Here is a 140,453-nt window from a genome sequence, read left to right on the forward strand (position 1 = left end):
AACTATTGAGATGAGAAAGTATAACTAAAAGAGAGTGTATATTCATAAGAAGAAGAGAGATGGAAGAAAAGGAAATATAGGGTGGGAGATTTTGGTAATCTGTTGGTGGAGATGACAAAAAACTGCATTACCAATAATAGGGGAGTACTCTACAAATGGTTTTAGGATATGGGGTTTTAGTAATCTGTTGGAGATGCTCTGTCTTGATCCCTTTTCAAGTCAGACTTGACAATCAGATTTATAATGTGACATGCACATCTCTGGTGTAAAAGACCACGCAATGCTCTATCATGATTGTCAAGTGGATCAGGGTCAGGACCAAGGTAACCAACAAATTTTGGAATGAGTTTGGCCATGGCAGAAGCATTAGAAGAAGCATTATCAAGTGTGACAGAAAAACCTTATCTTTCAAACCAAACTCAGTGACAACAGACTCAACATGATCAGCAATGTTAACACCAGAGTGAGAGACATCAATTAGTCGGAGACCAATCACCCTCTTTTCTAACTCCCAATCAGCAGAAACAAAATGGATAACAACACTAAGATAGTCTTCCTTACCGTTGCCAGACCAAATATCAGATGTAAGGCAAATAGAATTAACATATTTCAAGCACTCAATTAGAGAATATCGACGGTCAAGGAAATACTTTTCAAGATCTCTAGTTGTTGTTTGCCTTGAAACATTAACAAAACGAGGATTATGAGCACGCTGAATGTATTCCTCAAATGCTTTTTCATAACCAAAACCTAGAGGCAAATCAAGTCTAGCAATTAAGCGACACAACTCTCTACAAGCAACATCAGGCTTATAGTCCCAGCTCTTGAACCATCAGAATTGTATTGTAGACGAGGCTGAATCAGAGAAGCATGTTTAGCTTTAGCAACACATACCTGCTGGTGCCGGAGAAGATGCCCAGTACCAGCAGCAGACCGAGCATAAAGAACATGAGACCAATGAAGGCACTTAGCAGCAAATCCCACCTTCCTACCGGTGGGAGAATCCTCGAAGATCTCCTCAAAGTCATTCCAGGCACCAGACCAGACACGCTTCAACCGAACGCTAGTGCCAGTAGAGGCAGATGGCGTCGAAGAAGGCATCACAGGCGGTGAAGTCTCAGCACCTCCACCTCCAGTAGCACCGGCATAATCATCGCCATCAACATTGATCGGAGCCGCACAACTATCGAACAATGCCTCGCCGCCGGATGCCAGGTCGTCCTCGTCATCGCCAGGGAGCCCACAGTCCCTGAGGTCGTCGTTGATGGTGTACTCTTCCATGTCCTCCATCAACACAACCTCCACAGCTCCGTTCCACAACGACGCGCGGCCCTGAGCACGAGACCTACAGGCAAGAAACGAAGCATGAGGCAAGAAACTGGAAGGGGAAGGCCATAATGTATCTCCCTAGACCTAGATCTAGGGTTAGGGTTAGCCTCTTACCTGCGCTGCTGGAGCCCGGAGCCGGACAGAGACGAGAGGACGATGGCCAACGGCGAGATGCGGGCATACGGTGGAGGGTGGAGCGGTGGAGCCGCGAGGGAGGACGAGAGGAAGAGGACAGAGGAGGAGGGTGGGAGGCGAGGGAACGAGGAGGAGCTGTGGCGGCTTCAGGCGAGGCCTACATGATCTACAAGTACTCACCGAGTCACCGGAGATGAGGGGGAGGCGAGAAGCCAGCGGTCGGCGGCCGGAGGTGGGGGAAATCTCAGATCTGGAGAGGCGAAGGCGAGGAGGTCGAGGGGCGACCGGGGATGGGATTAGGGTTGGGGGGGGGGGGGTCAGGAATGGGGAGCACTGGGCAGCGGGGGGGGGGGGGGGGGGAGAGTGTGACTATATAAGCCCCCTCCCCTTTCCTGAGCAGGGCTGGCCGCCTGGGCCGTCGGGGATGCCGGGCCTTACCCGGGCTTGCCTGTATCTGGCATGCCGGGCCGTGCCGCCCGGTGTGCGGGGGGTGGCGGGTGGGGGGCAAGCACAGACCATGCTCTCGGGCCGGGCTAGCTCGGGCACGGTACAGGCCGTGCCGGCCCGGGCTTGGGCCGGGCCAAAAAACGGGGCTCATGGGCGGGCTGTCGGGCTCCGAATGCATGGGCATTTATAGTGAAGGCTCGAAGGTCTCGTGGCCCGGGGAGCCACTGTGCATCGGGTACCTATTGACATTTTTTAGTGCAATCACTAGGAATGGTTAATCCTTAGCAACAGTGCCAGAAATGCCTGTTGGCAGTCCTTAGTGCAATCACTAGAAATGAGGGCGCCAAACCCATCCTAGCAACTGCACCCAAGGGGTGCCACTCTCGTGGTATAATCTATACGATTACAGATGGATCCGCAAGCGCACGGATATACTGTTGTAGCATTTTACTCGGAGAGTAAGGGTATCGTCATTTATTTGTGTCCCAAAGGACGGCAGCGGCAAAGGTATTGTACTCAACATTAACTATGGCATTGTGCCTCAAGCAATAGGCAATACTCTAATAGGGGTAAGTACAGATAAAGAATAAGCAAGGGTAATGCGACACAACACACATCCACACTCCAAGAGGAAGGAATAAAGTAGAGAAACTATAAAACAAAGAACTACTCTATCCTATGTCAAGTCAGCTGGAGCTTAGGCTAGGTTAGGTGTCCTAGTGCTTCTATCTAAAGCTGGGGTCATATTAGATCATGGTTAGGACTGCAGGTGCCAGGAAAATGGGATAGCGGGGAGAAGGTCCCGCACCGGAGTACATCCAGTCCCGTTACCTCTTTGCATGAACTCCTACATCGAACCCGAACGTCAGGGAGTACGCTAAACACAACACCGTTGTTATGCCGGACGGACAGGGCTGTCACCACCTACCGTCTACCCCAGTCATACCGTGGAGCATGGTCATATCCGAAGGATCCCGCATACCCGAGCACCACGCTCGTGTATGAAGTCACTACTCTAGTGCCCCCAGGTCTCCCACCCTTCAGATGGACGAGTAAAATACTAGAGTAAGCCTGAAGGCACAACGAACCTCTATCCGTACCTGGATCATCTGGCCTAACCAAGACCGTAGCATAACTTATGAACGATCTAAGCATGGATTGATAAACTATCAAGATAGTAAAGCAAGCATGGCAAAACTCTATATTATGAATAGAAGTCTGACAAGTTGGATACAAAGCCATACCAGGAGCCGAGGATTGCTCAACGACCCCGAGGACGACTTGCTCGCTAAAGAGAACTAGCCTAGCTCCACTACCTAGCTAAGAGAGCAAGAGAGAGGAGAGCCTTCTTGGAGTGAATGGAATGAAGTGTGTGTGTGTGAGAGAGAGAGGGGTGACAGGGGGCCCTATTTATACTAGTGGAGGTCGGTTTCCGCCAAATGCACATATGGAAGGTAATCAGGAGACTTGGGGCTGACTCCTCGAAATGCACTTGGACGGGAGGCCGGCCAGGTTCGGCCGACCCAGGGGGTCGGCCGGCCCCACCTGGCCACCTCTCGTCCTTATCCTTCTCTGATAGGCTGACATATGGGCCCTGATATCTTTCCTTGTATGCATTATGCGTGGCACGTCCGTTTGCTCTGCCAGATGGGCCCTCTTTGTAAGTGGGTGACGCCGGACGCGATATTCTGCGTAGTCATATGGCATCTGCTGCGTGTTTTTGTCTTATTCCTCTCCTGCTCATCTGAAATGTACAAAACTCAAAAACAACTGTGGAGCAATGTTAGTGATACAAATATGTGAGTAAGGCATGCAGTTTTCCTTTATTATTGAGTATAGTTGATGGGTGAAAATAGCACTTAAGCACCGTCAACAACTCCCCCAAGCTAGCCCTTTGCTCATCCCGAGCAAAGTTTTAGATTTAGGTTGTTGATCAGGAGTTGCTACAATGTCACATTCCTGACTTATGCCTAAGGCACAACCGAGTGTTCTTACCTTTATTCTGAATAAGTTGGCCTTGTTCGCACCTTTTACCTTACTCCTGTGGGGCTTATAGAATCATCCTCATCTTTGGCGGTTGAGGGTCAGAATGGCTTGTAAAGTACCACTTACCACTCCTTTGTTCAACCGTCAATCCGGAGGTTTTATAAAGTTTTTGAAAAGAAATTTGTAAGTTCCTCGGGTGATCTCTCGGATCGCTCAATGTGTTTCATTCCTCACCAAGGCCTTTTTATGCGTCTTTCTTTTTCCATCCTACTTCTAATGGCTTCTTTTTGGTGGATCTGTAGGTATGGAGGATATAATGGCAAACTTGCTTCTCATGTTTCGCTAAGTCAAAGACCGGATCCAAAGGAGAAACAAGTCATAAGCCTTGATCAAGATGTGCAAGTGTGTGGATATTTTTGGTGGATGATGGATGAGAACTCCTTTATATGAATTCTCTTTCCCTTGTAATGTTTTTGGTATGGGCTATATTTTCTTTCTCTCTCTCTCTCTCTGTCTCTCTCTCTTTTTGACACACCTTGTGGGTGTGTGGCATATCTTCTTTGGGTATGCATCTTTTCTCTTCTTTTTTTCTTTTTGACATGTCTTGTGGGCATGTGGCATACCTTCTTTGGGTATGCATCTTTCATTTCTTTTTTATAGCCATACATTATGATGATAACTTTGGAGAGAGATAAACATGGCACATCTTGGAGTTTTATTTGTGGATGGATGGGGAATGTACTTGATATCTTCTAGGTGTAGAAGTATAGCATGTGAGTGGACGTGTACGTGATCTTGATCATGGGCGTATGAAGTGATTCTCACAAAGGGTCACAATAATTTGACAAAGCTCAATGAGAAGACAAGTTGCATATGTAGAAAAGGCTTTTCAAACTTGTAACTCATATGGCTCTGGATAGGAATTACATATCACCGAGAAACTTTATTTTATTTTTGTTTTTTTGAAAAAAAATACCCCGGATATCAAGCATCACGTAAGAGAAGATCATAGCAACTCTTTTCAGCCATATCATAACCCACAACAATCTAGATTCGAATTCTGCTTTTTCGCTACCCACAAGTTTCAAGCTGAAAATTTGAACATCTAGTCACCAAACTCAGAACTTAGGGAGAGCACAAGGTTGTAATTAGGCATATGAAAGAAACTAACAAAGCAACTATTCATCATCTCAACAAGAAAAAACTACACATGCTTACTACACATACTGGAAAGAAAGTAAATATTTTTGGGTTTTTAAAGGTTTTGCCAATTTTTATTTGATTTTAGTTATGCAAATTTTTATGGATTTTCAGAATTTTGCAAATTTTTGTTTGGTTTCATGCAAAGTTTTGAAAGCAGTAAAGATAGAGTTTGATACAAGGTACCTCTCATGGGGGTCCTCTCCCAAGCTAGCTTCAGGCTCACTGCTGCTGGTTGGGATTAAACCCAGCCCAACGGTAGTAGGCCCTCCACTCCTCCTGGGATTGCTGCTGTTGCTGCTCCAGATTGCGGATCCTCTCGCCTGTGTATCGCTGCCAATTTTGAGTTGACTCGATGTGCTGGCCCAGCGACTCGTCGATGTTGGTGGTTCGCATGTTCAGCTTGCCCAACTGCCGAGTCAGAGTGGCAAAACCTCTGGACAAAGTTGTACGTCGCGGGGGTCCGTTGGAGCTGGAACTGGTGGACCAGTGCCCTGAGGCCTGCCATGCCCACTCGGTGGAGCTGGCACTCTGCCATGACGAACCTCCAGCCTCATATTGCTGTGGTTGAGGCTGAGGTTGCTGCTGCATGAATTCCTTCCTTCTGGCCCTGCTTCTTGTAACCCTGCCAGGAAGACTAGAAACACTATGCCGGCGGCTCTCCTCTTGTGGAACAAGAGGGATGGTTAGCGAACGACAGTTATACAAATGATACCCCGCATTTGGCAACGGGATTTCATTTGCATAACCAAGCGAAAAGAAAATCAAGGAGTCATCCGGGCCTTTCTTGAGCGTGTGGCCTTGAACCAAGTACGCCTCATCGATCATAACACGGGGCTCCTCAATGAAGAGAACGGGGTTCCCATCTAAGATTCCCATGTTTGATGCGATGCGGGTAACCAAAAAAGTACATTCAATAGGACCCGTCATCCGAAAATTTGTGAGCCATTGCTTAACCATTGCTTGTGCGGGGGAGATTCGGATTTTGTTGACCATGGCGTATAATATCATCAACTCATCGTTCCGCACTGGTCGTGGATCATCTCTTGGAAAGAGAGTGATAGCCACCCACTTGTGCATCAAACGAAGAGTCAGATTTTGAATGTCATTGCACCGAGGTGCAAACTTGCCATGAACAACTTGACCCGAAATCAAACCCCAAAAATCATGTTGATCAAAACCGCGGCAAGCTTTTGCAAGGGAAATCGGCAAGTGCGCGCTAAAACCAAGGAGGTGACTGAAATTTCTCTAATTAAAATAGCGTTCAACTCCAAAAAGTCTGAAAGAAACACCATCGTCCACCTCCCGAAGAGTGTAAAGAAACTGGATGGTGAGGAGACAAGAACCATGCTCCTCAACGGGCACAAAACATCCCATCCAACCGCATGCCAAACACGAGCGAAGTCAACATCCATACCTGTTTTTTCGAGAAGGTCCGGATCGAAGGCTCTGGTATGACCAAAGCTTCGATTCTTGATCATGGCGTAGGCTTGACGCTCGAGGTCGTCTTGCAAGTCGAGGTACGGTGCATCAGCTTCATCTATTTCCATGTCCTCGGCTTGCGGTTCTTCAGCTTGCTCCTCTATTTGTTCCTCTTGTTCGTCTTGCTCATAGTCCATCGTGGTCGGCGTTGGTGTAGGTTCGGGGGAATGACGGGAGCTCGACCCACCCCGTGAACGAGATGAGCTTGACCCTGTCATCTTCTTGATAGCTCCAGAAAGTTTCCGACCTACACCCTTCATGCTTGCAACACGAGTGAACAAGAACAAACGAGAACAACTCGGTTCGGGTTATGTTAGCGAAATCAAAATGAAATTCTTACCCAAGAGTTGTTCCGCCAAATATGTGATCAATCTTGCAGCAAAGAAATGAGAGAGAGATTTCTTGAAACCAAACTTGAGCCAAAATCCAATGGAAACTCGAGCAAGAATGTGTGAGAGGGAGTGTGAGTGAGTGTATGAGTATGAGAGAGCTCAACACCCCTCTCGGCCCCTATTTAAAGAGAAGATGGCGCGTGCACCAGAGGAGAGGCAAGCCACAACGGCTATGGAGCCATTGGAGAAGGTGGGGCCCAGGAGCCGTTGGCCCTGGGTTGACCGATCTGTGTGGTCGGCCGGCCCCAGGGTGGGCCCCCTGGTGCCCCCCTTTGGCCTGGTGCTTCCTCAACAGTTAAGTTCTTTGAAAATATGGTGCACGGCCAAAAGTTTGCTCGAAAAGATGTCCACATTATTTTTCGCAAAGGATTTTAAAACTCAGAAAATATTTTTGGTCTTTTTGTAAAAAGGGAAAAGTGCTAGAAATAATTCCAGCATGCAGAAAACAATTTTGAAAATTTCAAACATGCAGTGGAGAAAAACAAATAAGGTGCAAAGAAAATGTTGAAAAGCGGAGAAAGCAAACATGAGATAAATATCAATTTACCTTTGGCAAGGGCACGTCGTTTAAAGTCCGACGTGCACGACTTTTCTCCATCGTTCTTACCATTCATTGGCTCGTCCTGGAGAACTGGACGAGGCCGAACTCTCGACCTTCCGCCACACCTTTTCGTTCTTCTTTCTTTTAGGTGCGGAGGGTCGTTGTTTTGGCTGGGGTTCTGGTGCACCCCAGAGTGCTTGCCCTTCATTGTCTTATTAGATCATGAAGCGCTGCTCTTCCTTCTTCTTGAACCTGAAAAACATATCCTTTTTTCCGACACGGAAACAGATTTCTCCCTTTCCGACATCGATCCTTGCCTTGGCAGACCTTAGAAAAGGTCGCCCAAGTACGAGGTTGACTCCGAGGTCGCCCTCCATATCCATTACCACAAAGTCGGCAAGGATGAAGGAGTCCCGTACGCATACAAAAATGTGTTCGGCTATCCCTTCGGGATATCGAATGGTTGAATCTGCAAGCTGTACGAGCATAGTTGTTGGGGAAAGAGCAGGATATTCATGTGCTTCATATATTACCTTGGGCATTATATTCAGGCTTGCCCCCAGATCGCATAGGCATCGCTCGAAGTGTTTGATGTAGATCGAGCAGCTGATCATGGGGACCCCTGTATCCTCTTGCACCGCTGCCACCATGCCATCCCAAACGTCGTTCCTTGGGAGATAGTACCTACCTGCATGGTTATTGCGTGGTGGCCTCTAAGACGAGTTATCCTGTCCGGTAGACACCATGCTGGCATTTTCAACGGGAGACTCGGGTTTCCCCGGGATCTTCCCGCTCTCAACAGCAGGTAACGAAGCAGCAATTTGTGCAAGCTGGGTTTCGATCATTTTGTTGAAACTTAACTGGTTTTTAAGAGTTGAAGACAAAGTTTCAATCTTGACATTTAAACTTTCCAGGGATTTGTCATTGGCCAAAATCTTTTTATTTATATTTTCATTGATTTTAACTTGGCCAAGAACAAGTTCTCTTAAGGGAGGTTGGTTTGAATTGAAATTTGAATTATATGAAGGATTGTAGTTATTACCTCCCTGAAAAGGTGGACGTGGCTGGTTCCACCCCTGACCTCCTTGTTATGGACGGTACACGTTGTTGTTGTTGTTGAGGTAGGCGCAGTCTTCACGGGTTTCGAGGCAGTCGTTCCCCGAGTGTCCATTATTACCACAGACTTCGCACGTGAAGTGCGAACCCATGGCGTAAACGGGAGCATGGATCGGTTGTTTTCTCCCTTCCTCCCTCTTCTTGATTAGGAGGTCCAGCTTCGCGGCAATCATATCCATCTCTTTGACGGTATGCATGTCCTAAGTGCGGGGTTGGAGTCGTTCATCGCTCCACCCCTGATTGGAGACCATCTTCTCGACCAATTCTTTTGCTTTGGCGATAGTCAGGTCGAGGAAGGCTCCTCCTGCAGCAGCATCAATGTTGGCTCGAGATGTTGTTGTGAGCCCGTTGTAGAAGCTTTGCAGGACGAGCCACTCGTCCATGCCATGATGAGGACATGCCAGGATGTATTCCTGCAGCCTCTCCCAAGCTTCTGGGATGGATTCCATCCCTGTATGCTGGAAACTTGAAATTCTCCCGCGCAGGGCATTTGTTTTGCCCAGCGGGAAGAATTTTGCGAGGAACGCCTTGGAGCATTTGGCCCAGGTGTCGTTGTCCTTTTCTTTTTAAAACCACTGTTTCGCCTTCCCCAGCAGGGAGAAGGGAAATAGACGAAGCTTGATAACATCGGCGGCGACACCCCGTATGACAACGGTGTCGAAGAGCTCCAGAAAATTCTGCAAATGTGCATTTGCGTCCTCATTTGGCTTGCCACAGAATGGGCTAGTGAAAGGCCCTAGTTTGGTTTTGGTAATTGAGTGACAACTTAGGTGGACTAATAAGTGTTTATGATGAGATACACAGGAGATTAGTCCACACAAAGACACTAGTATGAGCGACATATGCCATGGAGGAGAAATGGCTAAGGGTTGATGCTATGCTCATATAGTATGATCGAGGAGCTCATTGCATATGAGACATGACATGGAGTCATGTGACCAAAGTGGAGAAGATCAAGACAAGGCTTGGCTTGATGGACCGGTTGCAATGGAGAAGGGCAAGTCAAGGCTTTGAAGCGAGGGACCGCAAGTCGGTGAAGCTTGGGCAAGATTTGGCGCCGATGGACCGAGGCAACGGTGAAGAGCGAGCAAGGTCAAGATCGATGGACCAAAGAGGTCATGTGATGATATGGAGTGGATCATATCTTTTAAGAAAGATCAAGCCAAGTGTTGACTCATGATGATGATCAAAAGGCTTGATGGAGTTTGGTGCTTGTGTGGCATCAACATTTGGGAAGATGAAATGGAATGCGCAAGGCAAAGGTATGACTTGTAGGGCATTTCATTTCACCGGTCAAAGGTTGTGTAAAGAAGTGTATGACCGGATTTAGGATAGATGGCCGTACTATCAAGAGGGGCAAACTTGTTTGCATATCGGTCATCTAGTGCCACTTGAGCGATCTAACATTGCGATGTTGCTAGGATCGAGTGGCGTGGTGAGATCAAGTTAAAATCCTTTGTAAACATTTGTGAAATGCTAACACACATGCACATAGTGTTGTTCACGTAGAGGTGTTGGCACATTTGCAAAGGAAAAAGAGTTGGAGTTGATGTTGATCAACTTTGGGAAGCAACTAAGGTTGAGAGCTGACTGAGTAACGGCGGACAGTCCGCACCCGTGTGGCGGACAGTCCGCGATCGTTCCAGAGAGCTTGTAAAGTCTCTGGGGGGCTCGCGGACGGTCCGGCCCAGGTTGGCGGACGGTCCGCCACTTTATTCCAGAAGTTGTCCAGAGAGGTTGTTTCTCTGGCTTGGGCTAAAAGGTTGGACGGCGGACGGTCCAGCCTATGGACGCGGACGGTCCGCAGGTCACTTAACTTTTTGACCAGAGACATTTTTGCTTCTGGTGGGTTGCACGTTGTGGAGGGCGGACGGTCCGCTCAAGGGATGCGGACGGTCCGCCCCTCAAACTTGAAGTTTGTCCAGAGACGCTGTTTCTCTGAGTGCTCGGAGTGTCTGAACTGCGGACGGTCCGCCAATAGGACGCGGACAGTCCGCGAAGGCTCTAACGGTCGACTCTGACACATAATCATTGCAGTTCTAGCCGTTGGGTTTGAATGGCGGACAGTCCGGTTTTTGTAAGGCGGACAGTCCGCGAGTGCTCTGTTTCGACGGGGTTGTGAGGTAACGGCTAGTTTGGGGCCTCCCTCTATAAATAGAGGGTGTGGCCGGCCATTTGAGATGTCTTAGCACCTTGGGGACTTGGTGTCCATGTGTGAGAGTGCTTGAGAGCCCTCTACTCACTCTAACTTGATAGAAATCATCCGATCGAGTGAGAGAGCGATTCTAGTGCGATTGCTTTGAGAGATTGCATCGAGTGGCACTAGGTGATCGTGTTGCAAGCCGGTGTGCTTGTTACTCTTGGAGGTTGCCACCTCCTAGACGGCTTGGTGGCAAGAGCCTCCGTTGAAGCCCGCAAGAAGTTTGTGCGGTGCTCCGGAGAAGAGTTTGTGAGGGGTATTGTGCTCACCCCGCGGGAGCCGCGAAGAGCAACTCTAGTTGAGCGAGACGTGAAGAGCAACAAGTGGTCCGGCCGGATCATGTGCTAGAGCTCGGTGTGAGCACTCCTTGTGGGAGAGTGTGACTTGAGAGTCACCACTAGCAAGAGGATCGGCGGCAACCTTGGAGCTTGTCTCAACGGGGATTAGCTTGGTGGCAACCAAGTGAACCTCGGGATAAAAATCACCGTGTCAACTTTGTCTACTCTTCTCGGTGGTTTGCATTCTCCAAATCACAAGCATTGTATTTACATTCTTCTATATCTTGTGCTTGTGTAGTTGCTCTCTAGTGATTAGTTAGCTTGTGTAGCTTGCTAATCAACTTCTTGCTTGTGTAGCTAGAAGTAGAGATGCTAGTGTAACTAGTTAGCTTGTGTAGCTTAATTAGTTGCTCTTGCTTAGATTGTGTAGCTAAGCAAGTTGAGCACTTGGATTTGGATTGTGTATCCTTGTCCTTGAGCATCTAGTGAGCTTAGGTTTGGCTTTGAGCTTTTGCTCATTAGAATTGTTTAGGAGCTCCCCCGGTTTATGAAGTACTAGTGCTTAGGCTTGTGTGACTTGGCATTAGAATTGTTAGGAGAGCTCTTACTAGCTTGGCACTCCATTTGCTTTGTGTAGGATCCCTTTTTGGAGGTGCCTTAGAGTCATAGTTAGAGGGGTGAAGTCTTGGCTAAGCGAATAGTTTCAATTCCGCATAAGTTTCGGTTAGCCGGCGTAATTAATTTTAGAAAGGACTATTCACCCCCCCTCTAGTCCGCCATCTCGACCCTACAGCTAGCCTGCACCATGTTGATGAGGCTTGATTTGAGCTCGAAGTTCACGTCCCCGACATTGATGTTGGCGCCAGTGGCCACATTGTCGGTGGAGGGGACGGAGAACTCACGGAGAGTCTTTTCAGCCATAGCCTCAAGAACGAGTGGTGCTTCGGAAATGGGTTTCTGTACCGGGAGGATAGCGAGAGGAGGAACGACGCGAGGTCGTGCCCTTCTCACGAGCCACTCTGGATTGTCTGTGTAGTTTTCCAGCAGGGAGAAACCGGTCATACACTACCACTATCTTCTTTCAAATCAAAAATAAAAGAAGGCATAAAGTGACATTAGCCTGAAAGAGTAAAGACTATATCCTGAGTACAAGGTCTAAGTTAATATCAGCACAATATCTTTGTTCACTTGCCGTCCCTGGCAACGGCACCAGAAATGCTTATTGACATTTCTTAGTGCAATCACTATGAATGGTTAATCCTTAGCAACAGCGCCAGAAATGCCTGTTGGCAGTCCTTAGTGCAATCACTAGAAATAAGGGCGCCGAACCCATCCTAGCAACTGCACCCAAGGGGTGCCACTCTCGTGGTATAATCTATACGATTACAGATGGATCCGCAAGCGCACAGATATACCGTTGTAGCATTTCACCCGGAGAGTAAGGGTATCGTCATTTATTTGTGTCCCAAAGGACGGCAGCGGCAAAGGTATTGTACTCAATATTAACCATGACATTGTGCCTCAAGCAATAGGCAATACTCTAACATGGGTAAGTACAGATAAAGAATAAGCAAGGGTAATGCGACACAACACACATCCACACTCCAAGAGGAAGGAATAAAGGAGAGAAACTATAAAACAAAGAACTACTCTATCCTATGTCAAGTCAGCTGGAGCTTAGGCTAGGTTAGGTGTCCTAGTGCTTCTATCCAAAGCTGGGGTCATGTTAGATCATGGTTAGGACTGTAGGTGCCAGGAAAATGGGATAGCGGGGAGAAGGTCCCGCACCGGAGTACATCCAGTCCCGTTACCTATTTGCATGAACTCCTACACCGAACCCGAACGTCAGGGAGTACGCTAAACGCAACACCGCTGTTACGCCGAACGGACAGGGCTATCACCACCTGCCATCTACCTCAGTCACACCGTGGAGCACGGTCATATCCAAAGGATCCCGCATACCCGAGCACCACGCTCGTGTATGAAGTCACTACTCTAGTGCCCCCAGGTCTCCCACCCTTCGGATGGACGAGGAAAACACTAGAGCAAGCCCGAAGGCACAACGAACCTCTATCCGTACCCGGATCATCTGGCCTAACCAAGACCGTAGCATAACTTATGAACAATCTAAGTATGGATTGATAAACTATCAAGATAGTAAAGCAACCATGGCAAAACTCTATATTATGAATAAAAGTCTGACAAGTCGGATACAAAGCCATACCAGGAGCCGAGGAATGCTCAACGACCCCGAGGACGACTTGCTCGCTAAAGAGAACTAGCCTAGCTCCACTACCTAGCTAAGAGAGCAAGAGAGAGGAGAGCCTTCTTGGAGAGAATGGAATGAAGTGTGTGTGAGAGAGAGAGGGGTGAGAGGGGGCTCTATTTATACTAGTGGAGGTCGGTTCCCGCCAAATGCATATATGGAAGGTAATCAGGAGACTTGGGGCCGACTCCTCCTCGAAATGCACCTGGATAGGAGGCCGGCCAGGTTCGGTCGACCCAGGGGGTCGGCTGGCCCCACCTGGCCGCCTCTCGTCCTTATCCTTCTCTGGCAGGCTGACATGTGGGCCCTGATATCTTTCCTTGTATGCATTATGCGTGGCGCGTCCGTTTGCTCTACCAGATGGACCCTCCTTGTAAGTGGGTGACGCCGGACGCGATATTCTGCGTAGTTGTATGGCGTCTGCTTCGTATTTTCATCTTATTCCGCTCCTGCTCATCTGAAATGTACAAAACTCGAAAACAACTGTGGAGCAAGGTTAGTGATACAAATATGTGAGTAAGGCATGCAATTTTTCTTTATTATTGAGTATAGTTGATGGGTGAAAATGACACTAAAGCACCGTCAACAGTACCTCGTCAAGCTTTTGCGATCTCCTTCTCGCCTTTTTTTTTTGAAATAATTCCCTCTTGCTGTTGGGATGCCCGGCCGGCAGGCACCGCACACTACTACCCCTGTAGACCGTAGGCCCACAAGCTGACAAGCACACGCAGTTCCCTCTTTCTTTCTCCTGCTTAACTAGTCCTCTATGGGTGTGATTGTGTGAATGTGTGATTGATTGCTCGTGCTAGTCTAGCTAGGCTTACGATCCAAGCCAGACCAGTCTAAGTCTGGCACTCTGGCTTCAGCAATACAATAAGTTATTATTTAGTTCACTGCTCTATATAAGCTTGTACTCCTACCTAACTCATGTTTCGTTGGTTGGCTATATGTGATTCAGTAACTTTGCACATGGTGAGGGTGGAGTTACCCCCATCGAACACCCTGCCCATCACCTCCCCCTCAAAGTCGTCCCCAAGCCGCTCGCCTACCGTGGTGGTGAACACATGGTCCTCCAGACCTCAATCGACAAAGCCAAGACTTCATTCTCAAACCTATGTATGGCACACCCGAATTGAAGTCATGCACGATGGAATCGAGTTCCATGGCAGTCGCTTCCGTGCGGGCGAGCTCCGCCGATATGCAGGGAGCGCGCAAGCTAGCATCGTCGGCCGCGTCAAGCTGCCATTGGGCGAGCTCTGCTGATGTGTGGGGGAGCAGGTCGGCCATGCGGGCAAGCCCCGTTGGCGGCGCCGAGACAACCGCGCGGGCGAGCTCGGCCGGCTGTAGAGGAGTGTCGTCGGTCACGTCGGCAAGCTCTGTGGGTGAGGGCACCGGCTTGGTGCCCAAGCAACGCCGGCCGCGCAGGGCCGCAGCACATGGGCGAGCGCCACTAATCGAGGATGAGCTCCACCGGCTGCAAGGAGCGCCGGCTGATGCTACGCGAGCAAGCTCCTCCGCCGAGGGAGCGCTCCCTCCATGGCGAGTGACTACCGATGGTGAAAAGATTCAGGTCGCTAAGCTGTGCCCACCAAACTTTAGCCAGCCAACGCGCAATGCAGGCTTCATTGCTGGAAACCGCAGCTCAGCTGCGTTTGCCTGGCTAAGGCTGCTCGCACTGGTGATACTATAAAATCATCCTCTATAAAGAATGTTTCAGTCTGGTCACCTAGATTTTTTACTTTATATCCAGTTCTTCCGTAGCCATCTATACTCTATATCTTTCTCTATCCCAACTACCCTTCAGTGAGGGTCCAGATGTCAGTCTCCTATTTTCTTTACCCCCGCCTCCTCCTCCCCTCTCTCTCTCTCCCCACCCTCTTCTTCCCCACGTGGCCACGCCCCCTCCTTCCTCCCTCCTCCTCCGCCCTCCCTCTCTGTCTCTCCCCACCAGAGATCCCTCCCTCCGACGGCGGCGGCCGGATCTGCGCCCTCCTAAGCGGAGCAACGGCCATGCCCGCGGCGGCCGGCCCTCCGCCCCCTCCCATGGCGGCGGCGGCATGCAGAGGTCTCTCCCATAGTCCCATGGCGGCCGGCCCCCTCCCATGTCGGCAGCGGCAAGCAGGGGGCTCTCCCATAGCCCCATGGCGACCCCCCCTCCCATGGTGGCGGCGAGCAGGGACCTCCCCCATGGCGGCCACCCCCTCCCATGACGGCGGCGGCGAGCAGGGGGCTCTCCCATGGCGGCCGGCCCTCTGCCCCTCCCATGGTCCTCGAGTTCGGCTGCTTCGAGCTCGGCGGATCTGCGAGCACGGCGCTGCTCCTTCTCTCGCGGCGGAGCCGGGGCGGCCGCTGTAACACCCCAGAAGACAACAAAACAATCCTCTGGAGAATTACCACACTACAACACAAGAACATATAACAGAGTACGCGGAAGCAATATAAATCGTTTAGTTAGATTAACAAAGATTTCACTGGAGTGAAATATACATTTCACAAACTGAACCATGCGAGAGAAATTAAAACAACATCGGAGTCTCCACATCCAAACATTTCATTGTAAAACATTTATTCAACATATATTGAAAAGTGTGTGCACATGTGCTGCTACTCCCATCCCAAGTATGCAACATCCAAGCTCAAGCATCTGTGAGGGAAAAAATCAACATGTGAGGTTTATGGAAAAACCCCAGCAAGCAAATTGCTTTAACCAAGCTATTTAGATCACAATTGGATTAAACATCGGATTAATAATCAGATAAAATAAAGCATCATATTGAGACAATGAATAACTTCAGGTAGATAAAAATATGAAAACTTCATTTCCATACTTCAATGCACATGCAAATGGTGCAATGCATATGCGAATGATGCAATGCATGCATGACTTCACTTCTACCCACACATCCCAAAGAGAGGGAGTGAGAGCTGCAACCACATTGCTCATCAACGTGCGTTGCTGTACCGGTACTTACCGCACCAATTCGACTACGGTTTCTTCAAATGCATATGAATGGGAAGAGTGCAAATGCACATATTGCAATGTATGCACTTCATGTAGTTCATAATTCAACAATAGTCCACAAGATATAACATCATATACTTCAAAGTGGAGCAATGTAGAGCAAATAGCTTCCGATTTCAGATTATATGGCTAGTGTGAGGTTCTCAAAATTTAGTGGAGGCAATTCAAACAACAAAGCCAAAGCGTGTGGACCACAGTGCCACGTTTACTTGCCTTCACCGAAGATTAAGAACGCAGGCTAAGCACGATCCAAAGGTGCACCACCTATTCACGAATATATCTCAGCACCAAAACAATCACTCTTCAAATTAAATACATCGAGAAAAGCATTTATACGTCCGAACCCAACGTTCTCACATCAACGTTCTCACACCCAGGGTTTACAATCCCGACCGGTCCAGTCAAACCGCCGCCCTCCGGTAGCAGTTTACCGGACCGATTTGACCGGAAACTGGTGGAAACCGGTTGAATTCAAATCCAAATTCAAAATCGCATGTGTAAACAGTTTCGACCGGTATACCGACCGGTTTACCAGCCGGTTTGACCGGTTTACCGGTGTTTTAACCAAAAAATCCGACTGTATAAAAGTGGTTCCCCGGTTTGACTGGTTTACCAGCCAGTTTGACCGGTTTACCGGTTGCCATATGTGGTGGGCCTTAATGGGCTGGCCCATTTTTTCTTTTTCTTTTTGGATTTAACTTCAAATCCCCGCAAACTATACTAAATGAACGAATTTTTGAGAAAATTTAACACCATTATATTCGTCGCACCTTGAAGTATTTATAGGAATTTTTTGGGAATTTTTCATTTTTTAAATTCAAATTTGAATTTTGAATTTGGGCTGGTTTGATACCGGCCCAAACCAAAACCGGGCCGGACCGGTAACCAGTCAAACCGGATCGATTCCCACCGGTTTGGTTAACCCTAGCGACACCTAGGGCAATCGACACCACGTACAGGATGGGATGAGCGATGTACAAGAGAAAGACAATACGGTCCAACAGAAAAGCAATAGGGATACGTACCCTGCGGGTGGGCCCAAAGTGTTGAAACAGGTATGGGAATAGCATATCTCCAATATTAGAAGTTGTAGTGGTATATCTTCGACTGTTAAAAGTTGCAATGGTACCCTTCCAACTAACCCAAGTCTTTTTTTTGGTGCACGACAAAGGGAGTGGCGGCGCATGGAGGGCAATGGATTTAGGGTTTGGAGGGGCTGGGTACTGTAGCTAAGGTTACTGTAGCGCGGCTTGCCTGGCAAGTTAAAAAATATATAACTTTTCGATCCAAACTTCAAATGTGCATTATAAATAGTCAAACGGAAAGTACTCGACGAGCTCTACGCAGCCACAGTGTTCGTTCGTCCATTCGAGCAACGGATCGTAAAGTTTAATTTAGGTATCAACTTTATGTATTCCCATGTAGAAAGCATATTTTGCCCTTTATTCATCTTGGGTGTTACAGCCACGGCGGAGCTCCTCGGCTGCGTGAGGTAGATCTGAGCATCCCTCTATTCCTCCTCTCTCACACCAGCCTCCCCACACGTGATCTCCCTGCACCACTGCTGGACCAAGCACCGCCGGCCGAATCCAGGCGCGGCCGGCCGGATCCAAGCGCCGCCGGTCACCACGCGTGCCGCCGCTCTGGCCACGCCGCGTGCCCTCGCCGCCGTCTCACCTCCTCTGCTCCTTCCCCTTTCCTCTCTCCAGGCGTGCAGGCGAGGTGGTTGGAGCGGGCGCGCTGCCCCCGCGCTGTAGCATACATCCTCCAAGCACGCTAGCAATAGCGGAACTTGCCTCATCCACTACGGTAGCTTACTGTTTAGAGGATCTCGGTGTATCCCAGTGCGATCAGCCTAAGGGTCCTAACCGGCCTACTAAACGAAAAGGCTTGCACTATGGAAGCCTGGTTAAACTCTAGTGCAGCCTACCAATCATACCCTATATTTCTCATTTGCTTGGAGATAAGTGCATGCTTTGCTAGTTTCCTCCCTGGTTTTTGTTTTCCCCTATTGTTCAAACATGATATTGTTCAAGAACCATTGTTATGTAGCAGAGCCGTAGAGGGGCACGCGTGGACGGATTTTGTTGAGTGGACTAGGCAGGGCAAGGCCACCGTGGCGTGCGTGTTTTATTTACGTGAACATATCAGGTGCAAACTAATTTCTTCGTGCAAACCGTGCAAACTTCAATCTAGGTTATCAGATCAATATCCAAGGGGTGCAAAGGGGGAGTGGACGGGGGAATTTGCAAAAGTATGATTAGAGATGGGCGGTTAATTGTAAAATTACACAATCCCTCATACCCCTTCGATTTTGATCTGATAGCCCAGATTGAAATTTGCATGGTTTGGATGAAAATGTTGGTTTGCACCTCGTATTTTCTGTTATTTACTTGGCCTCTCAAGTTTCAACTAGCTGAAGCCTACAGAGATCCTCGGAAAAGATACCAAAAGGACGATCTGAACCGTACGTGTAGACGATATACGCCGAAAGTATGCTTTATCAGTGGGCACACATATCTGCTGTTCTGTTGGTTTTAGTCCGCCGATCGCCTTACAGGAAATGCATACGAGTACTAGTACTGTAAGGGCGAATACGACGGTGAGACAACCCCCGTCGACTCGTGCCGTTCGAAGCAAAAACCCTGAAGATCATTCTCAAGCCTCGTGTGCCCAGGGGGCAGGAGGGTTCTTCTTCAGATGACCGGTCTGCTGTACAGAACAGACCGGTCAGACCGGTTGCTCCTATCGGTCAGACCGGTCCTGGTGGCTGGTCAGACCGCACTAGTGGTCAGCCCTGGACATTGAGGCCTAAACGTCCGGAAGTGGGTTTGTGGTAGACGAATCAGCCAAAGGTACAGGGTAAGCTCGCAAATCAGAAGCCCACATTTGGCCAATTGTTGAACAAGTACTCAAAGACCGCTCGAAATGATTGGCCGCTGAAAAAGAGATCAAGGTCACCTCCGCAACAAGGCGCACCCCCATCTCCTAGGGGAGAGTCAAGCAAGCGCAGGAGTGATGTGACTACCTTGTTCCCTCCACAACAGATGCAGCCGATGTACGCTACTATGCCATAGGCTCCACCGGCATCGAATTCTCAGTTTCCTTCAAGGGAGCATGGAGGATTTTAGATGCAATGTTACCCAATACTGTATCCGCCACACTTCTAAGGGGAGGGAAGCTCCAGAGGACCTGTATTTGACAGGATGAGACAGTCGGTTCATGATCGATTGGGACACCGCCAATGTCAGGGGCAAAACCCCGGACCGGTCAGACTGGTCTATCCTGACCGGTCATACCGATCTCAGCAGAGACCGGCTCAAGTTCATCCTCCGCACCAAGAATATCGCATCAAGGAGAAAAAGGACGAACCTAAACCAATGCATGTAGATTCTGAGAAGATTCCGGTTAGTGCTGCTGTGCAAACTGGGGATGATAAAGGCGAGATCCAAGATGCACAGAAAGGGCCGATGATCCTTGAGAAATCGGTCAACACTTCTCAGAAACTTGTGTTGGCCAATGACCATGAAGGCAGCTGCGGCAAATTCAATCTAGGTGCTACCCGCCGGGGTTGACGCATACTAAGAAGAGGAGGTTGTAGCGCCTTCACCGCCAAGAGCAAAGGGAGAAGGAGGTGGAGAAGGAGGATCCCTCAAGGCAAGGTGTGGTAGGTCAAGGCGGTTGACCAGTCAGCAGGACCGGTTGGATCGCTCCAGCCAACCGGTCCGACCGGTGTCCCGGACCAGTCTGACAGCTCAGAGCAACCGGTTAGATTGATCGAGTCTGAGCCCGAACAGAAGGCCGAAGAAAGCATACCTACTTCATCTCCTAGCACAAAAGAGGTTCCAGCAGCTCCTTCAGCACCAGAAGATGAGGAGTTGGTGGATTATGAAACTTCTCTTGTACATACTAATATGGAGATTAATGTTGTGCACTTCTCCGATGAATACTTGGCGATTTTGGGGGAGGAAATTGCTCATTTGGACTGTGGGCCATGCGAGGCTATATTTCAGAAGTTCATCAAGGAGTCAGATAATCATTTGAAGGCTCTCTACATGAGGGGGCACATAAACGGGAAGCCAGTTTCTCGTATGCTTGTGGACAGTGGGGCAATTGTGAACCTAATGCTCTATTCATTGTACAAGAAACTTTGCAGGACAGACAAAGAGGTGATCAAGACGAACATGACAGTCAGCGGTGTTGGTGGAGGTGATCCCATTGGTGCTAAAGGGGTTGCTTCAATAGAGTTGACTACTGGGAGCAAGACGGTCCCGACAGCGTTCTTCATTTCCGAGGTGCAAGTTAACTTCAGCCTTATACTTGGACATGACTGGATTCATGCCAATCAATGTGTGTAATCTTTCTTGCATCAGTTTCTTATTCAGTGGATCGGCGATGAAATTGAGGTAGTGCATGGTGTTGCCTCTTCTTTCATTGCAACCGACGATTCCGAGTTTGTTAGTGCACATGACAATATCAAGTGCTTTGGGGCCCAGACTTGACCGATTACGACTTGATTAGTTGCACCAAAGGGGGTTTTGTATCCGCTGTCCTAAAGCCAAGGGAGAATCGGCTACACTTGTTGTTATGATGCATCAGGTCATCAACCCAGAGCTGACCGGTCAGACCGGTCCAGCGCAGACTGGCTGCAGCAGCGCATTGGGCACTATCGGGCAAGGACGAACAATATGTGCGAGACCATTGAGGATTTCGGTGACTTTGATAAATTAGGCCAAGGTTTTACATCGGCTGATCTATTAGAAAAAGTAGATATTGGAGATGGTTCTATTTCTAGGCCGACTTTTGTAAATGCAAATTTATCGAATGATTGTAAAGCCAATTTAATGAAGTTATTAAAAGAACATGTCGGTTGTTTTGCATGGGAATATTCTGAGATGCCTGGTTTGAGTCGCGATTTGGTTGAGCATCAGCTGCCGATTAAAGCCGGTTTTAGACCTTATAAGCAACCTACTAGGTGTTTTAATCCTGTTATGTATGACGGAATAAAAGAAGAAATTAATCGTTTATTGATTGCTGGATTCATTCGGTCTTGTCGTTATGCGGAGTGGATCTCTAATATTGTGCCTGTTGAAAAGAATGATTCGGGCAAGATTAGAGTTTGCATTGATTTTAGAGAACTTAATAAAGCTACTCCTAAAGTTGAATATCCTTTGCCTATAGCCGATATGTTAATCAATGAAGCTTCTGGATATCGTGTTATAAGTTTTCTTGATGGTAATGCGGGTTACAATCAAATATTTATGGCCAAAAAAGATGCGTCTAAAACAACATTTAGATGTTCTAGTTTTGTTAGTTTGCTTGAGTGGGTTGTTATGACTTTTGGTTTAAAGAATGCTGGTGCTACTTATCAGAGGGCTATGAATTTGATCTTCCATGATTTACTTGGTGTTATACTGGGAGTTTATATTGATATATTGTGATTAAATTGACCGGCTTGAGTCATCATTTGGCTGATTTAAGACTTGCTCTTGAGAGGACGCGTCAGTATGGTTTGAAGATAAACCCGCTCAAATGTGCTTTTGGTGTATTGGCTGGAAAATTCTTGGGCTTCATTATTCATGAGAAAGGCATAGAAATTGATCCAAAGCGAATTGAAGCCATGAAGAAAGTGGAGGCTCCTACCTGCAAGGAGGATTTGTAGAAGTTTCTAGGCAAAGTGAATTTCTTTAGAAGGTTCATATCTAATTTGTCCGAAAAGATAGATGCTTTACTCCTATTCTTCGATTAAAAGTTGAAGCTGAATTTACTTGGGGGGCATAGTAGCAAGAGGCTTTTGAGAAGATCAAGAAATATTTATTTTCACCACCTGTTCTCAAGGCGCCTAAGAGACGTATTTCTTTTAGACTTTATGTCGCTGCAGAAGATAAAGTTATTGGTGCTGTTTTGACTCAAAAACCGAAGGAAATAAGTATATTATTACATATGTGGGCCGACGACTTATTGATGCGGAAACAAGTTATACATTTATTGAGAAGTTATGCTTATTTTTGTATTATGCTTGTATCAAGTTGAGGCATTATCTTTTATCTAATACTTGCGTAGTTACTTGTCAAGCCGATGTCAATAAGCATATGCTACAAAAGCCGATTTTGAGTGGTAGAATTGGAAAGTGGGCTTATTCACTTGTTGAATATGATTTAGCCTATGAATTTTTGAGAGCTGTTAAAGGTCAAATTGTAGCGGATTTCATTGTTGAACATCGGATTAATGATGAGCATGATTTGGAAGTCGGCTATGTTACTTGCACACCATGGAAGTTGTTCTTTGATGGATCGGATTGTGATGATGGTCAAAGAATTGGTGCCGTTCTAATTTCTCTGAGTGGCACTATTTTTGAATTTTCAAACTGATTGGAAGAAGAAAGCACGAATAATCAAGTTGAATATGAAGCACTTCTATTTGACATGAAATTCATGGAATCTATGGGTGTCAAACATGTGGAAGCTTATGGAGATTCGCTTCTGGTGGTGCAGCAAGTATATAAGGTATGCCAATGTTACAATGGATTTTTAAATGCATATCTTGATAGATGCCTTGATATTATCTCTAGCTTTGATGAATTTGTGATTCGACATATCCCAAGAGAAGATAATAGAAAGGCAAATATTCTGGCTCAGCAAGCATCTGGCTACAATGTTACTAGAAAATATTTTAACATGAGAAAACCGATGCGAGCAATAGCCGAGTTACTGGTTCTGGACGAACCGGTCAGACCGGACGTGTCGACCTGTCTGACCGGTCAGACAGGTGAAACCGGCAATTCGGCCATTAATTCTGATTCAAAGAAGAAGGTCGAGGTTGCTAATTGGAGGGTGCCTATTGTGACGTATTTAAAGGACCCTGGTCATGGTGCAGAAAGGAATATTCGACGTTTGGCATTCAAATATATTTTGATCGACGATGAACTTTATTGTCAGACCGCCGAAGATATACTTCTCAAGTGTTTGGATTCTGATCAAGCTCGTGTTGCTATGGGAGAAGTTCATGAAGGCATCTGTGGTACACATCAATCGGCTCCTAAATGAAGTGGTTGCTTAGGAGAGCCGGTTTTTATTGGCCAACTATGATGGCAGATTGTTTCAGATATTATATGGGGTGTGAAGAATGTCAACGATTTGGTGATATTCAGTTGGTTATTGCATCCTATTGTCAAGTCATGGCCATTCAAAGGTTGGGGTTGGGTTTCATTGGTCAGATTAATCCCCCTTCTACAAAGGGATATCGCTTCGTGTTGGTTGCTACGTATTATTTCACTAAGTTGATCGAAGCAGTTCCTTTGAAGAATATGACGCATCGGGAGGTAATTTAGTTTATTACAGAGGATATTATTCATAGATATGGTATTCCGCAAACTTTGACAATGGATCAAGGTTCATCATTTGTTTCAAAGGAGGTGCGTGATTTTGCCGAATCTTATAAAATTAAGATTCTCAATTCATCCCCATATTATGCTCAGGCCAATGGTCAGGTCAAGTCTAGTAACAAAATCTTGATAAAACTTATCAAGAAGAAGATCTTATTTGAAACATTGTGGTCTTATGCTCAGGCCAATGGGCATGAGGTCTTATTTGAAGCATTGTGGGGTCATCGTATATCAAGACATGGTGCTATTAAAGTTACTCCTTTTGAGCTTGTATATGGTCAAGAGGCTGTTTTATCCGCTGAGGTAAATTTGGACGCTTATAGATTGGTTAAACAAAATGATCTTGCCACTGTTGATTACTATAACTTGATGATGGATAATATCGATGAAGTGAGCGACAAGCGGTTGCAAGTTTTGAAGGAAATTGAGAAAGACAAGCTTCAGGTGGCTAGAGCTTACAACAAGAAGGTAAGAGAAAAGTATTTTCAGGTTGGTGAGCTGGTTTGGAAGATAATTTTGCCTCTTGGGATGAAAAGCAACAAGTTCGGCAAGTGGTCACCAAGTTGGGAAGGACCGTACAAGATCATCAAGGTTATCTTCGACAATTCTTATATGGTGGAGACGCTGCAAGGATAACGTCTTTCAAGAGCTCTTAATGGAAGATACTTGAAGAAATATTATCCCAGTGTGTGGCAAGACGCTTGAAGAAGGAGACGACCGGTATAAAGTATCACCCTTAGCATTAATTTTAGCCTTGTATTTTTCTGTATAAATTAACTATTTAGGCTAGCTTCTGGTACTTGCTTTTTGGCTTGCAAAGCTAACCAAAAAGGCAGGGAGACATACGTTGGCAACCGAAATTGGCAAAGTCCGAGGCCGACCAGTCTGACTGTTTGGGCCGACCGGTCAAACCGGTCTGTGCCTGTGTCATCCGAGTCCGGGTAGATTTGTATTGTAGAGTTTTTTTTAGCCCGATTTGGAAGGGTTACGTCCTCCCCGGCCCATAAATATAAAGGCCACGGCCGATTGAGGTCCTTCTACCCAATCGAATTAATCAATATATTTTTTTCTTCAAACCCTAGCTTTTCCAACCTCGTGCTGTTCTTTGCTCGTCTCTACGGCGTTCAAGGGTGTCTTGGGTGGCTTGCCGATTCCGAGACAACCCTAGATCTGCGAGCTCCGACGGGGTCCCTCCCGAGCTCTTGGTTTTAGGACTTTGTGAAGCTCTCCGCGTCCGACCGATCTGACTGGTTAGCACTACCGGTCTGACCTGTAGCGGTGTTCTTTGCTGGTGAAGTGATTGCTGCGATCCGCGTGTTCAAGCGCTTGTGTGTTGACCAATTCAGCATTAATAGGATGATTAAAAGATTTTGTTACATCTAGTTCTCAAGTGGATTATTACATTGATGATAAAATTATTGAGCATCAGGTTTCGCTAATGCCTACATCCTGCGCCGGCAACCAACACCTTCAAAGCCTTACATCTTCCTTGGCTAGGCGGAGTGTCTCCCGTAGCGTGTGGTTCTCCTGACGGAAAACTACTCCATTTCTTCATTTCTATAATTGCCAGCAGCACAGTAGAATCAGTGTCCCAAAGTGTAGCAGGGGCACTTCCTAGTGCAAAGTAAAGAAGAACAAGCTACTGCTAGGCGAAAAGAATAACAAGTAGTTACGATACTGATCTATTACTCTCAAGCTAGCGCAGTGGGGCAGATATACCCTTAGCTACTTCCGGTAGAAGGTTGTTCAATTAGTACATTTGGATAACATACTGCAATCAATGTCGTTCGTTTGATTGTGCTTTGCAGCAGCCTTAGCTTTCTTAGACGCGGCCTTCGTGGTCTCCCCTGTAGTTAAAGCATCTCCAAGAGACTCTCTAAATCGGACTAGCCAAATTCTATTTAGCTATGATTCCATCTCTATATCTCTTCTTCATCCAACAGACTAGCTAAATCTCCCTCTTCAACCCCAACTTTCCTATCTCCTTTCCTCTCTCCCCCACTCACTGACGTGTGGGCCCTACCCCTCCTCCTCTTGTGCTCCCCGTCCATGGCAGCGAGAAGTTCAGACTGCTTATGGAGGTCGAGGAAGGATGGCTTCCTGTCATAGCCACCGGCACCGCCTCCTAGGCTTCCCGCTAGCGGCGAAGTCATTGACCCAGCAACCGCCAGCCCTCACCCTGCGCTTCGGATTGGCAACGAGGAAGTCGGTCGAGGAGGAGGAGGCCTCGCCCGCACATGCCTTGGCGGCACGGGAGGCTGGAGCCGGCGAGCCTTCACCTACACTTCTTCAAAAAGACCTTCACCTATACACTGAGAGATGAACTATATATTGGAACTCAACTCTTTATTCATCATAACTTAGTACAATACAAGACTCTTGCATTGTTTATGTGGCTATTCTACCATGACACTACTATACTATATGGCAATCTTGCTATCTCCTACTTGTGAACTCTTATGACATGGTATGGTAATAGGAGAGGGGAGCACCTCTATTTATAGGACTCCATGGCTCATATAGTTTTGCCATATTTCTATCTTCTACACACTTCTTTACAAAATATCTAACTCTAGAGTTTTAATCATACTTATCTAACTATACAAATATCTAGTTTCTAGAGTATTCCACATTTCACCATAAAACATAACAACCATGGTTAAAGCATACTCTCTAATCTTCTAGAAGCTTCTCATAAGTATGAATTGCTATTTTTCGACACATCATGAACAAAAATAAAGAGCATTGGTCAGAGTATAATTAAGGCAAAATTATCTTAAGTAAATACCTTGGCAGCACGTTATTAGTCGCTAGCTGTTCCACCGCATCCCCCAACCCTCCTTTAGGCATCGGAACGCCCCTACAAATCGATTTTCAGGACCAGGTGTGTGTAGGGGGTGACTCGCCCCCTGAAAATGGATTTCTAGGGGCGAGTAAGGGGTTGACCTGGCCATAGAAATAAGTTCCTAGTCCGTCAAAAAATTCACCAATTTGAATTTAAATTTTTTTATTTTGTTTCCCACTATCTTTTAAAATTTGGATTCCCAGCAATTTTGATTTATCAAGCTTGTCCGTGATCGAGACATTGAATATGTTAGATAAAAAGACTTACACATACAAAATTAAATTTATCTAGCAGTACTGCAGCAATAGTATGTAGCAGCATCCGTTGGAACTTTGGGAGTGCACGGTGCGGCCTGGTAGAGCTAACACCCAACAACCTGTCACCAACCTCTCTGCTCTTTCGCTAGTCCAGAAAATGTGTGCAGTGTGTAGGTGCTGGGCAGGTTCCATACATGCACGCGTGATTCGACCGGTTTGTTTTTTAAGGAAAAAGTCTATAACCAATATTTGGATAATTTTCTAAACTATTGTTTGGTTCATTTTACACCCCAAACTATGTCTTTTGGGTCAAATTACTCCTTAATACAATTTGTCTTTTTCATTTCTCCATGCATTGGTGAAGTTTTAAACTGAAATTTTACAAGATGATAGTACACATCTTAGAAAAATACATCATAATTTTTTAAAATTGTTTTAATAGGTTAATATATTTAATAATAAATTAATTATATGAAAATAATGATAAAAATTATAACAAAACTTTCTAATATGCATTGTGATGTCCACTACTATCCTGCATGATTTGAAATTAAAATTTAACTTATGTATGAAGAGAAAAAAGACAAATTATATAGGGTAAAATGGACTAAATGACATAGTTTAGGGGGTAAATTGAACCAAGTTATAGTTTAAAGAATTATTCAGACAAAGACTTTGTCTATACTTGAAGAGAGTAAATTGAACTTTTTACTTTTTTTTTACTGAGTCACACAGGTCGCGTGGCATCTTGGGCTAATGGAGTCTGATGCATGGGCTAGTTCTTCCGGTGCTATCTTAGCCAGTTGACATTATAATACTCTTATATGGCGGTGTGTTAGATCTTTTTTGCCTAAATTTTTGAAAGAGAATCTTACTATTTCAGAGCATTAAATAAAGTCTATTCATAAATTTTTTTACACGGATGGGTTGTAAATCGCGAGACAAATTTAACGAGTGTAATTAATTCATAATTAGCGGATGGTTACTGTAGTATCACTGTTGCAAATCATGGATTAAGTAGGCTCATTAGATTCATCTCGCGATTTACAACCCATCCCCATTCGTGCAAAATTTTTTGCAAATAGATTTTATTTAGTACACCATGCATGTGTCTAAATATTCGATGTGACATTTTTGGGTGTCAAATTTTGGGATCTAAACAAGGCCATTTACATGATTTGCACTGCAAGCTACTATTACATGGAGTCGATCTTTTGGTGCACTGTCAGTAGTGCCATGCAGGTAAAGAGAATCGAAAGTTGCAGCACGCAGTGCCCCTAGTCCTAGTACAGCGATTCTGAACTGACCAAGAGACTACCTGGGCATAGTGGATCATGGACGTGGCCAATGGGGTTCTCTTCACCGTGTGACGGAGCAAGAGGAGGATCGGTGGAGCACAGCTCACGTTGTTGTGTGTTGCGGCCTCCTGCTTGCTGCTCATGCCCGTGGTTGGTGGCCTCTTCCACGAGCAAGGGAAGCCGTGAAGGCTCGAAGAGGTCTCGTGGGCCGGGGAGGCACTGTGCCTCGGTGATAATGAGACGTACCTCGTCACGCTTTTGCCGGCCGTCTCCCTCTCGCCGTTGTGACGCCCGGTCGGCAGCGGCAGGCTCCGCGCGCACTACTACTGCCCGTAGACCGTAGGCCCACAAGCTGACAACCACACGCAGGTCCCTCGTTTTAACTCCTGCTTAACTAATTACTAATCCACTCTACCTCCTTTGGCTTTTGGAGATAAGCTGCACGTTTTGCTCTCTTATTTTCGTTTCCCCAATTGTTCAATCCTGGTATTGTTCAACAACCGTTGGTAGCAGTAGCCGTAGAGGCGTGGCGTAGAGGGGCACGCCTGGTACGCGTTGGCGGATCGTTGAGTGGCCAGCCAAAGCCAAGGCAAGGCCACCGTGCGGTTTTAATTTTATTGCTGTGCGTCTGAGCTAGATGCAGCCTGCAGAGGTTCCCGGAAAAGACACCCGAAAAGGACGATCTGGGGCATGCATATCTGCTGTTCCGTCCGTGTCCGTCCGCCGATAGCTTACAGGGAAATGCGTACGAGTGCTAGTCCAGTAGACAGTACTAGTACCCTTTGCATTTACGCCGGCCGTGAGTCGATGGAGAGCTCAAAGCCTCAAAGTCATGGCCTTGGCCTTGCAGGAGAAAGATGGATGGATCCGCAGTGTGTGCACTGATGGTCCGCTGCTCTGTCCTACTCTCTCCGTTGCAAATTATATGTTATTTTGGTAAATCTAGATGCATAATTTTTGCTAGATATCTAAATAAACACTATGTCTATATATATATATGATAAAAATTATGTATTTAGATTTGTCAAAACAACCTACAATTTAGAACGGAGGGAATATATATCAGGACATCTAGATGGTATGTGTGCCTTTCCAAAGGCACACATCGTGGCAGTATTTTCTTTCCTTTGGGCATGAATGTCAGGAGGAAAAGAAACTGACGTGGCCCATTTTCACACGTCTGATCTGGCAGGAAATCGCCGGGTTCGAGTACTGGACGGCAGTAAGAAACATGCATTACGCTTGTTCCTCTTCGTACATGCATTTTACCTCCCAATTGCCCATGCTACAGGCCACACTGGATGCACGCACGTTCATCTGTATGCTACTGCCAGCTGAACCAAACCACCGTCCGTTTGTTCTGTAGCACGCAAGCAATAGCAAGACAAGAGATGGGATGCGTAGCAGCCTCCAAATCGCGAGATGCAGAAAATCTGAAAATGGCACGCACGTTTGCTCGTTCCGTCTCGACAGAAAGCTAGTGTCAAACTGGGGACAGCGACCGAATCGGGCAAAGCACACGGCAGAGGCAGGAAGCATCTTGCCATCTCCGATCGGACCACAAGCACCGGCAGGAAACGGAATGATTCCGTCTCAAACCGGAGGACAGAACCGCAAGCCGCAGCAGGAAATGACCAGACGCATCGTCGAGCCTGCTTCTGCGCCATCTCCTCTGATGAATCGAGACGCTGGTGAGTGGTGACTACACTGACAGGCCACTCTCATCATCTAGGCCGTGTTTGGTTACTGTAGATGCAAAGAGAATCTTCTATGCATGATGTACGAAACGAAGTCTGTTTGCAAAACTTTTTCACAGATAGATGCAACTTTGCGCATCGAATCTAATGAGCCTAATTAATCCATGATTAGATACAGTAATACTACAGTAACCAAGGCCAAATCTTTCTCTAATCGCACGGTCAAAGCACTCATAAGATACAGCTTTGCTACAGTACCCAGGATTTTGGAGATGGTTTTATAATTAGACTTTATTTAATACTACTAATTAGTGGTCAAAGGTGCAAAAAAAGATTCACCAAATTTTTTCACCATCACAACCAAACACGGCCCTAGCTACTCGGCTCAGCTCGTGGAAGTGTTGTACTCGTACTCGACAGTACGCAGGCCACAGAGCTCTAGATGGCATCATGAGGCGCAGGCCACGGAGCCTCGTACGCGACAAGGCCACGGTCATGCATGTGTGCCTGCTTCCCGGCGCGAGAGCGACAGCTACCTACGCGCTTGGTGCTGCATCCATGCTTGTTGGGCAGCCTTGCTCACCTCCAGTCCTCTTCGGGCGCTGCATCCATGCTTGCTGGGCAAAGCCTTGCTCACCTCCAGTTCTGTAGAGCTGAGCTCGATGTTCTGCCAGTTTCAGACTTTCAGTGCTATGATCGAGCATGTGCATGCTCCGGGCCTCCGGGGGTAGACGCGGATGATTTCGTTTCTGCGTGGCAATCGAGTCTCAGGCGCACGTCCTACGATGTGAAACGTCGAGCAGAAACACTGATGCCATCTAGAGGCATTGCACGATGAAGTTTGGGGCTCAGGGCCGGCGGCCCGGCCGGCTGGGCGACTGCAAGGGCAGTCGGATGGACGCCCTTGCTTTGCCTTCAAAACTGGTATACAGGCCAAACCCGAAAGGCAGGCTCATCATTGCTCAGAGTCAGAGGCAGCAACAAAACGATACCCAGACGCCACTCGTGCAAAAGTTGGATCCGTATCCTGTACCCACCGTTTCGCTGAATGTGTGGTGGCATATGCCTCTCGATCTCCGTTCTCTGCGAGTATGCATTGAACATTTGAACCGGCAGAAGAATAGACGCGAAACTAATATTTTCTTGCCACCGTTGCGAAAAACCATCAATATAATCTGGATCTCATTTTTTCTTCAAAAAAAAATCTGGATCCCGTTTAAGATGCAACATGCCAGTGACCAACTCGAAAAGGTTTTGGAGAATCTGAATCTGTGATTACGAAAATCATTGTTTAGACAGAACACTTTTTAGCCCAATAATGCCCGAACAGCAATTAAGGCCCAAACAGCAACTCAGGTTTTTTTTTTTGTTCGGATTTTGGACTGACGCCGTATTCAATACAACATCGACTATATGAGGCGCGTCCACCAAACTAAGACCCTGTTCCGCTGGCGGCTCCTTCAGTCAGCGAACAGTATTTTTCTCTCACACCACTCTAGCAGCAGGCTCCAGTCACCAATTAGCCAATAATATTTTTTCTCACAATACTCCAACAGCAGCCTCCAGCACCAGCACAGCGAACAGGACCTAAACAGATTTTGTGGGCTGTGGCAAAAGAAAAGAAAGAAAGGTAGGGCTTTCCCTCTCTGCCGCCGCCCTGATCGTGATGGGTATCATAGCATCGTTGTTGCGACGTTATGCCGCCGTTGAGCCGATCCCGTGGCGCGACAAGGGGATGGAGTACGAGGTGATGTTCTTTGAGGAGGAGAGAATCGGGCCCGGTGCTCTGGAGGCGCGTGGCGACCGGTTCATCTCGAGTGGCCGGCTGCGGCTACGGTGGAGCCTGGCCATCTCACGGGTTTTCGAGGAGGCGGCTTACTCCTACGTCCTCGCTGAAAAGTGTACGCCATACTTGTTTTTTCCTCCTCTTACAGAAAATCTCCGATTACAATTATACCAATCGCTCCTAATTTGATGATGCTGGGAGAAAAGCAGCACGGGCATTCGGCGAGTAGGCCCACTATGACCTCCAGGTTTGCTTCACACATTGGTCAATATTGATTTCGGGCAGACATGATCGATCTTGCCATGATCGACGAACCATTGTACTAAGTATTACTAACCCATCTGTTGATCGGTTGCGAGCTGCAACCTGTAGTTTGGCGACGAAGGTGAACTGAGTGCGGCATCTGCGCTTTTACGATGCGCGAAGTGCTACACCCAGATTGAAGAAAAAGGTACACAGTGAAGATACTCGCAGCAATTGTGGTGCTAGTCTGTGCCCTGACGACCTTGATCTTATGCAGAGGCGGGCGAGATTGCTGCCACTAAGCATGCGCTGGAGAATGCCATCGCATTATTCGTCAAGAAAAAACAATCTGCATTTGGCTGCCGCGAGTTGCGTGGATCTAGCAAAGTTCTATATGGAACATCAGCAGCTGCAAAATGCTTTGGATTCGTATGAGTAAGAAGGTTCTAGAAGAGTGGAGAGCAATGTGAGTAATAGTTAGCATGCTTCATGGTGAAGTGTAGAATTTTCTAGAAGAAAAATATTTGTATGTGTTAGAGTGCGCAGTGGAATCCAGCCCGGCCCGCTATACCCACGAGCCGGCGCCCTACCAGGTCTCAGGTCCACCGGAGCCCAACCAACTAAGCCTTTGTGCCTAACTTAACCTTATATATTGGGCTCCCCCACCATCAATTTCCGATGTGGGACTAATTCTAACAGTATGATAGGATAAAGATGGAGAAAACTCAAAGATGGAGAAAACTCTAGAAATGTAGAAGTGCGTAGAAAGTGGGCACATAGCAACACCATATGAACCATGGAGTCCTATAAATATGGGTGTCCCCCTCCCTCTTGTCATACCATGGTATAAGAGGTCTCAAATAATTACATGTAGTGTAGTGGTGTCATGGTAGGATAGCCACGTAAAGAGTGTCGGTATCATCTCATATTGTATCAAGTTGAGTTGTGAATAAGGGTTTGAGTTCTTTTATAAGTGTTAGCCTCCCAGTCTCAAAGTACTTAGTGTTTGTGATCTATCGTAGGCTGGCTCTGTCATACAGGATCATCCGGAAGCGAGAAAAATGGCTCTGCCGTTGAAAGGACCTTAGGTGTAGGTCCTCAGCTCAGTGGTTATTAGTGCCACCTCGATTCCAACATTCGTAACAAGGGAATGTTGCCCATTAAGGACTAAGAGAAGTACGACAAATATATCAAGTCATCAGGTCCTATTTGCTCGACCTGTTCAGTTCAACTAGTATACTACAACCCTGGATGTAGGGGTCACATGATTAGGTTGGTCTATCATCAGCACTCCAGTGTTTAACAGTTGTGGTGTCACAGAAATACCAAATGAGCATCAACTCATGAAGATCGTACTATGGTGGCAATCAGGCTCGACCTCCCTTGGTCGCTGGTGAACACCAGATGGGTCGCCATGGCTGAGGTTGTTGGAGGATGGTTTCCAAAAGAGGGGTTTACCGGGAAGGAGTGGGATGCTCAATTAGCCTCGACCTCCCTTGGTCGTCGGTGAACACCAGGCGGGTCGCCATGGCTGAGGTTGTTGGAGGATGGTTTCCGAAAGAGGGGTTTACCGGGAAGGAGTGAGATGCTAAAATTTGGGGATAGAAATACCGGTGTATTCTGTTGCTTATATATCGAATGTCCAGGTTCTGTCTCTTTCCACTCGTGATGTTTTCCTCTCTAATTTTGGGATGTTGGGATGGGTTCGACCATGGATCCGTGTGAAATAGATGGGGACAGTGCTGGAGGATGTCTAATGGACTTTTTTGCAAACTCATTCGCTTCAAAATTCCTATCCTCAAGCTTGAAATGTAACTCTTGGAATGTTGCTTCTTTTGTATCATGCAGTGTTCCAATGTTCCCAAACGACCTGGCTTAGTTTTTCTTTCTCTCAATTAAGAAAAATATAGCCAAGCGAATCGGAACATGAAGTTTAGAGAGTATGCTTAATTTCAGCATAATGCCTTGGGAGGCATGCAATTGCAATCATCATAAGTTGCCTTTGTGTGATCTGCCCTGAACTGATCTGCATTACTATTTCCCTCAAAGTCAATTACTTTTCGATCTGAATATGATAATTCACCTTTGAAGGCATCGGGATACTATTGTCAGCATATCTGGTAGCACAATCACTTGCAGAATATCGTGATCTAAGCTATAAAGCCATTAGCTGCCTCTCCAATTCCATTGATGCCTTCTCTATTCATGGAGTACTAGATCTTTGTTGGCTGTAAACATTAGCACCTTGTTACAGAAGAAATTGCCACTGAAATTCTGCTTACAACCTCCCCTCCCATGTTTTGTGACATTGCCACTGAAATTCTTTCAGAACACGCAATTGGTGATTCAGTTCTACCTTCACCATTTTCTTGGTTGAGTGCAGTTCTTGGTGTCTTCGTGTCACTGCACGTCCGACATTAGTTGTGGCATGACTGCCTACACTTCCCTTAATGTTAGGATCACCTGGACCTTGAGAACTCACAACGTACATTCATCCGGCACTAGAAACAGGGTTTCACAAACTGTTGCTGCTGTTTAGCAACAGCAGCCTTCCAAGATTTTGTTTCCCTTTTTTGCTTGCCTTATGGTGATTCAGTTCTTATTCACTCTGTTCGCTGAGTTAGAGCTGGAGCTGGTGGCTGGAGTGGCGTGAGAAAAAAATACTGTTGGCTGGCTGGTGGCTGGAAGCTGGTGCTGGAGCGATGTGAGAGAAAAACACTGTTGAGCTGGAGGCTGCTGGAGCTGCCGAACAGAGTGATTCTTGCATCGTTTTCTTCATTGCATGGTGCTGTTAATACGGAGTACCTTCTTGCTGTTGCATGACCCAGCCTTATGTGTCAAATTACAATATGCAGTACCCAGATTGTTAGGATCACTTGCACCACGAGGGCTCTTTGATCCTGCAATTAAAGAGAGTTTCTGATGCTGCTGTTGCCGTTGGTTAGCAACAGGAGTTTGCTGATCTGAAACATTTCAAGGTTGATGCCGGGTGAAAGGATTTTGCTAACCAGCAACGCTCTGATATTCTGCTGCTGCTGGATAGTCTGACATGAGATTGCAGACTAAACAGAGGGGGGGTTTTTGGTCTCATCTCGAACCCACCGCGTGGATATGCATCAACTGTTTTTTTTTAAGGGAATGAATCAATTGCTTGGCTCCCGGGACACAAGAAGGCTCAGTGCCGCCAAGGCGCTCGTTGCCTGCGATGCCGATTGCCACACAACTTGCGATTGCTAGCTGTACGGCGGAGCGTGACACGTCCGCCTCAAAGCTGAGGCGGCCTAGACGACACCAGGTTCCCAGCCGCCATCGACACTAGAGCGTTGCGCATCCTGCCCCTGCACCGCAGTCCGCCACTTTGGTGGCGCGATCGATCACGGCGACCGAGCATCGACCAAAAGCCGAGCTGGACCTTTCCAGCTAGCTCCAGCCGCGCGGGTCTTCGTCACCATGCCGCAGGAGGCGCTGGACGCGGTTGTGGAGCGTGGACCGTGAGGGGATGGGATGTTCATTCATCGTACAGCACCGGAGGATTCCAACCTACTGTTGCCCGATGATGAGGCTGCTCTCCGCGTCCTCAGCGGTGGGCGGTCGGTGCGCCTTCTTCTCTACCGGACCGCCGCCAGTGGATGCTTCAAGCCCACGCGGAGCTCGAGCTTGGCTCGTTCCTCCATCGTGTGGAGTTGGAGCGCACGGGAATCCCAGCTCACGCTTGGGAACTCGACACCACCAAGAAGCTCCTCCTCCTCTGTTCATACCGTTGGATCGAGTCGACGCGCTGGACCCTGCGACAGCGACACGCTAGGTCGCTAGGACCCGTGGACCTTCCGGTTGAAAGCGCGGTCGATTCATCCACCCAGGGTACATCTTCTCACCACGAAACCTCCATCTCCAATGGTCTCCGCCGTACCGGAGAAGCAGCCAAGAAGGTGCTAACCTACACCGTGCTCCGTGCAAATCCTTGTCGCTGGGTGTACCAGGGTTTTAAAATCCGACCGGACCGGCCTAACCGCCGCCCTCCGGTACCGGTTTACCGGACCGGTTAGGCCGGTAACCGGTGGAAACCGGTTAAATTCAAATCCAAATTTAAATAAATTCAAAAACTCCCATCCAACCGGTTCCGACCGGTTTACCGGCCGGTTTTACCGGTTTACCGGCCGGTTTTACTAGTTTACCGGTCGGTTTGACCGGTTTGAAATTCAAAAGCTACCATGCAACCGGTTTACCGGCCGGTTTGACCGGTTTACCGGCCGGTTTGACCGGTTTGATCGGTGGGCCTTCATGGGCCGGCCCATTTTTTTTCTTTTTCTTTTTTGATTTAACTTTAAATTCCCACAAACTATACTAAATGAATGAATTTTTGAGAAAATTTGACACCATTAGATTCATCACACCTTGAAGTATTTTTAGGAATTTTTTGGGAATTTTTCATTTTTTGAATTCAAATTTAAAATTTGAATTTTGGCCGGTTGGGTACCGGCCGAAACCGGAACCGGACCGGACCGGTTTGACGCCAGCGAGAATAGAAGCCCCAAGCGCTGGCGGTGGCGGTGGCGATGGCAGCTTATCACGCAGGCCGCCGCCCTGCCGGGGGGCCACTAGCCCCTTGTTTAGATGCACTTAACATTCCAAAATTTTACAATATTTTTCGTCACATCGAATATTTGAACGTATGCATGAAGTATTAAATATAGATAAATAAAATAATTAATTACACAGTTTGTCTATAATTTAAGATACAAATTTTTTAAACCTAATTAACTCATGATAGGACAATAATTACTAAATACAAACAAAAATATTACAGTACTTTACATCCAAAACTTTACGTATCGAAACAAGACAGATCTTTTATTAGTAGTTGACCGTTTTATAGCCATTTGCTCCGTCCGCGACGCAGCTCGCCGATCGCCACGACCACCTGCGGCGCCGCAACAAGTTCGGCAAGTCATCATGACCAACAAAGTTGTTGGCTTGTTGCACGGCGTAATGCTATGTGTTAGGGCCCTCGACACGAAGTGGCCCGACGTCGTATGTCTTCAAGGGACAAAGGTGTCGGCCATCCCTCGACGTGTCCTGCTGGCAACACTTGTCTCTTCCTTTGACTGTCACGTGACCAACAGTTGATCATGTGTTTCTTTCGATGTGTGGTAGACTGACAAAAGAACCATTGAGGTGGGGGTCAAAACATCTATCCATGAATCTCTTCAATGCAGCTAGTGTTAATTTTGTATTGAATTTTTCCGGATGAGCTAAATTACCTGCTTATTAGAGGGATTATCTAAATGGGGGTAATAACAAACCAAATCGGCTTCTCGGAGAAGTCAAAGATGGTAAACATTTGTTTTTTTCATATTTTAATCTAAAATCTAAAATAAACTAATATTCTTATAATAACCTTTTTTGAATTTATTTCCAAAACTAACTCTTTTAGCAATGTTAAATAATAACCAGCCACCACATTAGTGCGCATATGAGGTGGCCTGCGCATATGAGGTGGCCTGGGCTTGCATACAACATTTAGGTTGTATTTGGATCACACTCCTAAACCAAAGTGACCAAAAGTAGTGACTGAATTTTAGTCGCTCCCGTTTGCATCTAGTAGCTAAAAAGGGATAAAGATCCAAACAAAATGAATAAAATGAGGGGTGGACCCAAACTCCTCCTTTCAGCTTCTTTTGGTCACTTTGCTTTAGAATGTAGGACCTAAACATGACCCTAATGATATTATTATAAAGGGCGGAACTACCCTATCGGCAGGATGGGGTGGCCGCCCTAGCTACCGGCAGGCTCGTCTCAAGACCCCCTATATTTTTTCGGTCACCCCTGCTCCTCGCCACCCTCCGTCGGGCCTCTATGGCTGCCTGGGCGCGAGGTGAAGATGAAATGAGCAAGAAGAAGAAGATGGAGTTGTAGGTGGATCAGATTTGAATCCATGAGCCAGCACAACCCAACATGAAATAGCCGCCCTGAGACCAAATCCCAATACTACTAACACTTGTTCCGATCTTCAGACTCTAGAACCCAACGCCTCTCCTCTTCCTCTTCGCGCCGTAGCAGCCAGCAGTCCAAGCGGCAGCGGTGACGGCTGCTGTGTGCACACCCGGCAGTGGGGCGGTCGGCGTGCGGCGAGCCGACAAGGGCCTAGATGATTTGGAGTTCCTTGGTGCTTTGCTAGTGCCTAGTGGTACTTGTATTCTTGCACATTCATCATTATTTATGATCATTTTGTTATTACTATAATTTTTTGATAGTGTATTGGCGCAAGAACTATAAATTTATTCTTCAAATTTGAGGTAACATCCTAAAACTCTATTTGAAATTTGTAAGATTGCGATGTGTGAACGCGCTAATGTGGTGTGAATGGGTGTGTTTTTATATTTGGATTAGTTTCTCGCTAAAAGTCGTCCCACCTATAATTTTCTGGCTCTGCCACTGTATTGTAGTCGCGTCATGATGGTCGGCGAGCCTTGGGCAGCGGCATCAGGGTGATAACCGCTGTGTTCGCTTGGCTGTGGCTGATGGCTGGTGCTGTTTTGTAATGACAGAACAGTACTGCTGATTGGCTGATAGCCGGTTGCTGGTGCTGATTTAGTACGATAGAACAGTACTGCTGGCTGGTTGGCTGACAAGCCAAGCGAACACAGCGAACATGAGCTCCTAGGTTCTGGGAAACTAAATTCGTGAGTAAATATTATATTTTTATTTTCTTTTGTAATTTTTAGTGAACATAAATTTCTTATTCATAATACGTTACAAATTATGTTCATACCCGGTAACCCGATGTGTTTGGGTTTGGGATGGGCAAACCCGATGGGTTTAGACCCGTTGCCATCCCTAGGAGAGATAGATCGACTGTGAGTTGTGAGACTTACGATTGGTTGTAGATTCAACATTGGGAACCACTAATCCGGTAGCATCGCTGGTCAGTCGAGCCAGGACACATGTAGATCTCCCCACCTCTTTAGTGGGATGTCAACCCCGAGTCGGGAGACACCTTCCTTCTCGCTACAGGCTGCAGCAGGCCCTGAGGTTATATAAGGGGAGCTAGGTTTTCATTTTTCTCATCTCTATCGACTCTCGTACACATGATCCATTCGCACGCTCGCTTACAAGCATCCATTGTAAGCCACTAAGTGATCGGATGCGAGGAACACGATCTTGATCCCAAACTGGACATAGGGCCTTTGCCCAAAACAATATGAATCCTTATATCTCGAGGTTCGCGGTATGCCAATCAATTTAAGCTATAATTGATAAGGAAAAATTTAATTAGTAATTAATACACTACTACATAAACGATTTTCAGGGACGCCTCATTTTTAGGGACGGATGCAAATGTACCCCGCTCTTACAACAGGAGTTGGGTACTGTAGCATTTCGCCCACCCCTGGAAATACATCTTCAGGGACGGGTGACGGCACCACCCGCCCTTGAAAATAGGGCTCATTTTTAGGGGCGGGTGGTGCCGTCACCCGCCCCTAAAGATCGGATTTCCAAGGGCGGCTGATGCCACCAGTCGCCCCTGGAAATGAGCACTATTTTCAGGGGTGGATGGTGGCATCAGCCGCCTCTGGAAAACCATTTCTAGGGGCAGCAGGTAATGCCACCCACCCCTGAAAAGCGCCATAAATATTTAGGCGCGTCCCATCTTCCTCCTCCCGACAGAACAGTGCTCTCTGGGGGGAGGTGCTGTCCGAAAATTCCATACATCATAAATATATTCATCATCGATCAAAAAATCCTCAATAGTGCACTAGCTGGACAGGTGAAAATTGGTGGGAAAGACAAATTTAAATGAAGCAGAAATAGAATTTTGAAAACCTGAATCGAATCGCGCAATTGCTTTACAGGTGAAAATTGGCGGGAAATAAAAAACAGTATAATTAAATATAGAGGGAAACGGATTAGAATAAATTGGCGGAAAACAGAAATTTGAATGGATTAATAAAGCGGGAGACAAAAATCTAGAATTTCAAATTTTGGCTTGGCGGGAAACAAATTTAAGAGACGGCTCATGCTTTGAGCCGCCCCTGTAAAAAATTTCCAGGGGCGGGTGATGGCAGCAGCCGCCCCTGAAAACATCATTTTCAGGGGCGGCTCACGGGGTGGTCCGCCCCTGAAAAATTATTTCCAGGGACGGTTGCATGGCCCGCCCCTGGAAAACTTGATTTCTAGCAGCGGGAGACAGGGACGGGTGGCGCGCCCGCCCTGAAAACCGCCATTCTACCCGCCCCTAGAAATATTCTCTGCAGTAGTGATAGATGACATATCGGCTGGTGTTTTGAATGTTTCATAAAAAGTTATATCAGCCAAGCAGTCTGATACCGATTCACATGTGACAGCTGGAACTAAAAGCAAATCCAATCACAAAGAAACGCTTCTAGCTATTGATGTCTCTGTAGTGGGGGAATGGTCACTACAAAAGGCTATATATATCAGCCTTTTTGAAGGTGCTCATAGTCATAGATCTAGTAAGGTGTGTCTTGAGTGCATTCATAGGATAAGTGTGGGTGCGTGGGTGTATGTAAATATCTATATGGTGTGTTTTGGAAAACACACAAACATCTAGTACAAGCTCACTACCGGAAAACGCTAAATTGCTGTGTGCCAGAAACTTTACCGTGTGCATTTTATCGGGCACGGCAAACAAGGAACACACGGAAAACGGTGCCCTTCACCGTGTGCCAAGCCCTACCACACCGCAAACGTGCCGTTTCGCCGTGTGTCAACACACAGGCACACGGTGAAGATTAATCACGTGCCTGGCACGCGCTTCTGCCGTCAGGGGCCGTGCCACGGCCTCACGGCCGTCAATGTTTGCCGTGTGCCAGAGTTAGGCACATGGCGAACTCCAATTTTCGCCGTGTGCTCAGCGTCAGGCACACGACGAACTTTCTTCTGCCGTCAAGGCCCTAGACGGCGCCTGACGGACGTCAATATTTGCCATGTGTCCAGGGTGACACACGGCAAACGTGCCCCTTTGCCGTGTGCCTGGACCTCGGCACACGGCAAACTATGGTGTTTGCCGTGTGCCTCAAACCAGCACACGGTAAACACAAAGAAAAATTTTTATGTTTTTTCTTCAAATTTTTTTCTACACTCTCCATATATTGTTTGGTACTCTATGTTTGAATATGATATTTTTATAGAAATGTTAGTTGTATTTAACTAATTTATTTCATTTGAATGATTTTTACCATATAAATCAAATTTAATTGCAAAGTGCATGAAATAATAGAAAAAAATTGTAAAAAATGATATTCATAATATTAACTATAGTGGTAGAGCTTAAATAGTTGTTCAAACGAAATTTCAAAGATTGTGGTAATGAAACACTACGACGATCGTGGTAGCAAATCGTGCTATGGATTGTGAACTTTGGTCTGTATTTGTGAAATCGTGCTATGGATTGTGGACTTTCAGTTTGTGAACTTGTTACTATGGATTGTGAACGTGAATATGACTATATCGACTGCCTGTGAGCTATATTATGCTATATATATGATGTCTGTGACATTTGTTGTGATAAATAAATATTAAATGTGATATTTGTCTGTGTGGGGTCATTTATACGTCACAATCAAAAATAAATAAATTCTATATGGTCACTTTGTCGTGTGTCTGGATCCTGGCACACGGCAAAGTGACCATTTGGCCTTACATGTGCACTTCTTTGCCATGTGCCAGAGTAACACATGGCAAAGCGACCTAAACTTCGCCGTGTGCCAGGATCCCTGGCACACGGCGAAGTTCAAATCTTCGCCGTGTGCTATGGACCCTGGCACACGGCGAAGTTTAAATCTTTGCCGTGTGTCAGGATCCATGGCACACGGCAAACTTCGAATCCGGCGCCGTCTCCTCGCGCCGTTACCAACCCCCGTGGCCGTCCCCGCCGTCATGTGCTTTAGTTTGTCGTGTGCCGGCCAAAACACACGGCAAAAGTCTTTGTTGTGTGCCCGATAAAAGGCGTACGACGAAGCCGGCTTTGCTGTCGTGGTTGGTCGCCGTCAAGAATTCGCCGCAGGCCGCGCACAGCGAAAATGGATGCCGTGTGTTTTAGGATCTTCGCCGTGTGCCCTGGGCACATGGCAAATGGCCGGAATCCGGTAGTGACTCCATCCACATATCTTTGCACCGGCTGTTTTAGATTTGTGCACCATAAGAGAACACGTACAAGGACATGCACATTTTATTTGTTCGTCCCACTTAGGCCAATTTTAATGAGACTGTCATAGGAGTGTCATGAACATTAAATTTGCTAACATGTACCAATAGTATGAGGAGAGAGAAAAGAAGAGTGTCATGAAATGTGAGAGGAGTATCATCACCATGACACTCCACTGGCATAGTTCTCAAGTTTCCAATCTTGATAACTGTGTCGATGACACTCTCACTTAGTCTGGCCTTACGTACGTTGCGTAGGTCCTTCTCCTAATTAATTACATCCATATATAACTAATACAATTAAGCTATTTCATTTTTTTTCTTTGTTTCAGAACCAACACGGCATATTTAGCCAGTCACATAGGTACATGTATGAAGCCTACAGCAGCATATATATGACATGATTGATCCTAGTTAGGAGAGAAGACCTGCAGTAGCTTCGCCATTTCCGGGAACATGCGAGTCGGCCGGTAGTCTTTGTTGAGGCAGACGATGGTGGCCATTGCTTCTAAAACAAACTGCAAGTGATTGAAAAGACCACTGAATATACAGTAATGGGGATGGTCACTGCAAAGTTGCATTGCTTCAGTTATTCAGATGTACAAAATATAAAATGAATTGTAAAAATACTTTTTAGCATAGCTTGTTGTGACATACCCGACGAATTAAAATGCTTAATTAAGCTTAACCGCTATCATTTGGCGTATCAGGCGTGTTAGCTTAATTAAGTGTAACTTGACAGGATGTTTCTAACCCACAGGCCGATCGAAACACACCAAAAGTCTCGCACGAAGGCGAGCGCAGAAGGTACCAGCATGATAAAATCTTACAAAAATAGTAAATAATATTAAGACTTTTACAAAACAGCTTTAAATTTTAAAATTTACAAAAGAAAAAATAGCAGCGGAAGAGAATCTAACTTACAGAGCATTTTTACTAGAGGGTAAATAAAACAAACTAAATAAGTCGAGCACTACCGAGATGTGAAGACAAGGCACCACATTGAGCCCACCGATGTGAAACCTAGTTAGCTCCTATACCTAAAATAGGGTAAACAACAAACCCTGAGCAACTAATACTCAGCAAGACTTACCCGTCTAATGGGTATACTTAGTCCACATATCTAGACATGAAAGGCTTTCTGGCTGGTAGTTTGTTTTACAGAAAAGCACCAAAAAGTAGATTCTTGATTTCAAGATTTTAGCTCTAAATTAAAGCAATAGATTTGCTAAATATCTATGGTTTGCATGTATATGACAACCAATGTGAAAACACAATTGATTAAGAAATATCAACATTTATTATATCATTCCGTTTCACTTCCTTACTACGATGTGACTCGAAGATCAAGGTGCTCATGTCCGAGAGCGACTGACGGCGAATCGATCCAATTTAACCTTGTAAGGTGGACCTAACCAACACGGCACGTATTTGCCCCGTCGGACTATACATGCCAACCATTCCCATCCCCGCCTCGAACTACAGGAACCAGCCCAACGACATATGGTCAGCTGAGCTCAACATGAGACCACCAAAAGTAAACAATGCATCCTCATTTCTCCGCGACTACTCGACTACCCCAGAAGTTGGGTGCGGGTTCCTATACTTTCGAAGCAAGGCAGTACTCGGCTTACTGGTTTCGACTACCTCCTACTCCCGGTATGCGGTTAGTACAATTCAAACATGATCAGCAGGGCCAACAACGGTACGGTCCTTAACCGACACAGACGGGACTAAGACACCCAGAAACCCTGTCCTGCTGCCATATCTATATATCATCATCACTTCCCGTCTGGTCTCATGCTTCCATTTATATCAAGTTCAACAACTCGGAACTGGATTATAAAATATTATATATCTCACGAGTAACCGGAAATTACTTGACTTCTAATCATTCTATTTCTCGCGAGTGACCAGAGATCACTCGTCTTCTACCGGGAACCATTAAGCATAGCACTTCTATCGTCCTATACATACTAGTATAACTCAAGGGAATCTAGGGATCATGCAACTAGGGTTCCAAACAATTCCTAAACCTAATGCACAAGTAATAGAGACATATATAGGTGTCATAATTTAAAAAAATAGGATGTGCACCGGGGCTTGCCTGAGGGTAACACTAAGTCAGTGTTAATGCTATCAAGGCCTTGAACCCTTCCGACCTTGGGCCGAGTCTTCAGTTGCGCCAGCTGGTCCTCTCTTTAGGATACATCCACCAAACACCGTCATGGGGTTCGGCTCCAACATCGCATGCTTTACGCTCACGCATTGTACATCTAGCGCATCTACATGAGATGCATATGACATGATAATGCAAACATGATATACAACAACAACTTAACCAGTACCGAGTATAAACACTACTAGTTTGCACAATTTACACTTAACAATCCTAATGTAACCCGGAATATCCGGATTTTATATCTGGAATATCCGGATTTTCCGGAGTATCCGAGTTAATACCTGGAGTTTCCGGGTTTCCCACCATTTTCGCCCCCAAGAACTGAAATCTTGATTTTGGCAAAACCAACCCACAAAATTTGAAACCCTTTCAGACCCTAATAGAATGATTCATAAGGAGATGATTGACCCAAAAGAAATCGCTTTAAACACCCTAGATCGATCAATCCCTTTTTGCCCTAGCTCTTAGTACCTTGAGCAAGCTCTCATTGCAAGAAAACTCAAAAACGAAGCCACCTCATGGTGGAATACCTGGAGAAGATCCCCCACGCTGATTGGAGCTTCCTTGATCTTGGGAATGGATTTGGAAGGAATGGCTAAGGGGGAAAGGGAGAGCTCGTGAGAGAGAGAAAGAGGAAAAGTGAACGGTGTTTTAACGTGTGGGAACAGTCATAAGGCCAAAACACGTGATAAAGCACTCCAGGTCCGGACTATCCGGAAGAATATCCGGAGTATCCGGGTAAATCTGGAATTTCTGGATTCAAACCCGGAGTATCCGGGTTCCTTTGGCTCCAGAATTTGAAATCGAGTTTTGAGTCGATTTGTGACTCGACTTGTAACCGAGAGAATTGGATCACTTGTTAGCTAGTTAAACCCAAGTTTAACACTTGGGTGTTACAATCCTACCCCCTTAAAGAAATCTAATCCCGAGATTTAAAAGGAAAGCAAGGGTCGAGTATTGACCTCTAGGAATTGTATCAGACTCATGAAAGTTGGATATTTTTAAAAGAAACCAAAGAAATATTTGGAAGAAGAAAACACTCCAAGTCACCTGCATCAGATCAAACAGGGAACAGAACACCGGAACACATCAAGTCGTTCAAGTGGAATACACGAAGAGACTCTCAATGGGTATTGATTAGAAAAGATTACATCAAGGATGTCCTTGAAAGAATTGACTTCCATCTTTGGTTGGAAGCTGGAATCATGATTATACGAAGTGAGTTTCAAGAAGCTGCTGGAATCAATATAGGGCATCAAGGCAAGTTTCTGCTCAAGAACATTCTTGTTCAATATCGTTTATTAATTTAATTGCACAATGCAAGATGCATATATTAACATATAGGTTAGTGGCAGGTGATTTCCAGAAACTTGAACCTAATGCTACCCACGTACGTTGTTATTCCTATACGGCCTACCCCCTTAAAAACGGACGAAGTAGAGAAAAATATTTTATGGGTTGCACAAAAAGATAGCCGTAGCAGTTCATATCCACACATACTTAAGCACCAGCGCGCACCCGGTGGCACAATCGCATGGCGGCCGCACACGCGAGGCCCTAGGTCCCGTCGCGGCACAATAGTTCGAGGGACTATCACCACTATATAAGAAAATCATAGAGAGCAACCCAAGTAGCACAAATTCAGAGAGAGGTTTTCCGGATTTTTAAAACATTACGAGTTCTACGTGGTCATACGGGATACATAACGTTGGTTAATCTGCCGCTCAGGTTTCACCATGTCAACCCACAACTAAGCACTATGTAATTATGCCATGCAACAATGTTGCACCCCTACTCATGTAAGATGACTATAATGCAGGTGATCAAAATTTTAATTTATTCACATTGATTCGAGCAAGAATGCAAGCGGATGCATACTAAGGGTAGGAATCAAAATAATTAAGAATAACAAATATCAATGTTAGAAGAACGACAGGATGTCTTTAGTCGTCAAGGATGGCTGGGGTGGATTATCGTTGGGCATCGGAACGAATGGACCAGAGATGAGGATATACGAATTCAAATTAACATTGATTAATAATAGAAAACATCAATGTTTAGACAAGATGGAATGGTCATAGAACCACGGATATAATAAGGTTAGCTGATTATGGTGGAAAAAGGTAAAGAAAAATCGCCAAAGATTTCATCTAAAGCAATGATAACATCCTTATTTTAACCTTGGGCAACGTTTGGAAGAGTCTATCGTCGGGATTAAGAAACACCCACCATACTACTAGATTCGTAACTTTGCATTTCATTTATTTGCAAGAACGCAACGGACCCATTTTGGATATAGAAATCAAGGCGACGTGAATAAATGGATATCGATGCTAGAAAAACCTTGGAATGCTTTTACCCATCAAGAATAGCCGGAAACAAGTATTTTTCGGGTATGGAACGAAGGTCCTCGAGACGGAACTAAACTGCAGATTTTTATTTGAAATTATTGCTCAAGAGAACTTATTCAATTCCAGGAGAACCTCAAAAACCACTCCAAAATGATCTTTTGAGGGTGTCTCTCCAAGCTCCGGAGACTCCGAGTTTCAGTCCGGAATGTCCGGGCTCAATACTCGGATTATCCGGACATTGATCCGGAATCTCCGGGTTCCCGATATTCGACAGATTTCAAACTTAAACATATCAAATTGTTAACTTCAGTAACTATTGTGCACTCCGAATTTTTAGGAAACCGAGCTCAAAAGTATTAACGAAACCCCAAATCTTACTCCCCGAAAAACTCTGAAACTTTACTACCACCCCGGACTACAAGTTACTAGAACTTTCTAAGTGCTCGGTTTTTGTAAGAAAATGACCTTGGTGGTGAGAATTGTGCCACAAACTATCAGCGCAAGATCTAGGAACTTGCGAGACGTGCACCGGGTGGAAAAAAAAGTTTACACAAAAGGCTAAATAAAACAAAACACTAAAATCCGATGAGATATCATGATGTATGCATGACCTATATGTCCTCACAAAGGAAAATTTTTGCCACTCAAACTATGGCACTATACGGAGGTTCTTGCGGTGGCACAATACGTACTCTCACTATATACACTAGTAGTCTACTATGAACTTTTCCTACGTAAGCGGGGTTAGTGTACCTGCAAAAGAATCACAATACATATATACACAACTAATGAATGGTTAGAAGTTAGTTTATAATATATATATTGCCACCTGAAATAACCTACACTATATAGGGCTTATGATCTAATCTCTTCTAATCCCTTAAGCGCAAGGAGACGTATTTTTCTCAAAACTCATTTTTAGTTTTGAAAATACCAAAATAATAATGCTGGTACCCCCTGGTGCATTTCAGCTCTAATATCAGCTGTGACAGACCCGCCGAGTTAAAATGCTTAATTAAGCGTAACTGTAACACCCCAGGTGTTAATCGTCTGTAGTTAAGGTTAATCATGTGTTGGTATCGTCATTAACACTAACCGTGCATGCATAAAATATTTTTTTAATTACATTTTTGCTAGCTTGTTAATACATGAAATGATGATTATTTTTTTCAAATCCAATGAAACATGTTTTAAAAATAACTTTTAAATTCTTGCTTAAATGAACTTTTGCCTAAAAATAAAGTTGTAGAGTTTGGAGTGGTGAAAAACTTTCGTGTTATTGATTTTTCAAGTTTCAGTACAAAAATTTGAAGAAAACTTTTAGTTTTGCTTTGAATAGGACATTAATGCTTTGGTTTCAAAATTTCAAATTTTAAACTATGATTTGATTTTCAAATGAGGTTTTGCATAAAACAAAAGTTGGAGGAAATCACATTTTGAACAACTTTCATTCTTGGAATTTTTCGAGTTTCTATATGAAATTTTGAGTTTTGGACGGTCAAAATCGAGCTAAGTTTCGTTGAATCATTTTCTCTCTGTTCACGGCTCCCGGCGCTCATGCCGCGCGTCCACGCGTCGACCGTCCGGCGATCCTTGGCCTCCAAACGAACACGTTCTTATCCATTCGCGGCGCCCGGTTCTCATTTTCATTTTTCCCCTCTTCCTTCTCGGGTTGAGCCGAGCGGCGCCGCCGCAGCTCGGGCCTGCCCCGCCGCGCCGGCCACTCCCCGCCGCTCTGCTCTGATTCAGCGTGCCCCGAGCCCCCCTCACCATCCCCTCCACCTTCCCCAGCCCGCGGTCAAGTTTCTCCCCGGCCGAATCGGCTCAGTCACCACCGCCACCATTGGAGCCGTCCGGAGCTCCTGCTCCCCGTCAACCCCTCCCCTCCAGACCCCCTCCGCTCGAGCCGAGCCCCGGAACGGGTCCCTCTCGGCCCACTGAAGGTCCCCAACCTGTCCCTGCTCGCCCAGCCTCATCGGAACCTCGCCGTCGCAGCTCACCGCCGCCGCTGGCCGCCTGCTCCCGTCGCCGGCCCTCCTTCGGCCACCTCGGCATCAACCGAGACCACCCAGAGGTAGCTCTCGTGTCCCTCATGCTCCCCCACCCCTCCCCGGCCGCCGGGATGGCCTCCTCTCGCTGGTACCAAGCTCCCCGAGCCTCTCTGTTCCAAAAATCACGACCAGGGGCTCCACACAAGAATTGGAACAAGTCTAGGGGGTTTTCTGCGAAGTCTGTGGCTTATATGAATAGTGCTGCGAAGGGTTGTTTTGTAATAATTGGCTGAAATTTGAAAAATCATAGAAAATTGTAGAAAAATCAAAAAAATGCAAACTAAAATTTGTTGGATTCCTTGTTCTAAGATCTACAACTTTGCTTGCAGGTTGATCTTCAGTTTCTAAATAGTTTTTGTTCTAGTTTAAATGTTAGTTTAAGTGGTTGTAAGCTTTGAAAATGCATAGTAAATAGTAGAAAAATGGTAAAAAGGTAAAACCAGTTGGGGTAGCTTTTTTTTGACATGCATAACTTAGGAAAAATATTTAACATACTGGTTGTTTAATTTTTCTGTGATGTTTTGATTTAATCATGAATAATACTTGTTTACGCTTGTATTTTTAATATCTGCAGTTTTGGAAGTCGAAAAATTATGAAATTTATGCTGTAGTTTACTCTTGGCATGATTAGTTCACTGTAAAAATTTCAGAACCAGAATCTGTGTGCATGTTTGTAAATCTATTTTTGTTCTGTTTGTCTTGCTAGGGCTAAATTAAATGTTTTCTGTTGTCAATAAATATTGGAAAAATATTGTTGCATGCTTTATCAATAGCTCATCATGCTGGAAAATTTTGGTTGCTAGATCATGTCCTCAAGTTAAGTTTTTTCATTTGTTTAGTTTCTAGCTATCTCTTTCACTTTCCAAAAATATTGCTAAGCCATTCTTTTCTGCATGTTTCAATCCATCAAGTATGTCATTTTTGGGTGAATTATGTTAACTCTTGTTAGCTAGACAGGTTTGGCTAATCCTTATTTGGTGAGTGCTTGCAATGATTTGAGTTAAGTTAACTTGTATGTCATGTTGGGGGTTAAATTTAATTACCTCATGTTATCAATAAATGCTGGAAAATCATGGTTGCTTGTTAATTCCAACAATATAAGTTAGTCCTGTATAAGTTATGTTAGCCTCACGAGAGCTAGTTCATGGGTTGCTTGTTTTTATTTTACTTTTATTCCTTGTTGGTTAAATAAATTGTTCTTTCTTGCTTTATATCCTTGCTTAGCTTTTTATAAGCAAGCTAGCAATGCTTTTTAGTAGGAAACACTTCAGGCTAAAATACTTGAATAAACTCTCGTGTTGCAGCACCAACTCTATTGCCTTTTAAGTTTGTTTGTTGTGTTTACTCGATAAATGATTGCCCAGTCATGTCTTTTCTTTAATTGCATTGCATTTGCATCATTGCATATCATCTAGGTACGCTAAATGTGCGACACGTGGAACCGGAGGGCAATGTTAAAGCCGAGCCAGAAGATGGTGCACGGGTGGACCAATCCAGAAGATGGAAGGACCGACTGGAGTACATGCTTGGACTGGGATGATGTCAAGCCGGTGCAAGACTACAAGCTAACTAACTGACTTTGTGTCAAACCCAGGCAAGCCCCGGAGCATAACCCATAATTTGAGTATTCAATGTTTATTTAAGTATTTGTGCATTTACGTTTTTAGGAGTTGTATGGAACCCTAGTATGCATGTTTCTCCCTAGGTACCTATGAGTCTATACTAGCCTACAGGTGTCGTTAGCATTGCCATGCTTAACTAGGATCCGGTAGAAGTCGAGTGATTGCTGTCACTCGCGAGCTATAGGTTTCTGTTACTTATGGCAACGTGACTTGAGAATGAATCAATGAGGAAAGAGAAATGGAGACCGGGCGAAGATGATTTTGGTTTTGGATATGGAATGGATGAAAAGTAAGCCTCCGCCTGTGTCGATTGAGGACCGTACCGTTGTTGGCCCTGTTGACCGAGTTTGAACAGTACTAACCACATGCCGGAAGTAGGAGGTAGTCGAAACCGGTAAGCTAATTACCTGATTTGCAACGATACTTTGAATCGCGACCTGCTACTCTGGGAGTGGGATGATGGCGGGTGTTGGAGTGTATGTCGCCTCCGAGTTCTCTGGGAGATCGCTGTGAGGGGCCCTTCACCCGGGTTTTGGCAAGCGTTATTCAGACATCGGGGTAATGATGGGAACAGTTGACGCGTGTGGCCCGGCGTGGTTTGCATGTGTCGTGTGAGTTAGGTCCACCTTGCAAGGTTAAATCGGATCGATTCGCCGTCTCTCTCGGTTAAGAGAACCTTGGTCACTGCGTCACATCGTAGTAAAAGATTAAAATGAGATTGGAAAGTTGAGATTATGAGATATGACTGTGATACTCTAAAAAGATAATGTGATCAACCATGCGTGCTCTAGATATTCAGACAAACCTAGTTGGTATTTTGTATGATAAATTTGAGCTAAAATATTGAAAGTAAGGATCCACTATTAGTAGCTTTTCAGCAAAACAAACCCAGAGCCAAAAGCCTGCATGTCTAGGAGTCGGCTAAGTATATACCATAGTCGGGTAAGCCTTGTTGAGTATTAGTATACTCAGTGTTTGTTGTTACCCTGATTTCAGGTTTTTGTTGTTGGTGGAAGCTGACCAGGATTCACGTCGATGGGCTCGATGTGACATCCGCCCGACTTCGTAGATCTCGTGGTTTTCAAACTGAACTTCCTTTCTAAATTTTCCGCTGTACTTTTAACTCTGATAACTTTTATTTAAACTTAATTGTGATACTTTGCTTTGTAAACTTAATTTTGAGAACTTTAGTCTGCTTGTAATCATCTGTGCTCGCCTTCGGGTGAGACTTCCGGTGTTTTCGATCCTTAACCCAGCAGGCTGCCGGATTACACCATTTTAAGTGCGCGGTGGCTTGATTAATACTTAAAATGATAGTTAGCGCACTTAAGCCGGTTTAATTTGGGTGGTTCTGCCACAGTAACCGTCATCATTTGGCGCATCAGGCGCGTTAGCTTAATTAAGTGTAACTTGACTGGCTGTTTCCAACCCACAGGCCGATCGAAACACACCAAAAGTCTCGCACGAAGGAGAGCGCAGAAGGTACCAGCATGATAAGGTCTTACAAAAATAGTAAATAATATTAAGACTTTTACAAAACAGCTTTAAATTTTAAAATTTACAAACAAACAGATAGCAGCGGAAGAGAATCTAACTGACAGAGCATTTTTACTAGAGAGTAAATAAAACAAACTAAATAAGTCGAGCACTACCGAGATGTGAAGACAAGGCACCACATCGAGCCTACCGATGTGAAACCTAGTTAGCTCCTATACCTGAAATAGGGTAAACAACAAACCCTGAGCAACTAATACTCAGCAAGACTTAACCGTCTAATGGGTATACTTAGCCCACATATCTAGATATGCAAGGCTTTCTGGCAGCTAGTTTGTTTTGCAGAAAAGCACCTAAAAGTAGATCCTTGATTTCAAGATTTTAGCTCCAAATTAAAGCAATATATTTACTAAATATCTATGATTTGCATGTATATGACAACCAACGTGAAAACACAATTGATTAAGAAATATCAACATTTATCATATCATTCTGTTTCACTTCCTTACTACGATGTGACTCGAAGATCAAGATGCTCATGTCCGAGAGCGACTGACGGCGAATCGATCCGATTTAACCTTGCAAGGTGAACCTAACCAACACGTCACGTATTTGCCCCGTCGGACTATACATGCCAACCATTCCCCTCCCCGCCTCGAACTACAGGAACCAGCCCAACGACATATGGTCAGCCAAGCTCAACGTGAGACAACCAAAAGTAAACAATGCATCACCATTTCTCCACGACTACTCGACTACCCAGGAGTTGGCTGCGGGTTCCTGTACTTTCGAAGCAAGGCAGTACTCGGCTTACCGGTTTCGACTACCTCCTACTCCCGGTATGCGGTTAGTACAATTCAAACATGATCAGCAGGGCCAACAACGGTACGGTCCTTAACCGACACAGACGGGACTAAGACACCCAGGAATCCTGTCCTGCTGCCATACCTATATATCATCATCACTTCCCGTCTGGTCTCAAGCTTCCATTTATATCAAGTTCAACAACTCGGAACTGGATTATAAAATATTGTATATCTCATGAGTAACCAGGAATTACTCGACTTCTAATCATCCTATTTCTCGTGAGTGACCAGAGATCACTCGTCTTCTACCGGGAACCATTAAGCATAGCACTTCTATCGTCCTATACATACTAGTATAACTCAAGGGAACCTAGGGATCATGCAACTAGGCTTCCAAACAATTCCTAAACCTAATGCACAAGTAATAGAGACATATATAGGTGTCATAATTTAAAATAATAGGATGTGCACCGGGGCTTACCTGAGGGTAACACTAAGTCAGTGTTAATGCTATCAAGGCCTTGAGCCCTTCCGACCTTTGGCCGGGTCTTCAGTTGCGCCAGCTGGTCCTTCTCTCTTTAGGATACATCCACCAAACACCGTCTTGGGGTTCGGCTCCAACATCGCGTGCTTTACGCTCACGCATTGTACATCTAGCGCATCTACATGAGATGCATATGACATGAGAATGCAAACATGATATACAACAACTTAACCAGTACCGAGTATAAACACTACTAGTTTGCACAATTTACACTTAACAATCCTAATGTAACCCGGAATATCCGGATTTTATATCCGGATTTTCCGGAGTATCCGGGTTAATACCCGGAGTTTCCGGGTTTCCTACCATTTTTGCCCCCAAGAACTGAAATCTTGATTTTGGCAAAACCAACCCACAAAATTTGAAACCCTTTCAGACCCTAATAGAATGGTTCATAGGGAGATGATTGACCCAAAAGAAATCGCTTTAAACACCCTAGATCGATCAATCCCTTTTTGCCCTAGCTCTTAGTACCTTGAGCAAGCTCTCCTTGCAAGAAAACTCAAAAACGAAGCCACCTCATGGTGGAATACCTGGAGAAGATGATCCCCCACGCTGATTGGAGCTTCCTTGGTCTTGGGAATGGATTTGGAAGGAAAGATTTGAAGTTTAGGGCTAAGGGGGAAAGGGAGAGCTCGTGAGAGAGAGAAAGAGGAAAAGTGAACGGTGTTTTAACGTGTGGGAACAGTCATAGGGCCAAAACACGTGATAAAGCACTCTAGGTCCGGACTATCCGGAAGAATATCCGGAGTATCCGGGTAAATCCGGAATTTCTGGATTCAAACCCGGAGTATCCGGGTTCCTCTGGCTCCAGAATTTGAAATCGAGTTTTGAGTCGATTTGTGACTCGACTTATAACCGAGAGAATTGGATCACTAGTTAGCTAGTTAAACCCAAGTTTAACACTCGGGTGTTACACTTGTGAACACAACCAATGTCCTAGACCAGGATAACATGCTGCTTAACAAATCTCAACATCCCTAGAGCCCCTCAACAATTTCCTGATAACCAACTAATTGGGATGTCTCAATATTTTTTGATGGTTATTGGGGAGTTGTTTCTCAAGTTTTTCAATAATCTCATCCCAATCCATCTGCTGAGTACTGGGAAAGTTCCAATTGCTTCTCTATTGGGCGAGAGTTCGGGTAGCTTATTACTTTGTCCCAATAATTGTTGAAAAAAGGGAAAAAAGAGAATATGTACTTGAAGCATTATTTTTGTACGAGCGCTTATAATATATAGGTCATGTTCAGCTGGACCGAACTGGCTGGCTGGAGACCAGTCAGACCAGTCAGCTGGACCTAGCTAATAGAGGTGCCGAGTTAATCTACCAGTTCTATTCCATTCTACAAAAGAATCTCACATATATGGTATACTAAATGAAGTCTATTTGTAAAACTTTTTTTAGGGATGGGTGTAACATTTCGTGGCGAATCTAATGATGGTAGCTAATCGATGATTTGCTACAGTGATGCTACAGTAACCGTCCTCTAATTACACGGTCAAAGACTTCATTAGATTTTTCAGGGTCGCTAGCGCGGGGGTTCTGAAGTTGGTTTTGTAAACTGGCTTTATTTGACACCGTAATTAGCGGTCAAAATATCACTATTCACTAGCACAACACAAACCAAACGGGGCTTTTGTTGAGGCAGACGATGGTGGCCATTGCTTCTGAAACAAGCTGCAAGTGATTAAAAAGACCACTGAATATACAGTAGTGGGTATGGTCACTGCAAAGTTGTATTGCTTCAGTTATTCAGATGTACAAAATATAAAATGAATTGTAAAGAATAGTTTTTAGGAATGATTCTGAACACAACCAATGTGCTAGGCCAGGATAACGTGCTGCTTAACAAATCTCAACATCCCTAGAGTCCCTCAATAATTTCCCGATAACCTACTAATTGGGATGTCTCAATATTTTTTTTATGGTTATCGGGGAGTTATTTCTCAAGTTCTTCAATAATGTCATCCCAATCCATCTGTTGAGTATTGGAAAAGTTCCAACTGCTTTTTTATTTGGGGAGAGCTCGGGCATCTTATTAATTTGTTCCAATAATTGTTGAAAAAAAGGGAAAAAATAGAATATGTACTTGAAGCACTATTTTTGTACGAACGCTCTTAATATAGTAGATGGAATGGATTGAAAAATGAAAATTTGATAGAGATAGTCTACCAAGTATATATGGCTAAATATAATGGGCCGCCTGACACAGGTCCGGTCAAAGCACGACCCAATATTACCGTGTCAGGCATGACACAATGGGCCTATATATTGCCGTGCCAGCCCGTTTGGCACGCCACCCACCAAATCCCGATCAGAACTGTTCCGGAAACAGCGGTTATCGGTCAAACCGGTTCCGATTCCGGCCGGTTTCAAACCGACCCAAATTCAAAAATTAAATTTGAATTTACAAACATGAAAAATTCTCAAAAAATTCCTAAAAATATTTAAAGTTGCGACGAATCTAATGGTGTCAAATTTTTTTCAAATATTCGTACATTTAGTATATTTTGCGAGCATTTGAAGTTAAATAAAAAAAGTGTGCATACAAAAATATACAAATACAATGTATTAATGTAAAAATAGTATAAAAGAGGGTTGGAGGGTTCATTTAAGCTAAAACATGTTATACAAATACAATGTATTAATGTAAAAATAGTACAAAAGAGGGTTGGAGGGTTCATTTAAGCTAAAACATGTTATACAAATACAATGTATTAATGTAAAAATAGTACAAAAGAGGGTTGGAGGATTCATTTAAGCTAAAACATGTTATACAAACATTCATTTAGCATACTTTGCGGACATTTAAATTTAAACCAAAAAAGGAAAAATTTGAATTTGGCCGATTACCACTCAAACCGACCAGTTACCACTCAAACCGGACCGGTTTACCGATCTAACCGGTTGGCTAACCGTTTAAAACCGGTTGAACAGACGTTTTTAGTTTGGATTTTGAATTTGACCGGTTTTTTCTAATAACCGATCAAATCGGATCGGTTTACCGTAACCAGTGAGCGACGGTTTAATCGCACCGGTCGGTAAAAAAAACTGCCCACCACCTGCGCGCTCGATAGAGGCTGCTGCCGTGCCTGCCGACGCCAGCCGCCGACCACTGCCCGCGTCAATCGCTAGACGCTACGCTCGCCTATCGTCACCCACGCCTGCCGACACCTCTCACCGTCCGCCGCGCCCGCCGACGCCACGGAGGGGAATCGACAAGACGACGACGCGAGAACAAAAGAATGAGGGGGCGCTAGGTATAGTTAGGCTTTTCAGGATAGGTTTTATATGGTGATGATATTTGGTGAGCCGGTGAGATGGAAATAGTATGCGAACCGTTAACAACCAGCCTTAAATATCGGGCCGTGATGCCCGTCATATTGCACTGGCGGTCAAGCACGGCACACATGCCGTGCCGGCCCGTGCACGGTGCTATCGGGCCGTGATGTGCTTGAGCCGGATCAAAAATTCTGGCCTCGTTCCGGGCTGCCGGGCCTCGGGACCTGTTAGCCATCTACCAAGCATGTTTCCATTTGCTTTTGACATACATGATATCGAAAAACATTGTCAGTTTGCAATACGCATAGAAGTACTGAGGTGTCAGTTGGTGTATTAACTACCACCCAATGATCATCAAGTATACATGTGAGCCGTACCTCCCGGTCGGGCAGCGTCGCGATCAAGTGCTCCATGAGCATCCGGACGCCCTTGATCTGGACGACCCTCACCATGACAACGAACCTGGCGCCGGGCTGGAGGATCGACATCATTTTAAATTTGATGATGAAAAGTAAGCAAAATTATCTGGTCGGTCTCAGATGAAGCCGTTTACCTTTAGTGGCGCCACGCACTTGACGTTCAACTTGGAGACCGCCATGGCACGGCCTGCGCGGGCGATTGACCCCGTGCGGACGCCTAGGCTTGCGACCATCTCTGACGAGCTAGTTGGTTGACATGAATGGATCAAGACAGGGAGTGGCTCAAGCTCACAGCAGCTCACGCGACGCGACACAACGTACGTAATCGTCATTCCGTATGTAACTGTTGCTCGATGGTAGTAGGCTACTAGCTGACCTGTTTCCATGTAGGCAGCAAGCACTGCACTGGTGACAACCCCGTACTTGTCGAGCTCGCAGTCGTCACGGGCAACAGTCATCTCCACTTCGAAAAACTTGCTCTCTCTAGATTTCGCAACAAAGATCAACATCAGACACTGTAGCATCGAATTCCTAGACTTCTACTTAGCTGAAGGGAGAACTTGCATTGCACCTTGGTAGTATCGTGTCCTGGGTGAATTCAGAGCCATTAGAGTTCGCTGAGGCAGCGGCCGGCACTGCCCTTGTCACACGACGGCGGGGGCATGGCCAGCCAAAGGAGATCAGCGGCAAGGTGTCCGGAGCGAGGCATGTAAGCTCTAGCCGGTGGTTGTTTGGTGGTCAGGCGAAGCAGATTGAATGGTTGCTGCATGCTGAACGCCATTGTTCATTTGTGATGTGCGTTGTGTGCGTGGTGCTGACTCGGCTCGTCCTTGCTCTTATGTGGATCGCGCGTTCGAGGTACAGTTGCCACGCCAAGCATGCGCGTTACACGGCTGTACTAGGATTAGACAATGCTGCGTCCGTCCTCTTGGTAGTGCTTGGCAGCCAGCGATAGGTTGAACTTCGATTGTGTGCTACCTATAGTACGGGTATGGACGAATAGGATTCCACTCATCATTTTCTCGTTACCTTTTATATTTTTTTTAAAAAAATGTAGCAGGTCACGCCTTTTGCATGGAGCTATCGTTCAACTCCCATAGTTTCGATCATTTTCCAACAAATTAATAAAAAAATTGATTGGTGGGTAAGACTTCGTTTCGATAGCTTTTTTTTAGAAAAGAAGTATTTTCCAGTCGAGAAACCGTCTGAACCCCGGCTATGCTAGTGAGTAGGAGTTTTTAACTAGCTCAAATATCTGTTTTCACGAGGAGTGAAAATTAGAACTTGAAGTTGCTTCTAAAGTATTCCAACCCATACACTGCAAACTTTCATTGTGCAATTAAAAATAACGATGCTCCCAAAGAACTTAATGAAAAGATAAGAATGGATGGCTTCCAATGGACCTCATCAAGACTCAACTCTCAAGAGGTATCTTCTTATAATCATGTAACAAAGTTGAAGAACCTGAATACATGAACAATGGAAACTTATTTCATCACCTTTTTTTTTGCCGTGAACAAAAATTAGACGTTGAGCTCGGAGAGCGCCAAGGCACGGCCTACGCGCGCGATGGAGGCCGTGCAGACGAGTGTGGATTTTCCACCAGTGCCGGCTCGGGCCGGCAACTTCCCTACCGTTGACGGTGCCTTAATAAGCGTGCAGGTTGATGGGGAGGGTGAAGCTGGTCCCACCACTTTATTGTGGTCCCAATTGGTGCCTAGCGCCCTGGCTGAATGAACTGCCCCGTGAGGCAGCAATACTCTAGTACTCTAGTCACTATGCACCGTGGAGAGGGAGCGGCGAGAGCAACCCGCTGCTCCCGTCGCGACACGTGCCGGGCAGAGGATGTGCGACACGGGCCATGGGTTCCTCGCTCTGCCCTCTCGCCGAGGTCGCGCTCTGTGATCTGCGTGTGGGCCTCTTTGGTGCCGCACCGCCTCTGATCCGCGTGGGCCTTGCCACGGTGCGCTGCCTCTGTCTCCACGGGACACCGCCCGTTCCCTTCTTGCCTCTTTTCCGCTTTCGTTTTCCTCCTCTCGCGGCGGCCTAGGGTTTGGGAGGGTTTGGGGAAGGCGGGATCTCGCCGCCGTTGCAGGAAAGCGGCGGCACGGGAGTCCTCAGCCCGGCCATCGGCGACCGGCCCGGCCAACGGCGTCGTCCTCCAGGCGCGCGGCTTCGGCGCCATCGTCCGCGGAGGTCCCCGCCGGCGGATGCGCGACACGGCGGAGCGCATGCGCCGCGGCGGCGGCCTGCGGCCCTCCCTCCCCGCCAGCGTACGCGCGGCACGGCGGCGCGCACGTGCAGCAGCGTCGGGGCCGGCGACCGTGGCGGCCTCCTCCCTTCGTCGATGTGCCCCCTCCTCCCTCCTCGTGGCTTCGTGTTCTCTGCCTCACGCTAGCGTGGATGCGATCCCACGCTTGGATCTCACCGCTGTTGCAGGAGAGCAGCGGCGCGGGAGTCCTCAGCCCGGCCATCGTCTTCATACCAAGTCTATTGGTACTTAAAGTCAGTAACAACACCATCTAGTTAACACTTTTTACATCATATTATAAGAATACAGCTGAATACTGAGTATCAACAATTTGGTCATCTGTATAGGCACCATTGCATTGCTCATTGCAGCTTGTGTCGTCTTCTAACTGCTATCCAAGAGCAGCAAACTAAGTCTTGATTTTGATGTAATCAGCTGTCTCCAAGAATGCTCTGCTCATATCCTTGCGATATCAAACGATTCTACATCCTGATCACCCTCTGTAACCATGCGTGCAACATTTTCAGCTAGCAATTGAATGAATTAACTCTTTTCAGCAACTGCCTGCGATACATGAATGAGAAACCCAAACTTTGGAAACTCAAATATATGCAAAGCATAAAGCTTAATCCTCCAATCCTACCAACTAGTCATGACAACTTCACACGATAAGAACTACATTTAGCAAGACGAATGATAATCACGACCAATTAAGAGCAAATCATCAATATACTATGTTCGGTGACCATAAATCTCAAACTGTTGCATTAGATTTGACTAAAAAGGAAAAAATACCAAGAATGTAGTAATTGGTCGGACATTCATAGGTATAATGGAGAAAATACAAAAATACAGTAGTAATTTAAGCAGTGTTTATTCAGTTCAAAGCTTTTCAATCCTCACTGAATCGTTGTTATCTGATATCAATTGATAAAGGCTGATCCATTCATATTTCGACATAACCCCAGACATGGGGGTATAATGGAAGATCCTCATTGGATCAGAGATCCTACTATCTATTATATTTACTAGTGGAATTAGTGCCTACATTACAAGCAAATGAAAACGTAAATCCTGCAAATACTGTGAGCATTACAGTGTTGGAGGGACGCTAGAAATCTAATTCCTGCAGATACCAATTAGTATGCTTGACTATTTTCTTTTACAGCTGTATAATACATAATAAAGAAGTATTTAGATTTGCAGAATAAGTAGCTTTTGTTAAAATTTGGGCAATGCATTTCTTCTTCAATAGCTTCCATGTCAAATGGGAGAAGACTGCATGCTCCCTTCCACCAGGGATTCTGAGGATTTTAACTAAAATAAGAGAAGGTAAAATATAACTTAAAATAGTTAACCCCACGGAAAAATATTTATATTGCGTTCATTGTATGAGATTGATAATCGAACTACTTCCTATGAAATTAGCACAAAGTTCTGATGAAATACATCGGCTCTAAATGGGGCATTGTCTTAAAAAAAATCATCCCAATGTTGGCATTCCTTAAATACCCATTTTGCTATATGATTAGGAGATGTTTTGGTAAATTCTTCGGGATGATTCATGTACTAACCCGCCACTTGGCACCCGAACTTGACCGTTTTCGATTTTGTCCTGGATTTTGGAGCATGTTGCATTTTGACAGGAAATTGGACATTTTTGGAGATGATTTGACGCATGATTACAACTGGGCTAAGATGAGAAATAAGAGGAAGAGGCCACACGCGAAAGATGGGACCGAAAGGGGCCAGAAAGGGCCCAGGCCGGCCGGCCTGGAGTCCTTGGGCCGGCCGGCCTAGCCCATTTCGGAGCCCAATCGGTCTCAGTTTTCTTCAGCACGAAGTATGCGTCAACCCTAATCTATGTTTTACCGAAACCACCGACCATATCTGCCTATAAATACCCCGAAGCTGCCGTCAAAGAGGCGGATCGCAGAAGGATCGCAGAAGGGCAGCAGAAAAGATCGAGAGGATCCAGAGAAGAGCATCCAGAGATACATTCGAGTTAGACACAAGAGAAAGGCGACACCGGAGGCCTCATCGTCCCTCGGCGCCGCTGCAAGTTGGAGGACAGCAAGGGATCCATCCCTTGCCGGAGATTTCACCACCATGATCGACTATGCTTCGCTTAGCTTCATGGGGTAAAGTCCTCGTTTGTTCTTGGGGTTGTAAGGAGATCTTGAGTTGTAATTGTCTAATCCTTTATGAGATTGATCTATCACGATTCTTGTTGATGATGCTTTGATGCCTAATAGTTCGCGACTTGGCTTTGGGTTTGCTTTGCTCTTGCATGGTTTACTTAGATTACATCAACTATCGTGTTCTTGTTGATTCGTTACCGATTATCCTTGTGTAGTGACAGTATGTGGGAGGGAAATGTTTTGATCTTGGAACACACCTTTGGTAGATTAGATCCGTTCTTCGTTGCTTGGCGATTACATCTCTAGTGATCCTAGACCCTATGGACAAATGCTCTTCATATCTTGTGCACACACCTACCATTATTCACTAGTCTAGATTAGATTAGATTGGTTAGATTAGATCTATTTCACACTCATACACTCAATATAGATCTTTTACCAACATAATTAGTGCTTAGTTAAGCATAGTAATACACTTGTTCCGTGGATTGATAAACCTTGGGGGAATACTCTAAGGGAAAAGCTACACGATCCGTGCGCTTGTGGTACGTAAATTGGCGCTTTAAGAAGCATCAACAAGCTTTTCTAGCGCCGTTGCCGGGGAACAAGCGATTTTGCTACGTTTAACTTTGTATTAATTTTGTTGGTTACTAACACCTAACCTTTTCCATAGAAAATTTTTGTTTTCTTGTTTTTGTTTTGATTGTCTAGATGGACTATCTCATTCAACACGTGGAGGAAGGAGAAAAATCACTAAGGGATTATGCAAACCCGCGATCGGAGGACTTCGACATGCAAAAATCAGATTCGGTGTTGCGAGCCACCGAGTACGAGATCAAGCCTCAAATCATCAAGATGGCAGCGGCAAACCCCTTTAGAGGAGATGAGACGGACAACCCATATAGACATATCAAGTGGTTCACAATGCTATGCAACACGGTACAACAAGACGGAGTTCCGCTGGCTTGGTTTAGATGGAATCTTTTCCCATACTTACTTGCGGAAGAAGCGAGAAGATGGTTTGCACTTGCATCCTTCGAGGTAAAAGGAAATTGGGATAACTTGATGAAGAAATTTTGCGAGCGGTTCTTTCCGTTAAGCAAGGTTCAACATATTCGGAAGCAAGTGATCAACTTCGCGCAAAGAGAAGAAGAAGGGATAGATCAAGCATGGGATAGATTCAATGGATTGATTGAACAAGGACCGAAGCTCGGATTTTCCGGTGAAGTACTCTTGCATACCTTTTATTTTTCCCTAACCCCCGAGTGCATGCAATTTGTATAAATGTGTGCAGGAGGAGATCTAATGGAGAAAACACTCACGGAAGCCGCCCAACTCCTACAAAAAATCAGCAAGGGTGCGGCCATGCGAAGAGATTGGGAAAAACGATGTTTAGCAAGCTCCGAGGAAGAATCTCAAGTGCGGGTGCTTGCTGGAATTTTCAGAAAAGAGGCATCGGAAGTGAAGGAAGAACAACCGAAGCATAGGAAAGTCATAGAGACAAACCACGATGAAGAAGCTTCAATCCGGAGTGCAACGAAAGACGACCCGGAAAAGAAAGGAAGAACTATGGGCACCGCCAAATCGCTAAGGGAATTCGAGCAAATGGATTGGATACCAATTGACTTCGGAAGATTGTTCGACAAAGCAAGACCGCATCCAAATCAGCGAGGAATGGCGAAGGTGATAGCGGAAGACTTCCCGCCGGATAATCACACGGGATATACATTTGGCAAGGAATCAGCCGGTGATATTATTCGGAAACTTTTTGAAGAAAAAGAGGAAGAGATTGACTTGGACGAAGTGCTGGAGGTCAAAAAGATCATGGGAGTGAAATCGGAATCATCACCCTACGTGCACATAGCCCAAGTATATGCGATTGGAAGCGATCAAGGCGAAGGTAATCCATCACCCACACCTCGTGTTGATTGCATAATAGAAGGAATAAAATATTGCAATGTTTTATGTGACGTTGGCGCCCATGTTAGTGTGATGAGTTCCAAGGTTTATGTTGAGCTTTTTAACGAAACGCCAAACCTAGATGCCACAATTATTAAATTGATCATGAGAGATGGTAGATTAATCAAACCGCTAGGAGTGCTTAGAAATCTAAATGTTGCTATAGCGGGTAAAAAAATTCCTACCGACTTTTTTGTGATTAATGCTAGTGATGATGAGCATGAAGGCATAATCCTTGGAAAACCCTTTCTCAAATTAGTAAATGCTGTTCTAGATGTTGGAAAAGGGATTGTCACTTTTGATCTAGATGGAGAGAAGCGCTCATTCGAATTTCATTCAAAACCGTCTTTTGCTTCACCTCTACCTCTTGATAACAAAGAGGTAGAGAGCATTCGTTCCATTGATTCTTTCAGGGATCCTCTCCAACGCGCTTTGGAGAATGGAGACGCTCAAGATGATCAAGACGAAGAACTAGTGGAAACAATGGAAGAATTGAAGCCGCAACACGGGAATTTGGAGGAAGAAATGAATTTTTGGGAGATGGCAAGACTTTTCCGGTGATTATTAGCGACGAATTGAGCCCGGAAGAGATGGAGAAGTTGCTGAATTTATTGAAGAAGCACAAAAAGGTGATCGGCTACTCGATTAACGACTTGAAAGGTATTAGCCCCGCTTTTTGCACACATCGTATACAACTCGAGGAGCAATACAAGCCGGTCGTAGAGCATCAAAGAAGGTTGAGCCATGCTATGCGTGATGTGGTGAAGAAGGAGAGAGTTAGATCAAGAAGAGGATGTTGCGCTCGATATTGAGATGAAGCCACTCCCCAAGGGATTGAAATATGAATTTTTGGGAGATGGCAAGACTTTTCCGGTGATTATTAGCGACGAATTGAGCCCGGAAGAGATGGAGAAGTTGTTGAATTTATTGAAGAAGCACAAAAAGGTGATCGGCTACTCGATTAACGACTTGAAAGGTATTAGCCCCGCTTTTTGTACACATCGTATACAACTCGAGGAGCAATACAAGCCGGTCGTAGAGCATCAAAGAAGGTTGAGCCATGCTATGCGTGATGTGGTGAAGAAGGAGGTTATCAAATTGTTGAATGCCGGAATAATATACCCCGTGCCACATAGTGAATGGGTAAGCCCCGTGCATTGTGTTCCGAAGAAAGGAGGACTCACGGTTGTGAAAAATGAGAAGGAGCAAATGATACCACAAAGAACCATCACGGGATGGAGGATGTGCATCGATTATAGAAAATTGAATAAGACAACAAGGAAGGATCATTTTCCACTACCATTCATTGACGAGATGCTAGAAAGGTTGGCAAAGCATTCACACTTTTGTTACCTTGATGGATACTCGGGATTCTTCCAAATACCTATTCATCCAGATGATCAATATAAGACCACATTTACTTGCCCGTATGGAACTTTTGCATATCGGAGGATGCCTTTTGGATTGTGCAATACGCCAGCTTCTTTTCAAAGGTGCATGATGGCTATATTTTCAGATTTCATAGAAGAGATTATGGAGGTATTCATGGATGATTTTTCGGTGCATGGTACTAGCTTTGATAATTGCTTGGGAAATTTGGAGAAAGTTCTTAAAAGATGTGGAGAGGTTGATCTTGTGCTTAATTGGGAGAAGTGTCATTTCATGGTGAAAGAAAGAATTGTTCTCGGTCATGTTATCTCCGAGAGAGGGATAGAGGTAGACAGAGCAAAAATAGAAACCGTGGAGAAATTGCCACCACCTACGGACATCAAATCTTTGAGGAGCTTCCTCGGTCATGCCAGATTCTATAGGAGGTTCATAAAGGATTTTTCAAAAATCACCAAGCCATTGACACAACTTCTCCAAAAATATGTGGAGTACATTTTCGATAGTGATTGTCTTCATGCATTTCGAACACTAAAGCAATCCCTCATAAGTGCTCCTATCATGCAACCTCCGGATTGGAATCTACCTTTTGAAATCATGTGTGATGCAAGCGACTACGCCGTAGGAGCCGTTCTTGGACAAAGGAAAGAGGGGAAGGTAAATGCTATCTACTACGCAAGCAAGACTCTCAATGAAGCCCAATTTAATTATGCAACAACAGGGAAAGAATTGCTTGCCGTGGTATTCGCCTTTGAAAAATTCAGATCATACATAGTAAATTCAAAGGTGATAGTTTATACTGACCATGCGGCAATCAAGTATCTCTTGTCCAAGAAAGATGCTAAACCACGCTTGATTTGATGGATCCTATTGCTACAAGAATTCGATGTGGAGATAAGGGACAAGAAAGGAGCAGAAAATGTTTTGGCCGACCACCTATCAAGGATGAACGATGGAGATGATGGAAAAGATCCTATCGAGGATCAAATGAGAGATGATCACCTATATAGAATTCTCGACAAAGATAGTTGGATGAATGAAATAATAAGGGCAATAAAAGGGATGCCCTTGGATCACTTGGACAAGAATGCAAGGAAAAGAGTGATCGCGGAAAGAAGAAAATACTATTGGGACCCACCATACTTATATAGATATGGAGAAGATGGAGTCCTAAGAAGATGCATACCGAGGGAGGAACGTGAAGAAGTTCTAAGGAAGTGTCACTCGTCGGGATATGGAGGACATTATGGGCACTTTAGAACTCAAGCTAAGGTATGGGCTAGTGGATTCTATTGGCCCGAGATGCATGAAGACGCGAAAAGATTTGTTTCGACTTGTCCGGAATGTCAAAGGACGGGGAATAACTCGCAAAGGAATGCCATGCCATTGAACTACAACTTGCAAATAGATCTATTTGATGTCTGGGGAATTGATTTCATGGGACCATTTGTGAACTCACATGGATTTGAGCATATATTGGTGATGGTGGACTATATTTCAAAGTGGGTTGAAGTTATGCCATGTCGGAAGGCATCAATGGAGGAGTCCATAAATATGATTAAATCGGTAATCTTCCCTCGATATGGCGTCCCGAGAATATTGATAATCGACAGCGGAACACACTTCACGGGCAAAGACTTTGGTAAATGCTTGAATAAATTGGGAATTGAACATAGAGTGTCCACGGCTTATCACCCCCAAACAAACGGACAAGCGGAAACTTCGAACAAGCAATTGAAGGACATTTTAAAGAAGACCGTGGTAAAAGGAGGAAAAGATTGGTCGAAGAGACTAGATGATGCACTATGGGCATATCGTACGGCACACAAAACCCCGATTGGTATGACTCCTTATCAATTTGTTTATGGAAAAACATGCCACTTGCCGGTTAAGCTAGAACATAAGGCGTATTGGGCGATGAAGAAGATGAACTTTGATGCGGAAGCCGCTGGAATTAAAAGGAGAATCCAAATAAGAAAATTGGAGGAGTTAAGATTGAAAGCGTACAATAGTGCATCAATTTACAAAGAAAGGATGAAGAGATGGTACGACAAACGATTACAAAACAAGGAATTCAAAGAAGGAGACAAGGTCCTACTCTACAATTCAAGATTCAAACTCTTTGGCAAAGGAAAATTATAAAGCAAATGGGATGGACCATATGTCGTACACTCGGTTTCACCCACGGGAGCGGTGACAATCATGGATGTGAAAGGTGACCAATATGTGGGAACGGACAGCGACTAAAGGTATTCTTGGAGCCCGACGTCGTGCCCCTTCATTACATCGACATATACACCATGGATGAGGAACCGTAACGTCAAGCCTAACGACGTTAAGCAAGGTAAGTTTGTAAATATTCTCTTTTAGATTTTATTTTCATAGTTTTATTTCTATTCTGGATGAACTTTAAGTAAAACATAGGCTTCTAATTTATTGGTGTGCACCTCGGAAAAAGTTGGAGTCCAGGGGGCTGAAAAACCCCCTGGGCCGGCCGGCCCAATACCCCTAGGCCGGCCGGCCTGAGCCTTCTCGTGTGCGAATCGGTCTCGATTTTTGGTAGGTGCGAGATAAGGAAATTTCAAACCTGTGCCTTATAGATTTTGCATGCCAAAACCGAAGAGATTTTGGACTTCTCGTCCAAGTCTTTTCGGGATATAAATAGAGGCGCGGGTTAGATCTATTCTCTCATACTTTTCAATCTACACCACCACCTCGTGAGAGACTTCGACAATGGCCAGTCCAGCGAGCGCAAGAGCTATGATTGAAGCGATGGAGATCAATGAGAGGGGCATGACGCCGACACCCCCACGCCAAGGACACCTAGCCCCATCTCGGCAACTGGTGCGCAGCCCCTCCTTGTCGAAGCAAAGCGATGTGAAGCGAAGGCCCCTCCGAAGAAATTCAATACTCAAGCAAGGATGAGCGTCGGAGGAAAGGGCCTTCAATGGTGCAACGAGAAGCTAGCTCAAGCCCAAAGGGTGGTCGTCGTCATCAGCAGTGACGAAGACGAAGGCGAGAAGCGACAAGACAAAAAGCCACCCGCGCCTAGGCGTTCCTTGCGCCTCCTCGGAGTTAAAAGAAAGAACTACATCGAGCACACCCCGGAGCCGAAGGATTATGCGGGGGACAGCGATTGGGAGAGCATCATGAGCCCTGGTTCATGGGGCGCCACCGGTCGTGACTACGATGATGATTGGCCGGGGTGGGCCGACGAGGAGAGAAGGGAGGAAGACGACCCCTCCGAAGGTGACAGCGGTAAGAAGAAGAAGAAGGATGACGACGAGCCCGAGGATGACAGCCCTAACCGCAGCAAGCATCACTCCGGGTGTTGTTTCAAGTGCCGCAATGAAATCACGGATCTCCGCACCACCATCGATAGGTGTCACGATCGAATCGTGGCAATGGATCGAAGGATGGATGACATCGAGAGCTTGGTTGAGAGAGACTACAACTTCCTTGTCCGCAACATAAGGAAGTTATTCGGGATGGTCGGAGATCTACAAAAGCAAGGAGGAGGGCGTCCAAGATGCAATTGCCCGAGGTGCCGTTGAGAACACCGACGAGCGTCACACCTGTCTTTTATATCATTGCGACGAGGACGCCGCATAATCTAAGCATGGGGGGAAGGTGTGACGACTCGTAGATTGAATTTTGGTCTTTGTTTACTCGAAAGTTCGTCGTGTGTGTGCTTTATTTTTCGCATGTGTGAGAGTCATAGTCTAGCATTGTGTGCTTTATTTTTCGCATGTGTGAGAGTGAGTCTTAAATTAGTGTTGAGTCATGAAAACAAAATAAAAAGAGTCTTTGTTTTTGTTGGATCGTGCAATTTTATTTATGCATTCAATTTTACTTTATTTTCTTTAAAAGCAATTGTTCACGAGCGTTGTCATGAAAATTAATTCATATTTGTGGAGCTTAGTAAATTATTCGTCCATGTTAATACCCACACTTGAGCTTTGATCTAGCGCTTGGTTTTGATTACGCTTGCGAGTAAGGCATGATTTGGAGGATTTTAATTTCATAAAAATAATAAAACCCCTACAAACATAAGGTTGATCAAGTTCTTAGCAAGTTGAGAGTAAAAATCCTATCATCCACAAGCTATATTCGTTCCACCATAAGTATTGGATGTACTTTGAGTTGAGTTAGGATTTCTTTCTCTTGGGAGTTTTAATTTCGAGCAATGATCATGTCCGTATTTTTCATCTCTGAATTGCTAGCCCCGTCAATATTCGGTAATGAGAATTCCTCATTGGAACAACTCATGAGATCTACCGGATTCCAAAACCCGAACCCGAGATTTTCTTGTTTATTATCGTCTTCCTTGACCACAACCCAATTGTGAGGATACGTTCTGTTTCTGTGCATGATTTGTATAAAACATAACTTTGGGATGAAGAAAGGGAGGAGTACTGGAAAGACGGACCGAATCCGACCTGGGAAAGCCCCAGGCCGCCCGGCCTACACCTCTTGAGCTGGCCGGCCTAGGCCTCTCTGGTCTCGGTTCGGGCTCCAAAAATTCAGGGAGACACTTCGGAGATTTGCCTATCTATGTTTTATAGAAAGTTTCCTATGAAAAGGTTCGGAACAGAGAGAGAAAATTCGGGAGAGAAAAATAAAAAAAATGAAAAAGAAAAGAAAAAAAATGTATGAGAAGAGAAGAAAAAAATAAATGAAGGGATTCTATGGTTAGAGAAGTGCAAAGAGATATCACCTTGTTGTTCGAGAACAATATACTCAATTCCAACCATGTGCAATCCGACAACGAGGACGATGCTTGTGCCTTGAAGTCAATCTTTTTGTATGCCTTTGCACAAGTCCACCATTCTAAATCTTCTTACCCTTGAACCCTTTACATTATGGGGAAACTCTCATGATCATTGGTTCGGAAGGTAAGCAATCATTAGAAGGTTTTCTTAATTTGACAATATATGTATATACTTTGCTAAGCCTCACCTATAGCCCCATTTTATACTTGAGAGACTTTTGGGAGATGAGAGTTTGCAAATAATAATAGGATAGCCACTTTTATCGAGAGACATGAAAGGACTTGTGCAAGAATTTTTGGTCTAACCTTTGTTGCAGGATATTTTGTTTCTTAATAAAAAAAGAAGAGAGAAAAACCTCCAAGGATGGCAAGAAAAGCAAGTGTTGTCGATATTCGAGTTGCCGGCTAAAGGTAAGAGTCGTGGAGTAATATTGGATGAGTTTTTAAACGCCCATGATATGATTATCCTCATTGCTCCTCTGACCTTTGTTTGAAGAAATATTGTTAGACTTGTTTGCATAAGTAAATTTTGCAGTTCGAGAACTCTTGAGCAACCTTTGGAAGGATTTGATGATTGGGTCAATTGGATCCATGCCACTACAATTTCACGAAGTTGGATTTCATGTTGAAATCCATGCCATTGAGTGGCATGATTTTCAACGTGAAACCCAATTTCACGGAGTTGTGGTGGCATGAATCGAATTTTCCCTTGATGATTTGATTTGCTCGAGGACGAGCAAAAGCTAAGCATGGGGGGAATGTTGGCGCTCCTTAAGTACCCATTTTGCTATATGATTAAGAATTGTTTTGGTAAATTCTTCGGGATGATTCATGTACTAACCCGCCACTTGGCACCCGAACTTGACCGTTTTCGTTTTTGTCCTGGATTTTGGAGCATGTTGCATTTTGATAGGAAATTGGATATTTTCGGAGATGATTTGACGCATGATTACAACTGGGCTAAGATGAGGAATAAGAGGAAGAGGCCACACGCGAAAGATGGGACCGAAAGGGGCCACAAAGGACCCAGGCCGGCTGGCCTGGAGTCCTTGGGCCGGCCGGCCTAGCCCATTTCGGAGCCCAATCGGTCTCAGTTTTCTTCAGCACGAAGTATGCGTCAACCCTAATCTATGTTTTACCAAAACCACCGAGCAGAAAAGATCGAGAGGATCCAGAGAAGAGCATCCAGAGATACATTCGAGTTAGACACAAGAGAAAGGCGACACCGGAGGCCTCATCGTCCCTCGGCGCCGCTGCAAGTTGGAGGACAGCAAGTGATCCATCCCTTGCCGGAGATTTCACCACCATGATCGACTACGCTTCGCTTAGCTTCATGGGGTAAAGTCCTCATTTGTTCATGGGGTTGTAAGGAGATCTTGAGTTATAATTGCTGAATCCTTTATGAGATTGATCTATCACGATTCTTGTTGATGATGCTTTGATGCCTAATAGTTCGCGACTTGGCTTTGGGTTTGCTTTGCTCTTGCATGGTTTACTTAGATTACATCAACTATCGTGTTCTTGTTGATTCGTTACCGATTATCCTCGTGTAGTGACAGTATGCGGGAGGGAAAGATTTTGATCTTGGAACACACCTTTGGTAGATTAGATCCGTTCTTCGTTGCTTGGCAATTACATCTCTAGTGATCCTAGACCCTATGGACAAATGCTCTTCATATCTTGTGCACACACCTACCATTGCTCACTAGTCTAGATTAGATTAGATTGGTTAGATTAGATCTATTTCACACTCATACACTCAATATAGATTTTTTACCAACATAATTAGTGCTTAGTTAAGCATAGTAATACACTTGTTCCGTGGATTGATAAACCTTGGGGGAATACTCTAAGAGAAAAGCTACACGATCCGTGCGCTTGCGGTACGTAAATTGGCGCTTTAAGAAGCGTCAACACCCAGCCAACTAAATTTTAGGAGGAGGAAGGAGTAGGCATTTTTTACCACCAAACTATAAATGATTAATTGGATTCATGCCATTACAATTTTGCAAGTTCAGAGTTCTGCCATTACTATTCGTCTATTTCGAAACATGCCATTACTATTTCTCCTCTACCTGGCTCATACCATTTTCTATGCTTCCGGCGACGTTGGCCCACCTACAGACTGTATTCTACGTGATGAGCCGATTACATGGCTCTGGCACAACTGATAAGGCTGAGCCGACCTTACGCAGCCTCGTCATTTCGCTAGCATACGCCAAGCACACGGCCGGCCGCCGCCCTTCGCGTCCGCCACCGCCTCCACACCTTCTTCTCCAGCAGTCGTCCGCCATGAAGGAAGCTCTGACCTTCTCCACCATGCTCCATACGGAGTCGCTCAGCTTGCTCCTCTTCCGCAGGAAGACGCCGTTCATGGCGTCGAATATGGAGGCGGTGCCCTGAGCCTCTTTGAACACGGCCGTCCCGGCCACGGCGAGTCATCCTCGACGTATGTGTACACATGCAGCATCCCCGGGAGCGTCTCCGCCGCCGCCTGGTCATCATTTAGAGCGGCGTCGGCAACGTTGTCCACGAAATCAAGCATCCTGAGGACACTCGCCTCCGCGAATCGCACGAGTGGGCTGCCTCCTGCTCGCGCTCCGCCACTTTCCCGGTGGTCAGCAGCAGGAAGTACCTGACGCCGCCGCCGGAGGCCATCCACTTGGCGCGTAGCTCCAGCCGCGTGATGCAAAGCATCTGCACCATGGTCTTGAGAGCTTTGATCCAGCTCTCCATCAGATCGAGGAGGGGGGGAGGAAGGCGCAGCCATCCTCCAGGTGCTGCCGCGCGTGCCTCTGCTTGCTGCTGAGCGCGCCGCCGCTTGCCCGCCGGCCGAGGCTGCCTGCCTCGCGCAAGCCACGCGCACCTGCGCTGCGCGGCACACGCTCTCCCCTGCGCGCTGTTGAACCAGACCGAGCTGCACAGCCACAAAGCGAACAGAGAAGAACAGGGAACAAGCAAACAAAAAAAGCCCAAGTTCATGTCCAAACTACTCAGTCAAATCGCAACGGATCGAAGCGAAACTCGAGCCATAGGTCCGCATCTTCAAGGATTAACAGATCCAAAAAGAAGTTTGCGAAAAGATGCAGTATATCTCGCGAATCAAAAATCGCACCAAAAATACCCTGAAAATCGCAGAAAAAGAAAAACATCAAGAAGAAGAGGATGAACACGAAAAACGTCCAGCTCCGAGAACCAGCTCCCCACAAGGAGCTCCACGGGGCCGGTGGCCGAGGCCTCCGCAGTGCGACGACGACGAGCCGGCGGTGACGCCGAACGCTTGGACGAGGCCCTTCATGTAGCGGACGAGGCCCTTCATGTAGCCGCCGTGGACCATCTACATCACGATGCCGCGGAGCTCCTCGACTCCATCGAGACAGCCGGAGAAGCACAGGCCGCAGTCGGAGGAGAAGGACATGGACACGAGCGAGCAGCGGGCTGGATTGGACGCCAAGCTAGCGCTTGACGACCAGCAGTAGGTGCGGAGGAGGTGGTGCGGCGGCGGCCGGCCGGCCGACCGTGTGCTTAGCGTATATGGACGAGGCTGCTAAGCTCGGCTCAGCGTTATCAGTTGAGCCAGAGCTGTGTAATCCTTTCAATACGTAGAATACGGTCTGCAGGTGGACCCAATGTCATCGAAAGTGTAGAAAATTGCATGAGTCGGGTAGAAGGGAAATAGTAAAGGCATGTTTCAAAATAAACGAATAGTAATGGCAGAACTCTGAATTTGCAAAATTATAATGGCATGACTCCAATTAAGCCAAACTGTAAATAGATGAGCTATTGGTACTGCACAGCCTGAAAGGGCGCAGTTGTGCGCCTGTGCCTCCATCTCTGCTTCGCCCGAGAGAGAGCAGCGCGGTCCACGCCTCCACAACCTTTGCCATTGTTTACTCGCCAAGATGGCAGACGGCTACCCAGCTAGCTCGGCGCTCGGCGGGCGGATCCACAGAAATAACGGATCCATGGTGGTAGTGGCAGGGGGAAGGTCAAGCCGCAGCGATGGGTTGGGGAAGGAGATGATGGAATGAAGGGGGAATTGCTGGGTGCAGCGATGGGTTGGGGAAGGGGATGAGGAAAAGAATGGGGGAAGAGCTGATTCCAGATGAGCGGCAGGGGAGAGGGGATCCAAGAAGCCAGCCAGGGATCACGACTTCAGAGGAGAGGGATGGTCTGACAACTGGGGCCGGCGGTCAGGGTTTTTGTGCCTCCCGCGCGAGGCAAAAATTCGACGCCAGGCACGCACAACCTCTGTCACAAGCGCGGATCACGAAAAAATGATCTGACGGCAGCGCCGGTACCTGCCCGAGCCGGCACCGGTGGGAAACATTCACCGCGTGCAGACGCCGAGGCTTGCAATCATCTCCTGACGAGCTGGTTGGTTACCAGCATGGATGAAGGTGGGAAGTTAATGAATAATTGGATAAGGATAAAAAAAGTATAACCCATGCACCAACCTCGTAATTCAGGAGGGCTATCCGCCTATCGATCCTTATACGTGCTGTTGGTCGATGGAAGCATACCTGTTTCGATGTAAGCAGCATATACGGCATTGCTTACCGACCCCGTGGCCGTACTTGTCGAGCTCGCAGTCGCGGACCGTCATCTCCAGCTCGAAAAATTTGCCCGCCCTATAGTTGGCACCAAAGAGATCATCAAAAAGTAAGACACGTACATGCATGTACACTGTTGCTGAATTCCCAGTTGAGTGCCCTGCAGGGAGCGTATATAATGCGGCAATATAACCTTGGTAATTTCGTGTCCTGGATGCCGTTCTTCATGCGGACGACTTCGGAGGGACAAACATTCGTGGTGGCAGCGACCTGCAGCGCCCGTCTTGGGCGTGAAGACCGGCCGAGGCGACCAGCGGTGTAGGGGTGGTGGCCGGAGCGAGGCCAAGCCGCCCTCGCCGCTCCGGCGCTCACCGGCGGTTGTTTGGTGTTCGGAGGCGGCGGCGGATTGAAACGCTGCTGCGCGCAGAACTCCATTGCGCCGCGCGGTGCCAGTCTTCCCTTCCCCGGCGAGCTCCGGTCAGCACGAGGCCGAGGCGCGCGGATCGGTCGGTGTGTTTAATTTTATAAAAAAAAGTACAGGACAGAAGAGATGCTATTTGCATCTATGATCTATGGATTGTCCAGCTGTGGCAGCCAATCGTCAGTTACAAGACTCGAATATAATGTATGTAAGGATGAGGCTCTTCGTCTTTTCTGCTGGGCCGGATCATCTCGATCACACTCCAGCTAGCCTGTGAAGATCTATCGGAGTAGAATATCAGAGTAGAATACCAGAGGCCTTTCCAGCGACGGCTTCGATTAGGCGTTTTTCTTGTAGCAGCCGTCAATCGAGCTTCGGAAGGACCGACGATTTCTTTCATTTTCGCCGTAATCTTTTTTTTTCTTTACTCTGTATCTGTATGAAAAAAGGAAGGAAACGTTCTTTTTTTTAAAGGAAAAAAAGGAAACGTTCTTTTTTTAACGCTTATTAAAAGGAAACGTTCTGAGAAGGGCCAAGACTGGCAGCACGGATATTTGGCAGGACAGCCTTCCGACGCGGCGAATCGATCGTGTTTGCCAACTCTCTATCCGGCCGGGCGGATTTTTTTCATTTTTGTATTTAAAAAAAATTAAAATTTCAAAAATATATGGCGGTTTCGAAAAATTTCAAAACTATACCCCTGTCGCCCCTTGCCTGGGCGACAGGGGGCCTGTCGCCCTCTGGCTGGGCGACAGGACCTAAATGTAAAAAAAAATTTACATTTAGGTCCTGGCGCCCGGGACGCATTAAACAGCGAACTTGTAAAATAGATATAAAATCGTAGAAAAATCGGAAAAATACAAACTCAACTGTTCTGGATTCTATGAAACAAGATCTACAACTTTTGTTATATAAAGTTTTTCATTTGATCAATGTATCTTGCTCTATTTTAAATACTAGTTTAATGCACTTTTATTTAAATCTTATTTAAATCTCAAGATTCATCCTTTGGATGCATGTCATCTTTGGCCAGAGTGTTGCATATGTTAAGAATAGGCTTGTACAAAATTGGTAGGCCCAGAAAACATTTCTAGAATAAGTTTTTAAATTAAATCTTGCAATATGTCTAGTTTAAATGAGTTATTTATCCATACTGCTATACTGAGTTTTAGAAGCCATAACTTTTACAGTACCATTATTTTATTTACTAAGAGCTACAAAAAAAGTTTGGTAAATTTTAGATAAGCACAACTAGACCAAATGAATTATTTCAAATTTTTCTAGGTACAAGAACTATTTTCTTGATTTAGTGCATTTACCTTAGTTGAGTTTGTATTTTTCCGATTTTTCTACGATTTTATATCGATTTTACAAGTTCGCTGTTTAATGCGTCCCGGGTGCCAGGACCTAAATGTAATTTTTTTTTACATTTAGGTCCTGTCGCCCAGCAAGAGGGCGACAGGCCCCCTGTCGCCCAGGCAAGGGGCGACAGGGGTATAGTTTTGAAATTTTTCGAAACCGCCATATATTTTTGAAATTTTAATTTTTTTTAAATACAAAAATGAAAAAAATCCCGGCCGGGCCGGATCAAACTTCATCGGCTCCGCCTGAGGGTAGCCAATTTCGTAGCGGGCCGTACGTTCGGGCTGAGCATGGCCGTACGTTCGGGCTGAGCCGGGCTGTACCATTGCGACAGCCGGACGAACAATGGGCCGGACTAGGATCGCGGCCCATCTGTGCCAACGGGCCATTGGATTGCGCGGTTTTTTTTTTCATTTTTTTACAAAAATACATTTTCGATTTGGAAATTTACAGGAATATACCCCGGCCGCCCCGCTGCTGGGCGCCCGGGACCTGGCCGCCCGGTAGCGGGGCGACAGGGGCATTTCTGGAAAAAAAATTCGCGGAGAAAATTGCGCCCCGATCCCTGGGGGGCGGTCGCCCGGCAGCCGGGAGCGGCCCTGGCCGCACGGCTGCAGGGCGGCCGGCTCTCCCACCCTTATATAAGGGTTGGCTGGTCCCCCCACCTCTTATGGAATGTAGGTGGATCCTGAGGATGCCATGGTGTTGAGCCTTGACAATCACAAGTGAGCAATCATATTGCTAATATACTATATCAACGCTAATCATTATCAGTAACTACACCTAAATGTACCACTAATCACTCCTAATAATAATTAAACTGATTTCTAAATTATTGTTTCAACAAAATACTTTCTACAATTTTCTAATATTTTCTAAAAAAATTTAATATTATCTTCCAATTTTTAAGACTTTCTAATATTTCTCTAACAATTTTCTAGTACTTTCTAATACTTAATCTAACACTAAATGTACTGTATCAATGCTAATCATTATAAGTAACTGCACCTAAATGTACCACTAATCACTTCTAACAATAATTAATTTGATTGCTAATCTACTGTTTCAATAAAAATAATTACAACATTATCTATTTGTAAAGCAAATGAGGGGTGGGGGGACCAGCCAACCCTTATATAAGGGTGGGAGAGCCGGTCGTCCTGCAGCCGGGCGGCCAGGGCCGGCCGCCCCGCTGCCGGGCGACCGGCCCCCAGAGACCTGGGCGTAATTTTTTCCGCGAATTTTTTTTCAAAAATGCCCCTGCCGCCCCGCTGCCGGGCAGCCAAGTCCCGGCCGCCCGACAGCGGGGCGGCCGGGTATATTTCTATAAATTTCCAAATCGAAAATATATTTTTATAAAAAACGAAAATAAAAAATAAAAAAAATAAAAAATCGCTTGGATTGCTCCGACAGCTTCTTGGGCCGTAAAACAATGAGGCAGAGCCCGCCCGGTGCCCGGTGGATAGGAGCGCGCAGGAGCCAGGCAGACGGGAGCTGCGTTTCTGAGGCGAGGTCTGTTGGTGGTTGACTGGCGTTTGGAGGCAGCTGAGCTGACACCAACGAATTAAGGGCACGCCGCGCGCGGGCATCTCGCGTACGTTTTCCGCCCATGAGAAATCCACCGCTACTGATGGAGATACGGTTGAGGCGCTCCGTCTAGTGTTGGGAAACGAACCGTCTGCTGGTGACTCGACGACGATTGAGAGCTGAGACAGTAGCGGCTTCAGTTAAGCAGCGTTTCGCCCGGCCTGTCCCCAAACCCGTGCCCCCTGCAATGATCTCAGAAGAGGGAATTCGCTGCTAAATCGATCGCGCATCGCCCATGCATTTCAGGCTTTGGGGTTTCGTGATCTTTTGCTGCCAGAGACAGAGGCGGAGCTACACATATTCATTGATGTCAGCTGACATCGATGATTTTGTGAAAAACCAGTGAGGAATCACTGTTTTGCACTGTGTGGAGCTGACAACACTGTGATATAGAGCTGACATAGATGGTTTCGACTGCTGGCTCCGCCTATGGCCAGAGATGCACAGAAGACGGACAGACAGTGACGGTTCTTTTGCTGGGGTGATCTCTTATGATGACTCCCATCAAACAGAGCCTTTCCAGTCCAGGCTTCTACTATACACAGGGGATCCCTCGTCCAGACTCCAGAGCACGTACTTATGTACACAAGTACGATCGATCACGTGTCCACGTATATCTAATACGACGACGTCGGTCGGCTTGTTGGCATCAGTCCTTGGTACGTACGTATCGTAGCTAGGACGAGAAGAAACGCCGCAGCTTGGACGCCACCTCCGGGAACACGCGCGTCGGGCGGTAGTCCTTGTTCAGGCACACCACGGTGGCCGTTGCCTCCAGGACGAGCTGCCTCAGGTCGGAGAGTGCCATGGCGTTGCCTGTGCTCGCGATCGAGCATGAGCTGATGCCAAGGCTGGAAGCCAACTCTTCCCGAGCTGACGGGACAGTCGTCAGTACCATCAAGCTCAAAGTTTATGCACCAACACCATCTATCATGCAGTCGTCGTCCCTACCATTTACGGTTTACCTTTTTCGATGTAGTCCGCGTACACAGCATTGTTGACGACCCCGTAGTGGTCAAGCTCGCAGTCGCGGACCGTCATCTCCACCGGGAAGAACTGGTCCCCCCTGTACTGTGTACGCATCGCATTAATGTTCTTCCATCCCATCCCAAGAACGCAACACAGAACAACGCACGCACGAGTACACGGCTGGGAACAGGGGAGGACCTCAACTTAGTGCCCTGACCGGTGCTGTTGGCGCAGATGGTCTCGAGGGGGCGGGAGTCCGGGGCAGCGACCCGCGGAGCCCTGGCGCGGCGGGGACGACGCGGACACGCCCGGGCACGGAGGACGACGAGGTGGCTGGAGCGCGGCCAGGCTCCGAAGCTGATCGCTGGAGGCGGCGGTTGGCTGGTGTTGGGAGGCGGCTGGCAGCTACCAAGCCGCACGCCGAGCTCCATCTCGCGGGGATGGCTAGGGATGCCATGTCCTGTGCTGTGCTTGCTTTTACGCACAGCACAGTGCGTACGCTATTGCTGGCTTTTGGTTCCATGCGAAGCATGCGCGCAGCAAACTTGGGTAGGCGCACAGAGGGGCATATAAGTAAAATTCAAAACATGTCTATCAACAAATTTTAACTTGGTAGGCGCGGAAGGGGTATTACAGTACATCGACGGGAAAGAATATAGCTTCCACTTAAGAATCATGAAGAACATTTAAATCATTATACAACTGTGAGGCTTTACACATTATCCAGATGAAAATTATCTTCAAGCTACAGAAGCCAAAAGGGGGCTCGTAGATGTAAAAAAAAAAAGAACTCCATGGAATTCTTCATCCATCACATTACACAACAATTTGGTGCTGATTCAAGCATCTCAGGAGACCTGTAATACAGTGGAAACCTAAACAGTCAGACATGCAACGCAAATCCAATGTATACCATATATCTTATGCAGGAATGAATCAGATCAGATTTTTTTTTAAAAGAAAGAATGAATATGATACCATAAGGCAAACCATCTGCTCTATGAATGTAGTGCATCAGAAAGCAAATTGTAAGTAGAATACAACACAGACGAAATTCAAGCTAAGCTAAAAATTATCTAAAAACACTAAAATCTTACTTTGTGAATGGCCACCTAACCTACAAGACAGCTGCTCTACTTTTCAAATGTTACTGTGTAAATGATAAAATAGTTTACTGCTCTTTCAAACATCAAGGCAAAATTGATGCTCAACTACAATCGTCTGAACCACCAATATTCAACTTGCCATGTGCTACATGACTTGTTCATATTGCAAGTCACCACCACCACCACCACTAATTGGGCATTGGTACAATCACGAAATAGCAGAAGAATATTTCATATTTAAAAGCAATGGCCAAAAACATATAACCACCAAGTGATGGGAAAATGGCAACATAATCTATAAGGCAGCTATTCTCATTTTCAAAAAAGTAAACTGGAGAAGACAGTTTCTTTCTTTTTCGAACACATTAAAGTGAAATCTATGTTCAACTACAATAATCCAGACATGCCATTTTGTTTGCATCACCCAGCTTTCTAGTAGCTACAGAATTTGCTCATATGGCCCAATTTGTCACTACAGGGCAATGCTAGTAGTTATACATGATATTTCATATTTGCAAAGGCAGATGACAAAGAATTACCACCTACTAAGGATAATAAAGGATAAAAAGAAAGTCAAATTATATTTCAGTGAATATCAGAGCAACATTGAATTCTTCATAAGATTCTTTTTAACGACAGGTCGTTATAATATTTCAAACTATTTGTTTTTTTTTCTCTCAGTCTCATCCACTTCTTCAGTAATAAAAAAACTGAGAGGCATGAATATATCTAGAGAAAACTCAGGGATAGTATTTTTGCTTAGACAAACCAGCATGTTGTTGGAAAATTATTGGACACAAAATTCAAGATTTATCCAGAAAATGCAGGCTTGGCCATGTTTTAAAACAAAAAAATATCCTAGAAGCCTTTTGATTATAGACTTTGATTGGCATGAACATGCATATGGAAATTAAAGGAAGAATGGTTTACTAGAAAGATATAAAAAACTCACAGCTGTCCCAACTTGCTCAGGTCCAGATCAGGTACAATATCTTGAACAAGATCACTGGGGGGCTGACCACATTCTTGCATGTTTTGCATGATGTCAAAAATCTTAGTCATGTTCTCAGGATCATTTTCATAGACCTCAATAAGCTTCACCATGAGTTCGAGCTGATTGTTGTAACGCTCATATTCTTCTTTGCTTATTTTGTCTTTGTTATCCTCCAGCCATTTTGGATATTTTTCCACAATGTCTTTCATAGGCTCATGAAGAATTTCCTTGGACAAAAGTTGCTGCATCATTGTTTGAACAATAGAGTCCATATCCTGTTGGATAAAATAAAATTATTGAGTAAACCACAGGGTTTCATACTAATACTTGAAGAAAAACTCCAGTCTTTTGGCTAGTGGAACTTAATCACAGTGTTTTATGGTCAAAGAATTACATAAAGTCACAACCTGGTCAACAGAATGGATCGACAAGCGAAGCGTATCAATTGGGGTGGCCAATGAGCTTTAACTAAATTGGGGTGGGGTTCTAGGAAACATTATGACCAGGAAATCTGGGATCAGTCACAATGGCCAACTAATCAAGGAAAATGTGGTTTTCAGGAACCAGGACCATAAAATATATGTTCATGCGAAATTATTGTTCTGTAAATTAATTATGGTTTAACTTCAAACAGTAGCATGAGATAAAAATAAGTGAATGTCTAATAGTTCAATAAAATCAAATGCAGTCCCTGCAGTACAATAAGTAACAGAAACTGGAGTTTTTTTGTCTGAACCGCTCATGCTGACTGCTAGGAAATTACTGTATCACGAGAGCATTTTAGATTCCATGTGAACAGTACATTCAGCAGGAAAAAGAACATCACACTTATAACGTTACATACTTTTCTAAATTGTGCTTTCTTAAAACGTCTCAGCAACACTCATGCATGTTAAATACAACAATCTATTGAATACATTACACATAGGATCAAGGCTAACTATCAGGAAATGAATATCAAATTGCCGATGTGCAGCTAACAAATTCATTTGCCCATCACAATCACTCCCCAATTTATCAAAATCCTGACAAAGTAAAGAGTCTTATAAGAAACCTACAGCTTATTCTGCTCAGAAACAAAACCCTCTTTTCCTTCATGGGTATAAAGTAAAAAGTATTATAAGACACCTAAAATCCTAAATACATCTCTGCATACCAGACAGCAGTAACGCCCAACCTAACTTCCATGCATACCAAAACTTCAATTCATAAATACGACGTCAACATAGGAAAACTTCAATGCGGGCAAATGAGCACCTTGAGTCAATAAATTATCTATGTTCAAACATCAAAACTAGTATAACAATACCTTTCAGTGAAATATCCAATGGTTCAGTAGTATCAATGCGCTTTTTGTATCAAGTAATAAACAAACTACAGGATATTATCCTGAACGAAACAACTATGCAGCGATTGTGCCTGCAATTGAGCAGTAGGTACCTTACAACTTTCAATTCAACAGGGAGGTTAAGGCGATGGTGGTACCTGCGCCCCTGCGAACTCCTCGAACTGCTTGACGAACTCCTCCATCATGGCCTCGTCGTCCAGCGACGGGACACCCGCGGTGGCCGTCTCGAGCCCGCGCACCGCCTCCCGCGTCTCGCGCGTGAGCTTCTCGAGCGCCTCCTTCGCGCACTCGCCCCTGGGCGGCGGCGGCGGCTTCGCCCCGCGCCGCTTCGGGGCCTTGGGGTCTGGCAGGCCAGACCCCAGCCCCAGCACCGGCGCCTTGGCACCCGATCCCGACGCCGACGCGGAGGCCTCGCTGCTGCTGCTGCACAGGGAGACAGACTTCGGGTCAGCGATTCGCTCGAGCACCTAGCGGAAGCAGCTATCGACTCCGAGGAGAAGGACCAGAGGCCGCACCTTTTGGGAGCGGCGGAGGCGGAGAGATCGAGGCTGGTGAAGTCATCGAGCGCGCTGTCGAGGAGCTGATCGAGGTCGTCGCCCCCGTCAGCGGCCGTGGCGGCGGCCGAGCTGGGGTTGGAGGAGGCCATCGCCGGAAGCGCCGCTTGCCGCCTCAGAAGCCGCGGCGGCCGTGCTACTAGATTTGGGGCCGCGGCAGCTGGCGTGTGGGAATTGGGTTGGGATGATGGGGTTTGGGCACGCGTGATAGACTGGAAGGAATCGAGGAAGAGAAGACGGCCGGCAGCCGGCTCGATCGATTCCTTTTCTGGTCGGCAGGCAAGGACAGGGAACGCTCGCCGTCGGATCGTGATCCGTGGAGTAGATAGCAACTGATCCAACGGCGGATATGGATGGATACTTAATCCGGGCCAAACTGCAGGGGCACAGTCCTGAGCGCGTCCAACTCCGAATCAATTTCGATTCAAAATATATAAAGAAAAACTCTGAATCATTTCGCAACAAAACTCTTGTGGGTGTCCTCACCCGGGGTCGGGCACCAACTAGTGATGATGCTACGTATTCCTCGTCCCAGATGGTTGATGCAAGAGGCAACAAAGTCACACACGGGTTTATCCTGGTTCCGGCCGCGGGGCCGTACGTCCAGCAAAGAGGTGTGCGAGAGCACTGTACTGTCTTGCACCGGGGGTGCTTGTAGTAGGGGTACCAGCGAGACGAGAGAGGAAGGGAAGCTCCCAGGTCTCTACTAGAGGAGGGGTTGATTGAGGCGAATGCCAATATCGTGTTCTGGGGAGCGGGTGTGCGTGTTCTGCGAGTTACGTGCGTGTGAATCCTCCGGTCCCCCAAGATAAAGCCTGCCTCCTCCTTTTATAGACGCAAGGAGGGGCGGTGTACATGCACAGGAGATCGTGGAAGTCGTCGACTTCTCCCCGAATCGCGCGGGTGCAGTGGTCGAGCACTGTAGAAAGTACACTGCGGGGTATGGCGTCTGGCATGATAGTGGTCCTTGGCCTGGCGGAGATCGCGCCGGTGTCTTTGTAGCTCCAGCGGGCGGCGTGGTCGTTGCTGTAGGGGGTACCATCCTCCAGGCGTGGTGTGGTGACGTTCCGAGGATCCTGCAAGCCAGGGTCTTGTCCTGGTCAAGGCCGGAGCCACTTCCGAGGGTCGTGCCCATGCCATTCGAGGGCTCCGCGGAAGGGAAAGTTTGAAGGAGGTATGGGGAGTTGGCAGTACAGTGGCTGGAGCAGTGCCGAGCACGTCTTGCACTGCGTCGCAGGTTTCCACAGTGTCGCCACAGCGTCCGGAATGGCGGAGCAGTGACCGGAGTTGGCGGACGGGACTCTGGTCACAGCCACTGCGCGGAGTGGCTGCCTGACGCCATCTGACCCGTGCGCTGTGGAGGAGCGGTTGGCTTGTAATGCCTCTGTACGGCGGGCGGGCTAGCAAAAGGGCAGTTTATCCTTTCCGTCGAGGGGTGGCCTCGAGCGAGGCGGAGTCGGTCTGCTCTCTCGAGGGCAGGCTCGCTACTCTCGAGCGAGGCGGAGACGATCCGCTCCCCCGAGGGTAGGCTCGCTACCCTCGAGCGAGGAGGAGGGGCGCGGTCGAGGGTCTCGATGGGGAGCCCTCGAGCGAGGCGGAGATCGCCTCGCGGGTTCGAGGGGGTGCGGATGGGCCGCACTGTGTGCGTGGACCGCGTATTGGGTTTCTTTGAGTTCTTTCCTTTCTTCCAGATTGGAAGGAGACTGTAGGCCTTCGTGGGCCTGATTGCCTAACATGTGTTTGCGTTTTTAGGGCGATTTTAGTCCCCTGGTTAGGGTGCCCCTAATCATGGTACCCGACAGTAGCCCCCAAGCCTTTGGTCGAGTCAGGGGATTCGGCCAAAATGTATTTGGCAATTTTACCCCTTGATGTGATCGATCGGCGTTGCCTTCCCGCCGGGCGCGTCCGGGCGCTTGCCTGGTGGACGTGACAACTCGCTGGTCGGGGTAGTGCGCCTGCAGAAAAAGTACTCTGAGGCGTGCGCCCCTTCTTGTTTTGTTTTGGTGACGAGATGCGTCAGCGTGCTGAGCAGGCCAGGGTCATGATGGCGCCTGCTGCTCTGTTGCCGGTGCTAATGCCGCGCTATCCCGCGTGCAGGGTCTCAGCCTTGCTTTCCCTGGTTGCCTTGCGATGCGCCGCTCGAGGGCAGTCGGCCAGCGCCAATGCTGCGCTGCTCAGCGTCCAGGGGCTCGGCTTTGCCTTGTCCGGTCACGTCTCGGCACGGTAACTGAGGGCATCTTTCGCTCGTGGGGTGCCGCGCCGTCACAGGCGGTCCAAGCCTTCCCCCTGCGATAGGCTTAAAGCTTGGCGCCTGACGCAGCTATAAATAGGGGTCGTGGGACTCCCTTTTCTTTCCTACTTTCCTGCTCTTACTTCTAGCTTCGCCTAATTCTAGTAATATTTTCCTTTGCCTTTCACGGCCGGCCCCCAGACGGGGTGGCCTGGCTTCTTTAGGCTTTGAGGCTAGAAGAATACTTGCGAGCGGCGGGGAAAAGCTGGAGAGGGCGTGCTCACCATCCCTCAGTTTCAGTGGGATTAGCAGAAGAACATTGGGCCTGTGGGGTCCTGCTTCTGCTATGTCTCTCAGCCTGAAGGGGCGTTGAGACACCTGACCATGGCGTCGGCGCCAGGTTTGGCGGCCGTTCTTCGCATCGTCCCTCTTGGCGACAATGTCGTTCTCGGGGAGGTGGTGTAGAGGGTGATGTCCGCCAGCTTGGCCCCCCGCAAGGTCTTCGGTGGATGAGAAGCTAGAAGAAAGCTTGCGAGAAGGGTATCCCTCCGGACCCGTGCGGTCTAGGGGTTGCTCCTCGCAATCCTGAGCAGGCTGGTCGTAATGTCGGCCACGAACTCGGTGCTCTTCATCGGCGCTCGCTTCTCCCCAAGACAGGGAAAATTGCCACGCAGGTGGCAATGCGTTTGTACTTTTCGACGGCTTCGAGCCGATAACTCTTTGTAATCTTTATTTGCAAAGAGCAATGAAGTCTCCTACTTCTTCGCGAAGAGGATGACCAAGGGTGTAAAGGTGAGCATCAGCCCTGCAGAGGCTTAACCCTTCGAGGGTGTGACTCGGGTACTGACCGTGGTGGTCTTGGTTTGCGCGGCGGGGGCGCAATGGCACTCCGAGGAACATTGTTAGAGGAGTCTGACCTTGGATCGGGTTCGTCGCTGGAGAAGCAGTGAAGTGGCCACTCCGAGTTGCCTATGCAGATCATAGTCACCTCGAGCACTATGGTGCCGCCGCTGGGCATGTCGCCGTCGTGCTGCTGAAGGCGTTCGAGCAGGCCTGCATAGGATTTTGGTGCTTGAATGTCAGCGGACCCACGGGTGTAGCCCCCGAGGCCTTGGAGGAGTGTTTGCACTCATCCAAGGACTATAAACGTCGCCCTGTTTAGTTGCTTTGCTGAGGGAGACTTCCCAGCTTCCTTTTCAGTAGGCATCGGCGTTCCTTTCAGCCAGCCTCGGCATTTTTCGTGCTGGCGCAGCGACTCGGAGTCCCGTCGAACCATCTGGCAGGCGCGCGTTAAAAGTGGGGATTTTGGCTAAACACGTGGAGCTTCACAATCGACGTTTGTCGATCCACTCGAGGGTGCGGTCTGAGCCGCGGTGTGCGAGGAGCCCCCGAGCCCTGGCCTGCGTGAAGGCGTTCAGGGGACCCTCGACTTTTATTACGACCCTCGTCGCCCTTCCGCAGGGAGGAGGGGTGAAGCGCACCATGCTACCCATGCCCGGGCCGCGAGCTATGGCTGCTTCGGTGAGCTGTTATCGGGTGGTTCAAGTGGACGTCCGTGCCCCGTTCGATAAGGGTCGGCTCGTGGTCTGTGGACACGTCGCATAAAGCAATCACAAGGGTTCGTTAGGCGGGGCTCGTACCCATTCGATGGGGTCTGAGGGCTCGATGCTCTCCCTCGATGGGACCCTCCTGCTAGGCACCCTCGACTGGCCTTGAACACTGCGTAGGATGTCTCGAACTCCGCGTTCAAGGGTAGCTTGTATGGCACATCCATGTAGTCCCTGACTCTGGTGATCTGGTGCGCCTGTCGAACCCTCGACGGGCCAGGCTTCGAACCACTGATCAGTAAGGCCTCGAAATCGATTTCCTTCGACGGTAAGGAATCCCCGGGGGGGATATTCCATAACGGTTCACTAAACAGCGCGGAGTCGCCGGTTGAGCGCGCCAGTCTCCCACTAGTCGTGGGCTATGTGGCCTAGTACGTGTAGCGCGGTGCGGGCCGCGCCTTTTCAGGCGGCTGCCTCGGGTAGGCGAAGAGGCGTGGGCGGCGGCTGACGGATGGAACAGTGCTACAGTCGCGCTGCGCTCATTGGTCACCGCGCCGTAATTATTGTTAATTGCGCGCGTGGGGGACTCCGCGGTCGTGGGGCCTAGCTGGCCACTTTGCCTTCGTCTCCCCTGCCTTCTCCGCATCCCCTGCATCCTGAGCCCAGAGACGAGAGCGAGAGGAGGAAGAAGGAGAGAGCGAGAGCGCACCTTAGCCCTCGTAGAGCTTGCTTCCTCGCGTTCCCCGGCAGTTCGAAGTGATGTCGGATGTCCAGAAGCCGTTGTCGTGGGGGAGGTCCACTACCACCGCGGCGGTCTTGGAGCAGCTGGTCGCCGACAGGCTGCTGTCGGTCAACATCAACTCGGAGCGTCCGGCGTGGATCCCCCCGCGGCCGGAGGAGACCGAGCCGAATCCCCCCGACGGCTACGTCGTGAGCCTCGTGCAGCTCCACGAGCGGGGATTCGGTGACCTCGTCGGCAGATTCATGCGAGCGCTGTGCAACTACTACGGAGTGGAGTTGCACAATTGCGGCCCCAACTCCATCTCGCAGGCGGCGGTCTTCGTCGCCCTCTGTGAGGGTTACCTGGGGATCGAGGCGCACTGGGATCTGTGGATCCATTTGTTCCGCGGCGAGCTCTACATCGAGAACGTGTGGGGCCAACCGAAGAGGTTCGCCCGCGCCGGCGGTCTGATTCTCCACTTGCGCCCAACTCGGAAGAATTTGTACATCCCCAATAGGATGACGACGAACAACGCCGGGTGGACCCGAGGGTGGTTTTACCTGCGCAACTTCGGCAATCGGCTCCCGGCGTTCACCAACAAGGAGAAGTGGGACTGGGGTGTATCGCCCCCACCGCATCAGGCCAGGCTCGAGGTGCTCACCAACGCGTTGCGGCATCTGGCGAGGAAGGGGTTGACGGCGGCGGCCGTCATCGCAAACTTTCATCGGCAGAGGGTGATTCCTCTCACGAAGAGGAGCCTGCCAATTTTTGACCTCACCCCCGAGGCCCCATGCGCGGGCTCGAGGACGTCGTACGTGCTGCTTCCCCGGGATATCGCTGCCCGGAGGGCGAAAAATGCAGTGGCGGAGTTCCCTGACACACCAGACGATCTCTGGGAGATCAAGGTGCGCCCCGAGACGGGGTACCTTTATGTGGTGAGTTCAAATTTCAATTCGTTGTTGATTTGTGCTACTCCTCTCCCCACTCCTTGATTCTGACTTGGTTGCATTTGCAGGGGGTGAGCCGCAAGGGCTACACCTCGATGCCCTCGGTCCCGGAGGAACGCGAAGTCAACTGCCTGCACGGAGAGGCGATGAAGAAGCAGAAGGATGCGGCAGAGGCGGCCGCCGCCAGGAAGAGGAAGAGGAAGGAAAAGCACGAGAAGGCGTGCAAGATTGCACACGCGGAGGGAAAGCCGCGGCCCGCCACGCCCGAGTCCATCGAGGAGGAGGACTCCTTTGACGCCGAGCTCAACTTCTCGGAGGACGACGAGGCAGCGACAGGCGCGGGTTCCCCGCCGGTTTATCGAGGGGCTGGCGACTAGATGTGCCAGTGACGCTGGGTGAGGCGAGGCTCACATCAGGGTCGTTGGTGGATCCGCCCCTCGCGAGGACAGAGCGAACGTCGCCCACGTCGGCGGTGGGACGAAGGTTGCCCACGCCGGCAGCAGGCAGGAGATCGTCCACACCCGTGATGGGGTAGAGGTCGCCCCCGCCGGCGACGGGTAGGGGGACACCCGTGCCCGCGGTGTCGACAGGCGGTGGTGGGTCCGCGGCGAGTGCGGAGACGCCCACGCAGACGGCCTCGAGGCGCCAAACCGACCTGAGGGTGGCGCCCTCGGGCCAGTCATCGGGAGGCGTCAGCGTGCCGCGGGCCCGGAGGAGCGGCTCGGGCAAGCGCAGCATGAGCGCCCGGTCAGCATAAGTGATCTTGATTTTATCCTTCGCATTCGTTTAATCGATCCTCCAATCCTGCTGACTTCAGCGTTTCTTCCCCGACTACCCAGCTCCGAGGCAATCACCAGGGATGCGGCCCAACTTGCGCCGACCAAGGCCCTTAAGACCGGGGCGCGCGCAACGCCGCACACGGCGCCGTAGCCCCTGCCCATAGTGAACATAGTGGCGGAGGCGATGGCCCGAGGGGCTCAGAAGGCCCACTAGACTCGAGCGCCGAAGAGTGGGGGCGACGTCGGCCAGAGCGGCGTTGTAACACCACTCAGGCTGACACCGAGGGGGAGGTCTGCTAGGGTGGCGCAAATGACGCACCCGGCCGGACGTCGAAATCGAGGCCGGTCGGGGCGACGCAGATAGCTCCGGCCAGCCGATTGCAGGAGAAAAACTGGTGGGGGCGCACAGGAGCGCCCCGTCAGCCAAAGAGAGGTGGAGACCCTCGTCCTCGAGCCCCCGAGGGCTGGGGTCGAGAGTTTCACGGAGGAGGAGCCGGCGCCAAGGGCGCCGGCAATGGAGGAAACCTGCGTCCCGGAGCCAGCAAGGGACGGGGACGAGGGTGCTGTTGCAGCGGCGACGGCGCAGACGACGCCGGAGAATGTGGTGCCGGTGGTGCAGCTGCCGGAGAGCAGCGAGGAGTTCGGGGACTCGAGGGACATCAATCCTGCTACTGCGGCCAGCGCCGCCGACCGGATAGCCGAGTTCGCGTCGGCCTCCGAGGAGGTACTTAGCGCGGGGACGTCCGAGGGGCCCCGTCATGGGGCAATTATCCAATCCGGGGTCCCCTTGGAATTTCTCCGCAGCGAGCAGGAGGAGGAAGCCATCTGGAAGGCGCAGTTCGAGGTCGGCTCTTGATTCAGGACCGCCTCGACCGCGCCTTGGAGCTCCATAGAACGATGGATTTCCATATCAGCAACGTAACCGCCTTTCCCCTGCAATTGCTCGTGTTCGGTTTTGTTTTCATATACTTTACTCACGCTCTTCCACTTGCAGCGGCTAAGGGACATTTCACGCAAAAAGAGCACTGAGCTTACCCGGCTGTACTCCCAAATGCGCTGGCTTGGGCAGTACAACGCTGATTTGGTGCTCCGGAATATCGACGCCAACACCTAGTTGACCAGTCTGGGAGCGCGCCAGTGCATGCTAGAGGAGGAGCTGACGCGGACCGTCAGCGAGCGCGACGCCCAGAGGGCCACGGCGGAGCAAAAGGCCCAAGAAGCCGAGGCGCAGACTGCCGAGCTGCAGCGAGCTAGGACGGCGCTCGAGCAGAAGGAGGCCGAGCTCCAGCGCAAGGAGGCCAAGCTCCAAGGCAAGAAGGCCGAGCTCCAGCGCGAGAAGACGACCGTCGCTACGCTGACCGGGACCCTCGAGGAGAAGAGCAAAGCCCTCGAGGAGAAGGAAACGGCAGTGCGTAACACCGAGACCACCCTCAAGGAGGAGGAGGACTCCCTGTCCACGCACCAGGACGCCGCACGGATCCAGCAGGAAGAGGCGCAAAGGTCAATCGCAGGTAAGTACTCGAGATTTCGCTGTTGTTTGATTCTAATTTATCGCAGCTTATCTTGGTTCCTCTGATCAGAGCTGAGGCAGAAAGTGGCGGACGAGGCAGCGGCGAAGGAGGCTGTCAACACTGCGCTCATGGCGGTGCAGGCTGAATACGCTGAACTGGAGCGGACCGCTGTGAGCGTGTGCCAGGAGCTCGAGGGGGACGGCGCCGTGTTTGGTAGCTCGGTGATCAGCCGCCTGCGAGCGCTAGGTGGCCGGATCGCCAAGCACGCCAAGAGCACCTTCCGCCTCGGTGTCCTACGAGCCCTTGCCATGGCCACGACACACTACATTATGGACCTCCAGAGGGTGTCGTCGGGGTACGTCGTCCCTACCAATGCCAGCCCGGACACTACGTCGGCCATCATGAACGACGCCGACGCCACCGTCGAGGGGCTCGCCACCATCCTGGCCGGGAAGCTTGAAGCTGACATCCCCCCATAGCTGAATTCGATGCCGTTGAAGACCCGCAAGGGGGATGATAACATGTAGAAGGTCTGGGCCTCGGAGCCCATGTAAATAAGTTAGTATTTTTATCGTAATCGTACTTTTAGATTAAGAAATCCGCTATTGTAAATCGACAATGTGGCCCATCAAGGCCTTGTGCGTTCGAGCCTTCGTTTTTTTCCTACTTAACTTCCATGTTCTCGTACGCGTCTTAGATAGCTTTCAGCGAGGAAGTTCGCATTCACAAATGACTTAGGCGTAGGGAGGTGAGTGGGGATGCCGTATCCCGGAGGCGTATGCGGTCCCACGGCTCGGCCGATCCCTTTCCTTAGTCGTTTGCGCCTTGCATCTAGCTTTCTAAGTATACGAGAAACTTATATACAAAAATTTTTCGAGAAAACGTTGGCGATTTTTGGGGATGTTCGGGGGTTCCCCCCGTAGTAGCCCCCGAGGGAGGCTTGGCTTTGCTGAGGGTAAAGCCAGGCGTACCTCAGTCTTCGTGTGTATCCGAGCCCCGGAGGGTCCGGAAAGTTCCCAAAAAATAAATAAGTAAAACGTACTCCTTTATTGTTTCAGGAAATCGTAAATACGAGTACAAACGATGTACAAATAGCTTGGAACTCTAAGGATAGAAGTGACGTAGCTGCTGTATGTTCCAAGCATTGGTGAAGACTTCGCTGTTTTCGTTCGCCAGCTTGTATGTGCCGGGCTTGAGCACCTCGACGATGATATATGGGCCTTCCCATGGTGGTGAGAGCTTGTGGCGTCCCCTGTTATCCTGTCTAAGCCTCAGCACCAGGTCGCCCTTGTTGAGGTCTCGGCGTCGAACTCTCTGCGCTTGGTATCTTCGTAGGGACTGCTGATAACGCGCAGAGTATAGGAGTGCCACGTCTCGAGCCTCGTCCACTTGATCCAGCGAGTCCTCGCGGACTTGCTGGTTCTACTTCTCTTGATATGCCTTGAGTCTCGGTGACCCTTACTCCAAGTCCGTGGGGAGCATGGCCTCGGCGCCATAGACAAGGAAGAATGGGGTAAAGCCTGTGGCTCTGCTTGCCATTAGGGTGATTCGAGTTGAGGGGCACCTTCTTGATACCTTCGGCAGGTTCGAAGTTGCTCGCGTGCCGGTGCGTGGAGTCCAAGGCCTCGCTTGCCATCTTGTCGAGGGTGGCTGCGAGGGCCTCGTCCTCCGCTTGAGCCTCTGCATGCTCGACGCACTCGACGTCGCACTCGTAGGCGTGCTCGAACGAGGAGCCGACGGTGATGACACCCTTTGGACCCGGCATCTTCAGCTTGAGGTAGGTGTAGTTGGGGATGGCCATGAACTTGGCATAGCAGGGATGGCCAAGGATGGCGTGGTAGGCTCCCCGAAACCCCACCACTTAGAAGGTGAGCACTTCCTTGCGAAAGTTGGCTGCCGTGCCGAAGCAGATGGGTAGGTCGATCTGGCCGAGGAGTTGAACTCGCTTCCCCGACGCAACGCCATGGAATGGCGATTGCTGGGGCGGAGCTTATTCAATCCGATCCCCATGAGCTCCAAGGTGTGGACGTACATGATGTTGAACCTGCTGCCTCCATCCATGAGCACCTTGGAGAATCGAGTGTTGCCCATGATGGGGTCGATAACAAGTGGGTACCGTCCCGGGTGTGGGACGTAGTCGGGGTGGTCCTCGTGGCTGAAGGAAATGGTGTCCTCCAACCAGTCGAGGTAGGATGGCGTGGCCTTGGTGACGGAGAAGACTTCCCGGTGCTCACGCTTGCGTTGCCGAGAGGTCATGTTCATCGTCGGTCCTCCGAAGATGAAGAAGGCGTTCTCCACCGGGGGGAACTCGTCGTCTCCACCTTTGTCGCCAGCATCCTTCTTCTTGTCCTCGTCGCGATGCGCAACGCGGTTGTAGTACTTCCGGAGTATCTCGCACTGCTCGAGGGTGTGGCTAACCGTGCCCTTGTGGTAAGGGCACGGCTTCTTGAGCATATCGTCGAACAGGCCGCCACCGCCTCGAGGGGGGCCTCGAGGTCCTTTGTGGTCCGGGGCAGTGACGAAGGCTTCGTCGGAGTCCTCCGCTTGTCCCAACCCGCGCTGGTTTGGTGGGGCCGGCTTCTTTCCTTTCTTCCCCCGCTTTTGCTTCGTGGCGGGGGCGTTAGTCTTGGCGCTGCCGCCCTCTGCGGGCACATCTTCCTTACGCTTGTTCGCCTTGTCATCAAAGATGGCACCAACTGCCTCCTCGCCGGCGGCGTAGTTGGTGGCGGCATCGAACAGGTCGTTGGTACTGGCGGGACGGCTTCGCGCAAGTTCGTGCACCAGGTTCCTGCACGTCGTGCCTTCGAGGAAGGCGTTGATGACCTCGACGTGGGTGACGCTGGGGAGCTCGGTGCATTGCTTGGAGAAGCTCCGCACGTAGTCGCGCAGGGACTCATTAGGCTTCTGCCAACACCCTTTGATGTCCCAGAAGTTCCCAGGGCGCACGTAAGAGCCCTGGAAGTTGCCCACGAAGATCTTGACTAGGACGGCCCAGTCGTGGATCTGGTCCGTGGGCAAGTGCTCGAGCCACGTTCACGTGGCTTCAGCGAGGTGAAGGGGGAGGTTGCAGATGATGACCGCGTCGTCCGTCGCACTGCCCAGCTGGCATGCTAGGCGGTAGTCATTGAGCCAGACCGCAGGATCGGTCTCGCCCGAGTATTTAACGAGGGTGGTGGGCTGTCGAAAGCGCGGGGGAAAGGGAGCGGTACGAATCTCCCGGCTGATCACACGGGTGCCTGGAGGCTCCGGTGACTCGCCCCTGTCCTGTTCGGGGTCGAAGCGGCCAACCCGTCGTGGGGTGTACTTCCTGCCATTGATGATGTTGTGGGCGTCGCCGTCGCCGACGTGTCCGCGCGTGTCGTGGAGTCGCTCCCTTGCGTGAGTCCTTCCGATGAGGTCGTGCACCGAGGGTGCCTTCGCCCCGTCTGCTGCGGCTGCCTTGCCCTTTGCTCCCGGGGGAGAGTGCGCCGAGGCCTTGCGGCCCTGGTGCGCTGCACCTCCGGTCTTCGGGACTGTCGAGCGCATGTGAGACGCAGAGCTCTCGGCCTGCTGCACGGCAGCCTGCTCGATGAGCACCTGTGCCTCGTAGCGTAGATTGCGACCCGAAGTCGTAGATGGCTCGGGCATCGCTTGGAGTAGGTAGGCCGCAGCGACGAGTTTCTCGCTGGACGTCTTCAGTTCCGGTGGTCTGTCGTCGTTGTCAGCTAGGATCCGTTCCGGGGCGACGCGCCCCGCCGCCCGGGCCTGCGTGCCATGCGCGGTGCGCTACTGCTCGAGCGCAGTGCGCAGCTCCTGCGTCTGCCGGTGCTGCTCGTCGAGCCTGGCTTGAATATCCTTGAGTTACGCCAGCTGCGCCTGCCGTGCCGCCGAGCTTGACGATGAAGAAGGGGTCGCGACAGGCACCACTGGCTGGTTTGCCTGCGCGTCTGTCCCGCCGTTCCCGTCATTGTCCGGAGCGTCGCCGATTCGCCCGTCCGCGAGCTGGACCATGAAGCATTTCCGAGTGGGATCGTAATCCCCCTCGCTAGAGTCCTCGGAGCAGGTGAGGCAGTAAGCCGCCGCGAGCTGGAACGAGCGGAAAGCGTTGAGGTCGCGGACCCCGAAGTAGTCCTCGGCCTCCTCGACCGTGAAGTTGTCCATGAAGAAGCTGATGTCGTCGGCGATCGAGCCCGCCATCTCGGGGTAGGAGTCGTCAGAAGATGACGCGATGAGGTTGCGGATCGAGAGGAGGTGATGACCCGGCAGATCCTCGTACTCGGTGAAGTTGGTGCTGGATGAAGATGCATAGGTGGCAGCGTTGTGCATTCCGAAAGGAAAGGGGCTGCAGTCGATGATGATGCCGGCGTAGATGACGCCGGGGCATGTGATGATGAAGTGGTGGCTCCGTCGACCGCGACGCTGAGCTGCGACATGCCAACCTCAACCCACGTGGGGGAGTTGAGGCGTGCCGCCCTGCGCCGCTCCATGTGCGCTTGTCGCGAGCGCTGGCCCGAGCGCCTGTTGCGCCGGGCTGGTGAAGTCGGAGCGTCGGGGTTGTGTCTGGGCGAGAGGAGCTCCATGAGGTAACCGTTACCGGTTGTCCTGAACTCAAGACTCACGAACCAAATCACGTATCCCACTGGGAGCGGATCCGAGGCGCCCATGGGAAATGGGTTGGATCTGCTCGCCATCCCTGGAGATCAAATGTGAACAAAAAAGAAATGTCACGCAGCATCCCCTACCTGGCGCGTCAACTGTCGGTGTCCTGACCCGGGGGTCGGGCACCAACTAGTGATGATGATGCGTGTTCCTCGTCCCAGATGGTTGATGCAAGAGGCAACACAGTCACGCACGAGTTTATCCTGATTTCGACCACGGGGCCGTACGTCCAGCAAAGGGGTGTGCGAGAGCACTGTACTGTCTTGCACCAGGGGTGCTTGTAGTAGGGGGTACAAGCGAGGCGAGAGAGGGAGGGAAGCTCCCATGTCTCTACTAGAGGAGGGGTTGATTGAGGCGAATGCCAATATCGTGTTCTGGGGAGCGGGTGTGCGTGTTCTGCGAGTTACGTGCGTGTGAATCCTCCGGTCCCCCAAGATAAAGCCCACCTCCTCCTTTTATAGACGCAAGGAGGTGCGGTGTACATGCACAGGAGATCGTGGAAGTCGTCGTCTTCTCCCCGAATCGCGCGGGTGCAGTGGTCGAGCACTATAGAAAGTACACTGCATGGTATGGCGTCTGGCATGGCAGTCGTCCTTGGCCTGGCGGAGATCGCGCCGGTGTCTTTGTAGCTCCAGCGGGCGGCGTGGTCGTTGATGTAGGGGGTACCATCCTCCAGGCGTGGCGTGGCGACGTTCCGAGGATCCTACAGGCCAGGGTCTTGTCTTGGTCAAGGCCGGAGCCACTTCCGAGGGTCATGCCCATGCCATTCGAGGGCTCCGCGGAAGGGAAAGTTTGAAGGAGGTATGGGGAGTTGGCAGTACAGTGGCTGGAGCAGTGCCGAGCACGTCTTGCACTGCGTCGCAGGTTCCCACAGTGTCGCCACAGCGTCTAGAATGGCGGAGCAGTGACCGGAGTTGGCGGACGGGACTCTGGTCACAACCACTGCGTGGAGTGGCTGCCTGACGCCATCTGACCCGGGCGCTGTGGAGGAGTGATTGGCTTTTAATGCCTCCGTACGGCGGGCGGGCGAGCGGAATGACCGTTTGTCCTTTCCGTCGAGGGGTGGCCTCGTGCGAGGCGGAGTCGGTCTGCTCTCTCGAGGGTAGGCTCGCTACCCTCGAGCGAGGCGGAGACGATCCGCTCCCTCGCGGGTAGGCTCGCTACCCTCGAGCGAGGCAAAGACGCAGGGCGCGATCGAGGGTCTCGGCGGGGAGCCCTCGAGCGAGGCGGAGATCGCCCCGCGGGTTCGAGGGGGTGCGGATGGGCTGCACTGTGTACGTGGGCCGCGTATTGGGCTTCTTTGAGTTCTTTCCTTTCTTCCGGATTGGAAGGAGGCTGTATGTCTTCGTGTGTCCGGTTGCCTAACATGTGTTTGCGTTTTAGGGTGATTTTAGTCCCCTGGTTAAAGTGCCCTAATCATGGTACCCGACAACTCTATTTAGTTTTTTTTTCGTCTTTCGTCGCTTGTGGTCTGTGAATTACCCTTTTTTAGCTGGGTGCTTGGCATGGCCTATGGAACAACTACCGTTTGACAGCAGCGACCATCAGCATCCGACGCTCAAATCAAATGCGCGATGCGTGATGCTTCTGAGTCCAGACACGCACGCACGGCGATACCACGTGACCTGTCCTTGTGAACAAATGGAAGCCACTGGCAGATGCAAATGCAGGGAGAAGGCAAGGTAACAAGTTAAGCGTCTCAGTTTTATTCACCAGTCTGAAAAGGAAAAGAGGCCCCTCTTGCTTACAAATAACAGTTGCAAGAGGGCGAGGCAACCACTGATCATTTCTCAGTGGCAAAGAGCAGAGCACGAACCAAACAAAAGAAAACAATGATAGACATGAAAGAATGAGCCACCCGTTGTGTCCAACTCTACAAAATTGCCGCCAGCACGAACTACAGTTATTTTCACGACTTCTGGATCAACCAATCGTATTTTTCGGTTTCGTCACAGTGAGTGCTTCTTCCATCTCACCAAGGAATTGAGGAACGCCATCACCTGTGTGACAAAGCAAAGGAAGATTAGAATCACCAGACTAGGTTGAACGAAACCAAAGAAGAAGAAAAACTGAAGAGATCACGAGGAAATTACTTCAGATGGGTCTCTCAGCGAGTAGAAGGCTTCAGTGTCCTTGGGCACCTGGGAAACTAGTATCCCGTATCCACAGTTTCGCTCTCGAAGTACCTGAGGCGAGACAGAGGGTTCAGAGTTTAGACGCCTCTGGCATGAGAGAGATGCACAACTGCAGAGGTTCGTTCAGAAGATGTAGCAACCTTGAATGCGTCTTCGTCTGTTCGATCATCTCCGATGTAGATGGGAATCACATTTTCAGAATCGTTTAAGCCGAGCGATTGAAGCAGGAACTCGACGGCCTTTCCCTTGTCCCAGTCGATCACTGGACGAACCTCTAAAACCTGAAGAATTGTGGAAGATTTGCATTAGATCTTGGAAGAATGATCAAGATTTGTGACAGTCCCTAGTAGAATAGTCTAGCCTCCTACCATTCGTCCATTGGTTACTTTGAGACGAGGAAAGGCCTCCAAGACTTCGTTTACGAGTCGTGCAACCACTTTCCAGTCCTGAAAACAATCGCATAAAACTGTCAGGTAAATTTGCTAGCAAGAAAAGAGGCAAGAGCTCAAAAAGTTTGAGGTGCAAAATTTCACCTTCTCTGCTACGTTGCGGTAATGTACAGATACACAGAACTTGTTGTTCTCAACATTCGCACCTTTAATTCCACTTGTGGCCTCCAAGAGGGATTTGGAAACCTGTTGCAGAAATGTGGCTCAGTAATAGTACAAAGATTTGATAGAGTGCCCATCAAATAGACATAGTGCAATCATTTTTAAGCTAAGTTTCTACTGTCCACTTGAGGTAAGCAATGCCAATGCAGTTCGTTAGCTGCAGTAGTTATAAAAGAAACACACCTCATCAATCATAGGAAGGAACTCCAAAGCAGGTTGGAAGAGATTGGCTTCTTTGCCCTGCAAGTAGAATTCAAGGAATTGTAAGAAAACTAGGTATTAGGGGCAGAGTTATATGCTAATGATAAAAAATAGGCAAAAGCTAGAATTTAGTGCTATGAGCAAGAAGGCCTCACCTTTTCAGTATTGTGTTCTGGTGCAGATGTCACTATGTCCATCCCATGACTTCCGGCATAGCATAGTTCCTTCAGTTTTACAAATTCACACACCTGCACGTAATTGAGAAACAAAAGCAGATGTCATATATAAGTTGCATATGAGGAATTTGATTCTAGCACAGTAAAATATGCAAACATATCATCGGTACCTTCTTGCGGGATCTTCCGCTGACAATTGCTGTAGGGAAGTACTTTGCAACATTTCTCACAGCAGCTCTCATCTGAGGAGTAGGTTTTCGGACAAAGTATTAGCAGTTGCTCAATGATCAAATAATGCTAATTAAGTACTTGGAACAGGGTTCTGATTTACCGCGGGGGACATGAATGCTTTGTCGGGATCATCCACTATAGGCGATAAGGTACCATCGTAATCCAAAAACACAGCAATCTTCCTTCCATGTGCATTGGCTACTATCTGCTTGAAGGACGTCAGAGCAGAAGGGCATTTTGACTGCAAAATAAGACAGCCATTAGTACATTTTGCATGATTGCATCCATGCCAAAAGGAAGTAGGTCACTCAAACTGCATAATGTAACTGACCATCCATGCAGTATAAGCAGGATCTTCGTCAGGTGAACCGCCCGGGCCGAAGGCAAGATTGTGCTTCTTGCGCGGCGATGAGGATTTCATTGCATCCAACAGGCCATTGACAAGGACCTCTTCGATCTTACGCCTACTGGCGCTCACGTTCATGCCGGGACTGGAGCAGCCTCCGGACATGACTGAAAACGGCATCATGTTTGACGTCAAGCTTCCTAACAGTGGGGGGCTTATCGATACCGGATCGGTGATGACAGGTGAGCTGGTGCTCATATCCATTGGGGATGACGGATGAATCAAGGAAAAAAATGTGTCGAGCGTTGTTTCTTTCTCTGTACTGGAATTCAGCCTACTGTCTTGTCGATGAAAAACCACTTCTTCAGCGTTTTCTTGTCACTGCAGGTGTGGAGGCAGTTCATCAACAGCAGAATACCTGAGAACTGATCAGAGAAATAAAGATAATGTCAGAGAAAGTGCATCCCTTATATGAGAAAGAACAGGTGGCTAAGGTATGTTGCGTACCTTCTCATGTTCAGAACAAGGAAACATCTATATCAGGAATCCCGATTGCTTCATAGGGATGGCCATAAAAACCAAACTCTGTCGCGATTCGATATTCAGAAAGCACCACTGCACGGTCCAAGAAAGAAAAATTGAGTATTTGCAAAACTAAACCTGTGAGCAAAGTTAGCATAACTATTAACATCATTGCTCCGTTGTCCTTTATTTATTGTTTGAGACATTGGCCTATAATACACATTTTGACTCAACACTAAAACTTAAATGTATAATGATATATGAAACGTGTTGTTCATGGGAAAATACTAAAGTGTTTTATGTGACTTCATTTACGTGTACGAGTGGTTGAAATTTCAAAAGAGTGACTTTACTCACAGTCTAGGACAAAAGAGGACTTTACTCACAGTCTAGGACAAAAGAGAACGGAGTTAGCATAATGACATGTTCTCCTAATCACTGAGGCCATGTGTGCTTGGCCCCATAGCTATATTAATGTCTTGATGAGTGTTCTGACCTAGAGTCATGGTAGGTAAACCTAACACTGTGTTCTACGCAATTTAACAGATGCTACCAACCTTGAAAGAGCAGTTGCATCGCTATGATTATGTTGTGACAGAAAGCATATACTATAAGAACGTCAGCTGTATGTCCCAATAAGATGTAATGTATGCACAGGAACGTCATGCTACGGATCTTTTTTTGAGAAAATGTCATCTTGGAAATCTCTAGAGAGAGAAAATGTTTCACGAATTGCTTGCAGAATATTTGGTGAGAACGTTGACATTTATTTCTTTTGACAGAGAACAGGTGCACGGAAGAATGAAAACAACTCGTTTGGGAAGGGCAGAAGTCTTTATACGTGATGAAAATTCATACTGCATACATCCATGCTACGACATGTGCAGCATGACTTTATCTCATGACTAATTTAAGAGGTCAAGAAGAATACTCCACTAGACCAGTAGACTTGAAGGGGGGGAAATTAAAGGAAAGAACAGGTCATGCTCTGAATGGAGTGAATGCAGTCATTCAGAAGTAGAACAATAACAGGTCATGCTCTGAATGGAGTGAATGCAGTCATTCAGAAGTAGAACAATAGCAGCTCCCACTAGCGGAATGATAGATTCAAGAACTGTTTCTGGGCCTCTTACAAGTTCTTACCAAGAGATATTTTTACGTAATTTTCAGATTTGGGAGATTTTTGCGGCATTTCACATATTTTTCTGCGGGCCTACTTGAGAACCATCAATCAATTGAGCCAAATTAGACCCACAAACTGAAACGAAAGCATCTCTGGTTTCCCAGGAAGGGGCCACAGAAGTTCAGTCGTTACGCTTTTGTGCACAAATTTCGCAGAAGCAAAACATAAATGAACTCCAATCAAGTTCAGAGGAAAAATATCGCACAACCAAAGGAAAGAAAGAAAACCGAAAGATGCACACCTTAATGCAATGGAGGGCTTCAAAGTCGAAATGAACACGGGATGCGCGATCCAATTCGCCTAGAGAGGAGGAAGAGGAGAATGGAGTAGAGGAGAATGGCGTCGATGCAAGGGCTATATATAGAAGAGCGGGGAGAAGAAATCTCTGAAGAATTCAATGACGCCTGCATATTTTGTTACGGGATATTTGTTAGGAACCCTCGGTTGGAGTCCACACGATTTTGCGTCCCGCCCCCGGTTTTCTTTAGCGAACGTGCCTGGGCACGTATTTCATTAAGAGGGCGTGCCGCCTCCGATGCCAAACTCTTTTGCATATAGTGGTTCTATGGTGCATTCGTTTTTAATTTGACAATGTAATTACTAAATATTAACTCTGAAGTATATCCAAACTATCATTGTGGAGTATATTTTTAACATTGCATTGAATACGAATACATTAAAAAACATACCAGAAAGGATGTGATGGAACACCTTGGTAGAAAGATACACATGTTGTTTGAATCTGCCCCCTAACACCGAATTAGTAGTTTGCGGTTTACACATGCAATTATGATGTGTCCTTGTTTACAATTACATAATTGTATCAAAAGAGTGGGTCACACAGTTTTTGTAATATAACTAGAAAAAGATCATGCAATTTCCATGCCAGTATGAATCCACGTAGAGGCCAAACTACATATCATGTTTTCTATGTGGGTTTGTGTTCATACTAACTTTTAAATCTATAAGCTACACCAACATTTATCAAATAAATAAAACAAGGATTTGAACATTATTCTGCATTCTCAATCTTTAATTACACCTACCATTTTCCATACATGCAAGATTTTTGTAAAATTGACTAAACTATAACAATTCTTTGCAACTAGAAAGCACATAATACTTGAAAATCGTCTTTGAGCCATTAATGTGGTAAATACCCCAACACAAATTCTTCAGATCGAATGACAGGAGCAGTTGGCTCACACTAGGGAACATCGTGGCGTGCGCACAGCATTTTCGCGGAACTAGTTGCCAGCAACCACACAGCACCACCCACCGGACTGACGCGTAGCCCGCCTCCAGGCGGGGCCCACTGGAAAAGCGCCCTCGGGCTCGCCCACCCTCTGACAATAGGACCACGCAACCCACGTCACCCTCGACCGCAGCCGCGTCCTCCTCAGCGTGGAGCTGGCGTCGCATCAGCGTCGCCCCCGCCGGGCCCCGCCGCGGTGGAGGCCTCACCACCCGCCCGCGGCCACCTCGGCATGGCGTGGCCCGCCGCCATGGCCGTGGGGGGCGGGCGCGAGGAAACCACCACCACCTCGCGGTCCGCCGACCCGGCCCGCCCGTCCACGGTTCCTGACCTGACCCCCGGGGACCCCTCCCCCCCCCGCGCGAAAGCGACGTTGTCGCCCCTGCCGTGCCGGCGCCGTACGCGCGCACGTTTCGGGCGGCCATCCGGGGCCGGCGGCCGGCGCTCGCGTCGGGCCAGGTCACGCTCACCAGACGGCGCGTTCGCTTTAGGCTGTTTGGCAGAGCTTCGATTCCTCCAAAAACAGCTCCGGTTTCGACTCCTCTGGTGTAGCGGCTTTATTGGTGGAGTTGGAGCTGTTTTGGAAAACATTTGGTAAAATGGCTTCACCTATTGAATTGATGTTGTGAAATGTCTAAACTACCCTTCCTTGTATTTTCTTTTTTTTTCTTTTTTCCTTCTTATTTTTCCTCTCCTTTTCTTTTTTCTTTCCCGTTTTCCTTTATTTCCCCCTCTCCTCCTTATCCGTTCAGACGCCGGCCGCGGTCTCCTCTCCTTCTCTTCCACGACGTCGGCAGGAGGGCGGGCGGAGCAGGCCCGCGGGCGGAGCTCGGACGGCCTCGAGCTCACCACCACGCACCCCTCTTCCTCCCTCATGGCGAGCTTGAATGGTGCCGAGGATTAATTTGTTTTTGCTGCATTTGCAGTGTCATCTATTGCAAGACTCATTATGTGTATTTCCATGAACTTCTTCCAAGATTTCAAATGGATTCATATTTCGCTCTTATCCTTTGCATAGGTATTGCATCCCATTGCTGATTCTATCACTATCAACAAAACGATCTGGATCCGGTGCTTTTTGTGACACGTCATGCTTGCAGGTACAACTTATGTACAGCTTATGCATATACAATTTAGATGTATCTTTATGTTTAGTTCTGAGATGAACCACTTCTTCTTGGTATGTAGTGAGAATGAGCGAGGTAGCACATGTTTTATATCAGTTCATACAGCACAGTGCAATGTATTTTCTAGATATGCATAAATAAGGTGTCACCCATAGTGTTAGCATGGGCAAGCTACTATCAACATATAATAACTACATGTTACATCTTTTGTGTGAAACATATATTTTTCATTTTGAACTATTGATTATGTGTTGTTTTGTGTACGTTTATAATTTTTCCGTGGCGTTAGCACGGGCACCTTACTAGTGTAAGTGAAAGAGAGCACTAAAGCCTTCCTTTTTCCCCTTCTTCTTGCTGCCGAGCCAGAGCGAGAGCACGCCATGCTGCGCCGCGTCCCGGTCGCGAACCCGAACAGACTGGCGTCGGGCACAGCGGCGCCGACGGCCGTGGAGGACGTGTGCTTGCCGTGGCCGTCGTCGTCGCGCGGGAGCGCGACACCCAGTCTATGTCCATGGGCCCCATGGTGGCCTCGTACCCCTTGTTGAAGAAGCGCGCGCCGACAAGCTTCCGATTGCAGGCGGAGGCGTTGAACCCGGCGCCCGCCGCGCACTGGCCCTTCCAGAACGTGGGCACCTCCCTGAGGCCCGTGCGGGAGCAGTTCGCCGGCGCCGGCTCGCCGTCCCCCCTCCCCTCCTCTCTCTCGCACGCTCAGTCTTTCTTCTTCCTCCGGCCACCATTGACGGAGCTCGAGCAGCTCACCTTCGCCGGCGAAATCCGCGCAGTTCCCTCTATCGATTTCAAATCCCTCGCACCCGAAGCTCCTTTACCTCCCTAGATCCCTCCACGACCCCTCAGACCCGAGCATCGACCCCCACCTCGCCGGGAATAGAGGATTTCCCGGCCGTCGGCCTCCATTACCGTTCAAGATCCGCCCACAGTGGAACTCCATCGTCCGGCCACCGTTTCCTTTGCCCAATGGCTCAAATCGACCCTAGGTGATGCAGTGAAGGTCATGCTCTCCTCGTTCTTGCATGTTCCCGCAGTTTCCACGCTCGTTTTTGGGTGCCGCCACTATCACCAAGTCGTCGCCCGCTGCTGGCCGCCCCTGTGCCGCCCCAGGCCGCGCCGCCGTGCGCCGCCGCCTCCCCTGAGTGCGTTGGCCGCGGGCCTGCGCCATACTGCCACCAGCCGGCCTCGCCGCCAGCGGAGGCAGCTCGCCACGCCGCCGACCATGACCTGTCCATCGTAAATCAAGAAGAAGGGGTAAAATGGAAGACTTTAGTCCTCTCTTTCACTTACATGTGGGGTCCGTGGCAGCTTCCGTTATGCTAACAACAGAATTGAACGGAATGGCATTGAAGGGATGAGACATTAAATTTTGATGGCAATGAAGGGATAGCTTAATTTTTAATGGTATTGAAGGGATTAGTATAAATTTTGATGGCATTCAAGCAATTAGCTCAAGGACTAACGTTTTCGAGTCGCTCACCACCACCTAACACCCAACTGGCCACTGCCAAATCACAAGCGAAGAAGAACATGAGCTCTCATGACCATCAGATATGAAAAATTGCATGTAGGGAAGCAGCCATCGTATCTGTACCCAATTGTATCTAACTGATGGCAAGAGTATCATACAATATTATACTTTGCCTTCTTGGTTTGGTCCTCGCTGGCCGCTGCCAAGCACTTACTACCCCATCTCGTGCTTCCCAAAGATGCCTGCATGATCAACAGGCACAAGCAGTTAGTAAGTGGCCAATAGGACTAATCAGATTCACGCATCACTTCAGATGTACTGATTTACTGTTTCTCTAGTTACTTGTAGCATAGATTAAGCTGACCACCAACAAGAATATCAGAATCAGATAGGAACGCCATGTGCATGCACTACTACAGTAATATGACCATCCAGAACTTGAAAGGACAATGCTCCAACAAGTCAAATGAGAATATGATTAGACAGGAAATACTAGCAGTAATTGCCAAGATCATTAGTTTACAAGTACATTTGAACATCTGTTTGTTCTGTAGTAATTCGGATAAGTACGGAGCATAGATGATTAAACAAGTAAAACCAGCAAAGTTTCTTGGACGTATCATCTTAGAGTACCTTATCACAATTACGAACCCCACATGTCCTGTAATAAACAGACAGATGCGATGCAGAGTTCAGGTGTTTCCTCTTGTCAGGTTGCAAACAAACCCACGCGACAAGCAACAGCATCACACTATACCAGCATGCGGGTGCGAGATTTACGACCAGGGAAGCTCATGGCTTAAACAGAAAGTCAAGGCTAGGTTGTACGACAAATTGGTGCAGAATGGCAGATCAGAAAAGAACCCAAATGTGCAGCTCACCCCTCCTTTGCCTGACACCAAGATGTGCATTTATATAATATGCATACCGAGTATATTGTTTAGAATGGCAGACCAGAAAAGAACCCAAGATCTTTAACATGCTCTTAAACCTAAGCATCTTTGGTGCATGATTCAAGAAAACATGTAGATTGTCAGGCTAACATGTGAAGACACCACTAAACAGTGTGCAGCTATGAGGAAAAATACAGAGGAAAATACAAAAACCAGCTAGTTAGAATGTTTTTGACATGAAGTGTCACAATCTATAGGCAGAAATGTCGATTCAAGAAAACTGATCTTAAAGGAATGCAATCCCACTTGGTTACTGATGAATGAAAGGAACACCAAGAACAGTCATATAAATTTGTCTGAACCAAGAGAACAAATTTCTGTCTTGAGGACAGCACAAACTCATGAACAACTACTTCAGTGAGATCTGTTGTAAACTTACAAGTTACAATCACCTGTATGTGCAACTGCCAGACTGGATTACTGTAACTATATGAACCCCAGAGGGCTTTACAACATTTAACCAATGGATCTACTATGTAAACAGTGGGACCTTTGGGTGCACTTTTGGAGACCATCACCTAACCTAGCAGTGATCTGTTCACATGTCACATGGAAGAACTGTAAAGATACTGTTCTTTATGACCATGACAAGTTCTTGATGCTAACCAACACAGACTTCCATTATTTACTTAGTATGACTACTGTACATCACACGTTGAGCTTACATTGGACCACCAGCGTACATATTCTTTCGATGTTTCTTCCACTGCTATGCAACCTTGCTGCTTTGGACCACGTAAGCATAGAGTCCTGTGCTTACTAGTCTTTGTGAACGAAGTTCTGCATGCTACAGGTTAACGCAGATAAATTTAGCCCCGCCGCAAGACTACAAAGGAAGCATATACCATTACATCTTAAAACTACCCTATCTGTTGATTTTTACAAGCACATATCTATGGCTTCCATTTGACCCAGATCTGAAGAAATCAGTATTATAATATTGAATCAGCACCAATGATTAATTTTCTAGTTGATTCTAAAACTTTCCTAATTGATTCTAAAGATAAGGTAATTGTCTGAGGAAGTATTCATCCTATGGAGCTAGGTTAGGTTTAGCAAAAAGTTTGAGAACCGAACAATGACTCGGTACAGCCTGTAGTTGAGAGGCCTCCTACCCGGAATTGAAACTAGGTGCTGACAGGTTGCCTGAGTACCTCCCTAAAGTTTTCCATACTCCCCTCTTAAGACAAAGACAAGGGGAATATTTCCCTGTGATAATTTTTTTTTAGATTTACTTGTGTCCAGCAGACGTTTCATGGTTGTCATTTGTCAACTTTACTGTGCACCTGATTGAAGCGACTAGTACACTAATAATGTTATTTGTGATGTGTGCTGTCCTATGGTGAATACCTTTCTAAGAAGAAAATATACTACATGAACAAGGCATACGAATCAGGAATGTCTTTCTTTGTGGCACTTTAGTTGGTGATCTAACCGTTTTAACTTGAGTGACAGTGCAGAGTTTGAGTCAACGAACATTTTCTTAAAGATCTATGTTCGAAAATTTCTTAAAGATCCAGATACCAGAATGCCAGATTATTACTGGCTGAGGTCCTCAACCTTTCAAATTGTGTTAACCTAACCAGGAGGCAGGACTTGAAAATAATCATCATCCCCACAGTAAAATTGACAATTACAATTGCTCATGATGCAAAAGCAAAGCAAAACCTATGAGTGTTTTCCCTAAAAAGGAGATGTATGAGGACTGGGAACAATAAAGCCTTGTGTATGAATGACAAAACATCAGGCAGTGGTAAGGTTGTACTGTCTTAACTTTGGAGGAATTTTCTCTAGATTAATTTGTGTGTGCATATGCATTCTCTACTGAGGATCCTCTACGAAGTACAGATCATCTTGTGCGCAGATCTGTTCATGTGGTCCATCATATATAAATCCATGTGGGTTTGATGGTCCATTGGAAGTCTTGCGTGTAAAGTCTAGATCTAAGGATGCATGTTACATTTCAGATCTGTCACAGCCAACAGGCAATAGTGTGCTGATGGAGCAGGACAAACAATGTGCAGCTCAGATGGTAATGGCGTGATTCTAATAAAATTATATTCTGAAAAGCCCCCCCCCCCCCACCCCACCCACACACACAAATTTCGCAACTGATAATGTATAAATATGTGCTTAATTACGAAACTTGACTCGGGTAGAACGATAGAATCAACCGTTATTCCCAATACCAACAACTTCACCAAGTACTGGTTCTAGCTGCCAAAATGCAAGTGACAATATCTGATAACTGGAAACGTGGTTGCACCCTCGTTAGAGTTGTGGGTTGACCAGGGTTCCAACCCTGGTCTCTGCATCCTGAAGTAGGGGGCTAATCTAGCCTCTGGATCCTATGATAATCTGATAACTGGCTATTTTGAATTCATGTATTAATAGAAGCATCAAATACTATAAATCACACTTAAGTCATCTGCCACCAGAATCATAAATGATTGTTTCACAATACGATTAACATGTTAGAGCATTGAAACAATATATCAAACAGGTAATATATATTTAGATACAAATTGATAGAGCTGGACAAAGAAACACTTAAACAACAACACCTAATAACTAGGACAACATTGAAACACTGCCGTCACTTTTCTAATCGTTTGTTGGTCAAATTATCTCATGGTTTGTCACTTTTATGTTTGGATTATACATGATACATTTGTCCAAGATATGGTGACTCGGTATCTTATTCACCTAGCAGGCGGCAAGCATGTCCAACTTACTCCAGCTCAACATAACCAGTTAAAAAGTGCACAAGGGGCAATTAAAACTAATTGACAAATGACAAAGGACAAAGAGAAAATAATACTGACACTATAAAGCAGCCAGGGCACATGATATTTCAATTTTAGACATAAAAGTGGCTACTTGTGAGGTCACACTACAATTCAGACAAAACATGCACAGATTCAAAGGATGATAGCAGGTGAAGTATAAGTCATTCACTATCTGCTTAAGTCAATTTTAAACATCACAAAACAAAGATTCACGCAAGCAAACTTTAAATAATCCATACACTTACACACACAATCTGAGCAACTTCCACAAATAAAGATCCTAAATACTCACAATATAAAATCATATGAAAATCGCAGATAAACAAATGCTAAAGCATATCCAAGTAGGCATCTAACAGTGTCGAAGTAAGCAACATAACAAATACCTTCATAAGTCATCCCTCAAAGAAATAAAAAAGACTTCCTATCTCATAATTTTGCTCCAAATTCAAAGGACCTTGATGCCATTCCCTTGTACAGTTCATTGATGGTTTCAGGCTTTCAGGAAATGATTTGTAGAATAATATACAGATAACAACTTCAATGGTACCATTGTGCAATATTTTGCAGCATTTTCTTCAAATATCTTACATGGACCTACATTGTGCTCGTAAACACTATCTCGATAAGTTTTTACATAGACCTGCTATCCCGCCAATACGGAAACCAAGATTTTGCACGGCCAAAAGAAGTGACGAAGCAGAAAAAGAAACGCCACGAACCTGGGGAGCAAGAGGGGGGACTAGCTACCGGGCGAGGGGCGGCACTGGTCAAAGCGGCGGAGCACCTCGGGGTCGTGCATGGATAGCACAAAGCGCGATAGCGCGTCGAGGTACAGCGCCGCCTGGTAACCCCCGGCGGCGGCGACGAGCTCCGAAAGAACGCCCCGACGGAGGCGATTGGCCTCGAGCGCGACGCCCTTGAGCTCCTCCAGGAACGCCTCCACGTCGGCGGCGCCGGCCACCTCTGCGGCGACGAAGGCCTCCTGGGCCCGGCGGAGCCGATCGGAGACGGCGGGGACGGCGGCGCGGATCCGGCGGTCGACGCGGTCGGCGGCGGCGAGGAGCCGCGGCGATGGCGAGAGCGTGCGGAGGAGCGAGGTGAGGAGGGAGGGGTGGACGTCGCCGAGCCACAGGAAGGGGAGCTCGAGCGGGGAGCGCCAGTCCCCCGCGGCGACGACCTGCGCCGGGTCCTGGCGCGCGGCCGCGTCGAGCGCGGACCAGTGCGCCTGGAAGTGGGCCTCGACGGCCGCGGCGGCGGAGGAGAGCGGGTCGTCCCAGGAGCCGGAGGAGGCGGAGAGCGCGCGGCGGAGCAGCGGGAGGAGCGGAGAGCGGAGGGTGGCCAGCCAGACGGCGAAGAAGTCCCGCATCGGCCGCCTGGCGCCCGGGGCCCCGCGGCCCGGCGGCGGGGGCCGCGGCATGCCTGCGATTGCCGGGGGGGGGGGGGGGGGGGGGGTGGATTTTGGTGTGGCCCGATTGCGGCGGTTGTCGGTTCGCCCGGCGCTTGGAGTCGGCGGCGTTGGAGTTGGAGGGAAGGAGAACGCGCAACGACGCAGGGAGCGGACGTGGACGTGGGCCGCGAGCGACCGAGCCGTGTGCAAAGAAATTCTTGGGCCGCTCCAGTTCTTTCCAGGTTCTTGCGTCAATCTGCTCTTAGTTTACCAGTGGATAAATCTAGCAGATATTTCTGGGTTAGGACAATTCCAATCACATGAAATAAACTTTAGTGCCAACTGTTCTAGTTCACCAGTGCTCTCCCGATGAAACTGTGTATCATAAATCTATCTATGAAATAATTTTTACCAAGATAAATGTCACAGTACCTCTCTAGATGACCCCACGTGACAGCTCCGGATTTGGTCAGAAAGAGTGCAGACCGATGAAAACTCGTCATTGTAAGGCCGTTCTTCGCGTGTAAACCCAAAAAAGCCATAAACACATTAAAGAAACGGTATCTTGCTAATTTGAAGTACTAAATGAAGTCTATTTACAAAACTTTTTATATGGATGGGCTGTAAATCGCGAGACGATTCTAATGAGCCTACTTAATCCATGATTTGCAACAGTGATGCTACAGTAATCATCCGCTAATTATTGATTAAACATGGATTAATTAGTATCATTAGATTTGTCTCGCGATTTACAACCCATCTATGCAAAAAATTTTGCAAATAGACTTCATTTAATACTTCAAATGCCCTGTTTACATCTTTACACAATTTTGCAAAATGAACCCTAAAATGGTTCCGCCAATTAGCGAATTATTTTGACACCACGGGCGACTCCTTACCCGCCCGCGTGTACCCGCCCGCAATCTACGCTTCCCTTCCCTGCCTCCTTCCCTTCCTCGCCGCCATCCCCGCTGAGCCCCCGCCCGAGACCCAACCCCCGGCCGCCTGCACCCTGCGCGCTGCCCGCCTCCCCCACCCCACGGCCAGGCCATCCCCGCCGAGCCGCCGACCGAGACCCGACCCCGGCCACCTGCGCCTGGCCCTATGCGCCGCCCGCCTCCCCCACCCCACGGCCACGGTCGAGCGCCGTCCAGGCTAAGTTGCCGCGCGCGCTGCGTCCCGCGCCTGACTGCCGGCTGCCACCCCCGGCCCTCCACACACGGTCGTCGGAGGGGGGATGTGAGAGGGGAGGCGGGCGGCAGGAGTTGTGGTGGAGGGAGGCGGCGATGGACACGCAGCTGGTGGCGGCGCAGGCGGAATTCGCCGCCATCCCCCTCCTCTCCACCTCCCCATCGCCCTCACCGATGCCGTCGCGACACCCATCCATTCCAGCGCGCCGCCGCCGACCCTGACTCGCAGGATGGTTCCCCCGCTCCGCCGCGGCCGTGCTCGTGCCGTCCTCGACGCTCCGTCCCGGCCTCCGAGGCTCCGAGCGCTACAACTCGCTACCCCTCTCCCCCTTCTCGAAGCGCACCTGCCATGGGTCCGACCCGCAGCGGTCTCCCTGCGCCGACGCGGCCGCGGGACACGGAGGTGCCCCTGCCATGGTGACTGCCCCCACCACGGAGGCGTCGGCGGGATTCCTCCCAGGACGCAGTCTGAAGCGGAAGGTGGGCTGCATCGACTCCACCACAGCTCATCGGCTCAGAGGAGACATCTACTATTTCCCGGTGAGCTGTGTCCTTGTTTCTGCTCGTCCATATGTCGTCTTGGAACAAGTATGTGCTCATACAGTCACACCTTGTGCATGATGTTCTGCTTCCGCTCATACATTGCCATTCACCATTGGATCACGCGTGCTCTGCTCTCGATCTCTCCTCTTGTTTTTTTTCTCCTAAAAGAGCATTGTGGTCATTAGTTTATTTTGCCTTGTACATGGGCAAAATCACTGAAAGTCATGTTTGTTGGATGCAGCTCAGGCTTCAAGTCGGCATTTGCAAAAGCTTTGCATGCTGTTCGGCTCAGAAAAGACATTCAACACCCACAAGGTTCTGGGACCACTGCAACATCCTTTGTGTTCCATTGCAGTGTCCTTTTTTTTTCCTTGGCGTATGATGCAGTGCTGTTAGCAGAGACGAGCAGCGTCAGATGGAGGATAATGGGTGAGAGCTACGAGTATCAGTGGCAGGTTTTGCAAGTCGCATGTGGATCAGAGACGAAGTTTCGGCAGCAGAACATTGGTGGATTGGATTGAGTAGTCGCAGGATCTAATTTATATCACTACGGATTTTGTAAACTTGATGAAGGGTTACTAGCTCATGGTCGTGCTCAAGTACTACCACCAGATGTCCAGATGGGCGTCGTGCACAAGAATATTAAACTGGATAATGTTCTGCTGACCAAGGCCGGACAATTGAAACTCGCAGATTTTGGTCTGGCGGTGCGAGTCGCTGATGGTAAGTACCTACAAAGATTGCCATCTAAGTTTGTTGTGTAGGTTAACATGCATCATCTATCTGGGGTGACTACTGGATATGTTCCTGTTCTGACAACATAGTTCCTTTAAAATGGTGTCACATTAAAATGTTGTTATGATGATCAATTAGAATTGCTATAGAATAATATGAGCATTCAAATAGAATTTCCACTTTTTGGTTTTAGCGCATTGTGCTTTGGAGAGAAGAGAATTGTAGATTAAATTGATGGGAGGCATAATGCCTTGAGCGGTGGAAAATTTCATCACATCAGGTTCTTATTAGATGTATTAGCTTTCTCGATATTTTCAGTGATTTTGAGTTATCTATATTTTCAGCGATTTTTATACACAGTGCTAATTCATTGGCCAATTCTATTGCTGGTTGTTGAGTTTGGACAACGTCAACAGTTTGCATATCCTGCATTGATGTACTACACATAACAATGATGCTGGTGCAGTCAGAATTTGAACTAATACGGGGCCCTGAATAGCGCTATTTTGTTGATAACTAGAAATTATACTAACTAGATTAATGGGAAAATTTCAGCACTCAGTTTCTGGGAGAATACCATTTTGCCGTGCTAATGTCGTGTGTGTGCAATTGTTTGAAAGGTTGAGTTTGAGTTCCAGCCTTCCACGGGCATATCCTGCCTCTTAGTTCCTCTCTAAAGATTCTTTAGCATTCTTGTACAATAACGATGCAGGCCTATTTGTACATTCACACATTGCACATTCTTCTCCTATTTTGATTGCTTTAAAATCCATCCTTTTCATTTCCTTTTCCTTCCAGTGGTACCATCCAGATCGATGATGAACTATAACAGGCCGTGCCCATGGTGTTCGGCGAAGCAAAACAAGACGGGAGGCTGGGGAATGTCAAAGGCACGAAGCTCAAATGGCCCCTGACACTCAATTTAGTCACACATGAAGCTGCCATATCAGATTTTTAGTGTTGAGCTTGCATTCTTATACTTCAAAATAGGACCTGTAATTCGTTCCATATGATGATGTTCTTCGTCTAGATTGCTCTATCCAACACAACAGATATCGCGGAATATGATGTGGTTCTATAAGGTTTATATTAGATCTTTATTGTTATTGTCTTGTTAACACGTGCGGACCATACTAGTTTGAATCAAGATCTTGTATAAAGAATCAATAAATAAACCGGCTCCTGCTAGGCTGCTATTTTAGTTTGCACATTCTCCCTTCATCAAAAAGAATGCAAATCTTGCTTCCCGATAAATCAAAAAAATTTAGGTTCGATAAAATTATAGTATTAACATTTATATTACATGATAAATATCATTAGATCATTATGTAATATATTTTTATACTAAATCTGTTTTGCAATATAAATATTAGTAAATTTTTATATAAAGTTGATCAAATTTAAAATTAATTGACTTTTTGAGAAGTGAGAATTGTATTTTTTTTAAAGATGGAGGAAGTAGTCCAGTCGAAACAAAATCCAAAAACACAAATCGCTCGGGAACCAAACGGACCCACGAGGAAGGCAACTAGGCAAGCATGCAGCCGCCCAGCCACAAAACGCGGGCAGCCCATGGACGGGACTGTGTCAACAGAACGGCGCCCGTTCCGGCTCGGGCTGCTTCCGGCTCCGCTTCCGCAACGACCCGCCGCAGCTCGGCGCCGCGTCCGACGCCGGCGATGGCATCAGCTTCCCGCCATGCGGCTCCGGCGCGGCAGCCTCCACCTGCCGGCGAACGCGCAGCGCGCGCCGCAGCCGGTGCTCGCTCTCCCCCAGATGCTTCACCTGCGCACAACCAATCAACGCGAGCCGGCGGCGTGTCAGCCGGCCCTCGTAGACAGCGTGCGGCACGTACACCGAACAAGTACCTTGCAGAAGAGAGAGCAGTAGTCGTGGCCGGACGTTAGCGGGCGCGCGCACGCCGCGCAGGGGTTCTCCGCGCTCGCCGAGCGCTTCCTCGCCGTGCGCTCGTTCAGGAACACCACCTCGTGGTCGCTCACCGCGTGCGACTGCATGCACGCCGCCGCGGATCGATCAGGACAGGGAGAAAAAACGACGGAGTGCGTGCCGGCGAGGTGGCGATCGCCGGGGGTTGCGCGCGCGCACGCGATCGAGCAGCTAGCCAGCGTACCTGGATGCCGGCGCAGTCGAACAGCCTGAGGTCGTCGACGCGCACGACGAAGCAGGACGCGTATTTCCAAATCTTCACCAGTTCCGTTCATTCCCCCGATCAACGTGAAGGAGTTGAGATCGATTTGGAGGCAACAAAATAAACTTAAGCCTAGAATTAATGGCGCCGCGTGCGATCGCGTACCTGGAGGACGTCGTGGGCGGGCTCGTGGGGGAGGCAGCGGCGGCAGAGCGCGGCGGCGCAGTCGACGCAGAAGAGATTCTTGTCGTTCTTGCGCTCGCCCGGGTGCGCGGCGCACGCGTCGAAGAACTCCTCCGACAGCAGGCCGCGCAGCCACTGCAGCGCGCCGCGCACGGCCGCCAGCTGCATCGCCCTCCCTCCTGTGTGGGAGAGGACGAGGGAGTGGCCGGGGTGGGAGACGACGAGGGAGTGGATGAGATTGGGGATCCTGCCAGCTGCTTCTCGTTGGATTAGTGTGGTGCATGATGCCTAGGGCGGCTGCAGCCACGATAGAATGGATTCAAAGACCGCAAAGCGCGGGGCTTGACACAGTGTGTCTATGCCGAGCAGGCACGCACCAAATTAGTACGGGATCGAATTGGCCGCCCGAGCTTTAAGCCCCATGAGTCCGGTCCTTTTACACACACAATAGCGATCCGCCAATATATATATAGGCCCGTAATCCTTCTGCAAATCCCACTTTCCAAGTTTCGATAATTATGGGAACAAAACCATCTCGGGGGAGTGCAAGTTCTGCCCAATGTTAAAATAGAGGACTAAGACGTTTAGTGGTCAGTTCAAAGAGAAGGCTATAGTGGGATATAGCTCCCACTAATCTCATTTAGCGGTTTTGCAAATTGAGTAATATTAAGTTTAGAATTTATATGATTAGAACATCAAATCAAACAGATACAAAGTCGCAAAGTTTATTACATCATGCACTAAAGTACGTCCAGACCTTCATTCTCTCGTTACATCACCGATGGAATACTAAGTTTTGTAAATGATGCAATTCAAGACTATTGAAAATAGCAATGCATACTTGTGAGACGCTTCTAGAAGATTAGAGAGTATGCATGAACAATGGTTGTCATTTTTCATGTAAAAATGTGAAATACTCTAAAAATTAGATATTTGTATTGATAGATAGGCATGAAAAAATATAGAAAGTGTGAAGAAGATGAATACATGGTAAAACCATATGAACCATGGAGTCCTATAAATAGAGCTGCTCCCTCCCCTCTTGCCATACTATAACATAGGAAGTCTCAAGTAGAAGATGAAAAAGGTTGTCATGTAGATTAGCAGTGTTATAGTAGGGTAGCCATATAAAAAGTATAAGTCTTGTGTTGTATTAAGTTATGATGAATAAAGATTTAAGTCCCCAAATACAGTTGGTCTCCTATACTAATGTCTAGGTGAGGTCTTCTTGGTATAGTGTGTATAGGGTCCGCAAAAGAAGTGGCATCACACGACTTTGGTATCACTTCTCAGAAGTCTGTGTCAAGTTAAAGGGCACCAATTTCTAAACAAATACTAAACTAACAATAAATAAATACAAACTATATGGTTTAGCTGGCTAAATAACACTTAATTTAGCAGCTATAATGGGATATAGCGGGCTATTACCGATTTATATTTTTAGAGTTAAAAGATTGATATTCTAGTCTTCTCCTCTGCCAATGGATATAGCGGGCCGGGTGGGGGACGACGAGGGAGTGGATGGGATTGGGAATCTTGCCGGCTGCTCCTCGCATGTTTCGATCTGTTGGATTAGTGTGGTGCATGATGCCTCGGGCGGCTTCAGCTACGATAGGATGGATTCAAAGACCGCAAAGCGCGGGGCTCGGCACCGTCTCTCTATGCCTAGCAGGCACGCACCAAAGCAGTACGAGATCGAATTGGCCACCCGAGCTCGAAGCCCCGGGAGTCCGGTCCTTTTTCGCACACAATAGCGATCCGCCAATATATATATCGCCCCGTGATCCTTGTGCAAATCCCACTTTCCCAATCGATATCTATTTCTCCGTAGGGAATCTTGACGTGATCGGAGGATGGCGGCGCCGGCGGCCAAGAACTCGCCTGATGTTCCTACTGAACTCGCAATTGGATCCAAACCGCTTCTCGTCAAATTCAACTGCGGCGAGCAGGAAATTGTGCGCGATCATGTGGATCCAGCCAAAGTTGACAACGAATATTATCCCAGTTATTTCAACTTGACAGAACGAATGAACTCCATATGGATCCAGCCAAACTTCAAATGTCAATAAATATTAATATGGATGTTCTATCATGCCCTATAGTGAGTGGTTTAAAATAGATTAGGGTCTTTGCATCTCATAATATATAATGTATCCGATCCAACGAATAGTGCGATCCAATTCTAGTTCTATATATAGTAAATGTTTGTGCTAATTATATTTTTTAGTTCTGATAATTATGTGAACAAAACCATCTCGTGTAGATGCTGTGACATCCCGACCCAGGGGTTAATAGGATTAATAGTATACTCATACCAATAAGTTGTAACTTCTTTTCCGGAAGCCGATCTCGAAAGAACTCCAAAGTTAAGCGTGCTTGGCCTGGAGCAATTTCGGGGGAGTGCAAGTTCTGCCCAATGTTTGTTAAAAATAGCGGACTAAGACCTTTAGCGGTCAGTTCAAAGAGAAGGCTATAGTGGGATATAGCTCCCACTAATCTCATTTAGCAGTTTTGCAAATTGAGTAATATTAAGTTTAGAATTTATATGATCAGAACATGGCTATAGTGGGATATAGCTCCCACTAATCTCATTTAGCGGTTTTGCAAATTGATTAATATTAAGTTTAGAATTTATATGATCAGAACATCAAATCAAACAGATACAAAGTTACAAAGTTTATTACATCATGTACTAAAGTACATCTAGAGCTTCATTCTCTCATTACATCACGGATGGAATACTAAGTTTGTAAATGATGCAATTCAATACTAGTGAAAATAGCAATGCATACTTGTGAGAAGCTTCTAGAAGACTAGAGAGTATGCATGAACAATGATTGTCATTTTTCATGTTAAAATATGGAATACTCTAAAAACTAGATATTTGTATGGTTAGATAGACATAAAAAATATACAAAGTGTGTAGAAAACAAACACATGGTAAAACCATATGAACCATGGAGTCCTATAAATAGGGTTGCTCCCTCCCCTCTTGCCATACTATGTCATAGGAGGTCTCAAGTAGAAGATGACAAGTTTGTCATATAGATTAGTAGTGTTATAGTAGGGTAGCCACATAAAAAGTGTAAGTCTTGTGTTGTATTAAGTTATGGTGAATAAAGATTTGAGTCCTCAAATACATTTGGTCTCCTATACTGATGTCTAGGTGAGGTCTTCTTGGTATAGTGTGTATATGGTCCGTGAAAGAAGTGGCATCACATGACTTTGGTACCACTTCTCAGAAGTCTGTGCCAAGTTAAAGGACACCAATTTCTAAACAAATACTAAACTAACAATAAATAAATACAAACTATATGGTTTAGCTAGCTAAATAACCCTTAATTTAGTAGCTATAATGGGATATAGCAGGCTATTAGCGATTTAGCCATATTCTAGTCTTCTCCTCTGCCAATGGATATAGCAGGCCGGGGTGGGGGACGACAAGGGAGTGGATGGGATTGGGGATCCTGCCGGCTGCTCCTCGCATGGTTTGATCGGTTGGATTAGTGTGGTGCATGATGCCTAGGGCGGCTTCAGCCACGATAGGATGGATTCAAAGACCACAAAGCGCGGGGCTCGACACCGTCTCTCTATATGCCGAGCAGGCACGCACCAAAGCAGTACGGGATCGAATCGGCCGCCCAAGCTCGAAGCCCCAGGAGTCCGGTCCTTTTCCACACAATAGCGATCCGCCAATATATATGGGGTGAAGAGTACATGTACGCCATAGATACAACGAGCATCATAGATTCAACTACACCAGCTATGGGGTGAAGAGTACATGTAGGCCACAAATCCATTCATAGGAGAGATGCTTGACCTTCGAGAGCTACCGTGCCTTGGCTACCAGTTCGATGGCATATCATTCTCATCTACTCCAAAATCCCCAGACTGCATAGTGTGCGCCATCGAGAAAAGCCGTAAGTGGTAGTAATCATCTTTTCGTGATGTTGTGACGTGTTGGGGATGAGGACTGGACAAGCTTAGTAATAAATGATTATACTCAGTTCCGCACTGCATATAGCAACATGGTTTTCTACCATGACGAGTTCTACTGCCTGGGGACACGAGGGAATCTGAGTGTTTTCAACCCACACGAAATGACATGGAGAGTTCTCGACAAACCATGTCCTTTTCTTGATGGTGATCCATTGCCAGGTGATCTATACTGCCATCTGTTGGAGTTCAGAGATAATCTATTTGCCATCTTCAGACCGCACAACAAAGGGGCGATGGATCTGTACAAGCTCGACATGTCTCAGATTGTCTGGACCAAGGTTGAGAGGTTAGACAATGAAGTGACTTTTGTTGATCATTGGAACATAGTCATGATCTGTATATCAAAACTAGGAGAGGATACAATGAAGCCGGAAAGCTCAACAGTTGTGCATTCTATGATTTCAAGTCTCGCAAATATTATCCCAGTTATTTCAACTCGACAGAAAGAATGAACTCCATATGGATCCAGCCAAACTTCAAATGTCAATAAATATGAACATGGATGTTCTATCATGCCCTATAGTGAGTGGTTTAAAATAGATTAGGGTCTTTGCATCTCATAATATATAATTTATCCGATCCAACAAATAGTACATATAATCCGAAGTATATGATGACACTAAACTATCCCGAACAAATAGTACATATAATCCTTGACGAGTTAGCTAAAAAAGAGATACCTCACCAAAAATCAGATCCAACAGACTCTATATTTTGCTCGCTTGTCTATCATGCTCTGTATTTCCTCCTCCTCGATAGGCAAAAAAAATCCAAGCCTATCCCGCTCGCCATCTCCCTCTTCCTGCCTCCCACGCACCCGCAACCCGTTCCCCTGTGCCGCCCTCGCCATCCCACACCGCCCCCACTGTCGAGCGCCATCCCACGCCGGCCCCAAACCCCCTTTTGGCCGCGGTAAACTAGCCCGCTACTGTCGATGTAGAAGTCGATGCTGTCGGCAGCAGCATCGTCAAGGGGCAGAAGACGCCACGGTGGCGTCCGTCGAGGTGCGCATTCTAGAGGTTGTTGGAGATGTCGACCATAGACGTCGGTAGAGGTGCTTCACAGAAGCTACAACACCACGGGGAGGAGGGGGCCAGCATCGTCACTTTGGTCTGGGACGTCAAGCACAAGTCTGTGATCGGGGATGATAAAGAAGAGAAAGGAAGGGAATGATGCGTGGGATCCACATGTTAGTGTGTGTGGAGGGAGACAGTTGAAGGAGCAGTTGGGATTTAGAGAACGAAAAATGAGAATCTATTGGTTTTCCCACTATTTTTGAGACTCTCTATTTTTTTAATAGATTTGGAAAAACTTCAAATTTAGCTATGTAAATAGCACGCTTTGTCATTTGCTTGCAAGAAACTAAGCACCGCATTATCTCACATTTCAAGGCACACTCCTTCCTTCCACCTGCTTTTGCAATGTTCGTCAGCACCGCCGGCACACGCGGCGGGTTACTGACTGCCTGGGATGCGTACACGTTCTCCTTTGAAAGTTCGTCGCGCAAATGACAGAGGGTGCAGCTGTCGAGGACATTCCTTCATCAACAAGGAGTTTGAGCAGAGGTAGAATGGTGTGCCTGTCCCCGATAGCGAGCCCATCGGGGGGGGGGGGGGGGGGTCACCACCGGCGGCGGAGGGCTCCTCACCGGCGCCAGGCTCGTCTCCGCATACTCCGTAACGTCTGACATAAGGAACCCGCGGGGGTTCGGTGTCTGGTGTGCCAAGTGCAGGGGTCACAGGTGGTTCGGGTGCGGACTCACGTCAACGACCTCTGCAGCTTGGGCCATGGCGGTCAGTGAGATCTACGGATGGAGTTCGAAGGGAGCAACATACTCACGTGTCTTGCTCTCCATCCTATGTTTTTCCACCGCTTGTTTCTCCTCCTGCTCCGTCCTTACCTACGGCGGGAGCGGCGACAGATTCGACGAACCCTAACCTTACTCTGGTGAGTCCTCTGCGCTTACCGGCCGGGATGAGCGCAGCAGGGGGGTGCAACTCCGAGAATCCTCCGCATTCCCGAGATCAGGTATGCCGACCCTATTCTAGCCGACAGGCTTGCTCACCTATGGAGTAGAAGTGATTCAGTTGGGGTGTGCGCCACGATTTCAGTTCCTGCACATCTCTCTTCCAGGTTGGGGAAGGGGTCGATTTCCTCATCCCTCCGTGACGAGAATTCAACTCGGTGGTCTACTCTTGGGGAGGATTTCAGATCCTTTGCCCTGGTTGTGCGTGATCCTCCAAGGCAGATGGCTGGTAGAAGAGAGTTTGGTGGTCAGAGACCCCCAAGGGGTGGATTCTATCAGGAGAGGGGTTTTGGTAGAGGAATGTGAAGAGAGAGGGGTGCTGAGTTTCATGAGTACAGAGATAGGTTCCAGCAGAACAACTCTAGAGAAGGCAGATGTGGCTTCAGGGGAGGGAGGAATTCATAATTTTATTGGAGACCAAGTTCCAGCAATGTGAGCAGGGATCCGCTGTTTGATCTCAGGGACAATTTGAAGTAGGGGAGGGGGACAAATTCCAGGAGTCAGGATGAATCTTTGCGGAAGGAGAATACTGTCAATGAGGAAACTGTCCACTCTACTACAATACCAGATACAGATGTGGAGATGGGGGACGATATGTCAAATGATTCCAGACCCTCTAAGTCTGATGCCAATTAACCCAAGAATGAAATTAAGAAAGGTGAAGAGGTTTGTGTTAGATGTGGCAAGTTAGGTCACAAAGCTGAGTGTTGTTCCAACCCTTTTATTTGCTCAAGGTGTAAGAGAGAAGGGCATGTGCCTAGAGTATGTGAGGAGTTGCTGCCCTGGGAGTGCATTTCTCCTTTGTGCGGGTTAGCTTCTTCAGGTCAGGGGTTCCATATTATCCAGGGAGAGGATTTTGGGGTCAGTTTGAAAGACATGGCAAACTGTGCCTTGATAACAATCACAAAGGGCTCTATAACGAGAAAGCAACTTGAGAATGAGTTCAGGGCACAAGCAAGCCCAAACTACATCTGGAGAAGGTTTGAAAAAAAAGAGTGGCAGACAATAAATTCCAAATGAGATTCCCCACAGCAAAGAAAGTTGAAGACTTATCCTTCTTCCCTGGAATGAATATGAGAACAGTTCCCAATGTATCTTTTAAGGTGGATTTCTGGAATCCCAATGCAGGAGCAAAAAAAGAACTAGAAATGGCTTTTTTTAGAATCTTTGGTATTCCTTTTGAAAAGAGAACTGATACAAAGGCTAGTCTGGTGGGATCCTTAGTTGGCATTCCTATGGAGGTGGATAAAGCTAACTTGAAAAAATGGGATTATGTGCAAGTAAAAATAGGATGCATGGATATTACCAAGGTACCTTCTGTGGTGGAGGGTCTTTTGGACTTTCATTTCTATGATTTCACTTTCCAGATAGAGGTTCCAATTGAGGGGTTGTCAGACCCAGGGCAGCGAGACTGCTTATAGACATAGAATATTCCAGAGTAAGGGATAGCTTATGGATGTATCTTACCTCTTTTGTAACTACCCGAATAGGCGTAGAACTAGCTGCAGTACAAAGAAAACTACCCGATCCTGTTTTAGTAGGACTCCAACTGTATTCGGCTAGGACTTTTCATGTAACCCTGTCCCCCCGCATATATAAGGGCGGGCAGGGACCCCCTCCAAACAATCATCAACACCTAAGGCAATACAAACAACCACACAGGACATAGGGTATTACGCAACTAGCGCCACGAACCTGTCTAAATCTTTGTGTTCCTTGTACCATCGAGTTCCAGAGCAGTCGATCCCTACCTACAAACCTTACTGCTAAGGGTATCCCTGAGCAGGCATGGCGGTAAACACCGACAGCTAGCGCGCCAGGTAGGGGATTCGGTGAGTTCATCAGCGAATTCGATGGCTGGACCAAGCAACGCCAACAACGTGCCCGAGGGCACAACCCTTGTTTTTGGTTCCTGGGCATGCACGGCTGATGGATCGGGCGGCTTCTCCAGCCACCTTGTCACGCCTAACTCGCCTAAACCGAAAACCATCTCCCAACTCGCCGACATCCGCGAGTCTGCGGATCTCGACGAACAAAGAGTTCTACCCGAACTTGACTCGGACAACCCAGAAAACGTGTCAACTCTAACTCGAACTCTTGGTTCAGTCGAGTTCGACACAAACTCTGACTCCGAAAAACCCCACTTTTCCAAAACTCTCGGAAATACTTGACTGGTCTCAAGTCGCTCAAACGTCCAAAGATCAACAACTCAGAACTAGTCGATGGAGTGGATAGAGTTTCACGATCGATAAAAGGATGTATTAAACTTGCAGAAACTACTCTCAGCTCATCTACATCACAGCAAAACCTTGAAGCATTGAACCCGCTACAGAAAAGGTCGGGCGATATACTCTCAGAGATCGATCGAGTGGATTCTAAGCTCGCCGACTGCATAAAACTGGCTGAAAGCACTCTGCAAAACACTAAGCAGAAAACAGGAGGAGGAATCTGTGAGGGATCTGGTGAGACAAACCCCCGGCTTGTTCGGTTGGGACCGTCTATCTCCAGGATACCTCAGAACCCTTCACCGAAACCTGCCCACATTCGGACTCCTGAACAAGCCGAGTCCCAGTTCGATCAGGATTTCGATCAATTCATGAACAACCTCGACAACTTCGAACCATTCGATGATCTCGAAGACTGGTCAGATAACGTCGACTTGTTCATGAAGGCCATGGCCAATCCACCACAGCTTGCTGATGCCCTCTAGGAACTGGCCAAACTTAAAAAGGGAAAAGCCAAAGCTCCATAACAATCCGGTGAGTCTATTTTTGACAAACCTTAGATCAAGGAGCCCGAAGGGCTGACTCCCACTCAATCATGGCTGCACTGGATGAATGAGAACGCCCTCCATGTAGAGATGGGCATCCCGCTTCTCACTCACCCAAAGCACACATACTCTTCCAACTTGGAGGACGAACTGGATGAACTAATCTAGTATAGCAAACAAGTCGAGTCCAACTCGGCTAAGAACCCCAAGTCCGATGAGGACTCCCTCCCTAACTTGGTCATATATGCAATGCCTCAAGAACGGATAGTGCACCTAAGGAAGACACAAGATCCCAATACCTCTGGCTCGTAGCCAACGGATCTGCCCTTCCAGCCGAGCACCCCTCTAGACCCGTCCTCAAGCAAAGAAGACCAAAAGATTCAAGATCTTAGCCGTGAAATCCTCATGGTTCGCATCTCCAAAGTTCGAGAACCTGAGGGTGATCCCACGGAGCGTCTCAACCTCGACGACTACAACTCTGATGATTTTGACGAGTACCTTTCCGACAACATGGAAACTACTCCTCCCACAATCACAGAAGCCCAAACTACTATTAAGCAAGATCCGCCTACACCTCCTCCAGCAATGACAGTCACTGCACAATTGGAATAATAGCACCCCGCAGAAGATCTTTACGAGCGTCTGCGTCTGCTTAACCAGAAGAGGGCGTTCAGGCGCCAGCGCCTCGCCAACAGCCAGCAGGAATAGCAAGGCGACAACTACGACTACTCAAATTGCGACCTCCGCAACGTGATCAATGTTGGTCGTGACGCGCGCAACGTCATCATCTCAAGGAGAAAGGAACGCGAGGAAGTCGAGGCTTATAGCCCTTCTTCCAACTATCGCATCCCACCAAAGGCTTCCGCATCTTTCAAGAAGTACAAGCCGGTAAGCACCCGTCCTCAGGGTAAACCGCGCACCCCGCATCATGGGGAAACATCTCTCGGCGGAGCCAGGATCAATAAAGCTCTACTACGCAAGTGCTTCATCCACCCGAAGAGCTCTCACAACATCTTCGAGTGCGACTCACTCCACAAGGCCCTTGGGGCACCCCTCCCTAAAGGAAACTCTACCTAAAATCTAGTCGACCATTGTATCGACTAATTTTAGCTTCGAATAGTTTTATTCAGTCATGTAAACCATTGCTCACATCCAACGGGCATGGGGTAGGTCTTAAGAGTCAGAGTCTGTCATTTTACAATTACTGTAATCTCGACAAATCCAAAATAAAAGTTGATTTCCTCTGCAAATCGACTACTTGGCTCTCGCTCATATGGCTAAATACCCCATCTCAAATACTACCCGAAAAGCTGCACTGAAAAGCAGCATTCTAGTAGCCTTTATGGTTTACTCCGAGTGATCTTACGATATTTTCATCTTGGGCAACCCGATGGGGTTCGTACCTAACAGTTCTATTTTAAGGATTACTCCAGTCCTCTGTTAAAGGACACCCTACTCGCTGGCTCGAGTAGGTTTTGGATATCCTCTCGACATTTACGTCTTGGGCAACCCGACGGGGTTCGTACCTAACAGTTCTGTCTTAAGGATTACTCCGGTCCTCTGTTAAAGGACACCCTACTCGCTGGCTCGAGTAGGTTTTGGATATCCTCTTGACATTTATATCTTGGGCAACCCGACGGGGTTCATACCTAACAGTTCTGTTTTAAGAATTACTCCAGTCCTTGGTTAAAGGACACCCTACTCGCTGGCTCGAGTAGGTTTTGGATACTCTTTCGACATTTTCGTCTTGGGCAACCGACGGGGTTCGTACCTAACAGACTTGTCTTAAGAGTTACTCCAGTCCTCAGTTGAGGACATCTTACTCGCCTTGCTCGAGTAAGTTGTGGATATCCTTTCAACATTTACATCTTGGGCAACCCGACGGGGTTTGTAGCTAACAGTTCTGTCTTAAGGATTACTCCAGTCCTTTGTTAAAGGACACCCTACTCGCTGGCTCGAGTAGGTTTTAGATATCCTCTCGACATTTATGTCTTGGGCAACCCGACGGGGTTCGTACCTAACAGTTCTGTCTTAAGAATTACTCCAGTCCTTTGTTAAAGGACACCCTACTTGCTGGCTCGGGTAGGTATTGGATATCCTCTCGACATTTACGTCTTGGGCAACCCGACGGGGTTCGTACCTAAAAGTTCTGTCTTAAGGATTACTCCAGTGATGTGACTAGGCCCGATCTTCTGAGAGGTAATGGTAAATTCGATTGGTGGAGACTCGACGTTGGCGGTCCGACTTCTAATCAGCCACAATTCGAAGTCCTGCAACCGTTACACCACCACTCCGTTGGTTATCAACCAAGCACAACTTGATTGACCTCGCCAAGAAGGCTTTTCCTGCAAGCGAATTGAAGAACACAAGCAATAAAGTATAAACGTGCAATTTGAAATTGCAAGTATGAATGAAGCGAAGGTAAAGTAGGAATTCAAGAACTCAATTCCAAAGGAATAATCGATATAGTGGAGGAGATCAAGAACGGAGGCCCTGGATCACTGTAAAAGGACTTGTCGCCACAGTTACAATGAATCAATCTCAGTTTCACAAGAAAAACTAAAACTAAACAAAACCCTAGTCTAAAAGGCAGCGACTACTGAGTTTATATCCTAAAGAACATCCTAGGGTTATTGGTGGAGGCCAAGGGGACATCCACCACTTGGGCCAACACGGTACATGGGCCAACAACCCAAAAGGCGGCGACGCAGCGACCTTACAGATTCTGGATGTCATATTGTTTCGATGATTCCTGTTGACTCCGAATGAATTTGGGCCTCAAACTGGTGCCATTGGAAGCTCCTTGAAATTGTCTTTCCATCCATATAAAGAGCATCTAAAATGGACTCCGTATGCGGCCTGGGCATCAATTTTTGTGCGGGCTGCTCCTGGGTTCCGAGATGGACTCGAACTTGAGTTTCTTTGGGCTTCCACCTTGGAGACTCGAACCGAATCAACCTCGTGTCTCCTTCTTGATTTGGACATCCTATATGGCTTTGTAGGACTCCATGCCATTCTCCAACGATGACCTCATCCATGGATGTCATGTCCTCATCATCCTCCCCTTCTTGAAAGAAACACCGTCCTCGGCGCCGATTGTACTCGAAGTTGATCCTGTAGGCTCCTTGATTCGAATCCACATGAGCTTTGTCAATACTATCCTGCAAAAGTTTAGTACTAACAAAAGGCAGCATAGGAATAGATGGCGTATGAATATGAATAGTATCGGATCCACTTAGTTGATTACAATCTTGAACAACAAAAAGAGAATTCAGATTTGCACAAATGTAAACCCGATGTATCAAATATTGTCCTTTGTTATTATATTTGCCAATAACATGATATGTATGTCTAGACAACCATGACAAATTAGCACACATAAAAAGTTTCTCCTTTAAATTACTTAGATTACACAAAACATCAAATTCAATGTAACCCAAGGTATGCAAAGAAGACAACAATTTCATCTCTTCTGTATCACTAGCAACATGAATCACATTTGCAAATTCAGTAGAAGCATGTGGTTCAGTGCTCTCATGTTCATGATCAGGTAAGTCATCTTTATCACAGGGAATATAAAGCAAATCATCTTGTGACAAAGGTAAATCAAGAGTTGGTTCCACTAATAGTTGCTCTGTCATAGCATGATTGGTGGAAAAATTCAGCACATCAAGAGAATTCTCACCTTCCGTGGGTGTTGCAGCGGTAGTAATAGGTGCATTGTGAAGTGATGGTTCTGAACTTGCACATGAGGATGTGAGCTCCCCGTGATCTTCCATGTCATCCACTGGCTTATGTACGTTATCCTGCAAAAGGTTAGGAATAGCAAGAGAAATAACAACAGACTCTTCCTCTAAATGATTCACCTCATCATTTGCATTAATTACAAGGGATGGATTAACAAAATTTTCTCTCATAACAATTTTCATGTCATCCCAAGTTTGAGGCTAATCTAATGGCCTTAAGCTCTCCCACCATGTTAAAGCAATACCTCGCAAGACACTGGCTGCATTCTGAACCTTCCTCCTTGGACATATAAAGCGAGTAGCAAATATGTTGTCTATTGCAATTTCCCACTCAATGTACTCATCAGCACCGATGCCATCATAAATTGGTGGATATGAAGAACCTGTCATTGTTAGAAGATAGCAAAAGACAACACAAAAGTATTTTCCCTATTAACCAGCAACTACTAGGTAGTGGTCAAAGTGGAATGCAATATCTCAAGCGGCTTACTACCGTCTTGCAAGTGTTCTTACCAAAGCCAACAGGCGGCACAATCAATTGTCAATGTTGGGTGTAACAGTTGCAAGATAAATTTGTGCTGACAGAAGTATTTGTGGAGCTTTGGGTAGGCATATTATGGTAGCAAGGAATAACAATATTTCAATTCAGAATTGCAAGACTGAAAAGTAGTCCCAAGATAGTCTATATCGCCGGCCTAAACTCATCCTGGACCTAGTTCAAACAAGCAACAATACAACTCACCACAAGACCACAAAAAGATGCAAGCACTTCTGAATTTTTTTTCTTCTTTTGGTTTTTTTTTGGTGCGGCTCTTTCTTCTTTTTCTTTTGCACCTTCGCCTTTTTTTTCTTTTGATTTTACTATAGAGAGTGTTGCACAAACCAAAGAAATCTGCAGGTACCGAAATGAACGAGCAAGATCCTAGCGCAAGGAAAACAACAGGTATTCAAAGGAAAAGTGGTATACCTCTTAATGGTGATATGTTTCTTTTCCTGTTTTTTTACTCATGCATGGATAAGACTATTGACTGAACACAAAACTGGACACGACACCAACTAGATCAACAAACAAGATTAGGACCAGCAACACAACGACGCAACTAGGGACCAAATTTAAGAAAAGCAAACTGAACTGAAAAATTGTGTGGCACAAACAGGTTATAGGACAGCGGAAACAAATTTTTTAGGGCTTTTTGTGGACTATGGGTGATGAACAAAAATGAATCTAAAGGGGGGAAAACACGATAATACCTCATGGACAACCTGGAATACTGATACCACTTGATGTGACTATGCCCGATCTTCCGAGAGGTAATGGTACATTCGATTGGTGGAGACTCGACGTTGGCAATCCGACTTCTAATCAGTCACGATTCGAAGTCCTGCAACTGTTACACCACCGCACCATTGGTTATCTACCAAGCACATCTTGATTGACCTCGCCAAGAAGGCTTTTCCTGCAAGCGAATCAAAGAACACAAGCAAGAAAGTATAAACACGCAATCTGAAATTGCAAGTATGAATGAAGCGAAGGTAAAGTAGGGGTTCAAGAACTCAATTCCAAAAGACTAATCGACATAGTGGAGGAGATCAAGAATGGGGGCCCTAGATCACTGTAAAAGAACTTGTCGCCACAGTTACAACGAATCAATCTCAGTTTCACAAGGAAAACTAGAACTAAACAAAACCCTAGTCTAAAAGGTGGCGGCTACTGAGTTTATATCCTAACGGACGTCCTAGGGTTGCTGGTGGAGGCCAAGGGGGTGTCCACCACTTGGGCCAACATGGTACATGGGCCAACAACCCAAAAGACGGCGATGCAGCGACCTTATAGATTTTGGATGTCATATTGTTTCGACGATTCCCATTGACTCCGAAAGAATTTGGGCCTCAAACTGGTGCCGTTGGAAGTTCCTTGAAATTGTCTTTCCATCCATATAAAAAACATCGAAAAAACAGACTATGTATGCGGCCTGGGCGTCAAGTTTGGTGCGGGCTGCTCCTGGGCTCCGAGATGGACTCGAACTTGAGTTTCTTTGGGCCTCCATCTTGGAGACTCGAACCGAATCAACCTTGTGTCTCCTTCTTGATTTGGACACCCTATATGACTTTGTAGGACTCCATGTCATTCTCCAACGATGACCTCATCCATGGATGTCATGTCCTCATCATCCAGTCCTTGGTTAAAGGACACCCTACTCGCTGGCTTGAGTAGGTTTTGGATACTCTTTCGACATTTTCGTCTTGGGCAACCCGACGGGGTTCGTACCTTACAGGCTTGTCTTAAGAGTTACTCCAGTCCTCGGTTGAGGACACCTTACTCGCCTTTCTCGAGTAAGTTGTGGATATCCTTTCGACATTTACGTCTTGGATAACCCGATGGGGTTCATACCTAACAGTTCTGTCTTGAGGATTACTCCAGTCCTTGGTTAAAGGACACCCTACTCGCTTGTTCGAGTAGGTTTTGGATACTCTTTCGGCATTTTCATCTTGGGCAACTCGACGGGGTTCGTACCTAACAGACTTGCCCTAAGAGTTACTCCAGTCCTCGGGTAGGACACCTTACTCGCCCTACTCGAGTAAGTTTCGGATATTCCTAGAATATTTACGTCTTGGTTAACTCGATGGAGTTCAATCCTAACAGTCTTAGCAAGATCTATCCTAACTGGTCAACTACGAAAATCCCTCAAGGAGTACGAATAAGTTCTTGATACTCTAAAATAGGTTGACAAGAGCCTCCTATTCACAAATTTTCTCCAAACACTCGACAAGAGTTCTTCTCCCGTTGGACAACAAAGTCCATATGAGCTTCATTCCAACAGAGCATTTCCTTTATAAAGGAAATCTTCTTTAAAGCTATGGCTTTTTAACATCCTTATAGTGCTTTTCCCACTTGGATAATCCCGAGGGATTCAATCCTAACCGGTCAGCACTAGAATTCTGATCCAGAACCATACAAACTCGATCCTGTTCGAGAACACTTTGCCTCCTAAGGCACCTACGGATACAATTCCTCGTATCTACTATTATAACTGAGTAGGCGCGAAGCTGCTAACACTCAGGATCTTCGAGTACAATTACTCGACACATTACAGGATTAAACAATCCTACCATCAAAGTACTTGACATTACACAAATATTCAACATTTGTTCAAAGTACTTGCGGCACACACGCCAAACAAATATTACATTCAAATTTCAAGGCGACTCGGGCTCGCTTAGAGACTCCACTATCTGGTATGCTACCACGGAGGTCTCTCGCAAGTATTGAGTGAACTGATCATCAGTACAATCAGACCTTGCGCCCTTCCCGAGTGCATCAAGAGGAGTTGACCGCCAGTAAGATTTCACCAACCCGAGTACATGACCCACGTACTGACGGGTGGTTGTGGAGACATACCTTTCAAAGGCTTTGGGTACTTTATGGAGTTTTCCCGCCAAAGAAAGCGGTTCGTCCTCATTCCCCTCCGAAATCTCCCTAACCTCGGTTATTTCCTGGGCAGCATCCCTGACCTCTCTCAGCTCTACAAGCTCTCGTTGCATCAAGTCTCGGGACTCTGACAAGGTCTTGAGCTGTTGAAGAACTGTCGCTGCCTCCCGGTCAGAGTCCTCCTTGATCTTCTTGAGCTTTTCTATTTCATCTGCATTTCGGTATATAAGTATCCTTATATCTAGTACCAAGTTTTCATGAATCTTTAAAGATTTTGCACAAGCTGTGTACTCGATTGAAAGAAAATCTTATAAACACCAAGCAGATCAACTAGTCGACCGCATCATGTATGCTAAAGACTAACCTTTCTTGGCCTGGGAGAGCTTCTTAAGCTTCCCCTGGAGAGCAGCCTTCTCAGACGAGAGCGTCTTTACCCTCTCTCTCAGAGCATTCAGCTCTGTATCATCCTGGGCTTGGCCACCTTCCTGCCCCAATGCTTCCTGCAAAAATAAAAAGATCAGTATACTACTCGATCTATACTAAAGTATTCGAAGTGTTCGACTACATACCTCCAGTAGCTTGAAAGCAAGCTCCACATTCTCTCGCGGTAAGACACTTCCCGATGAGATCTGAGAAGCACTCGCCTGCACCTCAGAGATGGCCTTCTTCGGCACATCTTGAACCATCTCCACAGTATTCCTTGGATTTTGGGAATCTAACGGAAAAATACGCTACTTAATTAAGTTAAGAGCAAGGAAAAGTACTTCCTCAGTACAAAGTGATACAAGTTTACCTGCAGGAGCCCCCTCAGACAGTTTCTTGTCGCCTCCCTCAGGAAGCTTCTCGCTATCGTCCTCCTCCGGAAGCTTGTGGCTTCCACCATCCTTCGGGAGCCTTTCATCGCTCCTCTCAGTATCTGGCAATGGAGAATCCCGAAGCATGGAATCCACCATGGCTTTAGTCTCACGAGCACTCATCTCAGGAGAACTCGGGGGCTTCTCCAGCGCCGATTTGGGGACTGAGTCATCCTCAGTTTCCCCACTCGCCCCCATGAGCATATCACTGAAAAAGACGAGTTAACTACTCGATATAAAGGCAAATTCTACAATTACAAGTTTCAAAGAAACTTACGTAGGAGCTCTTTTCAGAGCAAGCGCCTTGACGCCAAATTTGCGGGCAGGCTTCACAATTACAGCCTGTTTACCTACATCACCGGCTTTATCTACATTGGAACTACTCGCCGGATGAGTAGTCCCAGTCCCCTTTGACAAGTCCACTGTGGTGGAATGGACGGTTTGTCCCACCAAAGCATCATCCCCAGATGCTGAGGTCCATGGCATCTTAGCCGCCGGACTTAAAAAGAAAAATTCAAATCAAAACTAGCAAATCGAAGACAAAAGTACTCGATTGCAATCAACTAGCCACTTACCTGTCGCTAGCAGTTTGGGAGGAGCTACGATGTTTCCTCGCCACCGACCGAGCACCCTTTGAGTGCCCGATCTAGGTATCTGTACTTGGAGTAGGGTTTAGCTCCCTGTCACTCCTCTCCTTAGCCGCCTCCTCGTCTGCACAACCAAGGATAGATATCAACACTGTTCATATGCAAATCCATATAAGCATACTAGAACTTGGTTGACAGATTGAAAAGCGCATGGAAGGATAAAAGGGCGAACAAATGCCTGGTGGTGAAGGACTACTCTTAAAGCACTCCACATCCTCCTACAGAAATCAAATTCTATCAGAATCACACTAAGGTAAAGTACTCAATTACTATACATCGACTACTCTTATCTGGTACCTGCTTCGGAGGATTCGCAGCTGAAAATATTTCAGGAACAAAGGGAACTTTCTTTACATCCCTTAGCAGTCGTTGAACTCGACTAAATACCTCCTCATCCGAGATCTCTTCCTCCGAGTATCTTGATGAGTCAGATGTTCCCTGATACTGGAAACCAAGCGTTTCCCAAGCCTGCAGCGGCTCGATTCTTCTCTTCAACTAGTCAGACATGACTGCTTCTCCAGTCACATTCTTTTGCCTAACGTTGGCAATGCGCGCGAGTAGCTCAGGAATTTGGCTCTCGTCGACTGGTTTCTTATTCCATTCAGGCCATTGAATCGGAGGGCCTGGAGTAATCAATGGGACACTTTCCCACTAGTTTTCTACATAGAACCACCAAGGTTTCTAGTCGATTACTTTATTGCTAAGCTTATAGGGGATGTAAACTTTGTCTTTCCCCTATCTAAGCTGAAGACCTGCACCGCCAACTACATATAAAATGTAGGAATCTGGCTGCGGTTTCAAGTGGAAAAAGAATCGAAAGAGCTCAAAATGGGGCTCGATGCCCAGAAAAGCTTCGTAGAAATGTACGAAGATTGAAATGTGAACAAAGGAATTGGGGGTCAAGTGATGGAGCAGGATCCTGTAATAACACAGGAGCCCATAAAAGAAAAACGAATAAGGAAACCCCAATCCACATTCCAGATAAGGTGCAAAAGCAATAATTTCCCCCGTATTTTCATACGGATGATCTTTGCCCAAGGCAGGACGCCATTGGACAACAGATCTGGGAACCAAAAGACTAGCTGAAACTAAAGTTTCTAGGTCAGATTCGGAGCACTTACTTGTGTTCCATCCCTCTTCATGGGCCGGCTCTGCAGCCGCACCCTTCCCCTTGCTTGACTTCTTGGGTGCCATTCGAAAATCCACAGAGCGCTTCACGCGTATACACTGACAGAAACCCTATGGCGCAGTTGATAAGCAAGGAGAAGCAAGAAATGTAAATCTGGGGGCTGGAAGGCAAGAACAGATCTAACAGCGAAAGCGAATGGCGGCCGGTGGGGTAAAACCTAGTTACCGTTTCATTTTATAATGGCGGTGGCAATATTGTAAAACACTCCGAAGGCTAACAATCTGTTGCAAATCGAGGAAAAAAAATAGGATTTTCTGAGACATTCCTTTTTCTAAGATTACATTCTGGAAAAAGAAAACACTCACATCCCTAGTCAACTACTCGACTCTTCTTTCCTCGACTGGGATTACATTCCAGAACAAGGAAAGTACTCGACACAGTACAACTACTTGATATTACAACTCGAGTACTTCTTCCTAACTAACTTTACAATGACTCGGGTCTGCAAGCACACTTCTTGGCTTCCTGAGAAGCCTGTTGCAGCTAGATCGGCCTGAGGCCGTGACAAAGTACAAACTTGTTATTCCCATCAAGGGAATAATGATACTCGTATTCTGGGAGAAAAGTTTTAAGAGTATGGAGGCAGATTATAGTAATCACCTCGCAAGTCCTCTTGTAGCATCTTGCGGAGAAATTTCTCCTTCTCCCTGAATACGTTGTGACAAGATTAAATCTCCTTACCAGAGATGTCAGTTCTTGGGCACCCAGAAATAGGAAATCCCAGGGATGTGACACAACAAGACTCAACCAGTCCATAGAGAACCTGCCTCATTGGAAGATGCAAGGACATGATGTCCAGAATGGATCCAATGAGAGCATGGGATTGGCAGGATGAGGTAGCAGGGACTTTTCTTGTCACTCGCAAGTTCTCTTCTAGCATCTTTTGCTGGACAGGACTCCACAAACTTCAGGAGGGCGACAGCAAGAACACCAAGGATAGGTCATGACTGCTACACATTGGTGCTTCTGGCAAGGACCTCTCTCCCGCCTTTTATAGCCACAAGGGACACTACTGGATGACAACCCGTGACGCTACAGTGACAGCTTTCACGGACGCATTCATTGACACATTCAAGGGTGCAATAATGCAGATTCTCCATACAGTAACATCCCATGTGAGCACACAATAAAGTGCCGTACATCTCGGGTTTTATTTCTGAAGTTATTTCGGGTGCAATCAGTGTGGCATATTCAATTGTTTCATTTTTTTGGGATTTTACCCGAAAAAGAGGTCTTTTCGGATACCGGATCTGATGAATCCTGCTAATATTCTGAAGAATAAAATCTAATGCCACGTCTTAAATCCTTAAGTCCAAATATTAGCTCGGGGGCTACTCGCAGCATAAGGGATTTTGATTTAAGACACGGGGGCTGCGAGATATGTGCATCAGAGATTTATTGTTCAAATTTTTTGTGAAAATAAAGAAGGAAAAAGACTGAAGTGACCCTCAGCCTGATTCTGCGATTCAACCTAAGGCTCGGGGGCTACTCTATATGGAGCATGAGTACTTCGTGCACCATATATGATCAAGATTTTGGGGCTTGAGCACCTCACAACCTCGAAGCAACTGCAAGTACTTGGAGGACTACTCGACGTATCTAAAGGAAGGCCCGGAAGCAACAAGAAGGATGTTCTGACTACTTGAAGTACTCGAAGACGCCCACCAAGTACTCGATGCCTGCAGGACTCGGCTATGAAGAGCTCGGGGGCTTGTCAGACCTGGGGCAGCAGGACTGCTTACAGACATAGAATATTCTAGAGTCGTAGTTGAAAATAACAAAAACGAACTAATCCCTCAACAAACCTTCACGGGATAGAGGATGTGCATAGACTACCGAAAACTCAACGCAGCCACAAAGAAGGATCACTTTCCGCTCCCGTTCATTGACGAAATGTTAGAACGGCTAGCTAAGCATTCCTTCTTCTGTTTTCTTGATGGGTATTCGGGTTATCATCAATTCCCCATCCATCCCGACGGCCAGAGTAAGACCACATTTACATGCTCCTACGGAACCTATACTTATCATAGGATCTCGTTTGGGCTATGTAACGCTCCGGCATCATTCCAAAGATGCATGTTGTCTATCTTTTCTGACATGATCGAGGAAATCATGGAAGTTTTCATGGACGATTTCTCCGTCTATGGAAAAACTTTCGATCATTGTCTTGAATATTTAGACAAGGTCTTACAAAGATGCCAAGAGAAGGACCTGGTTCTCAATTGGGAAAAATGCCATTTCATGGTCCGTGAAGGCATCGTCCTCGGACACTTAGTGTTCGAAAGAGGAATAGAGGTGGATAAAGCCAAAATTGAGGTCATAGAACAGCTTCCACCTCCGGTGAACGTTAAGGGCATTTGTAGCTTCCTAGGTCATGCGGGGTTCTACAGAAGATTCATTAAGGACTTTTCACAAACTGCTAGACCCCTCACAAGCCTGTTAGCTAAAGATGCACCCTTTGAGTTCACCGACGAGTGTTTAAAAGCCTTTAACACTCTGAAAAAGGCACTCGTCTCGGCTCCGATCATCCAACCTCCAGATTGGAGCCTTCCCTTCAAAATAATGTGTGATGCCAGTGACTTTGCTGTTGGGGCGGTCTTAGGCCAAACTAAAGATAAAAAACATCACGCAATCGCTTACGCTAGCAAGACACTGACTAGAGCCCAACTTAATTATGCAACCACAGAAAAGGAGCTCTTGGCAGTTGTCTTCACTATAGACAAGTTTAGATCTTATTTGGTTGGAGTAAAAGTTATTGTTTATACTGATCATGCAGCTTTAAAATACTTGCTCACCAAGAAAGATGCTAAACCTCGCTTAATAAGATGGATTCTCTTACTCCAAGAATTTGACCTTAAAATAAAAGATAAAAAAGGAATAGAGAATATTGTTGCAGATCATCTATCGCATATGCAGGTTACTAACTTGCAGGAACCTCCGATAAACGATTTTCTACACGATGACATGCTTTTAAAGGTGACAGACTCTACCCCATGGTACGCGAATCTTGTGAACTTTATGGTTGCAGGATACGTGCCACCAGGGGAGAACAAGAAAAAGTTGATCTACGAGAGCCGTCGACATCTCTGAAACGATCCATACCTATACAGGGTATGCTCTGAAACGAGAGCCGCCAATTTTTTTTTAAACTCTCCAAATGTGGATCCGAACGAGCTCCCCCGTCACAAGAGTAATTTCATCTCCAATATCACAAAGACGTGACTATTGAACGGAGATAATGGGCTCCCCCGTCAACGTGTGAAAGAGATTGTTGGCCCATGGGCTCTGATACCACTTGTTAGAAACTATATGGAGGCCCAGACATAACGGAGCACAACGGATTAAGATAATGGGCCTAACTCAACCCAAAAGACTAGTCTGATAGGTGAGGATTGCTTGGTCTTATATGTTGTACTTCCCCTACATTAATTTCCAATGTGGGACTAAACCCAACAAAGCTGACATGCATGTATGATGAAATAAGGGAATTATCAAGCTAGGTTAATTAAATAAGAATGAGCTCATGGATAATTGATGTAGCTGAATATGCATGCATATGTGTGGAGAGTTATTGCCTCGTATGGATTCCACTTGGTATTAAAGGATAGCACATGGCTGGTCACGTGGAGGCAAGACTGATTGGAATAAAGAAAGATAATTAAGGAAGAAGATTGCATGCGTGGCCAGGAGAGGGATCTGCATGCGAACTGAGTTTTTTACACGTTTAATGAAAGGGTGTGTTTAGATTCCACAAAAACTTCGAATTTTCCATCACATCGAAATCATATCGAAACATTAAATATAGCAAATGACTCATGCATGGAGTACTAAATGTAGGTAATTAAAAAAACTAATTGCATAGTTTTGATGTACATTGCGAGACGAATCTTTTGAGTCTAGTTAGTTCATGGTAGGACAATATTTACCACAAACAAACGAAATATGCTACAGTGTGCTACAGCGTCCGGTGTGATTTTTTCTCCCATCTTTTCCAGAGATCTAAACACAGCCAAAGGCATATTATTTTTGAGATGTGGCAAGGCTGAATATTTGGTGCACATGCATGATTGGCGAACATGACAGTACGCAACCTGGAAGCCGATGGCGGGTCCGTTGAGAAGCCAATCAAAGTCCATCTTTTTCTGGAAGGATCAGCAAGAAGCTTAATTAGCAAGGACTCTACGTAACGGATGTTAGAGTCCATTTATCTTAGTATTTTCTTTTAGTTTAGATTTTGCTTTTCAGGCAAGTTAGTTTAGGTTATAAATATGTACCTCCATCCATTGTAAAAGGTTAGAAGCTTAATTAGCAAGGACTCTACGTAACGGATGTTAGAGTCCATTTATCTTAGTATTTTCTTTTAGTTTAGATTTTGCTTTTCAGGCAAGTTAGTTTAGGTTATAAATATGTACCTCCATCCATTGTAAAAGGTTTGTCACACGAACAATCAACAAACCCTACTATTTTCTTGCAATTTACTTTTCTGTCGGCGGCTTCGCTATTTTCTTCTTCTGCGAGTTCTTCCGAATTGATCATGGACGTCTCACATTCGAGCGACTTGATCTACTGGTAAGTTTTCGTTCACCGAATAAATCTGAGCTTTAGCTTCCGGGCGCATCGATGTGGCTTCGTTCAGATCTATTCAACATTTATCGAATTCATCTAGGCTTTGATCTCTGGCGCATCGCTGTTTTCTCGTCTAGATTTATTCACAATTCACCCAGCTTAGCAATCTATTTAATCGGCTATTAGTTCTTTTGTTGTAGCATTAAATCTTGAAAAGCTGATTAGATCAGTTGCAAGCTTAGCTTTGCTCAGATCCATACATTCATGGGTTTGTGCATTGTTATCTGGCACGTGCCAGCTTTAGATCCAGCCATCTAGTTGCATACCGATATCGGCAGCTTCTTGCCGATTTCTCGCATATCGCTTTTAATACTTGTTTATCTCGTTCGATCTGTCTTTTCTGTATCGGCAGCTCCTTGTCGATACGCTGCGTGAGGGCTATTCGGAAATCCATATGCCCTCGAATTTAACGTTTACCCTGTTTCCTTGTCAATCTACAGGTCAGATTGACTGGGTATCGCTAATTTACGGTTGACCGTAGGGAGGGGCTCCCTACGGTCGATCTCCCGACCGTTTGTTTTTTTCCATTTTTAGTAATTTTTTTGTCGTTTTCCAATTTTGGAAAAAAAATTTGTAAGAGAAATTTTGGAGAGAGAAAATTTTTTGACGAAAAATTTTGGAGACCAAAAAAAATTTCAAGCAAAAAAAAGGAGAGCAGAAAAAAATTTCAAGAAAAAAAATTGGATAGCAGAAAAAATTCAAAATTTTTTTTTTGTATCATTAAAAAATATTCATCCGAAAAAATCAAAAGGAATTCAAAAAAAAATTGTTGAAAATTTTTTGCAAAAAAAAAACTGGATCTGGCGCGGCGGCGCCTCCTTCCCACCCCGCCGCCTCCCCTCCACGCCACTGGCCCGGCGCCGCGCCTCCCGTCCCTGCCACGCCACCCCTCACCTCCTTGCCGCCGGACCGCCGCGCCTCCCCTCCCCGCCGCCGGCCATGGAGCAGAGAGAGGCCTGCTATGCCTCCCCCTCCCCGCCGCCGGCCTTGGAGCAGAGGGGGCCCGCCGCGCCTCCCCTCCCCCGCCGCCGGCCATGGAGTGGAGAATAAAGGGAGGGGGAGGAGGACGGCTGGCCATGGAGCAGAGGAAGGGAGGGAGAGAGAGGAAGGGGAGGCAGAGGGAAGGGATGGGGAGGAGGACGGCCGGCCATGGAGGAGAGGAAAGGATGGGGAGGAGGACGGACGGCCAGCGCCGGGCGGCTCGCCTGGATCCAGATCCAGAATGAGAAAGAGAAAAAATGGATAGAGGAGGAAGGGAGCAGGTGGGGGAGGGGATCACGTGGTGGGCCATGTCGACCGTAACTTTCCTTGCGTGCGGTCATCCGGAAACTTAGCATTGCGGATTGACTGGCACGCTTGGTTTGTATTCTGAAGCTTGGCAAATAGTGCCTTCAGATTCCAGTGTATTGATTTTTGTGTCAACACATCTTTTGACACGCCCAGTGGGACATGATAGTGGAAATATCATCATGGATTTTCCATTGGATGCAACTAAGTTACAAGAGACGATTGAACAAGCTATGAAACAAGCGATGATCAACTGGTCTAATAGCCTGGCGGACACGGTGATTAATACAGTACACAGTGTGGTTAGAGGCGGTTATCAATATTATGCATTGGCTCCGCAGTTGATGGCTTGTCAGCAAGTCTACATGGGATCATGCTATCAATAGCCGGAATACTCTGCTAATGCAGCAGCTTGGACCGGATCACATGCGAGGGTCTAGTATTATGAACAAACATCGGTTCCTCAGCTGATGATTTTTCGACCGCAGTATTCGTCCAATTACTATTCACATCAATTGGATAGCCATCGGCTACAAATATCAACTTTACAGCCGATGGCATATCAGCCACAAATGTTGGTTCATGAGTCAATGGAATATCAAATGCGTCCGCCTGAAATTTATCAGCCACAAGCTATGGATCAACAGTGGGTGGTTCAACAATCTCGACCCATAACTCAGCAATCTTGGCCCGGGGGCAGCAGTTTTCTCAGCTATCAGCTCAGCTGCAGCAACCAAGGAATTGGGAGTCGCAAGGATTGGTTCAACAACAAGCAGCTTATCAGCCACTGACCAATCAGTCCATTGTATTAGAACCGCAAGGATTTGCACAGACGGTAGTGTCGGCTCAAGTTGAAGACGTTCAGCCGCAGTTTACACCTCAAGAATCACAGCTGGCGGTCCCTCCTCAACAGTCAATCGCTCAACTTCAGCAGCCAATGAATATACCGCAGCCAATTGATCATCAGTGTGTTGTAGCACAACCACAATTGGCAACGGATCAGCAGGGCCGATTGGCTTTTGGGCGAGAAGGCGTTGAATTAGAAAAAATTCCAGCCGATGATAATGACAAGGTTGAGATCGACTCGATCTTATGCCCATGCATTGGAAATGAATCTGAGAAGTACAGATTCGAGATCAGTAGAGCCAACAAGACACAATCGGCTATCAAGATGGAGATTAGCGTGCAACCTGTTCCAGGATACGTAGTTGAAGTCAATGGCCAGAAAGAGATACCTCTAGCATTGACATATGAAGAGGCTAAGGAATCAGTGACCATTGATCAGAAGATTGCAAAGGCAGGGCAGAAGATGATTTCTCAGATTATTTACTCGCTGCCCGAACGTATTGCCCAGGAGTCTCGGCTGCTTGGATATTATTTTCCATGGGATCCAGGTGGACGGAGATATGAGTGCAGTAGTGACCATCAGCCGATGACTTTGTTTTTCTTTCAGTCCATTGAATATCGACTTGTTACGTATGATAATTGGATTTTGCCCTTGGATTGCCAACCTGGATGGCAAGAAAGGAGTAAAACATTGTTGCATCGGCAGTCAGGGAAAAGTGTGCTGATAGCTACAAATTAATCGATATGCCTATCGGCTCCAGGTTGGTGGCCCAAGTATTCGCCATACACGAGCAAGGGTCCTGTCCGAGTTTATTTCAACGGAAGCTAGGTGGACAAAAGTTGCATCAGTATATATAATTTACCTCCGTTGGCTGACATTAAAGATATGTACAAAGGTATACAAGAAGTTTGTAACATGCAAATTTGTTTGATCAGCTACATGGAGAAGTTCGGAAGGACAAATCGGCTACTTGCCAGCTGATAGAGGAAAGCCGATATACTTCAAGATTACTTGTGGGAACCGATAAAAAATTAATCCATCGGCTATTTCTAGATAGCTGACAGGAATTCTCTTGACTAATATTGGTCTAAGTCTATCACCCAGCTGTTTATTATATATTATTCAAGGTCGTTCTTTTGATATATCTTGGATGGATGAATCGGCTACACCCACTTCAGTCGTTAGCATCAATGGCCGATGGAATTATCCAGGGTTGAATACGAAGTGGTCTT

At 47.2% G+C, this 140,453-nt stretch overlaps 6 protein-coding genes, 2 long non-coding RNA genes and 1 other non-coding gene across 13 annotated transcripts; 3 read left to right on the plus strand and 6 right to left on the minus strand.

The window, feature by feature from the left end:
- Window positions 1–9,009: 9,009 nt before the first annotated feature.
- LOC120657760 lies at window positions 9,010–9,118 on the plus strand. The gene has a single exon (XR_005668299.1). It is a non-coding gene; the product is annotated as a small nucleolar RNA R71 (small nucleolar RNA).
- A 33,363-nt stretch (window positions 9,119–42,481) lies between these two features.
- Window positions 42,482–71,709, minus strand: LOC120653680 (acyl-acyl carrier protein thioesterase ATL4, chloroplastic-like). Its single transcript, XM_039931369.1, has 5 exons — window positions 71,603–71,709; window positions 57,228–57,309; window positions 56,961–57,107; window positions 56,785–56,880; window positions 42,482–42,589 (listed from the first exon to the last, which is right to left on the minus strand). The coding sequence occupies exons 1-5, from the start codon at window positions 71,707–71,709 to the stop codon at window positions 42,482–42,484; spliced, it is 540 nt and encodes a 179-aa protein (XP_039787303.1).
- Window positions 71,710–77,725: 6,016 nt separating this feature from the next.
- LOC120656704 (acyl-acyl carrier protein thioesterase ATL4, chloroplastic-like) lies at window positions 77,726–78,779 on the minus strand. The gene is made up of 3 exons (XM_039934892.1): window positions 78,425–78,779; window positions 78,223–78,323; window positions 77,726–78,130 (listed from the first exon to the last, which is right to left on the minus strand). Exons 1-3 carry the CDS (start codon window positions 78,655–78,657, stop codon window positions 77,934–77,936), a joined length of 531 nt encoding a protein of 176 aa, XP_039790826.1. The 5' UTR covers window positions 78,658–78,779; the 3' UTR covers window positions 77,726–77,933.
- Window positions 78,780–78,835: 56 nt separating this feature from the next.
- LOC120656702 (peroxisome biogenesis protein 19-1-like) lies at window positions 78,836–82,461 on the minus strand. 3 transcript variants are annotated; one of them, XM_039934889.1, is made up of 4 exons: window positions 82,190–82,442; window positions 81,812–82,100; window positions 80,285–80,601; window positions 78,836–79,083 (listed from the first exon to the last, which is right to left on the minus strand). In XM_039934889.1, the coding sequence occupies exons 1-4, from the start codon at window positions 82,318–82,320 to the stop codon at window positions 79,038–79,040; spliced, it is 783 nt and encodes a 260-aa protein (XP_039790823.1). In that variant the 5' UTR covers window positions 82,321–82,442; the 3' UTR covers window positions 78,836–79,037. The 3 variants fall into 3 exon arrangements, with proteins under 3 accessions (XP_039790823.1, XP_039790824.1, XP_039790825.1); XM_039934890.1 differs by having other exon boundaries at window positions 78,867–79,083; window positions 81,812–82,097; window positions 82,190–82,461; XM_039934891.1 differs by having other exon boundaries at window positions 78,867–79,083; window positions 81,812–82,094.
- A 13,823-nt stretch (window positions 82,462–96,284) lies between these two features.
- On the minus strand, window positions 96,285–100,403 carry LOC120656705 (probable trehalose-phosphate phosphatase 1). The gene is made up of 12 exons (XM_039934893.1): window positions 100,248–100,403; window positions 98,809–98,916; window positions 98,287–98,726; window positions 98,056–98,196; window positions 97,895–97,966; window positions 97,704–97,796; window positions 97,531–97,587; window positions 97,270–97,371; window positions 97,105–97,182; window positions 96,877–97,017; window positions 96,695–96,787; window positions 96,285–96,601 (listed from the first exon to the last, which is right to left on the minus strand). The coding sequence occupies exons 3-12, from the start codon at window positions 98,563–98,565 to the stop codon at window positions 96,551–96,553; spliced, it is 1,107 nt and encodes a 368-aa protein (XP_039790827.1). The 5' UTR covers window positions 98,566–98,726; window positions 98,809–98,916; window positions 100,248–100,403; the 3' UTR covers window positions 96,285–96,550.
- Window positions 100,404–102,149: 1,746 nt separating this feature from the next.
- On the plus strand, window positions 102,150–102,628 carry LOC120656707. The gene is made up of 2 exons (XR_005667968.1): window positions 102,150–102,361; window positions 102,450–102,628. It is a non-coding gene; the product is annotated as an uncharacterized LOC120656707 (long non-coding RNA).
- Window positions 102,629–103,918: 1,290 nt separating this feature from the next.
- LOC120656706 (protein INAPERTURATE POLLEN 1 homolog) lies at window positions 103,919–109,222 on the minus strand. Of its 3 annotated transcripts, none has more exons than XM_039934895.1 (2): window positions 108,333–109,215; window positions 103,919–104,110 (listed from the first exon to the last, which is right to left on the minus strand). In XM_039934895.1, exon 1 carries the CDS (start codon window positions 109,028–109,030, stop codon window positions 108,353–108,355), a length of 678 nt encoding a protein of 225 aa, XP_039790829.1. In that variant the 5' UTR covers window positions 109,031–109,215; the 3' UTR covers window positions 103,919–104,110; window positions 108,333–108,352. The 3 variants fall into 3 exon arrangements, with proteins under 3 accessions (XP_039790829.1, XP_039790830.1, XP_039790831.1); XM_039934896.1 differs by lacking the exon at window positions 103,919–104,110 and adding an exon at window positions 105,113–105,608 and having other exon boundaries at window positions 108,333–109,221; XM_039934897.1 differs by lacking the exon at window positions 103,919–104,110 and adding an exon at window positions 107,819–108,207 and having other exon boundaries at window positions 108,333–109,222.
- A 948-nt stretch (window positions 109,223–110,170) lies between these two features.
- On the plus strand, window positions 110,171–112,588 carry LOC120656708. The gene is made up of 3 exons (XR_005667969.1): window positions 110,171–110,730; window positions 110,975–111,456; window positions 112,267–112,588. It is a non-coding gene; the product is annotated as an uncharacterized LOC120656708 (long non-coding RNA).
- A 467-nt stretch (window positions 112,589–113,055) lies between these two features.
- On the minus strand, window positions 113,056–113,968 carry LOC120653234 (protein RGF1 INDUCIBLE TRANSCRIPTION FACTOR 1-like). Its single transcript, XM_039931015.1, has 4 exons — window positions 113,783–113,968; window positions 113,600–113,671; window positions 113,337–113,477; window positions 113,056–113,253 (listed from the first exon to the last, which is right to left on the minus strand). Exons 1-4 carry the CDS (start codon window positions 113,966–113,968, stop codon window positions 113,056–113,058), a joined length of 597 nt encoding a protein of 198 aa, XP_039786949.1.
- Window positions 113,969–140,453: the final 26,485 nt, after the last annotated feature.

The sequence above is a fragment of the Panicum virgatum genome, chromosome 1N (assembly GCF_016808335.1).
Source record: "Panicum virgatum strain AP13 chromosome 1N, P.virgatum_v5, whole genome shotgun sequence".
Lineage (NCBI taxonomy): Eukaryota > Viridiplantae > Streptophyta > Magnoliopsida > Poales > Poaceae > Panicum > Panicum virgatum.

What these genes read in the sequence shown, in the direction of transcription:
- LOC120656706 (XM_039934895.1), bottom strand. Translation starts at nt 109,030, where the DNA reads ATGCCGCGGCCCCCGCCGCCGGGCCGCGGGGCCCCGGGCGCCAGGCGG.
- LOC120653680 (XM_039931369.1), bottom strand. Translation starts at nt 71,709, where the DNA reads ATGAACGGCGTCTTCCTGCGGAAGAGGAGCAAGCTGAGCGACTCCGTA. An exon ending in ACGGGGTTGTCACCAGTGCA is followed by an intron (nt 57,108 to 57,227) that starts GTGCTTGCTGCC and finishes TGTGAGCTTGAG; the next exon opens with CCACTCCCTGTCTTGATCCA. An exon ending in CGACGCTGCCCGACCGGGAG is followed by an intron (nt 42,590 to 56,784) that starts GTACGGCTCACA and finishes AATCACTTGCAG; the next exon opens with TTTGTTTTAGAAGCAATGGC.
- LOC120656705 (XM_039934893.1), bottom strand. Translation starts at nt 98,565, where the DNA reads ATGGATATGAGCACCAGCTCACCTGTCATCACCGATCCGGTATCGATA. An exon ending in CAGAACACAATACTGAAAAG is followed by an intron (nt 97,588 to 97,703) that starts GTGAGGCCTTCT and finishes TTCTACTTGCAG; the next exon opens with GGCAAAGAAGCCAATCTCTT. An exon ending in CGCTGAGAGACCCATCTGAA is followed by an intron (nt 96,602 to 96,694) that starts GTAATTTCCTCG and finishes TTTGTCACACAG; the next exon opens with GTGATGGCGTTCCTCAATTC.
- LOC120656704 (XM_039934892.1), bottom strand. Translation starts at nt 78,657, where the DNA reads ATGGAGCTCGGCGTGCGGCTTGGTAGCTGCCAGCCGCCTCCCAACACC. An exon ending in GGTCAGGGCACTAAGTTGAG is followed by an intron (nt 78,324 to 78,424) that starts GTCCTCCCCTGT and finishes TACACAGTACAG; the next exon opens with GGGGGACCAGTTCTTCCCGG. An exon ending in CGCGGACTACATCGAAAAAG is followed by an intron (nt 78,131 to 78,222) that starts GTAAACCGTAAA and finishes CTGTCCCGTCAG; the next exon opens with CTCGGGAAGAGTTGGCTTCC.
- LOC120656702 (XM_039934889.1), bottom strand. Translation starts at nt 82,320, where the DNA reads ATGGCCTCCTCCAACCCCAGCTCGGCCGCCGCCACGGCCGCTGACGGG. An exon ending in GCCTCCGCCGCTCCCAAAAG is followed by an intron (nt 82,101 to 82,189) that starts GTGCGGCCTCTG and finishes TGTCTCCCTGTG; the next exon opens with CAGCAGCAGCAGCGAGGCCT. An exon ending in AGGAGTTCGCAGGGGCGCAG is followed by an intron (nt 80,602 to 81,811) that starts GTACCACCATCG and finishes TTTATCCAACAG; the next exon opens with GATATGGACTCTATTGTTCA.
- LOC120653234 (XM_039931015.1), bottom strand. Translation starts at nt 113,968, where the DNA reads ATGCAGCTGGCGGCCGTGCGCGGCGCGCTGCAGTGGCTGCGCGGCCTG. An exon ending in CCGCCCACGACGTCCTCCAG is followed by an intron (nt 113,672 to 113,782) that starts GTACGCGATCGC and finishes GAACTGGTGAAG; the next exon opens with ATTTGGAAATACGCGTCCTG. An exon ending in TCGACTGCGCCGGCATCCAG is followed by an intron (nt 113,478 to 113,599) that starts GTACGCTGGCTA and finishes GCGTGCATGCAG; the next exon opens with TCGCACGCGGTGAGCGACCA.